Source organism: Talpa occidentalis, unplaced genomic scaffold (genome assembly GCF_014898055.3).
Source record: "Talpa occidentalis isolate TD23 unplaced genomic scaffold, MPIMG_talOcc4v2.1 talOcc4.7, whole genome shotgun sequence".
Taxonomy (NCBI): domain Eukaryota; kingdom Metazoa; phylum Chordata; class Mammalia; order Eulipotyphla; family Talpidae; genus Talpa; species Talpa occidentalis.
The window spans coordinates 5,163,940-5,279,412 of record NW_023605083.1 but is presented as its reverse complement, the minus strand read 5'-3'; the positions used below and the strand labels follow the sequence as shown (position 1 = coordinate 5,279,412).

At 58.2% G+C, this 115,473-nt stretch overlaps 7 protein-coding genes across 20 annotated transcripts; 4 read left to right on the top strand and 3 right to left on the bottom strand.

The window, feature by feature from the left end:
• Nucleotides 1-2,358: 2,358 nt before the first annotated feature.
• PTGES2 (prostaglandin E synthase 2) lies at nt 2,359-7,419 on the bottom strand. The gene is given in 8 exon segments (XM_037494181.2): nt 2,359-3,304; nt 3,898-4,015; nt 4,340-4,540; nt 4,652-4,801; nt 5,084-5,142; nt 5,797-5,994; nt 7,151-7,341; nt 7,344-7,419. Coding segments are annotated over 8 exon segments (1,116 nt in total). The 3' UTR covers nt 2,359-3,181.
• A 109-nt stretch (nt 7,420-7,528) lies between these two features.
• Nucleotides 7,529-15,147, top strand: LCN2 (lipocalin 2). 2 transcript variants are annotated; one of them, XM_037494211.2, is made up of 8 exons: nt 7,529-7,663; nt 11,355-11,611; nt 12,122-12,258; nt 13,346-13,425; nt 13,545-13,664; nt 13,915-14,016; nt 14,718-14,751; nt 14,890-15,147. In XM_037494211.2, the coding sequence occupies exons 2-7, from the start codon at nt 11,468-11,470 to the stop codon at nt 14,738-14,740; spliced, it is 606 nt and encodes a 201-aa protein (XP_037350108.1). In that variant the 5' UTR covers nt 7,529-7,663; nt 11,355-11,467; the 3' UTR covers nt 14,741-14,751; nt 14,890-15,147. The 2 variants fall into 2 exon arrangements, with proteins under 2 accessions (XP_037350108.1, XP_037350107.1); XM_037494210.2 differs by lacking the exon at nt 7,529-7,663 and adding an exon at nt 8,373-8,548.
• A 1,913-nt stretch (nt 15,148-17,060) lies between these two features.
• On the top strand, nt 17,061-22,945 carry BBLN (bublin coiled coil protein). 3 transcript variants are annotated; one of them, XR_008549465.1, is made up of 3 exons: nt 17,103-17,208; nt 19,810-20,921; nt 22,386-22,945. XR_008549465.1 is itself a non-coding variant. In XM_037492074.2 (2 exons), the coding sequence occupies exons 1-2, from the start codon at nt 17,130-17,132 to the stop codon at nt 19,980-19,982; spliced, it is 252 nt and encodes an 83-aa protein (XP_037347971.1). In that variant the 5' UTR covers nt 17,061-17,129; the 3' UTR covers nt 19,983-21,210. The 3 variants fall into 3 exon arrangements, 1 of the variants encoding a protein (XP_037347971.1); XR_008549466.1 differs by lacking the exon at nt 22,386-22,945 and having other exon boundaries at nt 19,810-20,419; nt 20,820-21,203; XM_037492074.2 differs by lacking the exon at nt 22,386-22,945 and having other exon boundaries at nt 17,061-17,208; nt 19,810-21,210.
• CIZ1 (CDKN1A interacting zinc finger protein 1) lies at nt 20,116-37,315 on the bottom strand. 5 transcript variants are annotated; one of them, XM_054688866.1, is made up of 18 exons: nt 37,255-37,306; nt 36,495-36,639; nt 36,148-36,263; nt 31,338-31,409; nt 29,622-29,851; nt 27,674-27,761; nt 27,408-27,516; nt 26,619-26,919; nt 26,351-26,534; nt 26,014-26,123; nt 25,289-25,486; nt 24,940-25,064; nt 24,264-24,351; nt 23,720-23,833; nt 23,403-23,543; nt 22,069-22,138; nt 21,772-21,893; nt 20,124-21,426 (listed from the first exon to the last, which is right to left on the bottom strand). In XM_054688866.1, the coding sequence occupies exons 2-18, from the start codon at nt 36,632-36,634 to the stop codon at nt 21,211-21,213; spliced, it is 2,424 nt and encodes an 807-aa protein (XP_054544841.1). In that variant the 5' UTR covers nt 36,635-36,639; nt 37,255-37,306; the 3' UTR covers nt 20,124-21,210. The 5 variants fall into 5 exon arrangements, with proteins under 5 accessions (XP_037347970.2, XP_037347968.1, XP_037347967.1 ...); XM_037492070.2 differs by having other exon boundaries at nt 20,122-21,426; nt 26,351-26,919; nt 27,674-27,746; XM_037492069.2 differs by having other exon boundaries at nt 26,351-26,919.
• A 9,809-nt stretch (nt 37,316-47,124) lies between these two features.
• Nucleotides 47,125-88,796, top strand: DNM1 (dynamin 1). Of its 7 annotated transcripts, none has more exons than XM_037495420.2 (22): nt 47,125-47,388; nt 59,840-59,913; nt 60,162-60,311; nt 60,554-60,757; nt 61,010-61,108; nt 61,196-61,356; nt 62,320-62,462; nt 62,573-62,708; nt 62,873-62,940; nt 63,935-64,073; nt 70,901-70,987; nt 73,630-73,700; nt 73,886-73,937; nt 74,142-74,153; nt 76,321-76,434; nt 80,126-80,235; nt 80,937-81,048; nt 81,404-81,415; nt 81,787-81,957; nt 83,710-83,951; nt 84,286-84,501; nt 87,437-88,796. In XM_037495420.2, the coding sequence occupies exons 1-22, from the start codon at nt 47,228-47,230 to the stop codon at nt 87,504-87,506; spliced, it is 2,604 nt and encodes an 867-aa protein (XP_037351317.1). In that variant the 5' UTR covers nt 47,125-47,227; the 3' UTR covers nt 87,507-88,796. The 7 variants fall into 7 exon arrangements, with proteins under 7 accessions (XP_037351317.1, XP_037351327.1, XP_037351326.1 ...); XM_037495430.2 differs by lacking the exon at nt 63,935-64,073 and adding an exon at nt 65,679-65,817 and having other exon boundaries at nt 88,047-88,795; XM_037495429.2 differs by having other exon boundaries at nt 88,047-88,794.
• Nucleotides 88,797-89,127: 331 nt separating this feature from the next.
• GOLGA2 (golgin A2) lies at nt 89,128-105,665 on the bottom strand (the record flags this gene model as incomplete). Its single annotated transcript, XM_037492459.2, has 27 exons — nt 89,128-90,768; nt 90,852-91,005; nt 91,077-91,183; nt 91,277-91,379; nt 91,466-91,687; nt 91,920-92,014; nt 92,204-92,279; nt 92,372-92,617; nt 94,292-94,405; nt 94,693-95,054; nt 95,372-95,459; nt 95,696-95,803; nt 95,904-95,984; nt 96,385-96,526; nt 96,783-96,841; nt 97,205-97,311; nt 97,412-97,505; nt 97,593-97,655; nt 97,894-97,932; nt 98,696-98,776; nt 98,940-98,999; nt 99,386-99,449; nt 99,565-99,608; nt 99,860-99,979; nt 102,980-103,060; nt 103,796-103,918; nt 105,597-105,665. Coding segments are annotated over 27 exons (3,120 nt in total), but the record flags the coding sequence as incomplete, so codon positions are not given.
• A 222-nt stretch (nt 105,666-105,887) lies between these two features.
• On the top strand, nt 105,888-115,008 carry SWI5 (SWI5 homologous recombination repair protein). The gene is made up of 5 exons (XM_037491464.2): nt 105,888-106,108; nt 106,419-106,467; nt 108,814-108,935; nt 109,647-109,741; nt 111,057-115,008. Exons 1-5 carry the CDS (start codon nt 105,888-105,890, stop codon nt 111,119-111,121), a joined length of 552 nt encoding a protein of 183 aa, XP_037347361.1. The 3' UTR covers nt 111,122-115,008.
• The last annotated feature ends 465 nt before the right edge of the window (nt 115,009-115,473 follow it).

Genomic DNA, 115,473 nt, shown 5'->3' with positions numbered 1-115,473 from the left:
GGATGTGGTGGCTGGGGAGGTTGGCAAGGGTTGGGTGGACCAGGAGGAACCCAGTGAGAAAACTGAGGTCTAAGGGGTCAGAGGCCACCCACCCCAGGCCGCCCCAAAGAACCCTACTCCCCTCCCCGTCATTTACAGGAGGGCAGACAGGACCGGGCAGTGACCACAGTCACTAGGCCCCCCTACGGCTGTTTCTCTACCCCGGCCACACTGACTCACACCTGTGGCCTCCGCTTCAAATGACTCTAGACTTGGTGTCTCAAAACAACACAAACCTATTCTCTCAAAGATCTTGAGGCCAAAATCCAACTTCACCGGCCCCCGGGGTCTGGTGTTCGGGCCTCCCACCTCCATCCTCTGCCCCTTCTGTAGTCAGACCTGCTGCTTCTCTCCTGAGGACGCTGGCGACTGCGTTTAGATCGTGCCAGATAACCCCTCACAAAGCCATTAGCCACCCCCACAAGCCCCCCTGTCCCTTAAGGTGTCCGCTGCTCCCCTCAGCAGTGTATTTCTGTCAGTCCACCTGTTCTGTTCCCCACTCTGTCTCTGGTGAATCCTCTCACCCCCCGCATCTCTGGCCTGTACCCCAGTTCTTGTATGCATAAACAAATAAATCTTGGGGGAAAAAATGCCAACCAGAATCCACCCAATCCTTGCAGCCCACTGGGGCTCTACGCCAGCACCCCCGCCCGGGGAGGAAGGATCTCTGTCCTCACAACCCTCCTCTCCTTCCTTCCTGAAGCTCTTTTTGGCCCCTGACCATGAGTTCCAGGAGCCCCGCTGAGCTGAGCAGGAAGTGTGTTCTGAGAACAGACAGTGGACCCCGCCAGCTGCGTGAAGCCCCATGCATGTGGGGATTCTGCAGATTTCACTGTTCAGCCTTCCCGTCCCTGATCCCCAAGGGCCTGTCCAAAGATGGGCAAGGAGGGGCTTGCCCAAGGCCCTAGTGGACAATGGCAGGATCCCTGACCCAGGCCTTCTGCCACCAAGGCCACAGACTGTGACCTGGGCATGACAAAGTCAGGGTGGGAGTTCCGGCTTGGGGTGCTTTCCTAAGAGACGTCTACCTGCCGCCTTCAGATCGCGGCCTGTTAAGCCCATCTGAGGGATGGGCAAGCGGATCCCTATCATGGAGACTGCCCAGAGGATGCAATCCCAGAATCAGCCCAAAGGTGACAGACCTCGCACTGCCTCCCTCTCCTACAGGGTTTTTGCATCCTCTGCTGCCCTCCGGTGGCTGTGGGGAAACAGGCCCGGGCCCAGCAGGGAAGCGTTTGGGTAAACTGAAGCAGGACTGTCCTACTCCGGAAGGCGAAAGAAGCCGGGCTCAGGCAGTGCCTGTCAGGGCCTTGGGTTGGCTGGTCACTCTCAAGCCCCGTCACAGGGAATGGGTCTGACTAACATGTCCTTGAACTTTTCCATTCGGCGGAAGAGGGCAAGAAGGGAGTGGGCAGGCTCCTCCGCGGGCAGCAGCCCCAGGGGAAAAAGCCCTTGAGGAGTCAGGCGCTGACCCCAGCGTGGGTCAGCCTGCGGCCACTGTGAAACGTGGAGACGCAGCTGACCCAGGAGAGAAGAGCTGGTCGCAGAGGCCTGGCCCGCAGCCAAGGCCCCCCACTGCTGCCCGGGGCTACGGGAGGAAGCCGGGGCTGAAACCCAGTCAGGGGCCAAGAGGGAAGCAGAGGGCGGGGAGCCCCTGCTGACACGGTGTCCTGGACAGCGCCGTGGCCCACGCTGGGGTCATCACATGCCCTCTTTGGGATCTGGAGCTGAGAGAAGAGGTTGGGAAGATACCAAGGAACCCCCGGCGGGGCCTGAGGGTGGCAGGGAAAGGGAGAAGTGAGTGAGCACGGGAGGGGGCAACAGTCGCAAGGAAGGCCCCTTGGTTCCCCAGGCCTGGCTCCCGCCCGAGGCTCTGGGGCCCTCAAGACTTGCGGTCTGACCAGTGGAGCAGGAGCAGCCCGAGCTGGGAGACCCAGACTCATACCCCCTCGGGGGCGACTCCCATGGCTCAGCCAGCCTCCGAGGGGCATTCCCAGAACTCCGCGGGGCACCCGGCCGTGCAGCCTGCCAGGGCCAACCATACAGCCTCGGGCCACGCATCCGGAGGGAGAGGAGGTGGGGGGCCACCTGGGGTGAGCTGAGGCCACCGCCCCAGAGCAGGCTCCTGCCTGGCGGGCGTGCTTGTTAGTACAAGGAAAGTGAATTATTTTTGTTTTTAAATAACGACATTTAAAACCCCCAAGAGGATCAGGGGGGTTACCACTCACCTCCACTGGGAGAGCCCACAGGCACCTGATTCTGGCGGGCACCCTAAAGCCACCATGCCACTCGGCTTCTGAAACCCTGGGGACCTGGACCCCATGCAGGGCACAGCCCCTCTACACTCCCACGCTGGCTCGTCCGGTGGGCCCGTTGGCCTGGGCTATCTGGAAGGTGCCGAGCTCGCCCACCCCTGACTCCTGGCCACCGCAGACTCTGCGCAGAGCCTGCACGCTCACCATCCACGGCCAGCATCTTGTCATTAAACCCCAAGGTCGACTCATTGTGCCCAGTTGACATCATGCCCTCGTTGAGGCTCGGAGAGGGGCATCACCCCCATCCCAGTCAGTGGGCGGTGTCTGAGCCTCCTCTGTACTCTGGCAGTAGTGTCCTGGGGGTTACACGACAGAGCCCTCTGGGCCCCCACCAGACAGAGGGGCATGGCATCACCCCAAGCATCCAATGACCTCTGGCCCTTATGCGCCCCAGCTAGGGGTGGCACAGCTTTTCTTTATTGCCAACAACACACAGTGCTAGGGCACATGGGAGGGGCAGAAAACAGAGGGAGTCAGTGCCAAGCCCCACTGTCCCTCCTTCCCTGGCCCCGTGCAGGAGTCCGACGTGATTTCCAACCACAGATGAGGCAGCCGGAGATGCCCAGAGAATGGCCCAGGACAGGGGTGGGGCAGTCCCTGGCTGGGGCAGGGGAGGAGGTAGGCACCCCATGACGCTTGAGGGCCCCAAGCGACCCTGCAGGGACCCACTGCGAGAAGCACGAACAGGGCTTCTGGGGCAGGGGCGCAGAGGCAGCGTGCTCCTGCCTGAACCCTGCCCTGGGACAGCGTCACGGCCAGGGGCAGCTGGGCTCAGGTCCTGGGAAGCAGCATCATCCACCACTCCCTGCTCCCTGGGCAGACGCAGGTCACTGCGGGGCCTGAGCGATGGCCTTCTCCACGCGCAGGTACCAGGGCTGGATGCGGGTGTGACGCATCATGTCGTCGAAGGCTTCCAGGCCCTCCATCACACGCAGCACCCCGTACACGGCCTGCGGGGCGACAGCACCGTCACGGAGGCTGGTCGGGGGTGGGCATCCAGACCAGCCCTGCCCTCTGCCAGCGACGTGCTGGGTCTGCGACCTCCCGTCCCTGAGCACGCCATGGCCCACGGCAGGGCCATTGCACGTGGGTTCTGGGGGGCTATGGGGGCAATGGGGCAACTGCAGGTTCTGCCTGCCCCACGTCCACACCTTCCTTCTGGGCAGCAGCCCAGCCAGTGTCCTGTGGGGAAATGCTCGCTCCCACTCTCAGGCCCTGAGCCCCGACCTGGCAAACATCCACCCTGGCCGCAGGACCCGAGGGCGGGCACTGAACCCTGCTGCACGGACCAAGCTGGAGCCAAGTCCAAGGAGGTGAGATGCAGCAGGGAGGGCCTACATCCAGGAACATCACTCAGCCCGGATCCACCAGGCCTGGACGGACTTGTCACATGAACCCAGCAGCTGACTTTACTGGGGCCCTGAAACAGAGGAGCCCGGTGTCTCTGGAGGTGGAGGAGCTGTGAGGTGTAGGTACTGCCTGTATCAAGGTCCCCAATCTCAAATACAAGGATAGTCTGGACCCCCACTCCCACCACACTTACCAGGTCAGCCAGGTTCGGCTTCTGGCCCCCCATGAAGGGCCGGTCTTTGCCCACAGCTGCCACCCACTTGTCGGCAGCTGCATAGAGGTCCTCACGCACATCATCCTGGAGGTGGTGCCTGGTGGGGGTGGGAATGGCCTGTCAGGGGAGCTCTGACCCCCTCACCCAAGTGGGGAGAGCAGGAAGGCCTGGGGGCCAGCAGAGACCCCAGTTATCATCCGCTCCAGACCAGGAAACCCTGACCCAGTGAGAACCAGAGGCTCAACCATGGGGAGAGGCAGGAGGGACAAGGCGCTGGACTCCAAGGCCCACCCTGCTTCCCCTGGAGTCAGGGGGACCAGGGATTCTGGGTTGAATCCCCAGTTCAACAAACACCTGAAGGGGGTGGGGAGCTCGGGGACAGCAGGCCCCTGGGCACGTGTACGCGTGCGAGGACTCTCACCTGCTCTTGAGCCTCTTGCTGATGATGTACATGGCAGCGGCGCCCATGTACTTGGCCACAGCGCCCTCCACCGCCCCGAACCGGCCCTCCTTGACAATGTAGTCGAAGGAGGCCAGGGCCTCGGCGGGCGTGCGGTAGACGTTGGGGGAGATCAGGTGCACCAGCCAGTCGTCCGCCCACTGCCGCCATTTCATCTCCTCCCTGCGGGCACGGGGGCACAGAGGGCGGCCAGGTGGGTTCCAAGCTGCCCTAATCCCAGCCTGATCCCCCTGGGGAAGACCTTCCTCGCCACCTGCCCGCAGCCCCACTCACGTCCTCGCCTCCTTGCCCCCGTAGAGGCGCTGGGCCTCCTTCTCGTCCAGCATGAGCCAGTACTTGTTGCAGAACTCGGTCACCTCCTTGCCCTGCTCGTTCACAGCCTTCATGGGGGGGTAGTAGGTGACCACGTCTTCCAGGGGCTGCCTTTGGGAGACACAGAGTCTCACCCGCCCCACCCTCCCTCCCCAGACCCAGCCCCACGCCTCAGGCGGAATGCCCACCCCAGGCCACAGGGGCTCCTGCAGACAGGGGGTTGGGGCAGATGGCGGGGCACGTCCCTGAGGGTGTGTGGGTGACAAGGGGGCATCTCAGAGGAGGGTGCCCATGGCCCGTTCTGGAGAACGAAGTTGTAATCCCACCTGTCCCCATGTGGGAACTCAGGGAGGCCTTCCTGGAGATAGCAGGGTGTCCCCCGGGGCTCCTTACCCTGACACCAGGCAGGTCTTGAGGGCGCTGATGATGACAGAGGAGTCGTTCAGTTGTTGCTGGAGGAGAGGAGACTGGTTGAGGGCCTCCTGGGGACCTCTAGAGGGGCAGACCTGCTGCTGGCAGGATCACCGGGGGCTCTAAACAGCACAACCCTAGGGCGTCTGTGGCCCTGACCCCAGGTTTATCCATCCATGGGGCTCACCCCTAAAACTGATGTCCACTGGCCTCTCCTCTCCCCCAAAGACCCAGTCCTGGCCCATCTAAGTAAGGGAGACCCAAGTGTGGCTAAAGAGGAGGAAGGTGTGGGGAGAGCCCCTGGTCTGGGTCCCACCCACTCACCCGCCTGGCCTCCCAGGCACTGAAGGCAGGGGGTAGTTTAGAAGCTATATCATAGCTGCCAAGCACTGTGCCAGGCATTTCAGATCTGCTGTTCCTACAACCGAGAAAGTATTGTCCTCAATGAATGAAGAAGGAAATCCAGAGAGGTTAAGTGGCCCCAAGTCATACAGCCTGTGATGGCAGAGCCACTCCTGGAACCCAGAACACCCTGCTTTCAGCCTGCAGAACCCCTGTTAAGCTCCGTGGGCTCCACCTCCATTAGGGCTGGCCAGCGTTTGGTGTTGGACCCTCTGGGGTCCAGAGAGCTAAGACCCACACAGGGCACTGCAGGACAACCTAGGACATGGGGCAGAGTTGTCTCAGCAGCTCACCAAGCTCTCTCCTTCCTGGGCCAACAGGATGGGCACCTTTCTGTAGGAGGAGAACTTGATCTCGGCCCGGCGCACGGGGTTCACCTCCACCACCTCGTAGGGCAGTGCATGGAAGTCGAGGAAGGCGCGGACCTTGCTGCAGAAGGGACATGTTTTGTACTGGTACAGGGTCAGCTGCAGTCGGCTAGACAGGGAGAGCTGTGAAGAGAGCAGGCGGGGTGGGGTGGCTCCGGAGGCCTGGTCTTCTGCCCAGACTCTGGACCCACCCCCAAACCTACTTTTACCAGGGGAGTCTCCTAGGCAGAAGCTGGAGGGATAAAAGGAGGAGAAGGATTTAGTGGGGGAGGGGCAGGAAGAAAAAGAGGTCCAGGGAAGTGGGGGTCCTTTGTGCATGGACAACCAGGCTCAAGCACCCACCCAGGTGTGTAGGAGGAATCTTCTGGTCTCTATGCAACACTGAACAGATGCCTCTCTCTCCTATCCCAAGGGACACCAGGCACCACCCCCCCATGGTCTGGCCTCTAGCAGAACATTTGTTTCAACATGGAGGGCCACTCCCACCCCCCAACCCCAGGACCTCTGGCTGAGGGAGCACTGCTGGGCCCCAACCTGGCTAGCAGCCCAGATGGCCAGAGCAGAGCCTACCTGACACCTCCAAAGGGTGGAGTTGGACCTGGGCCTTGAGCCTGGCTTGGCCTGTGCCCCAGGTGAGCCTGCTGCACCTTCAGATTCCCAAGCCTTATCTGCAAAGTCTTAACTGCAGTCCACCCCCTTCATTGCTCAGAGGAAAAACAGACTACACTGGCGGGGGGGGGGGGGGGGGGGGGGGGGGGGGAACAGGGAACTCCTGTCCCCTCTGTGGCCCAGGAAAGGGGCACCTGGGGGTGGGGGTGGGGGGCAGAGTAGAGAAAAGGTGTTTGGGAGTGTAGATAAAGCATCGCAAAGGTTGGGCCACCCACCACAGGACTGGCAGGACACCTCCTGGTGTCCGGCCAGGTGTCTAGGTTCATCAGTTCCATGACCGTATTAATGCTAATAAATACACCCACGACAGGGTCTGGAGAGATGGGAGGGAGGCGACCAAGTGATAAAGAGCGAACATCACTTTCTCGTGACCTCCCAGTCTTCCCGTTAAAATGTCTTAAAGCTCGTTTGAAAAACGACGTGACAAGGACAAGAGCGCTGGCAGGGCGCCTGCAGCGACCCCATTTCACGGATGGGGACGCAAAACCAAGTCACTCGCCCAAGGTCACAGGGCGGAGGAGGAGATTCCCGACCCCACAGGAGCCCCCAGGTTCGGCGCTGAGCCCAGAGCGCAAGCGCGGCCCGCGCGGCGGGTCCCGCCCGGACTTACCTGCGCGGCCGAGCGCTCGGCGCGGAGGTCCTGGGCGCGCAGGTGCCACCGCGCCGTCTGGTACAGCCCCAGGGCGCCCCCCAGGGCCAGCGCCGCCGCCCCCAGGAGTCGCGGGCTCCCCTTAAGAGCCGTGGCGGCGGGGCCCGGGCCTCCGGCTGCCCCGGCGAAGCCGGCCCGGCCACTCTCGGGGGCCCGGGCCGGGGGCGAGCGCCCAGCCACCAGGCCGCGGAGCGCCCGCCGGGCCGCAGCACCCGCGCGGCCTGGGCCATCGTCGCTCCGCCGGCGCCGCGGGCGGGCGCGCGAAACGAAACCGCCGAGGCGCCGGCTTGAAGGGGCGGGGCCCGAAGCCCGGCGGTTGCCAGGGGTGACGGTGACGCCGAGCTGGGAGGACCTACCCTCCCGAGAACGCGCGTGCTTGCCGGCGCCCAGATTCCCCAAGCCCGTCAGAGCTGCAGCAACACCCGCGGGGTGTCTGGGAGTCCCTGCATGCCTCGGGCTTCTGAATTTGTCGGGGTAATGAGTCTCGGGGGGACTGGGGCCGAATACCCTGGTGGCCCCTGAGCCCCAGGGTCGTCTATAATATATGCTTAGGAACGTGCACCTCTGCGCCTAATGGACAGAAAGCGAAGTGTCAAGGCAAGGGTGAAGGCTTCGAGTCCATCGGGGCCGCGGAAACCGCCCGCGGGCCCTCAGGACGGGCGCCCGGGACGCGGGCTGTTTCCGCCCTCCCGCGCGGCCGCAGCGCTCCCGTGGCCCGAACCATAAAGACGTCCCGCGCAGCAGGGGGCCTCAGCAACCACGTGTCTCAGATTTCGCTCACTCGGAGGAGCCGGCCCGCCGACCCGGGGGTCCCCAGAGGCAGAATGAGGCAAAATGGGGTCCCAGGGTGCCCCCGCCCTCCGCCGGCTTGCTCCCCCGAGCTGAGGGCGGGAGCCTCCACCTCCCAGGCTTCTCCGCGGGCAGCCCCGGGACCGCCCGGGCGGGCGACCGGAAGCGGGCGGAGTGGGCGGAGATCGGAAGGCGTGACGCGTTGTGGGCGGGGCGGGGGCGGAGTCTGACGGAAGGAGGAGGAGCTCTGCTCTCCGAGGAAGATGCGCAAGCTCGGCGGCGGGGGGCGGGCCGGGGCCGTGGGGGCGGGGTCTAGCTGCAGGGAGGGGGCGGGGAGGGGCGGGGCTCGGTCTCGCGGCCTCGAGCTGCGTGGGCCCGCGCGCCTCTACCCGCTTCCGCTGAGCACGCGCCGTGGGCGCGACGGTCGCCGCGTTGCACCGTCGCGAGACCCTTACGGAGCCCCAGGCCACAAAGTCGGGGCGCAACGGGGAGCTGGGCGTGCCGATGGAGCCGGAGCGGAAGGCGGGACGAGCAGTTGCTTTCTCCGGGCTGCCCTCCTGGGAGAGGGAGGTGGGACCAGTTTGGGGGCTCGGAAGGGGCCGCAGAGCCTCCAGTCCTGGGTGGGTTGCGAGCTGCAGACGCCCTCTACGGGCTCAAGGCAAGCGCCGTCGGCCGGGTCCTTGGAAAAGGCGGCATTCGAGAACTGGGGGCAGCTGGCAGTGTTTTACAGATGGAGAAACTGGGGCCGCCGCAGAGCCCCTGGGCCGTGTAGGATTTGCTCCAGACACTTCTTTCAGCCTCTGGAGGGGGCGGGCCCGGTCTTGGCCTAGTGGGGGGAGAGAGAGAGTGAGGTCAGCATCCCCGGCCACCTTTGCTGGCTTGGCCTGGAGCCTTGGCCAAGGCGACTTGATATGAGGCAACCTGATGCCTGCACAGCTAGAGCCGCCTCCTCTTGTCTCAGCTTACCCATCTATACAGTGAGAGCAATGACCAGGGTGTCCTGCACAGAGATGTGTCAAGATCAAATGGGAAATTGATGAATGCAGGGAGAGGCTGAAGGCTAGTGAGGCCCATGCTTTAGATACCCTCGTCTTTTGCCCACCTGGCAGCTTCATCCTTGCATGGGGTGATTCATCCTTTGCCAAATATAGAGGGGCAACCCAATGACCAGCCCTTCCAACATGAAGTACATGGCAAAGTCCTTACTATGCCGTCCCAGCTAGGACTGGACTGATATGAGTGTAGGTCCCAGCTCTTAGTTTGCCACCCAGGCCTCCCTGCCTTTAGTCCCTCCACTGCCTCTTCCTTAATGTATTCCAGTTAGAGGCCTCTCAGTGGCCAGCAGTGGGCACAGGCCAGCTGAATGCACAGAGCCCCAGGGCTGAGGACCAGCTGTGGCCGAGTTGGATGGAGCCTGAGCCCAGGCTACCACGGTTGGGTGTACTCTCCAGCTGAGGCCAAGAGCACACAGAAGCGAGAACGGTGTCAGGTCAGGCTGGTGGCAGTGACAGGCCCAGAGCCGGGCAGAGAGAAGAGTGGGTTTGATCAAACTCAGAGACTGCTTGTGTGCAGCAGCCCTTGGGTCTGCACCAGCCTCTGTTTGCCCAGGGCTGTGAAGGATTTGCAGCCAGCTCTTCACAGAAGGGAAACTGGCAGAGATTTGCAAGCCCCTAGAGTAGGCAGGGTTCAAAAGGGGCCCTTGACTGGGCCATGCTGCTCTGCACCAGACCTGGTTTCCTCACACTGCCCACCCTGCCCCGGCACCCCTCCCCTGGAGAGCAGCAGGATGAGTTCATACCAGGGGGACCCTGAATTTCAGGATCTATCTAGAATGTTCTGCTAAACCACTTATCGGTGGTCCCTGCCCCTCCCCTACTTAAATTCTTTGGGGCTCCATCTGTAGTCTCCCCCACAGCCAACAGTCACTGCAGACTTGAGGATACCTTTTATGGTCAAAGGGTGGAGCCCCTGGGCTGCACTCTGGGATGGAGTCACTGGCACACCCCAGGGAAGGCGGGCTTTGGTGGCGACATCGTCCCCCTCCACCCCCCCCCCCACCCCCGGTTGTGCTCATCTCCCCTTCCTGCCCTTTCACCACCCAGATGGCAGCAGGGCTTGCCAGAGGGGGTGGGGGTCTGGCAGGGAACTCGCTGCCTTACAGAGGCCATGTCTGTGCCCTATGCACCAGCCCAGGCCCCTTCCCTATGCCGCCCCCAACCCACCCCAAATCCAGAGCCCAGGCTGCTGGTGAGCTGATTCCAGGGAACAGGTGGGTGGAGCCAATGCGGTACCTGTCAGTGTCAGTGTCACCTGAGGCCTCAGGGCAGGAAACAGGCAGCCTCGGCCCTTGTGGGACAGCCATCTGGGGGACACGGCAAAGGGGCTGGGACCCACACCACCTCCCAAGGACAGCCAGGCCCCCGTGACGAAACTGCTTCCCTCCAGGATACAGCTCGATTTAGCCATGTCCAGGGCCTGGACCCAGGCCACTGGGTTCCACGGCCCAAGACTGTGGCCAGGCATGACCAATGGCCTCAGTGACATCTGAAGGACAGGGTTAAGTCCTTTCATTTCCCGTGACCCAAAGCTTTTGGGGTCCAGAGCAGTGGAGTGCAGTGTCCACCTCACCCTGCTGTGTCCTCAGTCTCCAGTGCACACACAAGCTTCTTGCTGTCCCCCCACCAGGAGGGAGCTGGGCAGCAGCCCGTGCCTCATGGGGAAGCCACGTGGGTAGCTCATAAGCCAAGCAACAGTCCACTGGGCCCACAGATTCTTAGGGCTCAGCTGCCCTCTGGGCTGACTCCTGTCAATGGGGAAGGGGCGACTGAAGGCGGGGAGCACTCCCAAGTCAGCCCTCAGAGGGCCCTGTACCAGGGCCTGATGTGGGGCCCCAGGAGACCCAGGATCTGGGCTCAGGTGCCACTGTGTTCTTCCCAGTGGACTGTCCACACGTAGCCACCCCGCCCCCATCCCTTCTGCAAATCTGCAAACAGCACCTGGTCTGTTAGGGTGAAGCCTTCTCTGCTTTCACTGTGTGTAGGGAGCAGGGTGTCACCCTGGGCTTGGGCAGGGCAGGGTTTCCTGGAGGTCAGAAATGACAGCTTGTCCAGATCGGGGACCATGCACCCACAAACAGGGCAGGAAGCGAAGGGGCACAGAGCATGAGGAGTGAGCCCTTGTCCTGCCAGAGGCACAGAGCTCTGGGAATGACCCACCCTGGATTTCCTGCCCCTCCATCTTGCACAATCCTGATGGGGGGCAGGCAGGTTGATGGGGGGGGAGGTGCAGAAATCTTGCCAAGTGTTTCAACAGGAGTTGCTGGCAATTGCTTCACCTTCCTGTATTGGCAAAGGGTGACTCACCCTCTCTTTGGCAGGCTGCTGCCCAGATGGACCATAAATAGGATCCCTAGACCAGCCTCCTCACTCACCTCCTCGGCACCACCCAGGCCCAGCAGCTGCCAGAACGCCGCTTCCTGTGCCTGAAATCATGCCCCTAGGTCTCCTGTGGCTGGGCCTCTCCCTGCTGGGGGCCCTGCAGACTCAGGCCCAGGACCACCCCTCAACCCAAAATCGGATCCCAGCCCCATCTCTGCTCAGGGTCCCTCTGCAGCCTGACTTCGACGATGACCAGGTAAAGGACCTGGGGGAAAGCAGGGGCGGCAGGGAGGGCCTGGGGAAGAGAGCAAAGGCAGGAGGGAGAGGAGTCTGAGGAAGCCTCTGAGCGCAGGAGGGCCAGGACCCTGGGAGTCCTGTACCCAGGCCCCCTCAGCCCGTCCTGTACCCGGAGGGAAACCCCCCCACCTGCCCCCATCCCACCCTGACCTTTGCTGATAAAAGAGTCGCCTGAGCAGACTTTTCCAGGCCCATACAAGGCAGGACCTTTCTCAGGCCCTTAGCATGACGAGGAGGCTCCGGCTCAGAGAGCCCGGCTGGCCACTGCCAGAGTCCCTCATCCCTGCTGGACTCAGGCCTCCTGCGGGCCCGGGGGCCTCAGCTCCTGCCGGCTTCTTTAGTGTAGGCCTGATGCCCAATTAGAGGGGCTCCTGGCTCCAGGTGAGCTGCCCTGGGGAGCCTTCTGGGACAGAGGGGAGCAGGGGCCCTGGGCCTTTCCTGGGCTCGGCCCCAACAGTGCCCCCTGTAGTTTCAGGGCAAGTGGTATGTCCTAGGCCTGGCAGGGAACAACTTTAAGAAAGAGGATCAAGGCCAGTTCAAGATGTACGCCACCATCTACGATCTGAAAGAAGACCACAGCTACAACGTGACCTCCATCTTGCTCAGGTGCGAGCCGCCTCCAAGGGCGCATCGGGGACTCAGGGACTGCCCCTGAGCTGGCAAAGCCAACCTCTCAGCCTGAAGCTGAGTCATGCATCCCACTGCTCAGCTCCGGGCTCGCTCATCCCAGCAGCTGCACGGTCACGTCGCGCAGACACACGGACAGTGCTGGGGCGGGACAGGCCATCCCCAGGAACAGAGATGAGAGAGCAGGGGTCGGATGGGAGGAGGGTCACTGGATTCAGCCCAGAACCCCACCCAGCGCTCTGTCGAGGGCTTCCGAGGAGGTGGCCTTGGGACTGGACCTCGTGGGTGTGGGGGTCCCTCCCTGCGGGAAGTAGTGCCCCGAGTTGGAGCTGAAGCCACAGGCAGGGGTGTGGGGAGAAGCCACAGGCAATGCAGAAGGATCTGGTGAGCTCTGGGTTGGAGCAGGACCATGGGGCTGCAGCCGGGAGAAGGATAGTGGGGTGCAGCTGAGAGGCTGGCCGGCCACAGGTGGGAGATGACAGGGGTGGGGGCAGAGGCAGGCTGGAAGAAGGGAGTTGGAGATCACCTAACTCTATGGGTTCTGGCTCTGGCAGTGGTGGTGGTGGTGGGGGGGGCGTTGGACAGGGAGGCTGGAGAACTTGTAGATGGAGTAGACACACAGGTTTGGGGAGATCCGTTTTGGGGTGGTGAGGGGCAGGTTGGGAGTCTGTTGACAGGTCAGGGTTGGCTAAAGAGCTAGGGGTATCCTGGACACGGAGCTAACCCTGACCTTGAGGGTAACTGCCCAGGAGAGATGACAGAGGAAAGAGTAATGTGGTGTGTAGCAGGGAAAGTCACCAGGGGAGGGACCCGAACGGGAAAGACATGGGTGCTGGTCTGGGTGGGATCAGGTGACCCAGGACATGCCAGGCAGGGCAGGCTCAGAAGCAAGACTCAGGCCCAGCCTAGGGGGTTGGGGCTCTGCTGCAGTGGGGGATGGGCTGTCATGAGCTGGGCTGTACTGGGGGCCTCAGACTCCTGGTGCAGCCTCACCCCCACCTTGTCCAGCCCAGGGGTCCAAGCCCGTGTCTCCTTCCCTCTCCACCACCCCTCTCTCATGCCACAGGAACGAGAATTGTGATTACTGGGTCAGAACTTTTGTCCCAAGTTTTCAGCTTGGCCAGTTCAGCCTGGGGAACATTAAACGTGAGTCCTAATATGGGCCCTGGGATTGAGGGCACAGGCCCGTAGACTTTTGGGGCAGAAAGGAGCGACTCCCTGCAGCCCAGCCAGGGCCAGCTGACCCCTCGCCGCCCACCCCACAGGCTACCCTGGTCTCCTGAGTTACACCGTGAGAGTGGCCTCCACCGACTACAAGCAGTTTGCCTTGGTGTTCTTCAAGAAGGTAGACAGAAGACGGGAGCACTTCAAGGTCACCCTCTATGGTGGGTCCTCGTCCCCCACCTCGGGGGTCCAGCTCCTTGTCACCCCGGAGCTGGGTGTGGTTGGCGAATGTGAGGCCGATCCCCACCCAGACCCCAAAGTGTCCAGGTCCAGCTCCACTCTGAACCCCCGGGAGGCCAGGGAGCGAGGTCTTTCTCTGGGCCCTCCGTGAGGCAGCAGCCGGGGCCTCATTCAGCACCCACAATGTTTATGGCATCTTCGCCGGCCACTCGCCGGCCATCTCGGCCACAGGGAGGACCAAGGAGCTGACCCCTGAACTGAAGAGGAAATTCGTCCGCTTTGCCAAATCCCTGGGCCTCACCGATGACTACATCGTCTTCCCTGTCCCCATCGGTAACAGCCAGAGGGCGAGGAGGAGGGCGTGGGCACTGTGGTGGCTGCTGGGTCCCGCCAGGGTAAGGGAGAGAGGAGAGACTCTGTCCCCTGCTCCAGGCCCTGGGACCCGCTTTAGCTTCACGAAGACCCTGCCCCACGTTGGGGTAGAAGGGGGGTCGGGGGAATGAACCCCAAGTATTCCTCCTTGATGGTGTAGCTCAAACCCATTCAGATGAGAATTGCAGGCCCAAGTCCAAGTGCTCCCCACTGCATCGCCCAGGGCCAGCTTCTTCTCCACCCAAACCCTAACTGTCCTGGAGTGCCACCTTGGGCTTGTTCACTCTGACTTGAGAGGTGCCCTTATCTTCAAGCAGGCTGGTCTGGGCAGAGGCCATACAGGCCACTCTGAGAGCCACTAGCCACCACCCCAAGGCTGAGAGTCTCCAGGGCTCATTGGGTAAAAAGCAGCAGGCGGCCTAGTGTGGCTGGTCCTGACTCGCCTCCTCTGGAGACCACTGTCCCCCAGGACTGCACGTTCTCCAGTCCCCTGTCCCCATCACTGGCCCCTTTGTTTCCTCATCCCTGAAAGGATCCCTTAAATCTGCTGCTGGGCCAGGCTGGGACCTGGCTGTGGCCTGGGGCAGTGTGGGAATCCTGGTGGCCGGGGGTCTCTCTCATGCGCCCTGCCCATTCTGATGGACATCTCCCTTTCCCCCCAGACCAATGCATTGATGACCAGTGATCCTGCGTGCAGTGAGTGTGGCTGGGGCAGGGACTGATGGGATCTAGGATGCAACAGAGTGGGCAGAGTGGGTGGGGGGTTCCCTGGCCTTCCTTCGCTGTCTAACCCCAGCACTGCTGCCGTTTCACTCCCATCTCCCTCCCTCTCAGGTGCCTCCTGTCTCCCTCAGCCCATCACCTGTCAGCCTCTGCCCCAGGTGGCCCAGCTGTCCCCCACCAGCCCAGCAAAGGTCTCCAGCAGGAGCACCAGGAGACCTTTCACACTAACTGCTCCTGGCCATCCCACTCATGGAGCTCCCCTTTGCCTGCTAAATAAACATGTGTCTCCTGACCTCCATTCGCTTCTTGGCCCCTGGGCCATCCGGGGCGAGTGGGGCACAGGGCAGGCTCACAGCAGCACCACCCCAGGGATGTGTCCTCAGTGTGGGATGGGAGGCCACAGAATCCCAGTTCAGCTCTGACCAAAAGCTTCCGTGGGCCCAACCCATGGCAGCCCCCACTTGGAAGGGGGCCTTGTCTGATGGAAACATGGATGGGTCTGTATTTCATGCCCCCACTGGACCACTCGCAACAGCAGAGGCCCAGCCAAGGCTGGGGAGCTGGAGGGAATGGGGGAGAGGCTTAAGTGCTCTCACCCCTAGCCCTGCTATCACCAGGATCCCTGCCCATGTTAGAAGATAGCAGCCTGGGCAGGAGGGGGTATAGTGGGTGAGGCAGAGGTATGCTTGGCTGCAGGCTGTGCCTGGGGGTCACCAGGGGTGGTCTCCTGCACCTCTGCCACACCCTGTGGGCCCAGTAGTGCAGGCTAGTGTCCATGTTGACCCATTGGACTGCTGTCCCTCACCCACACCTCCCCTCTATGACGACCTCCAGTCCACCAAGGGCAGAGACCAGAGAGGCATGGAGGGAGCTATGCACCAGGAATCCAGAAGACCCCTCAGCTCCAGTTCTGCGCCTCCCACTTGACTGAACCTATGTCTGGGGCCTATCTACTTACAGAGTCCAGTGTGCCCCTCTGTGTCTGCATCATCCCAGGAACCCTAGTTGATCTCTACCCCCTGCAAGTTCAGAAGCCAGAGGGGGCCACATCATGAGAAACCCAGGCTTCTCCACCACACGCTTGCACACCTACCCCTTGCCCCTTGGCTGGGGGAGACTGGCAGGTACTGGAGGTGTGAGCAGCCTTGGCCCCCAGGGAGCAGGTCAGGCCTGACAGCAGGCCCACCCTGCTGCTGCAGCCTCAGAAGCCCGAGCCAGGCTCTTGGAGGGATCAACCTGGTGCAGCCAGGGCAGAGCAAGGCATGCAGTCCACGTCCCAAGCCCGGAAGGGGCCACGCTGAGGGCCCCCAGGGTATCACTAGCCAGAGACCACTAGCTGGCCGAGGGGTGGACACTTCTGGCCCCAGGGCTCCACACTTGGCAGCAGATGCATTTTCTCTGCCTTGGCCCCAGCCAGGCAACTTCCCATGCAGGCCTGCGGGGCTTTCAGGATCCAACTCTTAGGGCACAAATAGGACTTCGTGTTTCCTCCGGGGTCACTGGGTTTATTAGTTTCCTATTGCTGCTGTAACAAATGGCCACCAACTGACAGCTTAAAAGACACTTAAAACTGACAGCTTAAAAGACAGTTCAGAGGCTGGTTCCAGAGGCTAAGAGCGCCACCCGGGGCTGCGAGCTTGTGGCTCGATGTTCCTTTTTTTTTTTTTAAGATTTATTTATGTATGCATTCAGGAGCTGGGGTACAGGCCAGAGGTGGGGGGGGGGGGGTGGGGGGGTGAGAGGATTCACCAGAGACAGAGCGGGGAGCAGCACAGGCGGGCTGCCTGAAAGACGCGGCGCAGTGACCTCTCCTGTGGCGCCCGCTGCTCCCCTCGCTGCTCCCTGCACTGCTTGTCCCACGGCCGACTCTCCGGGAGGCAGTGACCTGAAATTTCCCGACGCCATGAAAACCAAGCGGCTCAGATTTCGCCCACCCGGAGGCAGCGGGAAGTCGGAGTCCCGGGACGCCCGGCCCAGCTTCTCCGGGCAGCCCCGCGAGGCGGGCGGCAGGGGGCGCAGCTCCACTGTGAGGCAGCGCGTGGGCGGGGCCCGGAGCGGGCGGGGCCGGGGCGGGGCTCCGGCGGGCGTGGGCGGGGCTCTGTCGGACGGGGCGGGGCCGGGGCGGGGCTCCGGCGGGCGTGGGCGGGGCTCTGTCGGACGGGGCGGGGCCGGGGCGGGGCTCCGGCGGGCGTGGGCGGGGCTCTGTCGGGCGGGGCGGGGCCCGGCGTCGCACCGCCCGGCCCGCCCTTCCGGCTCCGGCTTCCACCCGCCGCCTCCACCTGGCGCCGGCTGCGGGCGCGACGGTCGCCGCGTTCCACCGCCGCGAGGCCCTGGCGGCGCCCGAGCCCGCGATGTCGGGCCCCAACGGGGACCTGGGCGTGCCGGTGGAGGCGGGCGCGGAGGGCGAGGACGACGGCTTCGGGGAAGCAGGTGACCCGGCGGAGCTGGAGCGACCTTTCCTTTCTCGGGGTGCCCTCCTGGGAAGGGGAGGCGGGGCCGGGGCGGAGTCTTGGAGGTGCCGCAGAGGCCCTTCCAGCCCCCCACTCCCGAGTGGGTCGCGAGCTGCGGACGCCCTCTCGGGGCGCAGGACGCGCACCCTGCGAGCCGCAGCGCTTGAGACCTCGGGGCACCGGCCCTGATGCACAGGTGGGGCCGCCCAGGCTGCGGGAGACGCCGGCCCTGGCGGGATCCGCTCCAGCCTCTTCCTGGGGCCCCAGGCGGACCGGGACGCTGAGGGGGCGGGGCCGGTCTCGGTTTAACTGGGGGCTCTGGGGGGGGCCCGCTGCCCTGCTGAGTCAGCACCCAGCCACCTTTGCCAGTGTGGGCCTGGCACCTTGGCCAGCGTGACTCGCTTCTAAAGCTGCCCGGTGCCGTCCCGCACTCCAGCATTGGGGTGGGGTAGCTTTGGGGGGAAGGATTGCGGGGAGGGAGAGGGCTTGGGGGGTGTCTACCATCTAGCTTTTCACCTTCCTCCCTCGGTTTTCCCACCTGTGAATAATTAGTTTTTCCTGCATTGAGAGTAAATGAGAAAACGAATGGAAAATTACAAAGATGCAAACGTTCAGTAAGTGGTCATTCTCTTTAGTGTAATAAAGATGGTTTATTAACTTAGAGGACAGGATTTAGCAAATCCTGGGTAGGTATGAAACCCGCTTTTTGTTTGGTTTTGGGGTCTTACTAAACTAGAATTCGTACACTGTACAGTTTGCTCACTGAAATTTATACGTCCGGCGGGTTCTGGGATATTCATAGGGCTCTGCACCCACCGCAAAGTTTTACACTTTTGTTTTGCAGGGTCTGTGGGTCAGTGGTAGCTGGCTGGCTTGCCCTGGACTCTGCTGGTGAACAGAGGTGGGCAGCAGCCATGGTGGAATCAGGCAGCACCTCTCTGGGTCACACTGAGTGGGCAGCCCAGTCGGCAGATTCAGGGCAGCACAGTAGGGAGGAGGGTGTCCCTGGCAGAAGACAAAGGCTTAGAACTGGCCGGTGCCCTTGACACAGATGAAGGCTGGCCCCATGGCATGGACACACCCCCCAGCCTCAAGTATTAGGATATTGGCCTCAGGTATTAGGTATAGAGGCCTGCCTCCTTCATCCTCCATGTGTGTCTCATGACACCGGCTGTGAGCTATTGGTTATAATGACCATCTATTAAGTAATTGTGTGGCCAGACCCTGAGTTCTTGATATATTTGAATCTTCCCAGCAACCTAGTTGATATCCTGTTTCCAGAAAGGTGCAGGAATTTGCTGAGACGGAGCAGAGCTGGGACTGAGATCCAGATGCCTCTCTGCTTGCCATGTCCTTGTCCAACCAGCTGGACCGCCCTTCACAGGCCCCTTCCCTCTTGGACCTCACTTTCCCCATCTGTACCACAGAATTAGGGTGCCAATTCTGGGCATGGGTGCTCTTCCCCCAGAATGCAGACACATTTGCACCCAAATCCCAGGCCCTTCCCCCAGGCCAGCTGCTTCCTCTTTGGTCCCATGCTAGCCGGCCGCTCGCTGAATGTGTCTGAGTCATGGACTGGCTCAGAACCAGGTCCTGCAGTGGGCATGGGCCCAGACCTTGGGTCCTAAGAGACACTGTATTACTAAGAGGAGGACAACCATGGGGGAGGGAGGGATGGTTTCTTCTGGTGGATACCAAGGCAGACTTCTTGGAAGAGGAGGCATTTTGAGCTGGTCCTTGGATCACTGATGTGGTTGAGGCATTCTGTGTGGCAGGGACAATTGAGCACAAAGAGGGCTGGAAAGTCAGAGGTTTCATTCATTCATCCATTCATTTGTTCAACAAATGCTTATTGTGTGAAAGTGAGGACACTGGGGAAAGAGCAGTGAAGACAGACCATTCTCCCTCCACGGAGCTTTAGACTCCGGTGGAGGGGCAGGCCAGCACACAGTAATCACAGCAGTCAGTCCGGAAGTGAGGGCCGTGGAGGTGTGAGGAGGGCAAGGGTATTAGGAACAGAGGCCGGCCGGCCGGCTCTGGGAGGGCTGCCTGCGGACATCCATGCTGAGGCTTGAAGGATAAGTGGGAGGAGCGGATGGAAGGAGACAGGAGGAGGACGCGGCGCATCCCACGAAGAGGCGCCAGCATGTTCAGGGGGCCTGAGGTGGACAAAGGCAGGTGTGAGAGGACAGGCAAGGCCTGGGGGTGGGACTCCAGATGGAAGCAAGACCTTGGAGCCTGCTGGGTGCATCTCCTTGAGGGCACAGGAGCCAGAGAGGCTGGGGTGGGCCTGCCTGGGGACTCAGGCACTCTAGTGGGCTCTGCTCTGGCCTCTACGCAGCTGAAGGAAGTGGAGACTTGGCACCAGGCTTGGCACCAGTCACCTCCTAACCCCAGAAAAAAGGCATTATTTCTCCAAAACCTTTCCTCTTTCGGTGTCCCACCCATTTTTGAGAGGCTCGGAACTTGCCCAAAGCCCCTTTAGAGGCAGGCTGGGGGACCATGGTGTTGATTGGAAGAATGGGAGTCTGTGAGCCCCAAAGGGGCCTGGGACCTTGACTGTCTGTCCCTTTCCCCCCAGAATACGCTGCCATCAATTCCATGTTGGACCAGATCAACTCCTGTCTAGACCACCTGGAGGAGAAGAATGACCACCTCCACGCCCGCCTCCAGGAGCTGCTCGAGTCCAACCGGCAGGCGCGCCTGGAGTTCCAGCAGCAGCTAGGGGAGGCCCCCAGCGATGCCGGCCCCTAGGCCCGCGAGCCCCCCGCCCCGCCTCCCGGGGTCAGACCATGGCCTGAGCCCTACCACCCAGCTCAGATACCTTCTCCAGGGCAGCCACTGGGTCCCCCGGTGGGCCTGTCTGCGTGGCCACCCTCTGACACGCCCCTGCCTGGGCCAGCGCCCATCATCCAGCATCTCCTGGGGCCAGGGGCGGACCTGCAACCCACCTGCCTTGCCTGTCTGCCGAGTCCTGGGCACTCCCCACTCTGCCCAGGCTTTAAGTGCCCACATTAAACCGGCCTCCAACACCACTTCACCTCTGTCCTCTGTATCTTGGGAGAAGGACTCCAGTGCCCGCCAGAGGGGAACCGGCCGTCACTCACCTGCGGCTCACGGCCTAGTGGTGGGGCTGGCAAGGCTCCCACCTACCTGTCGTATCCCCAGCCTGGCTGAGCTCCCAGCGTGCTGTGAGTGAGGACATGCTCCCCTCTCTGGGTACTAGGTTTTCACTTTAGTACCGAGACGTGCTGTGCAACCTGGGCAGTGCCCTCCTGCTCGTGGCCTCAGTCTCCCCAGCCGGCCAGTCACAGGCCTGGTCTGGTGGGCTGTCTCTTAGGGTGCTTCCAGATGAGGAAATAGCAGAAGTAAAGAGCTGAGTGAGCCTGGGCTGCATTCCCAGCGATTCATCATGGTTGCCTGACGAGAAGGGCAGGCACCCCATTAGTGAACCCAGCACAGAATCAGGCCAGAGCCGAGGGCCCCTTTGTACTTGTTTCCATGGGGTCCAGCTGGAGAGGCCAGCACCCGGGTTCAGAGCCTGCGCCCTAGGTCATCCTGGCCACTTAACCAGATGTATGATCTTTGCAGGCTACTTGACGGTACCAGACCTCAGTTTCATCTGTAACTTGGGGATAGCAACCAAGACGTACCCCCAGGCACTGTGAAGATTAAATGAGATCTGACTTGAAGGTACTTTCCCAGCCTGGATACATAGAGAGAAATGGGCTCAGAGGTGAAGCGCCCTGGGATCCCCGAGCACACTTGGGGAGACTGTCTTTGGTGGCCTGATTCTGCACCACACTGAACCCCAGCAGGCCGGACCCCTTCCCTATCACCCAGACAAAAGTGCTGGTGGGGCCTGGCACAGCCAAACCACCTTTTTTTATTGGATTTCGAGTAAAAATACCAACCATCTCAGTTGCCAAGGCTCTTAGGACCCACAGCAGGCCTGGCCCCAGCCAGGGGGGAGCGCCCACTATCAGTTTCTGCGGCGTGTTGAGCGCCGGGGGGGTGGGGGCTCAGGGGGTGGGGCCGTCACCTTGCTGGGGGTTTTGGCCGAGTCCTGGGTGCTGGGATGGCTGGGTGGGCGGCCACCAGAGGTGAACAGGGCAGTCAAGGCGTTCCGGGCGTTGATGGCACACCGACGGCTCACGGGCCTGGTGGTGGGGCAGGGGTTCTTGGCCTTCTTGTATTTCTGGACACAGAGGGTGCAGGTGAAGCAGAGCTTCCTCCTTACCTATCTTGCATTCCCAGCCAGCAGCTGCCTTCCCAGCCAGGCTGAGCAGCATCCAACATGCTGTGTGACCCTGGGTGATGTGCTCAGCCTCTCTGGGCCAGAGCTCTGGCCCTCAGCACCTTCCAGCCCCACCCAGCTCTGATTCCCTTTGTGGTCAAGGCCTCCCTGTTTGGGCATAAGGGGGCATTCCCTGGGTTAGGGGAGCATGGGGAGGGGAGTGAAGGGTGAAGCCAAGCACAGGCAGGAGGTGGCACTGGCCATGGTGCTGTGAGTCCCCAGGGCAGGGTGGGGGGCCTGGCTCACCTGCAGGTTCTCAAAGTGGGCCAAGGTCTTGCAGTGGGAGAGCTGCGCCCCTGAGTTGCTGTGGTAGAACTTGTGGCAGATGCAGCACATGTAGCCCATCACGGGCACCAGGAAATCCACACCTGTGGGATGGCAGGGTCTGTCCTCACACCATCTGCCCAGTCAGCCAGGAATCCCACCCTGGAGGGGACCCTTGGCTCCCCCATCTTCTCGGCAGGAGAAGAGGATGAGGGGCTAGGCTGGAACTGGGGGGCCTGGAGGCTGGAGCCACATCGCTGGGTCAGGCCAGGCACTTACCATAGGCGGTATCGGGGCTGTAGGTCTCCGATTCTTTCCACTCCTCTATGGAAATGTCTCTGAACCTCACCTGGGAACATACAAGTGTGGGCCTCAAGGCAGCCACCACCTCCCCAACCCAGGTGGGGGGCCTGGAACCCACCCAAATTCTTGAGCACAACAGCCGTTAGATTCCCGAAGGTTGTGGGTAGCATTCTCTGAGCCTTTGCACACTCTGATCCTGCCTCCCAGAGTTCCTTTCCCAATATATACTTTCTAGGCTTAGTTCCATCAGTCCCCACCTCCAGGAAGCCCTCTTGCTCCCTCCCTCTTTACAGTGGCCGTAATCCACACCAGGTGTGCCCACACTATCATCTACTGAAGCCTGTTAACAACCCTCTGTGACCCACTCATTTTACAGAAGAGGATACAGGCCCAGGGTCACACAGCTGCTTTGTGGAGGACTGAACCCTCCCCACGGTCAACCGTAAGCCCCTAAGTTCCAACCTGATACTGCAGGTCCTCGGCCCAGGGAGTCAGATTCACCCACTGGAAGTAAGCCCTTCCAGACGAGGTCCTGCGGCCCCAGCCACATCAGCCTGCCTGCCCGGCAGTGCCCTCCACCACTCAGCAGGCAAACAAATGAGCTTCTAGGAAGGCTACCACCCCAACTCCCACACCGGGCTGCAGCGTTGCCTCGCAGCCCGACCTGGAACTGTCAGAGCTGGGCAGAGGAAACAGACTGAGAGGCACCCTGGGAGGCAGGAGCAGCATGTGCAAAGGCTCAGAGGAGGCTACCCACAGAGAATGCTCCTGGAAAGCAAAAGGCTGGTGTGTTCCAGGGCTTGCCCAACCTATGCCACAGCCAAGATCTGCATCGCTTATGCCTGGCTCCCCGCACAGCGGCACCCTCGGCACCCTGGGCGGGGACAGCTGAGCATCCCTGGGACCCAGCATCGCGACCTGGCCTTAAACAGGTGCTTGGGAAACTGGCTAAACTGAAAAGAGCCCCAGGAGTGGCTGGGGCACCCTGAATGGAACGAGTCTCCCTTCCTGGCATCCGAGTCGACGAGCCTCTGCCAGCAAAGTGCTGGGCACACGCCGGGCATATGGTAAGGCTCCGAAAAGATGGGCTGCACTTGCGGCCACCATCACCATCCAATACTGACTTTTTCTGTGCACAACACGTCGTGCCCACCTCCCTGGTCATTGTGGTGTCCGCGTGACCCAGAACACGGTCACGGGAATGTAGTGCGGGGTGTGTGCACAGTGCCCCCTGCCCGGGGTGGGGCGAGGCGCCTCCTGGGGTGGGAGTCCAGCCTGCAGCCTCCCGCCGCTCCCCACCCTCGCTGCACCTTTTTGCAGAATTCCTTTTCCACCTCGATCTCCTCCTCTTCCTCGTCCTCCTCCTCATCTTCGTCACCCTCAAAGCAGCCCACAGCGTCCACAGTGATGAAGTGGTCCTCGTCTTGGCCGGCTATCTCCTTCTCCAGCATCTTCAGTTGCCCAGGGGCGTGGGCGTGGGTGAGGACTAGGTCAGCCCTGGAGCAGCCAGGGTGCCACACCCTAGCCACACTGCACCCCCAGAGACTCAAACCCCCAGACCTTCTAAGAGTCAGGCTGGGGTAAACCTCAACTTGCTCTGGGTCTGCATCCTAAGGGCTGGGGTTACCTCCTTGGCTTTGTCCTTGTGCCCCTGGGACTTCACGTGCTCCACAAACTTGCGGGGTGTCTTGAAGTAACGGTTGCAAGCGGTGCAGAAAGGTCGCAGGGATTGTTTGGCCATCTGGGTGGTTGGAGGCGGGCCAAGTGAGCGGCAGGCAGCAGCCCCTCGAGACCCTGCCTCCCACATGCAGATCCCCCACTTCTCATCAGCTGGCAGTACCCCACCTCTGTGTGTATTTGGGCAAACATCCCCTCCCTGTGCTGCTGGCTACAAGACAGGCCAGCAGGTGACCACAGAGACAGAGAGAGGGTGGCCTCCAAGAGGACCCTGAGCCCGCAGCTAAATGGCCAGCCGATGTGGTGCCTGGCCCACCCTGGTCAGCTGGGGAAGCTGGAACCCAGAGGAAAAACATGGAGAGGCCGCACTTATGAGTGACGGCCACGCAGAGACAAAACCTCACACAGATGCCCACTCCCACCTGGCTCCCGCCTTCCTGGCCCCCACTTGGTGATCACGCGTGTGGGGCCTCTGTGGCTCGGGGCCCTTGTACCTTGTGGTCCGGCGTCCTGCGGTGCTGGATCAGGTCCCCCACGTAGTAAACCTGGCAGGTGTTGCACCAGCGCCTGGGCGGAGGCTCTCTGCGGGGCGACAAGTGAAACACACACAGGGTGACACCGCATTCTGTGGGGGAGCCCTGGCCCTGCTGGGTACTCCAGAGGGATCATGGAATTCCAGCACCACATTCAACAAAGTCTTTTTTAGAAAACTGACAAAGTGGGGCCTCCCTGGTGGCGCAAGGGGTTAAGCACTGCACTATGAAGCAATCCGCAGCCTCTGCAGCACGGTTCGATCCCCGGCCGGCCAGGGAGCAACCCACATGGCACAGCAGACCTCTCCTGCCTCCCCGCTGCTCCCCTCAGCAGTGCATTTCAGTAGATCTGCCTGTTCTGCTCCCCGCTCTGTCTCTGGTGAATCCTCTCACCCCCACACCTCTGGCCTGTACCCCAGCTCTTGTATGCATAAATAATCTTTAAAAAAAAAAAAAACTGACAGTGGCTAAGAATTCTTGAACATGAATAGCCCAGACCATACTGCGAAGGGTGTGAAGAGACCTCTGAGGGAGGACGAGCCAGATGGGAGATTCAGGGTCCCCTTGCACCTGCCTGACCAGACTCCCCCCTCAACACCCCTCCCTACACACGTGGAGCGTCCATTTCTCCACTCACTCGTCCTCTCTCTCCAGGACGTCACGGGGCACGGGCAGCAGGGCCAGGAGGCAGGCTTGGCTCATGTGCTGGAGCTCGCCAAGCCGTTGCTGGTGCCGCGCCTCCACCATGTGGTCCTGGAACTCCTGCAGTGGGGGGGTGGGGAGGGCAGGGCTGGTTCAACCAGGTCCACCTGCCTCTCAAGTCCTGCCTACTGGCCGGTCAGGAAAGGCTTTCCGAGCAAACGCACAGCCGCCAGACCCGTGGCTTGAGGGGGCCCCGTCAGGCAACCAGGCTGGAAAGTCCTTGCAGACCCCAAACCCTCCCACTTGTCCCCCACCAACCTCTGCCCCAGGCCAGCCTGCCCTACCTGCTGACTGCTGTAGCTGGCTCTGCAGATGTAGCAGAAAAACTGCAGTGTTTGCTTTGAAGGTATGCTGGCAGCAGCGGGGGTGGCAGAGGTAGTGTCGCTGGCTCGGGGCCCGGGTGTGAGGGGCATGGTGCTAAAGGCCCGGCTGTCACTGCTCTGCAAGATGGTGACCTTCAGGGAGCCCCCGGCACCCCACACCTGCACCAGGAGCAGAGCCAAAGCTACCACCAGCTGGGCGCTCCCAGCGGGCCAGCCCTGTCTCATCAGGTACTTACAGATGGAGATCCCAAGGCTCTGAGCCTCACACAGCCAGGAAGCACTAGGCAGGCCCCACCCTACCCTGCCCCACCCCGCCCCACCCCAACATGACTGCTAGAGAAACTGAGGCGCAAAGAAAGGACAGATTTAGCCACGATGACACTTTGGGACCCACACCCACAGGCTTCCACCCGGGCCCCTCCACTAGAGCACTGTTACCTGTGTGAGGGAACCAGGCCCTAGTTTTGGGATGAGCAGGTTGGAAGGGGCACTTGTGACCTGAAATACCTCCAGGTATTCTGAGTGAAGGCAACACACCACGGGGAGGGTGCCGAGCACACTCAAACCCTGTCTGGTGGCCCATGCACACAGGTGGGGCATCCCATCTCAAGGAAGCCCTGAGAGGGCCTGGGGCAGTGTTGCTGGGGGTGTGGTCCTCATGCTGCCACCCGGACAACTCTACCCACCCCTAGCATCTCTCTTGATCTTTTTTCACATTCTCCCACATCCAGGCCACTGGCCAACTCCTCCTGGCTCTCCTCTGTGCCCACAGGCTCCGGCGAGTCTTCCTCCAGGCCTGAAATGATAGATGGGCGGTTCCCCAGGTCCCAACTTCTACCTGGGTTCAGCGTGACCCACACCTGAGAGCCATCTTCCCGTCCACGGCCAGGACCTGGAAGCCTAAGGCGAGGATACCTGAACCCTGGCTCCGGGCAGCATCCAGTCGAGGCTGGACAGCACAGGTGAGGACGCGGGCCCGGCAGAGCTGTCCCCCTGGGCCGCTGTGGGCCGGTGCCTGCTTACCTCCTGCAGCTGCTCCCGTGTCAGGCGGCATCTCAGGCACCATGGGAGGAACTGGTGCTTGCTCGGGCGCCAATCCCTGAGCCTGGGTCCGAGGCTGCCCCTGGGTCTGCTCTGGTGGCTGCGCTGGCAACGGCGTGGGAGCTGGCTCCAAGAGCTGCCGCGTGGGCTGTGCGTGTGTCTGGGCCTGTGGATACGTCTGCGTCTGTGCCTGCTTCTGCAGCTGCAGCTGCGCCTGCCTTGGGGGCTGGGAGTGTGCCTGTGGCTGCACCTGCTTCGGTGGCTCTGCCTCCTTCTGCGGCCGTGTCTGCTGTGGCGCTACGTGTTCCGGGGTGGTCTGCGTCTGTGCCTGCTTCTGCAGCCTCAGCGGCACTGTCTGTGGCGGGGCCTGTGGCTGCACCGGGGCCTGGATGTGCAGCGCACATGGCTGGAATTGTGGCAGCACTCGGGCCTCCGGCGGCTCAGATGGCAGCTCATGTGTCTGGGTCTGCTTCGGTGCTGTCATCCGTGCCTGAGGCTGTACCTTGGCCTGCAGCTGCCCTAGGGTCCCCTTCTCTGTGGGCTCCTCTGAGCTAGGGAGGATCAGAAGCTCAAATTCATGTCTTCCAACTGGCCCTGGGGGTTGCCCAGAAAGGCCAAGACGCAACTTCCAGCCCTAGCCCTACCACGTAGGACTGAGCATTTGGGCAAGTGCCTTTGGCTCCCCAGGTCCTGCTTTCATTTAAATAAGTTGAGAGGATCACTCACTTCTGCCTCCCACACTTCTAAGCCTGTATCCACGGCCCTGTAGTCCTGCCCAGCCGGGGGGGCCCCAGAAGCACACGTTCTCCTCCAACCTGGCCCCTTGCCCGCCTGCTGGGGCCTCAGTCACAGTGAAGACACCAGAGTCTGTCTGGCCGGGGCCTTCCCAGGGACAGATTTAGATGTGACCTTCCTCCAGGCCAGAGATCAAGGTCCTTCTATCACTCAGCTCCCCTAAAGGGGCTTGCCCCTACCTCCACCCACCGCCTGCCTTGGCAGGCATGAGCTACGGGCCTGGCAGGCTTTCAGCATCAGTTACCTCTTTGACTTCTTAGCCAGGGGCTCAGAGGCCTCACAGGACTCAGGCTCAGGGGTTGGTGTGCGTTTCTCCTTAGAGGAGCCATCTGGGCAGAGCTGGAAATCTTGGTCTGGAACGAAGGGCAGCTGAGGGATCTTGGACACTGTCCAGCAAACCCAAGCTCCCCTCCCCGAGTCACCAAGCCCAGCTTTGCCTCCGTCACAACCCTGCACCCACCAGCCCCCACCCTCGTCCCCTTTGAAGGACCAGCAGCCTCCCTCCCTTACCTGGAGTGTCTGTTCGGGACTCTGTGGCTTCTTCAGACCCCTCTGGGGGGTCTGACTGGTCTTCAGACACCGTCTGAGAAGAAGAATCCTGCTTCCAGTCAGAAACTGTTCTTGACATCCACCGCCCACCCCGTGAGCAACCCCCGGCAAGCATGGCTGCCGCTGTCCCCCGGCAGGTAAAGGGCCTGGCCCTGAGCTACCGAGATGGTCCTCACCAGGCCAGGGATCATGTCTAGGGGACTTCAGCAGCTGCCTGGGTGAGAGCAAACCAGGACTGGGAACACAGACCCTGAGTGTGGCCTCCTGACTTCCCAGCCAGAGGAGCCCTTCATGCAAAACTGATCCTCTTTTCTCTAGATCAGAACAAAACAGTCCTGTGACTTCTCCTAGCCTGGGGCATGCCCTCCTCACCACCCTAAGTACCCCCTCGCACACCAGTATGCTCTCCTCACCCCAAATGCCTGCTCATCATCCCAGGCATCCCTCCTTACCCCAAGCACCCTACCCCACGCTTGGCTTCAGCCCCTCCCTGGCCCTCTCTGCTAGTCCATACTACCTCTCTGTGCCCAGAGCCCCAGACCACCTCCTGCCTGAGGTCTCTGCCCAGAGCCTCAAAAGCACTTCTTGAGGATACCCCCTTGGCCCCAGAGAAGGTCAAGTCCCCTAGCACAGGTCCCCAGAGTGCCTTGGGCTTCCTTTTTGTGGCATTTTCTAGTTGTAATTATTGGTTAGACTTGTATTTGCATCAATGTCTCTCACCACCCCCTCCCCAGCCCAAGAGCCCCAGCAGGCCAGGCCAGATGTGTCATCTGCACCTCTGCAGGGACGTACAGCTGTCTGCTAAGTAAACTCGGAGTTCTGAGCACCCCAGGAAGCGCGGGAGCTGACTGGCAGCCTTCCCCACCCCCCAGCTAAGCCCAAGCAGGAAGGTGCACACTCAGGACTCTGCACCCTCCAGAAACCACCCGGCCTCGCCCTGCAGGTCAGGAGGCTCGACTCCGCCTCTATCCCTCCCGGCCTCAGCTTTCCTGTGTATAAAATGGGGGCGGTGATGGCCAGCTCGCCTAGCCACGTCCAGACAGACCTGACTGGACAAGCAGAAGCCAAGACTCCTCTCCGGAGGGACTGGCCGCCGGATGTGGGTTGCCCAGAGTAGCAGGAAAGGGGTCCTGCCCCTGCCACAGAATGCTGCTGTGGGCCTGGTGTGCAGGCAGCAGCAGGAAGTTCAGGGACCAGATGTCCCAGGGGCAGACTGTTCCCTTTGCGAGTCTCTTGGACTCTTTCTGCTGATGTCAGGGAGAGCCCCTCAGGGACGTGGGGGCCAGGGTGCAGGCCCAGAGGCCAGATGGCCAGAGTTCAGAGTTCCTGGTCTGATAACATTGCTCGACCCCGATAACCTTCCTCTGACTTCTATGTCTGTAGCTCACTTAGACTGTTTTTTAAATTTTCAGGTGTGATAGATTGTCTCCTTATTAAATAACTGTAATGGAGAAGCCAGTTTACGGAAGAGGGCATTACAGTGACCAGTCGCACACACAGCTTTTGAGCACATTAGTGTGGCCACTCATCCAGAGGGTTGTAAGGACGCAGTATAAGAAAGAGCCCTGCTCTGCTTTTATATGTTGAGTTAAATAAAATGTTAGTAAAACAAATTTCACCCGTTTCTTTTTATTGCGCTGGTGTGGTTACTAGGCAAACGATAATTACATTTACAACTCTCATTTTACTGTTCTCGTTTAAAGAGAAATATTAGGTGAATTTTAGCGCCGTAGTAGATTGAGGCAAAAATTATGGCAGGAGGGCAGGGATATTTGAAGTTTGGGAGACACGACATACCAAATCCAACTCACCGCTCCCGTTTTACAGATGAGGAAACTGAGGTGCAAAGAGGGGGTGTGGCCTGAGCAGGGATGCCCCCCCCCCCAGCTCCACCTTAGACACCACTCACCTTGCGATTGAGGGTGGTAGAGGAGGGAATCCTGGCTTGCTTCTGGAGGGTCCTCCCTGAGAGGTTGATCAGGGAGGGGTTTATGGGGACACCGACAGGAGGGGGTCCCAGCAGGGACTGCTGGGTGGCCTGGGGAAAGAACTGTTGTAGATGTGGGGTGGTCAGCTGGGGGGGTGTGAGGCTGGGGGTGGTCAGGGTTGGGGTTGCCAGGTTGTAGCCACGGAGGTTACCTGTGGGCAAGAAAAGGAGAAAATGGATCACTCTTGGGTTGAGCCCCCCAGTGCATCATGGGAACGGCACAAATAACTTTCAAGGGAAGCCTGAGTCAAAGCTCAGTCCCGCCCACCTTGCACACTGGTGGGGAGGAGGCTCCAGGGGAAAGGGCACTGCTTTTCCCTCCTCAGATTCCTACCTGGTCAGCAGCTTGAGAACCCTGTTCACCCTCCAGCATGCCCGAGGGTATGGCTTAAGGTACAGGAACAATCCCAGCACAGAACCCACAGAGAGAGGCAGCGAGATAAGACACCCCCCCCAACCCCCAGCTGCCCTTCACCACGTCTCCTCAGGAGCCAGGCCCTTGGCCCAGCATCATCAGGGGGAGAATCATCGTCACCTCTGATGACAAAATAGAGACGCAAAGAGGAGGGGTCCCTTGTCTCGGGTCTCTGGGGAGGGCACTGTCCCCAGCCAGGACTGCAGGGTTCTCCTGACTCCTCTCTTTACTCTCCCTCAAGTCATCACCAAACCTTATCAAGCCTGTCTCCTGCCCCTCTGACCCCCCTTTTCTATCCCCACTCTGCTCCCTGTCCCTGCTTTCATAGCTCCCTGCTACTCACTGCTCAGAAACTGAGCACCCCCCACCCCCACCTTCGTTTCTCCTGTCACAAGCTTCTGTGAGTTGCTTAAACAGACCGAGTTTCCTTCTGCCTCTGGGCCTTTGCACATGCTGTTTTTCCTGCCTGGGCTGTTCTGCCTCCCACTGGTTCTGCCTCCAAATTGTGTTCAATCCTTCCTTGGCATAATCTCCTCCCAGAGCCCTCTGTGATCTCGGAGGTCACAGCCCCCTGTCCTGTCAGAGCTGCAGTTTCCTTGTCCACTGCCTACCACCCAACGACACCGGGATCTCCTTAAGGGCAGGCACCAGCTCTTGCCAAGTGTTTGAGCTGAAACAGTTCAAGTCCTGCTCCAATGGTGGGGTGGGGAGCCCAGGGATTAAGCGCAGATGTCAGGTCAGGTGTGCTGCGAGAGCCGGTTCAAAGCCAGACTGTACTACAGACAAGAGACCTGGAACAAATCAGTTCCGCCTTCTTAGTCTCAGTTCCCACATGTGTAAAATAGGCAGAACAGTGCGTGTTTTATGAGGATTCAGTGAGACACATAAGTGTGCCTGGTACATAGTAAATGTTCAATTAACATTAATGGAAAATAAATATATGTGCACATACGGGCAGAGAGCATGCCAATCAGCTCTTAAAAACAGTAAGGCAAAAGATGGCACACCCTAAAAGAAAAATGGACAAAGGACATGGACAGGTCACACGCACAAAAAAGCACCAAAAAACAAATGTTTAACAGACAAATACAAAATATTCACTTGTACTGGCACTCCAAGGAACGTAAACTAACACATCAATGATATAGCTTTTTCTGCCAACCAAATTAGTAAATTATATGCATACGTAAACATATATATATATTTAAAAAAGCATATAATACCCAATGTTGCCGTGGGCATGGTGAGACCCGCACTGTCATACGTGGCTGGTGGCATTGCAGACTGGTCCAGTCCTTTGGGAAAGTAATTTGGTAGATATTTATTGAGAGCCATAAAACATTTGTCCCCCCTGATCCAGTCACTCTATTTTTGGGAAAAAATGATCATAAAATAGTCTCAACATGAGATCTACTGCAGTGTTAAAACAGAAGAAAAAGGAAAACACGGAAATCTAGGTAGGCAAGAGCAGGCCCTTCAATTGGATCTTAAATGGCTGTTAAAAATAACCTTTACAGAGGGGCCTCCCTGGTGGCATAGGGGGTTAATTCTCAGCTGGTGGTGTAGGGGGTTAAGTAAGTCTCAGTGCTATCACCGCTGTGGCCTGATTTTGATCCCCGGCCAGGGAGCTGACCCACAGGGCGCAGACCTCTCCTGTCTCATCTGCTGCTCCCCTCAGCAGAGTATTTCCTCTCACTCCCCACACCTCTGGCCTACACCCCAGTTCTTGTATGCATAAAAAAAAATAACCCTTTACAGAGACTCTCAGATCATATGTGAAAGGTCCATGCAGGGGGCCGGAATGCAAAAGCCTATTGGGAAGCCCACCTGGGGGGCAGGAATGCGGATACCTGCCTGGAGGACTCCAGGGAAAAACAGGGCGGATGCAAGGGCTTTTGCTCTCACAACTGACTCTGCTGCAGACCCTTCCCCTATTCTCTATCAGTCCCCTCCATCACTCGGACTTAGGAGCCTCATGAGCGCCAATTCCTGAGTCTTCTCTTCTTCCACCCCTCCTTGAGTGCAAAAGTCTGACAAATATGTTCCTGTCGTCAAACCTATGCTTGCATGTCACCTCAAAGGGGAGTTCGCCTACCCTCTTTTGCAGCTCACCAACTGCGTGGACACCTACGGGGACAGGATTGACCTCTCCCTACTCAGCCAACTGCTCCAGGAACACACAGACCGGTACTTACCCAGTCCTGCCTCGGATCTCGACCCCCTCAACCAACCTTCCCTACCACTACATCCAGGAGACCAAGTCCTGCTCAAATCGCTTCAGCCAAAGCCATTGCAGCCTCGGTGGACCGGCCCACGCACGGTTATTCTCACCACACCTACAGCGGTAACACTTCTGGGACACCCCTCCTGGCACCATCTATCACGGGTCAAACGTGCCCCTGAAGACAAACAGTATGTATGTTATAACCTGGCTCCTACTAGAATGTACATTTCTTGTCAAAATCTCCCCTAGCTCAGTGTCCTGTGTATGGAAATTCAAAGTTATGGAGACCTTTGTCTCAGGATCCACTGAGACCACCCACTAGGTGGGTACTGCGGAGTGCCCACAGGCAGGATGCACAGCACCCATCACTCTCACCCTAACTCTTTCATCGATTAATAACCCTATAAATACCTTGTTTTGTTTCTTTACCATCAAACCTTAGATCACTGCAGAAATACCTATGGAGAATATGGGGGGTGCCCTTACCAGTCATGCACAGTGCACCTTCCAGACAAAGGCCAAATGTTCTCTCTGGTCCGTCATAATACGGGCTTCAATATGAGTCAAGTTAGCTCTGCTATTTCAGATCCTTGGGACCAACGTTGGGTACAGGGAGTCCAAGCCGCAGGGTACACTGGCTGGCATTCCTATCCAGTGGCAACACTGTCCATCTCAAGGGAATATGTCCCGACACAAAATGCCACAGTCCAAGTCTCCCAGGACATCCTCCATTCAGAACAAATCCTATAAAATTAGCTAACATCATCAGAAAAGACCGAGACACCCTCAACCTAAATTCATATAATCCAAAACGCTATAACCTTCCTAAATGACTCTTTTGGGACTCACACCTCCTCTTGTTTCCTCTGTGCTTCCCTTCGGAGGCCTCTACTGGCAGCAGGTCCAATTAATCTCAATACCACTGTTAGGGGGAAAAGGATGTCCCAAAGCAAATTCCATACAGGCTTTGTGGACTCCACCCCCACCCCAGGTCAAAGCCAAAGACACTGGGAACTCCAAATCCCATCACCACCAAAGGGAAGGTGGCTGGGACCTGAGGGTGGGGTTAAGCAGCCAGGTGGATACAAAAGGCAGACACGTGGGCTTTGGGGGGCTCCCCCATTTTGGCTGTCCACCAGCTAGCAGCGTCCTGCCAGCTCTGAGAGTGACTTTGGGTTTCCAGGTCGTCGGATCGGGTAGGACGCATTAAAGACTTTATTTCCCTATTTTCTCCCTGAGTTGTACATTTTCCTTATTTCTTTTTCTCTTGTAAATAAACCTTTTATTAACCCTTTTGTGTGTGTCTGTAGTAGAGTATTCATAAGTCCCTTTAAAGCGCGCGGGTGAGGACCCACAGCCAGGAACCCGTTAAATATCGGGGTTGCTCTATAACACCACTACGACCAAGATAACGGACGCTGCTTGCCAGACTCCCCAACTCTCAGTCACCCTATGGGACTCCAATCACAGCTACCCCTGCTATCAAACTGATGCCCTTGTCAGCTTTCATTCCTGTGCTTCTAACATTTCGGTTACTTCTGTGCTCCGAACAACAGCAAAGAGAAACTTTTTCTGGTGCAATGGCTCTCTCTCTCAGTGTATTAATTCTGCTACTCCAGGCCCACGTATCCAAGTCCTCGCGGTCCCACAGTTAGCTCTGTACAGACCACATTGGACTAAGCAGGCAGCCTTTCTTCCAATCATGGTTGGAATCAGCCTGGCATCATCGATAGCAGCTGCAAGTATGGCGGGTGAGGCCCTGGGACACAGCCTGATTTCTGCCCAGGAATTTTATGAACAAATTGATACCTCCTTAGAAAAAACCTATGTGTCTTCAACATCATTAAAAAGACAGCTCACCTCCCTGGCACAGGTCACTCTCCAAAACCGGCGGGCTCTGGACTTGTTAACAGCTAATAAAGGGGGTACCTGCCTGTTCCTCAGGGAAGAATGTTATTACTAGTTAAACCGGGGACTCCAACTCTCCGCTGACATGGTTTCAAAATCCTATAGTGTCATGGCTCCTCCCACTCTTGGGGCCAATACTAATGATAACCTTATTTTTTTCTTTTCGTTCCTTGCCTCCTAAAATTCATACAGGCTCGCATTCGGGAAATGTCTCCTACCACCTTTAACCAACTCCTTCTCCACCCATATTCTCGCATCCCTGCAGAAGACCCTCATAACCAGGCCTGAGCCATCCCCTTGGTCTTCACCCCCTTTCAGCAGGAAGTAGCCAAAGAAAAAACCTTCGCCCCTTTTCCTATCAACAAAAGGCTGGTATGAAAGGTCCATGCAGGGGGCCGGAATGCAAAAGCCTACTGGGAAGCCCACCTGGGGGGCAGGAATGCGGATACCTGCCTGGAGGACTCAGACAATGAGCCTCCCCCCTCCCACTACGAGTCTCGTCTCAGACAAAGAACCTCTACCTGCCCTACAAACTTTTCCTGCCTTAAGAGCCCAACTACCCACCTGACCTCTCCTCACCCTATAAAACCCTGCTTCCCCCTAACAACGTGCGCGACTCCACCGACCCCCGCCTTGGGTCTGTGAGGTCCGCCCGGGGCGCAATAAACTTTCCCTCCCTTTGAGAAATGTAGCCTGGCTCTCCTTTTCTTTACCGCGCCGAACCTTTCAATATGGTAAATAATCAGGCCATTCGAGTCTGCATGGTGAAAAAGAAACAGGACGCAACCTTTCATTATATCCATAACCATTATCATATATGAGGCCCAAGTCGGTGCTTAGAAAAACATGGGAGGAAATACACTGAAACCTTGACTGGTAGGTTTTTGGCTTCAGGAGGAGAGTGAGCCTCCCTAGGATGAGTTGGGTTTTCTTAACCTCTTTACAGTTTTTTTTTTCTCTCACTTTTGTTTAAATGAGAAAATGCAGATGTACACGTGTGGGTCCCTGTGGGGGTCTAACCCTCTGTCATTTGTAAGTCAGCTCCCAGGACCATCCACACCAGCGCGGGCCTGGCAGGATCGAAGGGTGACGCTGTCCTCTCTTGACCCAGCTGCAAAGCAGCCGGGAGGCAGGACGGCCTAGTGTCTCGGGATATAGCTCTGGAGGAGCATGATTCTAATTCCTCCTCAAATCAGGGCCTACTCACTATGCGACCCTGGGCACACGATCCCGCTCTTGGGCTCTCAGTTTCATCTGTAAAAATGGATCATGCGAGTATCTTGCCTTAGGTTTGTCAGCAGAGCCAAGGACTTAGGTTTATAGAGGCCTCCGTGCAGTGCCCAGTCCCGAGGGCACTCCCATTGGCCTGAGGGAGGAGTGGATCCGAAGATGACTTGACCTGAGGTCTCTGGGCCCCTGGGACTGAGGTACAGGAGCAGCATCTTGGAAGAAAATGCTGAGACTGTTCTCCATATGGGGGAACTGAGACCAGGGCACAGGCAGAGAGCTAGAGACACTCACTCTTGAGCCCCAGGCACTGTGGGTGCTGTGTGACCCACGACAAATGGCTTCCCTTCTCTGCGCTTCACTTTCTCATCTATCAAATGGGACGCAGCAGAGGGAGATCAAAATGGATTTGGCCATCCTTCAACTTATCTAGTCTGAATGTGAGGGAGTGTGCTGAGTGCCACACCCCGCCCCCCCACATCATGGCCAAGGGCACAGATCAGACTGTAGGGAGCTGGGTAACACAGACCCCCACCTCCTGGCACCTCAGACACCGCATCTGTGCACTGGACATGGAGAGCAGCTCCCTGGCAGGGCTACTGTGTGGACTTGATGAGTCAGTGCAGTGGGCTGCTGGGGAGCTACCACCGAAACACAAGGGCCTGCAGCCATACCTTGCAACTGCTGCAAAAACAAAGCTCTCTGCAGTGCTGAGCCGCTGAGCAGGGAGGCCGAGTTGATGCCCTGGAGATTCAGAAGCTGTTGCTGAGGCAGCTGCTGGAGAAGCCCCCTGTGTGTTGGGAGGGGGTGTCAGAAGGTTATTGGGAAAGTCAGGCCTTCTCTCCTCCCTGAGACCTTTCACCTCCCCTCTTAGCCCTCTCTACAGCAGAGAAAAGATCCCCTTGGGCTAGGAACTGATGGGTTCCTGGGGTGCCCCTGGGATGCCGGCCAGTTTGGATGGACTGGACCGGGCATGTATGACATGGGCAGGAGCCAGCCACCCCTCCAGGGGGGAACTCACCGGCTCACGGCCATGGGCAGGGAGGCCTGGGGTGGGGGCTGCTGGAGCAGCTGGAGCTGCAGCAATTGCTGTTGCTGCTGTTGCAGCTGCTGAAGCTGCTGCTGTTGCAGCTGCTGCAACTGCTGCTGCTGGTTGAACATGGCGGCTGGGAGGAGAGCAGAAGGACAGGGTCCCCATCAGAGGCCAACCCAGCTCCCCGCCCCTCCAGGGCCACCACCACCAGCCCGCCGTCTCCCACCCGCTGCTGCCCACTGAGCACGGCGGCTGCGCGCCCAGTCCTGCCGGAGCACCGGCGCCTGTCCCTTTCACCACACCCCACTTCTGCCGGCAGAGCAGGACTCCACGGCCCTCCGCCTCCTGCCGACGGCCCCTCCTTCCAAAGTCCAGCTTCACCTTCCCTCTCTCCCGCTCGCAGGCCCGGTTCCTCCAGGCCCGGAGCCCAGCTCAGATCCATCTCCCGCCCCAGCCTTCTCCGCGCCAGTCGCCGCCCGACGCAGCCCCGCCTCGCTCGCGCCCCGCTTTGATGCCCCTACCCCGCCCCGGTCTGTTTCGTGTGATACACGGGCACACGCACCCCGCCTTTCCCGCCCACCTGTCCACTGGCACCTGAAGCCGCGGCACCCCCCAGCCCCCAGCCCCCACCCCCAGCCCCACCCCCCACCCCAGGCCCCCACCCCCGGCCCCACCCCCCACTCCGCGGACCCTGCAGCTGCAGACGCGGCCGACACCCCCGACACCCCCGTCGGGTCGGCAGCCCCACCTGCCCGCCGAGCCCGCAGCCTCCACTCGAGGGGCCCCTCCGCCTTCAGCCGGTCCCCGCGGCGATCCCCGGCCCGGCCCCGGCCTCCGGGCGCGGCGTTGGCGCGGGAACGGCTCCGCGGCCTCCCCGCGCCCCTCGGCGGTCGCGGGTCCCCACGGGCTGGGCGGGCCGCGCGCGAGGCACGCGCGGGCCGGGCGGCTCCGGCTCGCGGCTCCGGGGCTCGCCGCGCTCCTCGGGGCCTGCGGACACGGCCGGGCGGGCGGCAGCGCCCCCTGCAGGAGCGGAGGCCCCGCGGCCGCGCGGGTCACGCAGGGGGCGGCGCCCGCTCACCCCGCGCGGGGCCGCCGCGGACGCGGCTCGGGGCTGCGAGGGGCCCGGGGGGCGCCGGCCCCCGCCCCGCGTCCTCGGCGCCTGGAAGCCGCGGCTCTGAGCCCGGCCGGCCGTCGCCCCGGGGCACCCGTCCTCTGGCGGGGCCGTCCGGGCGACTCCGCACAGGCCGCGCCAACCGACCTCCCGCGGCCCGGGCCCGCGCGGACGCGCCTTCGGGGCGGGCGCCCTGGGGGACGCCCGCTCTCCCCGCCGGCCGAGCCGAAGCACCGGCCTTAGCAGGGCCGGGCCCCGCTCGGCGCTTTCCCCGGAGCTGGCCGGGGAGGGGCGAGCGCTGGGCCCGTTACCAAACGCGGCGCTCGTCGGCCCCTGAGCCCGCCCGGCGCGGGAGGACCCTTCGTGACGGCCCTGCCCCAGCCCCGCGCCCCGCTCCTCGGCCCGCCCGAAATCACCGTGACAGTCTGGTCCCCGCCACCCCTCCCTTCCCTGCTGCTCGGCCTGCCCCGCGCGTCCCCTCCGCGTTCCGCGCGCCTGGGCGAGGCGGGGCGCGCGCTCGGGCGCAGGACGCGCAGCCCCGCGGGCCGAGGGCCGTCGGCGCCGAGACGCTGCAGCCCGGTGGCAGGCCGGGCCCCGGCCCCGGCCCCGCCGGCTCCGCGCAGCCCGGGCGGCGGCGGGGGGCCCGGGGCCAGGATGTCGGGCCTTTGGGCGGAAAGGCGATCTGGCGACAGAGACTTTGACGGCGACTGGAGGAGACGGGCTTTATCCCCAAGGGCGGGCTTTATCCCCAAGGGCGAGGAGCCTAAAGAAGGGTTTGACATCCGCGAATTAGACACCCCCTCCCATGGGTTGAGAAGGTGATATCACATGAGCCTTAGCGCAGGCACCAGGCATGGAACAAGCTCAGCAAACTGTCAGAGTAAAAACAAAAAATGAAAGAAATGGCCTCCCTGGTGGCGCAAGGGGTTAAGAAGCAACCTATGAAGCTGTCCACAGCCACTGCAGCACGAGTTCGATCCCCAGCCAGGGAGCTACCCACATGGCACAGCAGACCTCTCCTGTCTCCCCACTGCTCCCCTCAGCAGTGTATTTCAGTCCACCTGCCTGTTCTGTTCCCCACTCTGTCTCTGGTGGATCCTCTCACAACCCGCACCTCTGGCCTCTACCCCAGCTCTTGTATGCATCAATAAATCTTTTTTAAAAAAATAAAAAACAAAAACGAAAGAAATCAGGGCCTCCCTAGTGGCGTGGGGCTTAAGTCTTAATGCTATCAAACTATCCACAGTCACTGTGGCCTGAGTTCCATCCCAGCCTGGAAGCTGACCCCGTGGTGCAGCGGACTTCTGTCTCCTGGCTGCTCATCTGAGCAGTGAATTTCAGTAGATCCGCCTGTTCTGCTCTCCACTGTCTCTGCTGAATCCTCTCACCCCTGCACCTCTGGCCTACACCCCAGTACTTGTATGTGCATAAATAAATCATTAAAAAAAAAAAGAAAGAAATCACTAAAAATAATGCTCATGGTGGTTTCCAGGGCTGGTTCATCTTTCTGGAAAGCAAATGATAAGTTCATTGTTTAAACTCTCTAATGTGTTCTGTCCTTTGACCTGGTGACCCCAGTTGTATAGGAATCTAGCCCAAGAAAATAATCAGAAACAAGACAAAAGCCCTCAGAAACATTATGTATAATTGCTGCTGGAAAATGATCAACTTTTAGGAAACATCTAAATAAATTAAGGTGTCTGCCTCTTAAGGAGCAGCACACAGCCCTCAGAGATTATTTTTTCTTTTTTTCAAAGATCTATTCATCTATGCATACAAGAGCTGGGGCACAGGCCAGAGACGGGGGGTGGTGAGAGGACCCACCAGAAACAGAGTGGGGAGTAGAACAGGCAGATATACTGAAATACACTGCTGAGGGGAGCAGCGGGCGAGACAGGAGAGGTCTGCTTCACCATGTGGGTTGTTCCCTGGCCAGCTGGGGACTGAACCCGCACTGCAGAGGCTGTGGACCACCCCACAGTGCAGTGCTCAACCCCCTGCACCACCGGGGAGGCCCTGGAGATTATTTTTTCAAAAGATATTTAAACACAATATGATGTGAGCTCAGCAGGTAACAAAATTGCACACACCTTAAGATCTCAACTTTGAAAGCATAAGTATATGTGTGTAGAGGCTGATAAGGGATTTTCACTTTCTCTCCTTTTATCTCATTAGCTGTGATTGGTTTGGATGACTTTATCCTAGGGAGGGGGTGACCATTTTCATTATTTTAATGTATATGACCTTGCACTGCCTCCCTGACGGCCAAGCAAGTAGATGGGAGCACTGGGCCTACAACCACGTTAATGGCTTTCAACCAATCCCTTGCAGGCAGCGTCCCTTAATGGGGTACATTCAGAGGAAGAAGAGGGGCCCCATACAAAGCAGTGGGGACAGAGCTCAGGGTGAGTCCAGATAATCTGGGTTTCCCACCAGGTCCAAGCGCGCCGCCCCCTGATCTGAAACTAGCACTGGAGGAGCCCAGGATTGAACTGGAGGTTCACCGGCCTCTGACTTGGTGACCCTGGCCAAAGAGGGAATCATCTCCATGCATCCCAAGTGACGTGTAAGACTGTCACATGACCTGGAGGCCTCTTTCTTGCCTCTGAGCCAAGATGCACTTCTTTTTCCTTTCCTTTTTTTCTTGAGATATACTTGCATCATGAAATAAACTCATACTCAGGTGAATCTGTCCAGACCTGTTCTGCTCCGGGAATCTACCTGTCCATGATATCACATAATGGGATTATGATAGTTTGGAATATATTTTAATAATGATAGTACAAGCCCCTGACATTGTCATGCTTTATTAAAAAATTCTTGCTGATCCCCAATCATGTCATTTTTTCCACATAGAATATAGTATGGTTCAAGGTAAAAATCAAAATCAACAAGCAACTATAAACCAGAGACACACGTCGGGAGGGAAGAGGCGGGGAGAGAAAGGACTAGGGTCAAAATAAGGGGGAGGGGTGCAATTGTATGGGGAATATAACCAAAGTGAAAATGCATACATTGTGCAAAAATGAAAAATGATGTAAGAATTATATAAAATAAAATATTAATTAAAACAAAGAAATTTTAAAAAAAGAATATAGTATGGTTTTTGGGCCTCCCTGGAGGAACAGCGGGTTGAGCGCTGTGCTGTGAAGCTGTCCACAGCCTCTGCAGCATGGATTCGATCCCTGGCTGGCCAGGGAGAAACCCACATGGCGCGGCAGACCTCTCCTGCCTCGCCTGCTGCTCCCCTCAGCAGTGTCTTCAGTCTGTCTGCCTGTTCTGCTCCCCGCTCTCTCTGGTGAATTCTCTCACCCTCCCGCAACTCTGACTTGTAACCCAGTTCTTGTATAAATAAATTAATTAAAATTAAAAAAGAAGTTAATATTTTAACAACAAATGTTGGTGAGGGTATGGAGAAAAAGGAACTCTCCTGCACTGTTGGTGGGAGTGCAAACTGGTCCAACCACTGTGGAGAGCTGTGTGGAGATTTCTGGACCTACTAAACATAGAGCTTCCATAGGATCCAGCAATTCCACTCCTAGGTATTTACCCAAAGGACACAGAAACATCAACTCCAAAGAGCACCTGCACCCCTATGTTTATAGCAGCACTGTTTACAATAGCTAAGCTTTGGAAACAACCCAAATGCCCAAAAATAGATGACTGGATCAAGAAGATGTGGTACATATACACCATGGAATATTACTCAGCATTCAAAAAAGATAAACACATGCAATTTGCAGCAACATGGATGGCGCTGGAAGGGATCGTGCTCAGCGAAATAAGCCAGAAAGAAAAAGAAAAATACCGGATGGTCTCACTCATAGCAGGAATCTAGAAAACTTAAATAAGGGACCAGGAAAATGAATAACTATAAGAAAGTGAAAATCAAAATCAACAAAAAACTATGAACCAGAGACACTTTTTGGGGGGTGGGGGCGGGAGGGGAGGGATTGGGGTCAGAATGGGGGGGTTGCCATTGTATGGGGAATATAAAAATAAAATTTATTATTTAAAAAAAAGTTAATATTTAAAAAAAAAGAATATAGTATGGTTTTGTCAAACCATCTCCCTCCCTGTCCCCACCAATCCTATCAGAACTTTGACTGGTGTTGCATTAAATGTATTTAAGTAGGAGAAAACCTGACATCTTTACCCCCAGCTTTTCAGTTTAAGAATGAGACAGTGTTTCCATGAATTCAGCCTCAACTTTGTATCACAGTGTGGCAGGTTCCTACTATGGTGATGACGGTTATTTCCCCAGGACACTTTGTAACCAGCTATTCCATCTGCCCTGGAAAATGCTCCATGCCAATGATGGCAGAAAGCTCAGCTGACCCTGCGGCGCTCAGGGCCCTTTACCTGTGGTCGCCTGGGGAAGGTCACTAAGTGAGCACATGAAGGAAAGAATGAATACTCCAATGCAGGTTCCTCCCTCCTGCCTTGGGATGGTGTTCATTGTAGCGGCTTTTCCCTCCTTGACATCTATGTTCATCACCCCACGGAGGCAAGTCCCAGCACAGGACACCCACACAGACAATAGAGCAGATCACCGCCCTACACTCCTGGGAGCAAGCTGTGCTCAGCGACAGCACAGCGCCACGTCGGACAAGAGGGAGAGGGTAATATAAGACATTATGCTTAGGGCCTTCCTGGTGGCGCAGAAGGTTAGGGCGCAACCTATGAAGTTGTCCGCAGCCTCTGCAGCGCGGGTTCAATTCCTGGCCAGCCAGGGAGCAGTCTACATGGCACGACTGACCTCTCTTCACTCGCCCGCTGTTCCCCTCAGCAGAGAACTTGGGTCGATCTGCCTGTTCTGATCCCTGCTCTGTCTCTAGTGAATCCTCTCACCCCCACACCTCTGACCTGTACTCCAGCTCTTGTATGCATAAATAAATAAATTTTTTTTTTTAAAGATCTTATGCTTATCTTAAGGCTGCCTAGTAGCTGTCACCACCGGTGCCTTAACCTCTACAGAGATGGGGAGTGGCAGGCTGGGCACAGTCCTTTTGCTTCCCCTATTATCCTGGGACTCAGGGCATGACCCCTCCCCACTCAGAACTTTAGTTTGGCCATCTCTGCTGGACAGGACTGACTTGTGGTAACAGATTCCCCTTGTCCACTTAGCATGCCCAGCCACAGTGGCTGCCTTCTGTACTGTCCTCAAAGGAACCAGACTGCCTTCACAGTGCTTCCCTTGTCCTCTTTGCTCCTCACCAACCCAACTGCTGTCCAGGCTTCCCAGCTCAATCTAAACACCACCTCCTCAGGGAGGCCTTCCTTGATTGCCAGTTATACCCTGAAAGCCCTCTGCCCTTGTGGGGAATTGAGCAGGGGGAGGAATTGAGCAATCTGTGGTCCACTGAGCCAAAATGAGCTATCCAGGGACAGAGCTCGCCCCAGTCCAGGCCTCTGCACCCAGCTCTATCGCTCTCCCCACAAACACCAGCACAGTTACAATCCTTTATCCTTCCCATCAAAAGGTGACACGAGACTGAAGATGTTTGTTCAGCTAGGACAATGGTGATGGTGATCATAATTACACTAATCATAGCTCTCATTACTCCCTGTTGCAGCTACTCCTTTCATGGGTCACTGACTTGTCATCACATCACGGACTCCCCACACGATCCTATGCGTTGCGCAAAAATGATTTTCCCCCTTTTACTGATGGAGAAACTGAGGGTCAGGGAGGTGACATGATTTGCCCAAGGTCATGGGGTTAGAAACTGGTGGTCAGAAGTGGGATTTGAAAACCCCAAGTGCAGGTGCTGGGCCCTTGACCCTCACCACCTAACAGCACACAAGGGCACTTGCCCTATTGTGGGTTCACAATGGGGCCGTGTAAGCACAGATGCCTGGATCCTCAGCACACAGAAGTCCCTGGGAGATCTTGGTGCCTGCACCCTAGTCCCTCAGAGGAGGGCACTACCTGCTTCCTCAGCAATGACCTTGCCCCAGACCAGGCCAGGTGCCATTGCCTGGTGCACCTGATCTGCTTAGCCTTCTCCCCCTCCCCCCACCCTGAATCCACATGCTAGGAGGAAAAGCCCCAAATCTTATCAACCTCTTCCTCCCCCTATGTCTCACTCGAGGTCTGGCATTAAGTAGCCACTGACCAATATACCTGTTGAAGAATGAACGAATGAACAAATGAACGAATGAATGAATCCAAAGGGTCAGACCCTGGGAACAGGCACATTCCCATAAGCTCTGTGTGCTTCAGTTTCCTCATCTGTCAAAGGTGGGGGGTGTGGAGGGGGTGTGTGTGGGGGCGGGGGGGGGGGTAACAAAAACTCCCTGCAGAGGGTACAATCTCTCAGCACAATAACCTGGCAATGAATGTTTCTGTTGTTAATCGGCCCGGCACAGCTGGTCATTGAAGCTTTGGGAGCTGTGGAGAGAATGCTCCTCCTTTGGTGTTCAAGGTTGACAGCAAAGTCATTTATCTTTAAGGCTCTCATTGACTTCATTGATTCTCAGGGCCCCCAGCTTCTCGGTATCTGGGGAGATCCATCTGCAGCGGCCCGGGATCGGTCCTCTCTAAGCCTTGGGGGAAACTGAGGCCAGGGTAGATGTCGTCTTCATTTCCTTTCTGATTCCATGCCGATGTTTATGTGGCTTCTTTTGCCCAGAAGATCAGCCCTTCTGCATACACCCCAGAGGCATTTTACTCATCCATTCCTCAAGAAAGCACAGGCACTTTCAGCAGATTAGGGGAGAAAACCAAGGCACTGCCACACAGTGGACAACTATACAGCTGTCAACAAGAACATGCCCGATCAGTCTTCTCTCGTAGTGAGAGGCAAAGGCACACTATCACTGAGGAGGTGAGGGATATACACCAGAGCTTCTCCAACTTTGATGCTCAGGGGACTCTCCTGGAACTTTCTTGTTCAACATAGGTTGTGATCCAGCAGGTCTTGAGTGGGACCTGAGAATCTGCATTTCCAAAATCCCCAGGTGATACTCAGGCTGCTGGCCTGGCATTAGAGATACAGTAGGACAAGATACACAGCCCCTTCCTGTAAAGGTAAAATAAAACAAAATGAATACATATAGAAAGACAAGTCAGAGGCTAGCTCTTGACTATTTCTGGGTGGGAAGATAGCCACAAACTTTCAAATACTTGTGTAAAGTCTGATTTTCATAATCTGTTTCCCTAGGGTAATTAGGGAGTGATGGTGCCCTTCTGGGCAGATGTTTGTAACCTGCACCCCTTCCCCAATTTAATGGCTGCACTCAAGGTTCCCTTCTCCACCCATGCTGGTTCTGGGCACCAGAAGGGCTCATTGGGAGCCGCGCTCAGGATGTGCGACTTACGTCGCTGAGGCTCCAGTGTCCTGGGGTGGCTGTCATTATCAGACTCCTCACAGTTGTGGCCTCCTGAGCACCAGGCCAGGACCAGCCTCCCACAGGCACTCCAATTTACCTTTATCCCCATTATCCAGAATAGGTAACTGAGGCTCAGAGCCGTGGAGGGATCTGGCCAGGCTCCTGGGGGAAGGACCTCCTTAATTTCCTCTGCCTGACTGGCAAATTCCTCCCCTAGATGTTCCCATGGGGGGCTCCTTCGCTTCCCTCAGTTCTCTGCTCCAATTTCTTTCCTTTTTTTAAAGATTTATTTATTTGTTTGTTTGTTTGTTTATACAAGCACTGGGTACAGTCAGAGGCGCAGGAGGGTGAGAGAATTCACCAGAGCCAGAGCGGGGAGCAGAGCAGGCAGAAGGACCGAAGTACACTGCTGAGGGGAGCAGCGGGCGGCAGGAGAGTTCTGCGCGCCATGTGGGACCCTCCTCCGGTGGCCGGGGAGCAGCCGGGGATTGAACTGGCGCTGCAGAGGCTGCGGGCAGCTTCGCAAACCAGCGCTCAACCGCTGCGCCACCAGGGAGGCTCCTCTGCTCCAATTTCTACCTTACCAGATTCCTTCTCTGACCACAGTCCCTGGATCAGGAGGTCAAGGTCCTCCTCAACATCAGAAGGGTCATTGACTTGAGTCTCATCTGTCTTTTTTCCACTAAACATGTGGGTAAGGACTTTGTCCATTTTTCTCGCTGCCTTATCTCTGGGGCTTGGTGAGCACCTGGCTTGGAGCATTAGCTGGGTGAGTGAATAACAGTCTCCAAGGCCACTCTCACAGACCACTGCTTTCCTAGCCGTGTCCCCACACAGGGAACTGACCCTTGACCCCTAAAAGCAAAGGGCAAGCTGGCCTCCCTTTCCTCGTCTCCTTGCGAAGAATCCAGATTAGCTTCCTTAAATGCAGAGGTGGGTGGGGCCCCATGGTCTCTGTGTGAAGGGGATAAACATAGTGCAGGAGTCCTGGGTTTGAACCCCACCGGCTTACCGCCATCCTGATGGTTGAGGCAAGATTTATTTATTTATGCACACAATAGCTAAGGTGTAGGCCAGAAAGATAGGGGAGTAGAACAGGCAAAAGTATTGAAATACACTGCTGAGGGGAGCAGCAGGGAGACAGGAGAGGTCTGCTGTGCCATGTGGGTAGCTCCCTGGCTGGAGATTGAACTCTTGCTGCAGTGGCTGCAGATAGCTTCATAGTGCTGAGACTTGCGCCACCAGAGAGGCCCAGTGACTGCCACTTTTTAGGACAGGAAGTCCCCACTCTCCCAAGCAGGGTTTTCCAGGCATCAGGATCTTTGCCCTTGCTATTCACTGGGCCTGGCATGATCTACCAGATTTATCTGTGGCTGCCGCGGGCTCTTCTTAAATGTTGACTCTTTAGAGAAACTCTGTGATTCCTCCCAGGCTAAAGTGGACTTTTTGCACCCACACAGTTACCTTTCCACACCTGCTTCTTCCTCCATTGCTCTCAGTATAAACTATTTTTTGCTTTTACTATTTATTTATAATTTCTTCATTTACTTCATTTACTATTTATTTATAGTTTCTTCATTTACAGGCATCTCCCATGCCTGAATATAAGATCTATGAGGGTAAAGTTTTGCCGGTCTTGTTTATTGCTGTATGGCCAGGGCTTAGAGCAGGGCCTAACTTACAGTGGGGGAGCAGTAAATGTTTGCTGAATTAAGATTCCTTCTCTTGCTAGAAATAGGGAAAATGAGGCCCAAAGGCGGGAAGGGACAGAAGGCCGGAGATGACCTGGTACCATAATCTAGAGCAGAAGGCAGGGAGGACAAACAGAGCTCCAGGAGGAGACTGTGACCTTGGAGGAGGGTGGTCTTTTCAAGCCTCAGTTTCCCTGTCCGCAAGATGGAGTGAAGCGGCCGTGATCACTATCCAAGAGACCCGGTACTAGGGATGAGACTCCCCCATGCCCAGGCATGAGCATCTTCGGTGCCTCATCCGTGCCCCCCAGACACCACTCTAGCGCCCCAAAAGCCGCAGAAGGAGAAAACTACAAGCCCCATGGTGCTCCGAGGGGCGCGTGCGCAGTGGGGCCCTCCCGCAGTGCCGCGGGCGCCCTCTGGCGGCGCCCCACGCCGCGCGCCGCGCGGATCCCGGAGGGGCGGGGGCCGGCGGCGCAGCAGTCGGAGCGCGCGGCTGCAGCGGCGGAGCCGGAGCCCGAGCCGGAGCCGCAGCCGGAGCGGGAGCGGCGGCCGGATCGCAGCCCGCGGGGCCCGCCGCAGCCATGGGCAACCGCGGCATGGAGGACCTCATCCCGCTGGTCAACCGGCTGCAGGACGCCTTCTCTGCCATCGGCCAGAACGCGGACCTCGACCTGCCGCAGATCGCCGTGGTGGGCGGCCAGAGCGCGGGCAAGAGCTCGGTGCTCGAGAATTTCGTGGGCAGGTAGGAGCGGCGCGCCCCGGGGCGCGGACTCCCGCGCCGGGCCCCGGCCCCCGCCCCGACGGCGCCGCTCGCGCGGACGGCGCGCCCCCTCCTCCGGCCCGAGGGGGGCGGCCCGAGCCCGCGTCGAGCCCCGGGGGCGGCGGCGCCCCCCGCGCGTCCGCACACACAGTCTCGTCGCCCGCCGGCATCGCGCCCCCGTCTCCGCCCCGCGCGCTCGGGACCCGGCGCTGCGCCTGGAGACCCGGGCTCGGGGTCACCCCCCCGCGGGGGCACGAGGGGCTGCATTACTCAGCGCCTCCCTTCCCCGGATCCTCGGGCGGGCGCAGCCCGGGCGGCCCCCCGACCCTAGGCTTTGTGGGGGACGCGCCCTCCGGGCGCTCCCGGGCCGTGGCGGGGGTCGCGCCCCGCGCGCGCAGCCGGGAGAGGACGCGGCCCGCGGGCACCGGCACCAGCGCAGCCTCCCCCCGCCACACACCTCTGCGGCGCCCGCCGCCATCCGCGCAGCGCCGCGGGGGGAGGCGCGGGCGCGGGGGGAGGCGCGGGCGCGGGGAGGCGCGGGGGCGGGGGGCGGGGGCGCCGCCGGCCGGGTCCTCCCCGCAGCCGCCCCGGCTCCTTCGCCGCCCGGGTGGGGGGCGCCGGGTCGCGTCGCTCCCCCTTGGCCCGGCGGAGCGACTGTGATGGAGGCAGCAGGCGGAGGGCAGAGATGACTAAGACGGGGAGGCAGGACGGCGGGGAGGGGGAGCCATTTGCAGAACCTAATCCCCCTCCTGCCCCTGATCCCCCGGGCCCGGGACGGCCAGGTGGCGCGCGTGGGGCAGCCCCGACACCGAGGGGCCGGGGTGTGGAGGGGCCGGCGGGGCCGTGACCGCCCGCAGAGATGGCTTTGGGGTGCTGGGAAGGCGAGCGAGAGGATGGCGCTTTCAGGCGCTGAGGCGGGTGGGGGCTGGGCAGACTGGGGGAGCAGGAGAATGACACTGACCTCCCCACCCCGCCACCCTCCCCACCTCTTCAGACACCCCAGCTTTCTCCCGCTGACCTTCAGGGCTGAGGCAGCCCTGGCTTGGGGTGGGGGCGGGGGAGGGCCAGCAGGGCCGGGGAGGCGTCTTGGGACCAGGCCGGTTCTGTGGTGAACCCTGGGGCAAGTCGCTTGCCCCCTCCGAGCCTCACTCTCCCCTGTCTAGGGGGACAGTTGGGCTGGCTGGTTGTTGCCGCCCCTCCCGCAGCTCGGAAGCCCAGTGCCAGCCCCGCTGCGGAGAGGGAGGGGTCCTGCCTGGAGCTCTGTGTCTGGGGGATGTAGGAAAGCCACAGTGGGGGCGGCCGGGCCCATCTGGTCAGCAGAGGGGGAGGCCGTCTGTCCCTCGGGGACGGGGATGGCTCTGCAGAGCCCGGCGCCTGCTCACGTGACCCCCAGAGCTACAGAGACACACAGATGGGCCCCTTCCCCAGGGCAGGGCAGTCAGGGTGAGGGGTGGGGACCCTGGAGGCAATGACGCCCCCAGGTCTCAGGCTCGAGGTGGCATTGGGCGTCACTCAGAGGCGTCTGGCTCTTTACAGGCACAGGGCCTCCTCCTGGCTTTCGTCCCTCTCAGCGCCAGGCTGTGTGCTCTGGGCAGGGGGTGCAGAAGCGAAGGCACCTCAGCCCCCATCCACTGCGCCCCTCCCGCGTGTCCTCACCACACTTCCCCACGGCCCCCCGAGGCAGGTGCCCGCGTGTCCTTCCTGCAGATGGGACGCTGAGACCCCAGGCTGCAGGCTACCCCAAGGTCACGCAGCTGGGAAGGATGGTGCTTCTAGAAGCATCCGAAGGGACACGCAGGTGGCGGGTGGGGGTCCGTGTCGGCCGGTGGGCCCGGAGCACTGGCAGCTGCCGCCGCCCTTCCCGGGAGGTGGTGTGGGGCTCCTGAGTTCCTGGTGCACCAGACCTTTGTGAACACGTGGGAGGGAGGCGCTGATGTCCGCTAGGCTGGGGGCCTGTGTGCGCCAGGACAGGCCTGGCTCCTGCCCTCTTGGAGTTCGCGGTCCAGCAGAGGGCGGAGTCCGCGGCCCTGCAGGCCAGCCCCGCGAAGGTGACTCGGGTGTCCGTTTGCTTGTCAAGTGATGGAGCAAGGTGTGGACTCTGCCCCAGGAGCCCGGGCCCCCTCGCCGCCCTCCGCCTCCCAGTGCCCCTTGGCGGGGTGTCCCCAGGAGGCAGGCAGAGGAGTGTGGGCCCCAGGGGAGCGCTGAGCGGGCGAGCACTGTCAGTCCTCATGAAAGCCAGTGAGCGAGTCAGCGTTGGTGTGCAGGCGGGAAACAGGTTCAGGGGCCCCCCGCCAGCCCCGCCTGCTCCCTCATGGGCTCCCAACCTCTCTGCCCAGGGCCAGGTCCCCAGACCCGTGGGCATGGTAACAGTTGTCTCCTGGGGCTTCCCGGGAGTGAACCCCCCGGAGAGAGGAAGTGGAAAATGCATCTGAGGAAGCAGTGTCTGTTCCCGGCCAGACAGGACTTCTGAGCACCTGGGGCACCGATGTCAGCTCCGCGGTGGCGGTGGCCCCGCCGCTGCTGGGACTTGTCTGGGTCCTCGCTGTTTCTCCATCCCCCTTTTACAGAAGGGGCGACCGAGGCCGGTTCATCCACTCCACAGCCAGTCGCGGAGAAGGGCCACGGTGCCCCCGCACTGGGCAGACGAGGGTAGAAAAGACAAAGGCTTTGCCTTCCTGAGGGGGGGCGCTGAGGTACTAAACACAGGTCCAGAGGGGGCATGAAGACTAGTGGCGAATGTGGTGGGTGCCGGGGGGTCTTTTCAGAGGGAGGCCGGAGAAGGGGTGGCATCTGAGAGAAATGAAGGAAGAGAGGGCACGTGACCTGCCTGGGGGCCGCTTTCTAGGCAGAAGAAACGCCCCTGCAAAGGCCCTGGGGCAGGACAGAGCTGGCGCCCGCTACGGCTGGTGTGTGGTGGGAAGGGGACCTGGCAACAGAGAGCCAGGCCCAGGCCAGGTCTGCGAGGCCCTCAGACTAGGGGGGCAGTTTGGGTTTGTTTTCATCATTGGCAGAAGCTTTCACAAGGGGAGTGTCTTGAGCTGATTGCTGGGGCCTGTGCCCCGGGGGCTGTGGTGGCGGGAGGTGGTGGGGTCTGGGCTGGGCTTCAGCAGTAGCCAGGAGGAGAAGGTGGGGTCCAGGACAGATTTGGGAGGCTGTTTCCCCAGAAGTGCTGGTGGATGGGTGTGGAAGTGAGGGAAGGGGACCCGGGAGGATGTCACATCTTTGACCCCGGGTGGGTGTTGGCGTCCGTGAGCAGAGTGGGGGTGCAGGCTGGGTGGCAGGTCAGGCGTCTGAGCCTCTTTCTTTTTTTTTAAAAGATTTATTTATTTATGCATACAAGAGTTGGGCACAGGCCAGAGATGTGGGGGCTGAGAGGACCCACCAGAGACAGAGTGGGGAACAGAACAGACGGATTGACTGAAACACACTGCTGAGGGGAGCCGCGGGCGAGACAGGAGAGGTCTGCTGTGCCATGTGGTTTCTCCCTGGCTCGCCAGAGATGGAACTCGTGCTGCAGAGGCTGCGGATTGCTTCATAGTGTGGTGTTTAATCCCTTGCACCACCAGGGAGGCCCCTGAGCCTCTTGCATCTTGGGGGCTCAGACGGGCAGGTAGCAGCCAGAGTCAGGTAGCAGCTGGAAAGGCCGGCTGGAAAGATGAATCTGGAAGTCGTGTCTGTGTAGGGGTGAGGCTTACACCCATGAGAGTAGATGAGCTCATCTTGGGGGTAAGTGCAAATAGCAGCTGTGTGGGCCCCAGGATACCCCAGCATCTCGAGAGCAGGTGCCTGGTGCCCTCCCTGCAACATGCCTTGGGGTGTCCTCGGTCAGGCTTCCAGGCCCCACCTCCCTGGCCAGCTGGCTGAGAAACGCACAGTGCCCACCCTTCCTCCCTCTTGGCCCCGGGGAGGCCAAGGGCAATAGGAATGTGGCAGAGGGGCTGGGAACTCGGCCCCTAGAATGAGATCTGGGTTGTCTTGACCTTGGGCCTGTTCCTTAACCTGCTCTGCCCTTTCCTCCTCGTAAAATGGGGGTAGTAACAGCACCTCCCTGTGGGGTTGTGGTGAGCGTGGAGCAGATGCCCTCTGTGCCCAGGGCTGGCAGAGAGGACGTGACAGTTCCATACCTACTGGGACACTGACAGGCAAGCCCTTTGGGCCAGAGAAGCGGGGTGGGGTGGGGATGGAAGCAGGGGGTCCTCTCCATCCCGGGCAGGGGTGGGGCGGAGACCTGGCGAGTGAGCCCCTGCCCAGAGCCAGGGACAGTATGGAGTCAAAGTCTCGGGGTGGCTCAGCCTCCCCTCCTGCCTCGTCACCCCATTCTCATCCCAGTGTGGGCTTCGCGCTGGTCTCGCCTCGAGAGCCCCTCTCTTGGTCTGGTCCAGCCCCTCCGACGGGGGACACCCCGCCCTGCTAGTAAGCTCTGTCTCTTCCTCGGAACACATGGGGTCCCCTTAGTGGTCCCATGCCCCATAGTGGAGGCTGAATTCAAGGAGGATTGGGGGACAGTGGAGACACTCTGGGTAGAAAGTCTCTGGCCTGGAGGGGCAGAGGGAAGCGGCGCGGCCTTGGCACTTGCAGCGTGCCAGCCCCGGGCATACAGCTGTGCACAAGCCGGCCTTCCCTGCTCCCCGGGGCTCGCAGCTGGGCGGGACAGACAGACGCCAGACCACACAAAAGCTCACTTGTTGTGTTTGAAGAAGGGCATGAGGAGCCAGAAACTGAAGGGAGGGGAGTCGTGGGGTCCCCCGAGGAGGGGGCATTTACAACTGGACCTGAGCAAAGGGGACTTGGTGGGCAAGCGGGGGCCATGCCCCGGGGCGGGGGCCCACCTGCGCAGACCCAGGTCAGAGGGAGCTCAGCGGGCCTAAGAACCCGGAAGGGCAGACGGCTTGAGAGAGTGGCAGAGGCCATGGGAGACCCGGAAGGTGGGGGAGGCCACAGTCACGCCACCCACAGAGCCCCTGCCCCCATGTGGCTGTTGGCAGCCACACTCAGCTGCAGCCTCGGTGTGCCCAGAGCCTCCCCTGCCACCTGCTGAGGGTGCCCTTCCCAGGCCAGGGGACATCATCCCAAGCCCCTCCCCACACACACCTGGTGGCCCCAAGGAGCAAGGAGTGAAAGGTGACCCTGGCAGATGGCATCTGATCCTGGCGCCAGGAGATCTGAGTTTCCCAGACCTGGGCCAGGGTCAGAGGGTCGGAGCGGAGGGGAAAGAAGGCATGGGCAGCAGGTGGGGGGCAGGGCAGGAGCTGGAAAAGCATCTGGGGCCCCATGTTACCAGGTTGGGAGCAAGAGCAGACGCAGAGACCCACGTGCCTCTCTCCAAACATTCCACCGTGAATCAAGCAAAGGGAGGGGCCTGTTAAATACGGCGCTCTGCCCGCAGCGGACCTGAACACCCGCCGCCGGGGCTCTCAGGGCAGAATTCCCAGCTCCTTAGGCCTCCCTGGTGGCACAAGGGGTTAAGTCTCAGCACCATGAAGCAATCCATAGCCGCTGCAGCATGAGTTCGATCCCCGACCAGGGAGCTACCCACATGGCACAGCAGACCTCTCCTGTCTCCCGCTGCTCCCCTCAGCGGTGTGTTTCAGTAGATCTACTTGTTCAGCTTCCCCACTCTGTCTCTGATGAATCCTCTCACCCCCCACACCTCTAATCTGTACCCCAGTTCTTGTATGTGTAAATAAATAAATAAATAAATAAATAAATCTTAAAAAAAAAAAAAAAAAGGAATTCCCGGCTCATTGGAGCTCCGGGTAAGGAGGCAGGACAGATGGCCCCTCTCCCCAGGATGTCCCTGCCTCTTCCCTCTCCAGCCTGTAGCACAGGGGCCTCCTGGGCTCACATGTGGACTTCCCGGTCCTCATAGTTCAGCTCCATCTGCGGCCCCATAGATGACCCTCCTTGGGGGGAGCTGCAGGAGGGGGACTCTGGAGAAGGGCTTGATGGGGAATTCCAGGGCCCTCGGTTGTCCTAGTAGGGGTGCACAGACTCCAGCTGGACCCCCCTTGGCCCCTGGGCACCCCTGGCTCCATGGGGGGATCTAGAGGAGACAAAAGAGGGACCCCCTGAAACCTGGGCTTCAGCGTCAGGGCCTCGATTCCCCAGGAAGTGTTGATTATTGTCTTCTTGGCACCAATAATCTGCTAGTAAGAGGAACAGATACTATCGTCCTAGGTTTTCCGATGGCAGAATGGCACAGAGAGGGCAGGGGACCTGCCTAAGGTCACACAGCAATGGAATCAGAGACAAGACAGCAGCCAGCACCGGTCTCCTGCCTCCTTGTGATGTGCACCCCTTCACCCCACCAGGGGTCTACCTGTCCACAGCCTCAGCTTCTCTGCTCGCCGGCGTTTCCCTGGTCCCCTCCCCCTCCCTGAACTGGAATCTGGCTAAGGGACAAGACCTGTTTGGAGAAGTCAGCTCAGGCAACTTGAAATTACCACAGGCAACAGGCAAGAGAGGCGCCTTGGCCTTGGACGGTATTCAAGACAGGCTCCTAACTGGCCTCTTCCGGTGCCCTGGAGAGACCCACGATCGGCTCCTCCTCAGTCATCCTTGCTGTCCCGTCCGCGCCAACTCTGTGGCTTCTGTCCCTAATCCACCCTCCCTCACCTTGGCCGCACCACCCTAGCACCTGGGGTAGCCCCTCTCTTGCCTCTCCTCGTCCATGCCATGGCTTACTAATCTGCCCCCTCTGCTTGAAGGCCTGTGGGGTCACCTGCGAGGGGGGGAGGGGGGCGGAACTGGCCAAGGGCCCCTCGCAGCTCTGCGAGCATCAACCCAGAGGATGCAGCTTTCTTCAACGACTTTGCTGAGGACTAATTTACACGCCTTAAAATTCACCCGGTTTTAGAGCCCAATTCAAGGATTGTTAGGATATTTACAGAGTTGTGCAACCATCATCACAATCTAATTTAAGAACTCTTCCTTCACCCCGAAGAGAAGCCTCGCCACCACGCAGATGCTGAAGCCCTGGGCAGATCCCTGGCCAGCAGCCAGCCGCTCACCGGTGGCCGCCAGGAGGGCCACTGTCGAGGAGAAGGTGCTCGCCTGGGGAGCCCCAGGGCCGGGGGTGACGGCTGGTTTTTCCTTTTTTCATATCTTATGTTTTCTGTGAAATTTTTTTCAAAGGGAGAACATATGATTTTTTTAAAGTAGGGTGCAAAAGAGAAATCTATTTCCATTTTGAAAATATAGAGTCATCAACACTTGAGGGAGGGAGGCAGGGAACAAAGGTAGGAAGGATGGAAGGATCGAGAGGAAGGAAATCGCGGATTTTCTAGCGGCGGTGACTGGGGCGAGCCCCGTGCTCTGCTCGGGGGTTCCGGGCCCCTGTCTGCCCATCACCAGCACACATTGTCAGCTTGGGCAAGACCCTCTCCCCTTTTTGCACCTTAGGGACCACATCTGTGATGAGGTGCTGGTGATGGTGGGAAAAATCATCCTTTTTTTTTTTTTGATGTCCCTGGCAGTGAATGACCGGACACCAGACTGCTTTTAGCAACTGGAAGATTTTAGCTCTTTTTTTTTAAAAGATTTATTTATTTATACAAGGACTGGGGTACAGGTCAGAGGCACGGGAGGGTGAGAGAATTCACCAGAGACAGAGCCGGGAGCAGAACAGGCAGACCGACTGAAGACACTGCGGAGGGGAGCAGCGGGCAAGAGAAGAGAGGTCTGCCGTGCCATGTGGGTTTCTCCCTGGCCGGCCGGGATCGAATCTGCGCTGCAGAGGCTGCGAACAGCTTCACAGCATTGCACTCAACCTACTGCGCCACCAGGGAGGCCCCCCTTTTTTAAGATTTATTTATACATACAAGAGCTGGGGTGCAGGCCAGAGGTGTGGGGGTGAGAGGATTCACCAGAGACAGAGTTGGGAGCAGAACAGGCCAATGTACTGAAATACACTGCTGAGGGGAGCGGTGGGGAGATAGGAGAGGTCTGCTGCGCCATCTGGGTCACCTCCTTGGCCGGGGATCGAACTCGTGCAGCAGTGGCTGGCGATAGCTTGATAGCGCTGAGACTTTAACTCCTGTGCCAACAGGGAGGCCCGGAAAAATCATTCTTTGGTCTACGTGTGCCCATTTTATGCCTTGTTCTGTGCTGGGTGCTGGGAGCCGTGGTAAACAGGAGCAGCCCAGTCCCGGCTCTCAAAACATCAGTGCCTCAGGGGAGGCGAGGCTGGGATTGCTCTGAAATGTTCAACCTCAGCTGGAAATTCATGGGCTGTGTGAGTGGGGCCCCTCAGTACTCCCAGGGCTGCAGGAACAGAGAGGGACTTGTTGCCTGGAGGCAGCCTCACCTCCTCCTCCTGTATTTCTTGGCCCAACCACCTGCTCGCCCTGCCCAGCTCCCTGCTCCTGAAGACACCTCTGAGCCCTCAGCCCCCTCGCCTTCTGCCTCCAGGGGAAAGATCTGGCTGGAAATAGCCCAGTTCACCGATCTATTCTTCTGGCCAGCCCCTAAGAGACCCACCTTCTAGTCCTCTCCCTGCTGCACCCTTGGGCGACGTGGTAATGGCAGCCTAGCCGGTGTTCTCAGCTTGTTCAATAGTTTATTTGTAATCATAGCAGCTTCCATTTATTCAGGCATTAACTTATATAAGCCTCAATGTATAAGTTACATTTTCCTGATGTGGAAACGGCTCAGAGAGGTCTGGTCATTTGTCCACAGCACACAGCTCCTACTTGCCAGCATGGACATTCAGCGTGAGGCCTGACATCAGAGCCCAACAAACAGGAAACCCAGAAGAGTCACCGCCCCTGGGCCCGTGCCAGAGCGAGCACGCCACTTTCTGTCGTCATTTGCATTCAACAGGACCTGGGGACCAGGGTCCCTGAGTTCTGACCCCAGATCTCAGGTTCTCAAGTAAGAGTGGGGGTCACTGCCATCTCCAGACCCCTTTGGGGGTGACAGTAGCAATTCCATCAGGAAGTGTGTGGTGTTGGGAGGTCCTGAGAGGTGTTTATTTCACCCTCTCTGTGCTTCAGGTTTGAAGGTGCCTCTGCAGATGGTGAGGCGAGGCCTCCCCAGGAAACCACCATCTGCCCAGAATAAAGTCGGGAGAGCTGGCGTGGCACCACGCAGCCCTCCCACACAGCCACCAAGCCTGGTGGGCCCAACACTTTCCTCTGGGCATCTGTTCTGTCCTCCCTCAGCCTGAAGAGGTGCTGTTGGGGGGTAGAAGCTACCGGGGTGGGGGTGCATTAGCTGGAGGCTGGGTCAGACCCGAATCCCCATTGGGGAGGTGCTAAGTCCACTTGGACAGTGACTGCAGGCAGTGTGTCTGGGTGCAAGGAACCTACAGAGTCTGACCCCTACTCGTTGCCTGAGCACCTACTGTGTGCCAGACAGTGCCAGGCACGGGGAGCCGGCAGGGGCGAAGCACACAGTCTGACCTAGGCACCAAGGGGCTTGAGCGGCCTAAGCAGGCACGGGGCCGGACAGAGCACTCCGGGTTCCTGGTCCTGCCTGGGCCACCTCTCCCTTCGCTGTGTGGCCTCACAGCTCCCTGCCCTCCCTGGGCCTCTGTCCTGCCCTTGGACAATGATTTCCATCCAGTGTCTTGGGGTCAGAATCCCCAGACCCAGCTCAGCACAGAGGAGGGTTGTGTAACATCCGTGCTCAAGCCTGCGGGGATGCAGCTGAGTGCCTACTATGTGCAGGCACGGACCAGGCTCTTTCTGCAGCCACATGTACATGCAGGTACATGTTCATGCACACACGTCCGTGTACACAGACGTGTACAGGCACTTGCCCTGGCTGTGCGAGGTTGGTTTGTGGCTGAGGAGCGTGAGGTACAGAGCAGGACACGAACCCTGGGAATGGCTGAGGGGGGTATTCGAACCCACTGCTGGGCACCGGCTCCTAAATACTAAGTCAGTGATCCTTAAACTTGAAAGGGAACATGAGAATCACCGTTGTGTTGAAGATCCAGACTCACTCCTTCCCTCCCTGTCCCCCAAGATTCCAGCCAAGTTACAATGGCTGAAGAATGCGTACTTTAAGGCACTGCCCAGGGGTTGCTGCCGCAGCCACACTTTGCCTCACTTTGAGAACCCAGGCCATGGCAGAGATGAGAGATGGGGCATTTCCCCACCCCGACACAGTCTGAGGAGGGGCTCTGCCCCCAACATGGCCCTGCCCTCTGTGATGATCACTTCCCTTAAACTGCTTGTCCTTTCAGTAGCCCCGGGGAAGCAGTGACTTAGGGCAGGAAGGCCCAGACCCCCGACCACCCCTCCAGCTGGGCCCTGGGCTCCCTGCACCCTCTGTGCACCCCTCAAGCCCGCCAGGGGCCGAGTGGGGCCATCTGTGCCGGGGGAGGCCTCGCAGGAAAGAGTTCTAGGAAAGGTCCACGTCTCTGCGTGGGGGGCTCTCTGTGGGGAGTCCCATCCTTCCCAGCCCCTCCTGCAGTTGCCATAGCAACTGCAGTTGCCATGGTATTGCTGGGTGAGGAGTTGGTGGGGAAGAGGGTGGACCCTAGGACCCCAGCCCACCTCAGCCTCTGTGAAAACAGATGTCCTATCTCTGCAGCCCTGGGGGATCTCTAAACCTAGGGGGTCATCCCCCAAAGGAGTCAGTGAATCAAGGACGGGAGAGACAGGAAGCCCCCGCCCCCAGTGAATCACCCCCAATCGGTGCTGCCTGGCGCGCCTCCGTTCCAGTACATGTCACACTGCATCGCGTTATCTGTTTACTCGTCTGTCTCCCCTCCACTCTGCAAGCTCCTCGGGTGGGGAGCCGTCTGACTCATGCTCTCCCATCCCCAGGGCCCAGCACAGGGCCAGGCACGGAGCAGCTGCTCCTGACAATGTCCTCGACAGGATTCAATCGAGTTATGTAAAAAACCCTGTCTGGCTTAGGGGGCAGCAGGGTTTGACCAGGCAGTTCCCAGGCTCTGGTGTGCAACAGACTTGTCGGAACCTAGTTCGAACCTAGCTCTGCCGTCCCTGTCCCTGACCGGTGACCCCATACTGGCTGCTTCGCCTCTCTGAGCCTCAGGGGCCTCACCTGTGAAATGGTAATTTCCATTTCAGCTGGTGAGGGAGTCAGCGTGTATGAAATACCTCTGCTGTGCGAAGCCTGCGTGGGCTCTGGGGCGCTGTGGGGGCCGGGAAGACGCTAGCCGGCCCTTGGGAAGCTCAGTCTTGCAAAAATGAAAAGTGCTTGCCTAGCACCCAGAAATGATGAATAAACGCAGGATTTATCATCGGTTTCCTTCCCCATTGAAATGGTCGACTCCTCCCCATAGGCAAGGCTCTCTCTGGAGATGGGGAGGGCGAGGACAGGGAGGAGACCTTGACCCAAGAGCCTAGATCTCCTCTGTTGGCCCCAGGACCCCTGGCCCCAGGGTGATTCTGGGTCCAGCCCTGGGCTGGGGCTCTGGCTCTGTCCCCGCCCTGTAGAACAGGGGCCTCCACCTGCTTCTCCACAAATGAGGTGGCAGGCCTGGTTTCTATGGCCCCCAGGCTCTGGCCTGCTCCTTCTTTCCTGGGTTCTGGGCTCCCAAGACCATGGATTCCCTGAAGAGGCCTCCACCCTCAGGCTTCTGCCAGCCTGGGTGGGGAGAAGAGAGTGGCCGACAGGGCAGAGTGAATTGTACTTGCAGAGTCAGCCAAAAGGACTGCTGGGGTTGACGTGGCGTGAGCAGATGCTGAGGTGTAGACTGTCAGGGCTGGGGGCTGGGGAGCCTGTGGGACCCCTTGCTCCAGCCCTTCAAAGCCTGGGTCTGCGTGGTGCTTTCAAGGAAGAGTTGAAAAGCTCTAGGCCCAGGGTCAGCTCTGCTAGGTTCTCACTGTGCGACCTGAACACCTCTGGGCCTCAGTTTCCCCACCTGTAAAATGGGGCTAATCACGGGACTTTTGTGGAGTCCCTGAGGTGTCGCCCACAAAGACACTTAGGAATCGTGACTTCTTTTCCTAGCCTCCTTCTACCCCCAAACCCGCTTTTCCTCAACCACAGCCAGATGGGGCCCAGGGAAGGGGAAGTGAGATGCTGCCCTTCCCCACAGCGGAAGGGAGGGGAGAAAGTACAGCTCTGTTTCCTTGGATCCACTCTGTGGCCACGGGACACTTGGGCATAGGGGATTGCCCTGTGCCTCAGTTTCTCCTGAGCTGAATGGAATGACTCCTTTGAAGCAGGAACTTACTGTTGACTCAGAACCAACACAGGGCTTGCATGAGAGAGGTCTGGGGATGTTAATCTTACCTCCTGGCAGTTCAGATGCATAAATTCTGTGACCCAGGGCACTTGGAGGAGGTGCTTCCTGCCTTTCTCAGCTGCTACCTCCCCTTATTGTCTTGAAACCCTTGGGTTAAGGAATTTTGAAGGACATTTGGGGAGCTCTGGAGCTTCCAAGGCCAGGCACCCCTCAGACAGAGGGAGTCTCCTCACACCTGACCTTCCTCCCACCCCCAACTCACTGCAGGGACTTCCTGCCCCGAGGATCTGGCATTGTCACCCGAAGGCCCCTGGTCCTGCAGCTGGTCAATGCCACCACAGGTATGTGCCCTCCACCCCCAACCCTGCCCCGAGGAAGGGGCCCAGCTAACCGTGCAACTTGCTTGCTGTGTGATTTTGGCCCCAGATTCCCCATCTGGACGGTGGGGATAAAAATGCCTAGCAGAGACATGGTGTTCGTTGGGGAGTTGGGAGATGCAGTGTTTGTGTGTGTGTGTAGCAGGGCAGGGGGGGCAGGCTTCGCCTTCATCAGTTTGGGTTCCAGACTATAATGGCTGCTTTGCCGGCAGAGTATGCCGAGTTCCTGCACTGCAAGGGGAAGAAATTCACCGACTTTGAGGAGGTGCGTCTGGAGATCGAGGCTGAAACCGACCGGGTCACTGGCACCAACAAGGGCATCTCGCCGGTGCCCATCAACCTCCGCGTCTACTCGCCCCACGGTGAGGACACCAGGCCCCGCCCCCGACCTCGGCATCCCTCGCTTAGCCCCGCCCATCGCACAGACTCCGCCCACCCTAGCCACGCCCCAAGGCGCTGCCTCTCTGGCGACTGCTCTTCCCCAACCCCGCCCACCTCTGGCCGCTCCCCTGTGGACCCTCGCTCAGCCTGGCCCTGTGCCTTCATTTCCCCGCCCACTGCCACGCCCCTCGCCTTGAGCCCGCCCTCTCTCCCCCCTGTCCAGTGCTGAACCTGACCCTCGTGGACCTTCCCGGAATGACCAAGGTCCCGGTGGGGGACCAACCTGCTGATATCGAGTTCCAGATACGGGACATGCTGATGCAGTTCGTCACCAAGGAGAACTGTCTCATCCTGGCTGTGTCCCCGGCCAACTCCGACCTGGCCAACTCCGATGCCCTCAAGATCGCCAAGGAGGTGGACCCTCAGGGTAGATTCCACCCGGGAATGGGAAACACAAGGCCGGGGAGGTCACCCTCAGTGTAGAAGGAGCCACTGGAGGGTCTGAGTCAGTAGCGGAGGGATCAGATCTAAAGGTCATCTTGGCCACTCTGGACAGTGAATGAGGCAGAAGGGCAGAGGTGAGGGAGGGAGTGGGCAGGGTGGGAGCAGGTTGGGTGGGAGCTCATGGGGTCTCCTGTGTGAGGGCGAGTGTAGATGTCAACTTCTTGCTGCCCACTAGGTCAGCGCACCATTGGGGTCATCACCAAGCTGGACCTGATGGACGAGGGCACTGATGCCCGAGATGTGCTGGAGAACAAGCTGCTCCCCTTGCGCAGAGGTAGGCAGACCACCCTGGCCCTCCACCGCCCTTCCCTGCATCCCCCACCCCCGCAGCCTGGTGTCCTGACCTCAACCCCCTCCACAGGCTACATAGGGGTGGTGAACCGGAGCCAGAAGGACATCGACGGCAAAAAGGACATTACAGCTGCCTTGGCTGCTGAACGCAAGTTCTTCCTCTCCCACCCCTCCTACCGCCACTTGGCGGACCGCATGGGCACACCCTACCTGCAGAAAGTCCTCAACCAGGTAGGGGTGCGGGAGGAGGCCAGGGGAGGCCTGGGGAAGCCAGATGACAGAAGAACCATTTCAGTGTATTTTCATGAGTGTGACCAGCAGAGGTTAGCGTGACCATTGTGCAGGTGGACAAAACTAAACCCAGCAAACAAAGCCTGAGGTAGCAGCAGAGTTCTGCTGACCCTGCCCTGCCAGGGCCTGGGAGGGGAGCCCTGTGATCCTTCACGTGGAGAGGAGACCAAGGCCTATGTGGAGGGCAGCTCTGACGAGGGTTTGGGTTTGGGGGCCAGGATTGGAGAGCACTTGGCCGAAGGCCTTGATTTTGGAATGGGGAGAGGCTGACCTCAGATGAGGACAGGTCATCCCAGGCACTTCCCTAGAGTGTTTCTCCATTTGGAATGGAGGTTCTCCATCTGGAATGGAGGTGTGTGTGTGTGTGGGGGGGGTGTGTGTGTATGTGTGTGTGCGTGATGGGAGGGGAACACTGCAGCATAAAGGCAGAATCACGGACTCTGGAGGCCACATACCTGGACTTCAATCCCAGCTTAGTCACCCATCTGCTGAGACTCCCCCACCCCACTCTCTCAGATGTGTGTGAGGACGTAGACAGGATGAGCCCCAGTACTTGAGAATCTCTCCTCTGCTGTCCCTGATTCATTTCATTTGGCCCTCATAGAATCCAAAAATATTGAGTTAGTCAAGTCAGGGAATTTCAAATTAAAATCTAGATTTCTGGCTTCTATTGAAAATTGACTTATTCATTCAGTTAATACACTCAGTGGGCACCTACCAGATGCCAGGCCCTGCCCCAGGCAGCTTTCGTTCAGCAGGCTGGGCAACAGTGGGCAGGGCTGTGGTTGCCCTCGGTAGCTCTGATCGCAGCATATCCACACAGTCCTCTGGCCTCCTGGTCCCTGCCTGGTCCTGTGGGCATCTGGGTTTGTGACTATGGCCTTGTCTCGCCCCCACTCACAGCAACTGACCAACCACATCCGGGACACACTGCCGGGGCTGCGAAATAAGCTACAGAGCCAGCTGCTGTCCATTGAGAAGGAGGTGGACGAGTACAAGAACTTCCGTCCTGATGACCCATCGCGCAAGACCAAGGCCCTGCTGCAGTGAGGCTCTCCCCGACACCCCCCTGCACCCCCTCCCCAGCCTCAGTACAGAGCCCTCCCGGGGCTGCCTGCCTCCACTCGCCACCCGCAGCACACTGCTCTCCCCCCAGGATGGTCCAGCAGTTCGCTGTGGACTTTGAGAAGCGCATCGAGGGCTCAGGGGACCAGATCGACACTTACGAACTGTCCGGGGGAGCCCGCATCAACCGCATCTTCCACGAGCGCTTCCCCTTCGAGCTGGTGAAGGTAGGGCAGGCTCCCAGGCCACGACTCCCAGGCCACCAGGACTCTCACCCTCGATGTGGCCCCACCAGAGGCTGGAATCGGCCTGGGAGTGGGGCGGGCCCTGTGCTGACCTCCCCCGTGGCTGGGCCAAGCCCTGACCAGCCGTCTCTTGCTCTCCTGCACAGATGGAGTTTGATGAGAAGGAGCTCCGAAAAGAGATCAGCTACGCCATCAAGAATATCCATGGCATTAGGCATGTATTGGGGCCAGGGAGAGGGGCTTGAGCCCTAGCAGGCAGGGAGGGTCCAGGGCAGAGGTACAGGTTGTGATGAAGGACAAGAGCCCGGTCCCCAGTTTCCTCAGCACCGACTTTCCAGCTCTACAGGCTCGGGCTGGGGGCGGTGGTACCCTCCTTTGCTGTCCCTGGGACAGGGCCTGGAGGCTGCACAGCCGGGAAGAGCCCAGGACACAGGTGGCCAGGGAAGCCCCTCTAGCATGAGTGCCCGGCCCGTGCCCAGGGGAGAGACTCCTCAGTCCTATCCAGGGGACTGTGACGCGGTCCAGAGCCGCGGGGTGCTGGCCTGTGCCCTTTTATGACAGACCAGGGCCTCCCCATGCTCCAGAGCTTCCCACAGTCCCGTTAGCCTACTTCCCTCCCAGCCGATCCCAAGGCCTGTGGAGCAGCATGGGGACTGGGAAACAGACTGTTCCTTAAAAGCTTAAGCCCCTTCCAGAGCCCAGATTTCCACTGTCTGCTTTCACAAGGAAAGCCAGTCCCTCCAGGTGCCAGGCAGTGAACAAAACCAAGAGGCCCCGGCTCTCAGGCACATTTCATTCCAAGGTTTAGAATGCAATTTCCAGACTGATAACTCCGTTGGCCAAGGCACAGGGAACAAACGCTCCCTCCCAGTCTTACAATACAGTGCACTGCTCCAGGAAAGGCTCTTGCAGAGAAGCCAGTTTGGGCAATTTCCAACCCATTTCTGGTCATAGAAACTCTTTTATGAATAGAGGAAGCAGGACACATACAGCAGGACAGATACGGGTCTTGCCCCAAACAGCATCAAGAGCATGTCCTTCCTTAGAACCGCTCCCACCTGTTTGACAGATGGGGACACTGAAGCCCAAGCGGGGTAGCGGGAGGACCTCAAGGGCAGAGCTCGGGGGTTGGGGCAGGGCCCTGGCCTGGCACTCCTGGCAGGAGCTGGCCTGTGACACTGTGCCCTTCTCCCGCTCCGGGCGTTCAGAACGGGGCTCTTTACCCCAGACATGGCCTTTGAGACCATTGTGAAAAAGCAGGTGAAGAAGATCCGAGAACCGTGTCTCAAGTGTGTGGACATGGTTATCTCGGAGCTAATCAGCACCGTTAGACAGTGCACCAAGAAGGTAACCCGCAGCCTGGGCCAGCCCCGCCTCTGCCCCCGTCCTGCACTGCTGCCAGGCGCTCCCTCCCCACGCCCCCGACTGCTCCTCGGTAGCATGTACAGACCTCAGCGGGGTGGGGGAGACAGGCACCACAGACCAGGACAGGGGGGCTCTTGGAGCGGGCCTCACCCACCCCCTGGCCCCCAGGCCCTGGGAGGATCCAGGGATCAGACATTGGTAAGATGGGTGTGATGGGGGCTGTTTACCATGAGAGCCTACCGAGCGCCCCCCAGCTCCAGGAGAACAGACCTGAGGGTACCCAGAGCCCCCTCCCTGCCTCAGAGGGAGGGTCATCTTCGGGGACTCCAGGGAAGGGTGTTGGGAAAACCTTGGCCCTGAGATAGGTGACATACTTGGCTGCTATCTGGGGCCCTGGATGGGCAGGGGGTGCAGAGAGCCTAAGTCTAGCAGGTACCCTGACTCCTCTCCATCCTCATCCTCCCCATTCTCACCCCACCCGCCTCCGGCCCGCACTCAGGACCCTCCCCTCCCCTCCATCCACAGCTGGCCCTCCAGGGACAGAGCCCTCTTCCGTCTGCTCTGCCACTGAGCCTCACAGTCACTCAGGGAGAGCAGGGCTGGATCAGGACTAGGCACCCATTTCGCAGCAGAAAAACTGAGGCTCAAGAGATAAGTGCTTGGCCCGAGGTCACACCAGCCAGCAGGTGGCAGAGCTGTTGCCTGAAGCCAAGTCTTTGGACTCCAAGTTCAGTGCTCATGGGATTCCACTCCCCAGCCTCCCTTCCCTTCCCCACCCCACTGCTGCCTTGGCCCCTCCCTATCACCACCGCCACTCTCTCTGTCTTTCCTCTTCTCTCTCATTCTGTCTTTCTGAGCCGAGTTCCTCCAGGCCCCCTTGGAAGAGAGGCAGAGGATGCCCCTTGAGGGGAAAGGGAAGGGCAGGAGTCGAGCAGGGAGCTGGAGAATGGAGGTCAGGCAGCTCTGCTGTGACCCCAGGAGGCGTCATCTGCACCACAACCTGTGCAGATGGGGCCCCCTGGAGTTGTGCAGTGTGCGGCCTGGGCGACTGGATGCAGCCACCCTGATGGAGGTAGGGAACGGTCCTGGGCTTTGGAGTCAGGATGAAGTGAATGCAGGAGGCACTGGGAAACCTGGAATTGAACGGACCGGGAGGGTGGGATCCCGGCCTGGGTCAGTCCCTTCGGAGGACCCGAGGCAGTGACAAAGGTGGCTTTGGAAAAGAGCAGAGGGCAGCAGACTCAGTGCAGCTGGAGAGTGAGGGTGGGAGGCAAGCCTCGGGAGAGGATCTGAACTCAGGAAGGGGCTTGGATGGAACAGGGGCTCGGTCCCCTGGCACCACCCCACCCATGCCCGCAGAGCCCCGGGGAGGTGCCCACCCGGGTGGCGGTAGGGAGGGTCGGGTCCCACGCTCACATTGTCTTCTGTTCTCTCTCTCTCTTTCTCTGTGTCGGTGTCTCTCTCTCTCCCCCCATGCCTGTGCCATCCTCCTCCACCCCTTGAACCCGGCCCGCTTGGCTTTCACTCCCCTCCTCCCGCCGACCACGGCCGCTCCTCCTCCTGTCCCTCCCTCCTCCCCGGGTGCAGGACGGGCCTCTTCACACCTGACCTCGCTTTTGAAGCCACAGTGAAAAAGCAGGTGCAGAAGCTCAAAGAGCCCAGTATCAAGTGTGTGGATATGGTAGTCAGTGAGCTCACGACCACCATCAGAAAGTGTAGCGAAAAGGTACGAGGGCCGCCTGGGAGGGCCGGGCCGGGCTGGCCCTTCCTCTTGGCCACGGCCTCCGGTGGGCAGAGCCATCCACTGGTCACCCACGTGGTCCCAGACGCCCATGCTGGCCGGGTGACCCCTGACCCCGAGGGTTCGGCCAGCTGATGCAGCTGGGTCTGCTCGCGCTCACCGTCCCCGCAGGCCGTTTCTGCCAGAAGACTGGCTCCGACCCAGGCTCCGTCAGCGGCCCCTTTACAGCGATGAGCATGACAAGGATGGTGGCGAGCACCAGGGGTTGGTCCCTGTTGATTGAGCACCTACTATGTGCCAAGCCCTGAACTAAGTTTGCCCTTGCTAGCTGACCTAATCCTCTTGACAACCCTAAGGAGGGGGCAGTGTTACTTCCCCTTTACAGATGGTAAAACAGTCTCAGAAAGGAAAAGCAGAGTAGTGGAATTTAGATTTAGGGAGGCCAAGGGATGGAATCTGAAATCGGGGCCTCCTGGGGTAGGGGAGCTATCCCAGTGCCTCAGAACCAATTTGCCTGAAAGCGTCTGTGGATTACTCGCGCTACGGTAATCCACCCGTGTTCCACAGGGACAGCCTCTTTTGAGTCATCTGTGACCTTTTTAATGCCTTTTTCCTTTCTGTCTACTTTTGGGCATTTTGAGGCTATTTAGCCAGATCGCTTGAAACAGTCCTCCCCAGGGGAGTGCATGAGAATCAATTGTGGAGGGGGTGCCTTTCCAGAATTCAGATGCCCAAAATTCAAATGAATCAGACTGTCTGGGAGAGAGCCCAGCCTCACCCGTACCTGAAAAAGCTCCTGGTGCTGGGGGCGGCGGCACATCTGCTTAACTTCATGTTTCAAATAAGTATCATCATTTTCTTGCCCTTCCCCTGTCCTGTCTCACTTTTGCCTACTCTGGTGCCCAGAGGGGATGGGTTAAGCAAAGTAGATCCACTCAGTGCCTGTTCCAGGTGGAATAGCATGTGGGCAGGTCTCCCCACTGCCTAGAGTTCCTCCTGGTCCCCCCCGCCTTATGAATGCAGAGCAGCAATAATCCTTTTGTTAATGTTTTGGAAATACCAAGTTTATTTTAGGCTGCCTTGATTTTCTTTACAAAAGAAGACAAGATATGCTAAATAAAAATAACTTCGTTTTCTCATTATAAAAATAATGCATTCTCAATTCCAAAAAAATTTGGAAAATACCAGAGTAAAAAAAAAAAAGAGGCACCAAATGTCCCTTTTCAGAGAGGTACTATGGAGCTCTCTGTACATTTCCTGTAAGGGCTGTTCTTTTTGTAAAAATTGAAATAGAACAGTATTGGTTTTGTTCTGAGCACACATGATTGTTATAAAACTGTTCAGACAGCACACAGAAAGCAAAAGTCCCTATAATCCCACAACCCTGGAGATAACCTTCCTAAGTATTTACAAATTATACCAGTTTTAACCTAAATGAGATCACACGACACATACTGGGCCATGAACATGTCCTTTTTACTGCGCAGTGTCTGCTGGAATCCTCATAGATAGCTCCATAAAAGATGGTGCCCTAGAACTGCTGGATAGTATTCCATCATAGAAATGTGGCATAATTCAGTATCCTATTGACAGGTATTTAGGTTGTTTCAAGTTTTTTCTCGTTCAAACAGTGTTATAGTTAACATCCCAACAGAAATATTTGTAGTACTTATCCTATTGTTTCATTAGGGCAGATTTCTAGCTCGGGCATGGCCTTATCAGTGGCTATGAGCATTCACATTTTTGATGACTTCTCCAAGTTTCTTTTCCAAAAAGCTTTCACCAATTTATTCCTCCAAATCTTTTTTTCTATACATAGGTTTATTTACTTTGTTAGGAAACTGCATTGGATATACTAACATCCTGTTTTTTCTCCTAATAACATATATTTGGGGATGTATTACCTAGTCTACAGGAACATTTTTAATGATTGCATACTATTCTAATGAATGGATTTTTCACAGTTTACTTAACCACTTTCTTGTTGGCAAACATTTGAATCACATCAGTTTTCCAATGTTATAAATAACCAAGGAGTGAACATCTTTGTGTATAAAGGATTTTCTTTTTCTTTCTCTAGGATTATATCCCCAGGATAGATTCCTAGAAGATTCGTTACTAGATATAAAATATTTCAAAGACATGAAACACTTTGCTGAATTGCATTCCAAAAGGAAAAGCAGTAATTACTATAAATGGTAAAATTTTGGAAACAACCCAGATATCGACCCAGAGGGGATTGATTATATAAAGTATCACACACAATGGAAGACTCTAGCTGTTAAAAGGCAAGGGATATATATTCACATGCCCCTCTACAAAGTATTGTGGGGGTGGAGGGGAAACAGTTTTCTGAAAAGAATGTGTAACGTTTGGGGGGATGTATATGAATGATAAAACCCCAAAGGCACTGCTAACCATTATTTTAAGAGAGGACAAGGAATATAGGAATTTTTCCTTTTCTACTTCACAAATTTTAGTCATGGTCAAATAACTTAAGGTGAGTTTGATTTTTGAGAGCAGGGAAAATTCGATTGACGAAAACTTCAAAAAGGGCTGCTTTTATATTAAAAAATTTCCCTCAATTTATTTAATAGGTAGAATTTTTTTCTTTACAATAGAGTTTCCCATCTTCATCTTTTTTTCCCTCCCCAAATTTTTTAAACTTAGCAAACCACTCTTTTGGTATAATTATTCAATTCTAATAACTCCTGGCTCTGCTGGGATGAGAGTTTTCACCTCTGGATAAATCTGGAGTTTGATGTCGAGTGTGGATGTACCACTCAGCCCTCTCAACACCCCTGAAAGGGGAGGTGCCCTTACTGCCCCATCCTACACATGGCACAGCTAAGGCCTAGCGAGGTCAGTCACTTTTCTAAGGGGAGTCGGCAGGACAGAGGCTGGCTTTGACCCCAGAGTCCTGTGGCTCCCAGGCCTGCACTCCTGGGCCATAACCAGGAAGCTCCAGGCTGCCCGCCATGCTCAGCCAAGGACTGAGAGAGAAAAGTTCCATTTTAAAAACTGGCTATAAGTCCTGGAAATGCCCAGAGGCCGCCAGAATGGAAAAAGATGCTCAAAGGGAACAGAACTTCTCAAAGGGGCGGAGGCTGCCCTGCCATGTGTGACACGTGGAAAACTTGACAGTGTCACACGCAGGCGGTTAGTGGGAGAACTGGTCGTGCTCTTTGGCAAATTGCTCCCTCCTCGCTCCCCTCCCCTCCCCAACAACCCCTCCCTGGGAGGGAGCACTTGGGACCACCTCGGAGGCCTTCTGGTGGCAGTGACTCAGTCCCGAGTCTCCACCCAAACTTGGAGACATGAGGCGCGGGAGCCCCTCCTTGAGCCTCGTGGGCCGCAGGGGCCACGGGGCGCTCTCAGCCAGCGATTTTAAGCCCAGGTCTCAGGCTGCCCTCCCCCAGGTCTCTTGCGCTTGGCCACATCAGCCACACCCCTGGCACAACCGCAGGATGGTGTGGGTGGATGTAGGTGTCGGGAGGAGGTGGCATCTCTCACGTCTGCCTCGCCTGGGCTGGCGTCCAGGGTAGCGCTTTCTTCTCCATCCTCCCGCCTCTGTCCCCCGCCCATTTCCTTGGCCTCCATCTTGCCTCAGAATCACTAACTGTGACCCAGGAATGCTCACCTCCAGCTCTTTTCCCACATAGGGGTGTTAGCTGAGGTGACAGGGTGGTTCTGGCTTTGCCCACCTGGGCCCCATATGGCCACCAAGTGAGGAGGGAGGGCCAGCGGGATCGAGGGCCTTAGGGGTGGGCGTCCATCAGCAGCTCAGTGAGTCCCTTCCCCAAGGAGTTGCTGGTTTGTGAGCCAGAGGGAGGGGAGTGTGTGTCCGCTCACCCTGGCAGGAGGGCAGAGACTTCCATCCTTCACTCATCCTCATTTCTTCAACACGCCCTCATCAGCACTGGAGGTGTGCCAAGGCCTGCTTTTCTGCCTTCAGGGCAATCACACACCAGTTGATGATGGAGGGTGGGGGTAGGGTGCAATCCAGCTCTAGGGTGGTTGGAGCAGGCTTCCTGGAGGAGGTGACATCCAACAGAGTCTTAGAGGAGAATGAATCAACCTGGACTTGTCTGGCGCCTGGTTGAGCTGATGGCAGTGTTTACAGGCAGAATGGGAAAAGTGTGGGGCAACTTCCATTTCAACCTCAGTTAAATAAAACTGGGGGGTAATGGGTGACACTGAGCTCTTACCCCAAAGCAGTGGGTAGAGACGGGTTGACTGGTCAGCTCAGAGCCAGCTGGCATGGCTGGCGTTGACAGAGCCAGGCTGAAGCATGCAAAGGGAGGCAAAACAGGGTGGAGTCTACCAAGAGGGCCCCGGGCCCAGCCAGGCCCCCGCGGGGTACTGCTCATGCTGCTGGCACCCCCAACTCCGCATGCCCCCCCCAACATCCTCGCATGCCTGTGCCTGTGGCTCCTGCATGTCCTTTTGTGTGACTGCTAGTTTTCCCTGCCTCCCTCCCCAGCTCTGACAAGGAGCATTGCCTGTCCCTAGCCTGACTCAGGAGGCCAACTGGCACCTTGGGCCCTGCCCTCCCCAGATTCTTCCTGGATAGAATCTCAAGGCTGTTCCCTCCCTAATTCCCTGCCTGACTATTTCTTTAAGCCTTCGAGAAGGCAAGGGGTAGACCTGAGGCTTGTGAATGCTTTGGGAACAAATGGTCCCCCAAACTAAGGCCTCAATCAGTGTTTCCAAGATGGCGGCCACCAAGCTGGCGCCAGCAGCAGGCTGATTCCCGTGGCATTTCTGCCCATGGGAAAGAACTACCCTCCATATGCTCCCACCTTCAGTTGCCCAGATAGGCCAGTGTAGAGGGCCTAGAACCAGTAACACCCTTGAAGTGCCATTTGGAACCCACACTGGGGGGCAGGAGTGACCATGGCTCTGTGCCATAAGTTTCCTGGGACCCCAGGTCTCTCTTCCCCAGTCTCAGGCATTCTGTGTGTGCCTCCTACCCCAGGCCCCGGGATCCCTGGGCTCTGGTGGGGTTTGGGTGCTCCCTGCCTGTGCTCCCTGTGTACGTGGCTCTCTCCCCTGCTGCCCTTCCCAGCTCCAGCAGTACCCGCGGCTGCGAGAAGAGATGGAGCGCATCGTGACCACCCACATCCGGGAGCGCGAGGGGCGCACCAAGGAACAGGTGAGCCTCCAGCCTTGCCCTTCATCCTCCCTGGGCTCACTTCCTTGTCCCTGCTGTGTCTGCCTGTTTCGGTCTGACCTGTCCTCATGCGCTCGCTCGCTCGCTTGCTCTCCTTCTCTCTCACTCTCACTCTCATTTTTATTTCAGGAAAATATATATAACATAAAAGTTGCCATTTTATCATTTTTAAGTATATAATTCAGTGGTATTAAGCACATTCGAGTGGTTGTGCAACCATCACCACTAACCAACTCCAGAACTTTCTCATCTTCCCAAATGAAACTCCATATCCATGAAGCACCCCAGTCCCACCCCAGCCCCTGGTAGCCACCGTTCTGCTTTCTGTCTATGAATTTGACAGCTCGAGGCACCTCACATAAGTGGACTCACACGCCACTCATCCCTCTGTGACTCGCTTTTCCCCCACTTAGGGTCATGCCCTCAAGGTTCCTCCATGTTATAGTGTGGGGCAGAGTGTCCTTCCTGTTTTAAGGCGGAATAAGATTCCACTGACTATATATTTATCCGTTTCCGTTGTTCCCGTATCTTGGCTGTTGTGGACACTGCTTCTGTGAACGCGGTGTGCAAACATCTCTGTGACACTCTGCTCTCAGGGCTTAGGGTAGAGACCCAGACACGGAACCGCTGGGTGCAATGGTAATTCTCTGTCGGGTTTGTGTCAGTCGCGGTCCCGCCCCGGACCACTTCCCGTGCCCACTGTGTGGGTCTCAGCTTCTTGGCAGTCTGGCCTTCTAGTCATCGCTCTTTGGGCCTCTCTGCCTCTTGGCTGTTTCTCTGGGTCACTTTGTACCTCATCATCATCTCTTTCCTTCCACATAGGCGTTTATCTTTGTTCATTCCATCACAAACATGTTCATGAAATGGGCTGAGCGAGTTGAGCAGGACCCTGTGGCCCTCAGGGAGCTCGCAGCCGGGCCTCCATCCTTGTCATTTCTTTTTTTTTTTTTTTTAAAGATTTATTTATTTATTTAAACAAGCACTGGGTACAGTCAGAAGCACGGGAGAATGAGAGAATTCACCAGAGCCAGAGCGGGAGCAGAGCAGGCAGAATGATGAAGCACACTGCTGAGGGGAGCAGCGGGTGCAGCAGGAGAGGTCTGCGCGCCATGTGGGACCCTCGCCGGTGGCCGGGGATCGGACCAGCGCTGCAGAGGCTGCGGGCAGCTTTGCAGGCCAGCGCTCAACCGCTGCGTCACCAGGGGAGGCCCCGTCCTTGTCATTTCTTTTTTTTTAAAGATTATTTATTTATTTATTTATACAAGAACTGGGTACAGTCAGAAGCACAGGAGGGTGAGAGAACTCACCAGAGCCAGAGTGGGGAGCAGAGCAGGCAGAAGGACCGAAGTACACTGCTGAGGGGAGCAGCGGGCGGCAGGAGAGGTCTGCACGCCATGTGGGACCCTCCTCCGGTGGCCGGGGAGCAGCCGGGGATCGAACTGGTGCTGCAGAGGCTGCGGGCAGCTTCGCAACCCAGCACTCAACCGCTGCGCCACCAGGGAGGCCCCGTCCTTGTCATTTCTGACACCTCCTGTCTGGACTCACCTCTGGCTCCCTCTTGCCAGCCTCTGTCCTCACACGGAGGCTCCACCCCGGTGCTGTCCCCAATCACTTGCATTGTTGGCCTGTTTTTAACTCCTGACTGGCCTATTTTTAATGACAAAGGTGATGAGCACTCAGTGAAATGTTCAGTCAGGGTAGAGGGGAGGAAATGACAAGCAAGTGTCCCTGCACTTGCTGTGCTCCAGCCCCAGCCGCGCCACAAAGTCACATTAGTAACATTTTGGAGTATCCACTGCTGGGCATTTTTTCTAGACACACAGATTTCCAGATTACACCTTAATCTCCACCGTACCTTGAGTCAATGACACTTGTGTGGAACCTGAGGCTGGGTGGGGCAGGCCCTGGACGCAGGAAGTGGCAGGCCCAGGCTGAACCTTGCAGGTTGCTGGCACCTCCACTCAGCTATGGCTCCCATCCCTCATGGTCATCTGCAAAAGGCATCTTCCTCCAGAAATCTCCTTTTGCTCATATTTGGAGCATTGTTGCTTAGTGGCTGCTGTAATTCTGGTGCCGCTGGGCCTGCTGTGCTGCTACGCCATCTGCGCGTGCGTGTGTGTGTGTGTGTGTGTGTGTCGATATCCTCGCTGTCTTGTGAGTTCATGTGTGCAATGTCGCTCTGGCAGTGAGTGTGTACATTTTCGTGTTGCTAAATATCACCAAATTGCCCTCCAAGAAGGACATACTAATTTAAACTTCCACCAACAACATATGACAGCACCCACTTTCCATGCCGCTGCCCACTCTGGTCATTATTAAGCTTACTGTTAATTTGCCTGGTCAAAAAAAACGGCCTTACATTCCTGAGGGAGGGTGTTTTTTACAAGTCCCTATTGGTTACATGTTTTTCTTCTGTGAATTACCTACACAATTTGCATTTCTTATCTTCCACTTAGCGCTTGGGGGCGACTCCCTTTGTCAGGGATACTGCTGTGGATGGGTGGGCCACGGAGTTGTTTACAGCAGATTCTCTGTGCTGCAAGTGTGTTTCTCCCAGCTTGTCATGCGTTCTAAACCTGTGCGGTGTCCTTTCCACTTGCCTGCTGACGCGTGTGTCCCTGAAGGTCATGCTCCTCATCGACATCGAGCTGGCTTACATGAACACCAACCACGAGGACTTCATAGGCTTTGCCAAGTGAGTTCCCGGGACAGAAAAGGTGGCGCCCTGTGTGAGTGTGAGTGTGTGTGTGTGTGAGTGTGAGTGTGTCTGTGACCCACACCTCCTGGGTTGACCATCCGGTTGTGGCGCCCGCTGCGTAGCTGCAATGGAGCTGGGCCTCCTGAGAGGGGTCCCCAGAGTCTCTCCTGTCTCCCCATCAGTGCTCAGCAGAGAAGCAACCAGATGAGCAAGAAGAAGGCTTCAGGGAACCAGGTGAGTGAACCTCCTTGCCCCAGTCCGAGGGATGGAGGGTGCCGGATGGACGCCAAGCTCTGAGAGCCCCTCCCCTGAGGGGAAGGGTCCCACGGGGGCCAGGGAGCCTGTCAGCTACCAGCCACAAGCCTCCCACTCTGCCTCAGTAACCCTCTCTCCTCTCTCCCGATGCTTCTCGTGGTTGCTATGGTTACCTCTTTGCAGGATGAGATTCTGGTGAGTACCAGGACCGGGGCTCTTGGCTTGTGTAGTGAGGGGGAGGTGGGGGCCCATTTGTCATGGGGGTGTGCAGGGGGCAAGAGGGCACCCTTTGGCTTGAGCTGCTTGCACACACCCGCACGTAGGTATCTGCACACACTCTCAAGCCAGAGGTGAACCTAGCCACACACACAGCCCCCTCAACCTGAAAATCAGTGCGCATGAGCTAAGCATCTCCTTCAGGCAGAGGTAACTGTGTGGGCTGGGGTGGGTGAAATGTCCACCAGGGGCCTGGCACTGAGTAGGGACCCCTTAAATTTCTGTTGGATGGATGGATGGATGGATGGTTGGATGGATGGATGGACATGTTTACAAGCTGACAGTCATCTGTACCAGAGTTGAGTAAAGCGTGAATGAGATGCCAAGGAACCAGTGTTCTGTCTCCACCTGCTCTGTCCTCAGATCACTGCTGAGACACCACTCACCAGGAGCCCTTTCTCAACCCCACTTGTACACACAAGCCGTAGAGTCCTGAGCTTTCCCAGAGGCCGTGGTCTCTGTAATGATCTAGGTGTTTGAGTGATTACTGACTTCATATGTTTCCCTCCCCAACCCCATGAGGGAAAGTGCTGAGTTATTTTGTTCATCAGTAAATTCTCAGCCCCCAGCCCATGCCTGGCACATAGTAGGTGCTCAATAAAGTAAAGGACTTAATGAATGATATCCTTGGCGATATATCCCTGCAGGTAGGGCCCTGGCAGAGTGGGAGTTGGGGGAATGGAAGTCCCCAGTGCCCAGGGGGCCTGGAGAGGGGTTGGGTAAGTAGGGAGGAGGGCAGAGGGGTGACTGAGAGAAGACAAAGGCTGCAAGTCAGGTCAGGGGCCAGGTGAGCTCCGGTGGTCGGGTCTTGGGACATGGAATGCAGGGGAGGTTTGGCCTTAATTCCAAAGACAGCAACAAGACTCCTCCCCGGCCCGGACAGGGTGGGAGAGTGAGCACGGGGCACCTGGCTTTGGGTCTCGCAGCCTCTCAGCTCCCGATCTGCTGTGTGGACACCTCGGTTCTCCAAAAAGTCCTCAGGGAAGCCAGAGGGAGGCTGCAGGGGGGCTTTGGTGACTCAGAAGCAGACCTGGCCCCAGAGGACTTTCCCACCAGCCCCAGACTCCATGGGTCTTCCTTGGATGCTCAGAGAAGCTGATGAGTTCCCGGCCAGGGCGGGGGGAGCAAAGGCAACCCCTCGTCCTCTCAGTCCCGGCGCTCTGGGCAATGACCCTGCCCGTGGAGTCCAACCCAAGGGGGCCTGGCTATGCAAAGGCTCAGGGTGTTGCTGAGCAACTGTATTCTGGAAAAGAGGCCTTTGCCCATTGCTCGGGCTTCTCCAGGAAGAAGGGCCATGGGTATTTCATGCTCAACCCCCTTCCCTCCCCCACCCCACCACTCCACCACTGTCCAGGGCCACGTGCTTTAGAAGCCTGCTCTCAGCCTTAATGAGCTTGCGAAGGTGTATTGATGGCTTACTGTCCACCAGCACGCAGCAGGGTGTGGGGTGGACACGTGAGCAAGAGGTCACCAGGCAGCAGAGGGCCTGAGTGGACAGGTAGTCACACACCCTCCAGGGTCACTGGAAATCCCAGTCACCAGAGGTGAAAAAAGATGCTAACAAGGGTTGTCACTTACAATGGGACCAGGGAAGGCCTGAGGATGTGGCTTCCGCTGGCACGAGGGTGAGGGGGACCCATCAGCACGGGAAGGAAGTGCTTTCTAGGCAGGGACAGCGGCGTGAGCAGCGGCTCTGCGGTCAGAAACAAGTCTTAGAATAAAACTGGATCTGAAGCGGAAAGGACATTCCGGGTTGTCTCACCCAGTCGGCCGCCTGAGCTCTGCTGGCACAGTGTTCAGTGGTGTGGAGCTACCCCTGCTGAGGTCGCCAGTGCCCTCCTCAGGTGGCTTGTGACAGCCAGAGGCACCTTGTCCTGAGCCCACCTCTGCCTTTCTGTCTTCACTTTGTTCGCGGTTCCCTCGAGGTTCAAACCAGGGCAGGTCTGGCCCCTCCGTCCCCTGACGGGCCAGGCCTCCGAGAGTGGGTGGGGAGGGGGCTGGACCTTGGCGTGCCTCTCTGCCTGCCCCGTCCTCTGCAGAGAAGCCTGGCCCCTGCCTGCTGACCTCCCGCCCCCTCACCCTCCAGGTCATCCGCAAAGGCTGGCTGACCATCAACAACATTGGCATCATGAAGGGGGGCTCCAAGGAGTACTGGTTTGTGCTGACTGCTGAGAATCTGTCCTGGTACAAGGATGACGAGGTGAGTGAGGGCCGCTGGTCATTAAGGGGCCCCCCATGGCCTGGGAGTGCACCAGACCTCCCAGCAGGGCTTTAAAGAAATTCTGTCAAAGACCCTTGGGCGGAGGTGGGATGCAAGGATCTGGGGTGCATCCAGGCTGGAAGGGATGGTCGCTTGGCAGGACAGGGGAGTTTGGGACCAAGCACCCTGGAGAGGGTGGCCAGGGTGCTGGGTGGCCCTCCCTGACCCCACCAGTCCTGCAGCCTTCCTGTTTTCCTGCTCCAGGGCGTGCCGCCTCCTCCATGGCCCCCACAGGCCCATGACACACACGAGTACAGCTGCCAGACACCCTGTTAACCCCTGCACCCCAGTCCTCCAGACCCCCACAGTCCAAAGGAGAGGGCCAGGGTGCCTCCAGGCTGGGGGGCAAAGAGTGACAGGTCCTACAGAGGCACCACTGAAATCCCTGCCTGCCCACTGGGGCGCACAGAACCCTGCAGCCACCCCCTCCTCTGCTGCTGGTCTCCTTTAAGAATGAGTCTATTTGGCTTCCACATCTGGATTCCAGAGGTGACCAGAGAGAACAGAGGGCTGGGGGGGTGGGGGCTCCTGGTAATGAACTCCAGCTGGCCAGGGAGTGGGGGAAGGGACTCTCTTCTTTCCGAGGGGGCTGTTGGACAATAGGGCACCCTCAACAGGGGAGCAGGGCTTGGAGGGGGCCTCTGATTTTGATCTTTGAGACCCCTCCTTGATCCCTGTCCCCTCCAAGTCCCTGCGCGCAGGGCCCCCTCCTCCCCTCCCTGGGCGGGGCCCACTGCCGTCACTGGCGGGGGCGCCAAGCCATCTGGACCTCATTACCCCAACCCTGGCCTCTCCCTGAGCTGGGGGGCCCCTGGAAGGATGGCGTGCGAGGTGGCTTGGTCTGGGTGGGGGTGTCACTTCCTGCTTTGTTGCTCAGGCTGGGTCCCCAAATGCCCGCATGGGCTGAGGGTCCTATGTTGGGGCTCCTTACAGGAGTGGGGACAGGAGTGTGCCCTGGAGCTGAGGGCCTGATACTGACTACACTGGGGACATGGGAGTGTCTCTGAGAGGGGTCCCCTGTCCTTGTACCTGTGGGGGGGGTCTCTGGTGGAGTTTCGTGCATACGTTGGCGTCTCTTGGTGGGGGTGGGGTGGGAGGCTTTCGTAGGAGAGTGTCTGGTGTGTGAGCATCTAGGTGTGTTTGGAATCCGGCCTCCACGTGCACTGGGAGCAGGCTGCGTGTGCCTGAGGTGTGACTTGGGTGCGTGTGCCCGTGGGGGGCATGTAAATGTGGGGGGAGTGGGCTTGAGGAGGGAGGGGTGCACGTGGGATGTCTGAGAATGTGTGTGTATTTGGAATGTGAGGTGGGAGAGGGCTGGGTTTCCAGTGTGCGTGTGTGTGCGCGCGTGTGTGCACGCGCGTGTGTGCACATGTATGCTCACATTTAAAATGTGCGTGTATGGGGGGCATGGATGTGAGGTTTCAAGCTTGCATGTGGGAATGTGTGTGCCTGAGTTGTGGGTGCCAAGGCTGTCCCCTCCCTGATTCCCCGCCTGACTCTTGAGAAGGCGAGGGGTTGGCCTGAGGCTTGTGCAAGCTTTGGGAGCTAATGGTCCCCAAACAAAGGCCTCAATCAAATATGAGGTGAGATTGTGTGTGTGTTGGATGTGAGCGAGTTTTTGCACTAGGACTGTTGGGGACATGGAGGTGGCCCTGGTTGGGGGGAGGCTGACCTGTTCCCCTTCCACCCAACTGCCAACCCTCTGGTCTTGGCACGAGGGCGGCCCCGTGGGCAGACAGGCAGATACCCACATCCCCAGTCCTTATTGGCGCCCCCCATCTTGTCAGTGCCTCTGCCACCCATCAGCAGCCTCCCCCACCCCATCCCACAGCAGGTTGGCACCCCCACCCGCTGCGCCTCCTCCCGACCCACCCAGTGCCCCTCACCCCCACCCCGGCCCTGGCTCCAGGCCCCGGTTCGGGGACGGCGGGCAGGGTCGTCCGTCTCTCCAGCGGCGCCGAGGGTCTAACCCAGCCCAGCCTAACCAATGTGCAGACTACTGTACAATTTGGGAGTCCTGAACAGATAGTCTAAACACTGGGTAGACGGAGTGGAGGTGTCCTCTGCTCCATCCGGGCGGCAGTGTCTGTCCATCGGGCGGGAGCTTCAGCCCCATCTCCTGGAGATCCAAAGCCCCCCAGCCCCAGGCCCAGTGTCCCCTCAGCCCCAGCCCGGACAGCCCGCGGTCCCCTCTGTGCTCCCGACTCCCCTTCTGCCTCTTTGACGTGGCAGGGGTGAGCAGGAGCTGTGGCTGGGGAGGAGGGGCCTGGGGAGGGGGCAGGCCGGCAGGAAGGGAGGGGTGGCGAGAGGAGGCCGCTCCTACCTAGTGTCCAACCCCAAAGCGCGGGCGGGTGGTGGCGGGGCCTCCCTCGAACGGTTCCAGATGTTCTTTGGCCGTATGTACGACTTCCTCTTCTCCTCCCCCGCCACCCTCTGGGGCTCCCGGCCACCCGCCTGGCATAAAGAGGGCTTTATGTGGCTGGATGGGCCAGGCGGGTGCTGGGGGCAGAAAAAAGTGGGCAGGATGATGCCAAGACTGGGAGGCAGGGTCCCCCTTTAGCCAACCCCTACCTGAGATCCTGGACGAGACTCACGCCCAAGCCCTGAGCGCCTGAGACCCACACAGACCCCCCGGCCGCGCGGGTCCTGTGGGGTTGGGTGGGGAAGCAGGGAACAGCAGCCCAGCCCTCCGCTCCTCCCAGAGCCCCCTCCTGGGGGGCTGCAGATCCCTTGGACACGGCGGCCGGCAGACACGCCGGCCCACACCACACACACTCGGGGGCGCGTGGGCCAAGCACCCACCCGCGTGCCCGGAGTCGCATAGCCCCCGCAGGCCACACCACCTGTGCGCAGGAGGACACGTGTCCCTGTGTGTGCGCCCCACGCCCCTGCGGGCACGCGAACTTTACAGTCGCCACCCGCATCTACAGAAGTGCGTGCACCCTCACTGGCACACCAGCTTGCTCACACACACACACACAGAGCCAGGCGCCTCCCAGACACACACTTGTACACACACACGCCTGTGTGACACCGACATCCGGCGTGCATGCGCCCGGGGTGGGATGCGTGCTCGGGCAGACACACCGCCACACACAGGTTGCACACGCACACTCACCATCTCCAGGCTTGTGCCGCGCGCCTGATTGCTAACATATGGGGGGCTGGGGGCTGGGGAGAGTGGCTGAGCCAGCCCTTTGAAGCCGCCAGGGCCAGCGGCCCCCCTTCGCTGTCTCTCAGTCAGGAAATGAAGTCAGAGGCTTATCCAAAGCAGGCCCGACGGCCAGGCCAGGGGCAAGAGAGGCTGGAGCAAGGGGTCCCTGTATGGGGCGGGCCTGGCCTGCTGCCAGCACCTGCTGGGGCGAGATGCGGAAGGCACCCTCGGCCTGGCCACCCTGGACTCTTGAGCCCTGGCACAAAGGCAGAGCCGGTGGGCAGGGCCTGACGCCAGGGAGCACCAGGTGCCCACAGCCCGGGCTCTGAGACCCGGCTCTCGACAGACAGCACCTGTGCAGGGCCTGGGGCAGGTGCCCACAGCCTGGCCTCCCACCTCACCGACACAGGGCCCTCGTGAAGGGTGAGGCAGGGCAGAGAGCGGCGCCCGCCTGACCCACGCCCCCTTCGCCCACAGGAGAAGGAGAAGAAGTACATGCTGTCGGTGGACAACCTGAAGCTGAGGGACGTGGAGAAGGGCTTCATGTCCAGCAAGCACATCTTCGCCCTCTTTAACACGGAGCAGAGGTGCCTGCCGCGCCCCCACGCAGTAGAAACCTGGCGCAGAGGCCTAGAAAGGAGGGGCCCGCCCGTGTCCCAAGCAAGGCGGATATTGAGTTTCTGCCCCGCTAGACCTCGGGTCAGAACCCCCTCCCGCCCTCCTCTGGCCCTCTCCTCCTCCATCCCGCTGCCCTCCCTCCCTCTCTTTCTCCCACCCTCTCTTCCTCCCTCCCTCTCTCTCCCCCCACCTTCCAGCCACTTGTGTGGTGCTGGGTGAGGCACTCGGCCAGGCCCTGGGGCGCAGGAGAGCCTCAGTGGGGTCTGTCCCCTGCTTCTGCTGCTCAGCGCCCTGGGGTGGGGCCATGGCAGCCTCTCGCCTCCACCCCGGGGCTGACGCTGGTGGGCTTGGTCCTACAGCGACATTCAGGGGCATCCCCAGAGAGCCAGCGTGGGGGTCTGAGGGTGGGAGTCTGAGGGTGACCTGCGGAAGCCCCTTGAACGAGGACTCAGCCCCTTTCTAATGGAGCATTTACTGCTCATTTCACTGAATCCTCACCGCGACCCGGGGAGGCAGCACTTAGCCCATCTTCCAGATGAGGAAACTGAGGCCTGGAGAGAGGAAGGGACTACTTGCTGAGGGCCAGCCCACCGGGGGGTGAGAAAGCCAGGATTGTCCCCCAAACCCCTGCCTTCACCCTGTCCCCCTCCACCGCCGGCCCATCTCGCAGGAACGTCTACAAGGATTATCGGCAGCTGGAGCTGGCCTGTGAGACCCAGGAGGAGGTGGACAGCTGGAAGGCCTCCTTTCTGAGGGCCGGAGTGTACCCTGAGCGTGTTGGGGTGAGTGGCAGGGCAGGGAGGGGAGGGGGCCCTGTTTCTAAGCCCTGACCGGCCCCCTCCCTGCCCCTGGGGTGGCCTCGGAGTGAAACCTTCTCCATCTTCTCCGATGGCAGTTTGTTTTGTGTCCCCCTCTCTGCCACAGATGGCATCTCCCGCACTCCCTTCACCTGCTGCTGTTTTCTTGGGACTGCCTTCTCATCCTCGCTCCCCTCTTTCACAATGGCCATGGCTCAAGTTGGGGCCCTGGCTTCATTCAGTCTCTCCCCTTTTCCCCTCTCTGTGTGTCTGCTTCGGCTGTGCTCCCTGGTGGCAAAGCTGACGTGGCGACCTCTGTGGCTTTGGTGTGGCCCCCCAGGACAAGGAGAAAGTGAGTGTACCCCCCCTCACCTCCCTGCAGGCGTCTCCAGCCTGGCCCAACTCTGGCCAGGTCCCCAGAATCAGGAAAGGACCTTGAAGGTGTCCTTTCCTAGCTTGTGGACCAAGAAACTGAAATTGTAGCGTGGGAGTAAGAGTTGAGCTAGGGATGAACTAGCGGAGTCTGCTGTCCCGGGAGATGCGGGGGGGGGGGGGGGTTGCTGAGCCAGAGGGTGGGGGAGCGGAATGTCTGTGTCCAGGCCAGCTGCTGCTTTCTGTGCCTCTGTGTTCCAGGCACCCTTGGAGGGGCTGAGACCCCAGGGATACCTCCTGGAGCCTGGCTGCATTAGCCCAGCCACTCTGCTGTCCTCTTCCCCATGGCAGGCCAGCGAGACCGAGGAGAATGGCTCCGACAGCTTCATGCACTCCATGGACCCACAGCTGGAGCGGCAGGTGGAGACCATCCGGAACCTGGTGGACTCGTACATGGCCATTGTCAACAAGACCGTGCGGGACCTCATGCCTAAGACCATCATGCACCTCATGATCAACAATGTGAGTGCCCCGCTTCGTGGGGGCAGGTGCTCCCCAGGGGCCAGGCAGGCAGGCTACCAGGTTGGCCCCGGGGAGGCCAGCCCCGTGGGTTGTCCAATAGAAACGCAGTGAGATGTGAGCTTCCTATATTACCTTACATTTTCTAGTAGTCCTGTTAGGAGAAGTAAAATAGCAACACAATTAATTTGAGTAATCATTTTTATTTAAATCAAAAAATCATCTTTTCAATATGTAATTAATCTAAAAATCATTCACAAGATAGCCTTTAAATTTTTTTTCCAGTTCAGATACATCCTTTTCATTGAAAATACTTCATCTGCATTTAGATTTCAGGAAGTTTATAGTTGATAAAGGAGAGTCACATCCCCAAGTTGTTCCAAACATGCTTACATGTTTTCCAGAAGGGGCCAGGAATCCATCTTTTAAAGAGAAGATGTTTTGGGGTACACACCCCAGAGAACCACTACAGCCCATGGCTTAGTGCCAAAGCCAGGCCCCTGGGGAATTAGAATGGGGTGTGACTCCTGACTTTGCACAAATTCTCTGTGTGATGTTGCAGAAAGGAACTGCTCTCTCTGAGCCTCTGCTTCCTTATATGGCTAAGACTAGAGTTGAGGACTAAATGAGTAAAAAGCGCACAGAAACACAGTGCCTGGCATGTGGCAGGTGCTGGGCATATATCTGAATTTGAATAAGGAATAAATGACAGAGTCAGTGGCAGACAAAACCTTGGCATCTCTCCATAAATGTACAAGTTTGGACCAGGTAATACCTGAGGATTTTCAGGAGAACACGAACGCACCCCTGCCCCAGACTCACTTTCATTCAGTCCACAAGCTCATCTTTTTTTTTTTTTTAAAGATTATTTATGCGTACAAGAACTAGGGTACAGGCCAGAGGTGTGGAGTTCACCAGAGACAGAGTGGGGAACAGAACAGGTGAACTGACTGAAATACACGGCTGAGGGGAGCAGCAGGTGAGACAGGAGATCTGCTGAGCCATGTGGGTAGCTCCCTGGCGGGCCAGGGATTGTGCTTAACCCCTTGCACCATCAGGGAGGACACCACAAGCTCCTCTTGAGGACTCTGAACACTTGAAATAGTCATCTTCCTTGTTTTGCTGCAACATAGTGTGTAAGGCCATGGAAAGGCTATAACTACCTCATTTTACATCTGAGGAAACTGAGGCTTGGAGAGCAGATGTCCTGACTGTCGGATAGACCATGAATGCCCCTCTCCCCAGATCTATGACCCTGAGCATTTCCTCTCTGGACCTCAGTGTTCACACATGAGAAAATGGCAAGAGTGGGCCTCCCTGGTGGCGCAAGGGGTTAAGCACCACACTATGAAGCAATCCGCAGCCTCTGCAGCACGAGTCCCATCCGGTCCCATCCCCGGCGGCCAGGCAGAGACCCACATGGCGCAGCAGACCTCTCCTGTCTCTCCCGCTGCTCCCCTCAGCAGCGTATTTCAGCCAATCTGTCTGTTCTGTTCCTCGCTCTGTCTCTGGTGGATCCTCTCACCCCCCGCATCTCTGGCCTGTACCCCAGCTCCTGTATGCATCAATAAATAAATATTTTTTTAAAAAATGGCAAGAGGGAACGGGGGGGGGGGCGCGGGTAGGATCTCCGCGTTTAGGGGCCGGTGGACGCCGATCCCCAGGCTCCCGGGCCAGGGCGCTGCCCGAGCAGGGCGGGGCGGCCGGACAGAGCCAGCAGGCGTCAGGCCCCAGCCCCGCCTCGCCCGCCCGCAGACGAAGGAGTTCATCTTCTCGGAGCTGCTGGCCAACCTCTACTCGTGCGGGGACCAGAACACGCTGATGGAGGAGTCGGCCGAGCAGGCGCAGCGGCGCGACGAGATGCTGCGCATGTACCACGCCCTGAAGGAGGCGCTCAGCATCATCGGGGACATCAACACGACCACCGTCAGCACGCCCATGCCCCCGCCCGTGGACGACTCCTGGCTGCAGGTGCAGAGCGTACCGGCCGGACGCAGGTACCAGGGCCGGCCCCCACGGCCCCGAAGCCCCCCAGCCCGGGGCCCGCGGGAGGAGGGCCAGGGCCGGGGCCGGGCAGTGGCGCGCCCGCGTCGCCGGGGCGGCTCCCACCTGGAGCGCGGGGCGGGGCCTAGCGCGGGGCGGGGCTTCGCGGGGCGGGGCTTGCCGTGGAGCTGGCTGCGGGCGGGGCGGGGCGAGGCGGCCGCGCGGCCCGCACCTGGGCCGGGGCTTGCGTGCATGGGCGTGGCCGCACCTGGCTGGGGGCGGGGCCGCGGGCGGAAGCGGAGCCGCTCATCCCTCGCCGCCCGGTTTTCCGCTCTCTGTCGTCCGCAGGTCGCCCACGTCCAGCCCCACGCCGCAGCGCCGAGCCCCCGCCGTGCCCCCAGCCCGGCCCGGCTCGCGGGGCCCTGCTCCTGGGCCTCCGCCTGCTGGGTCCGCCCTGGGGGGGGCGCCCCCCGTGCCCTCCAGGCCGGGGGCTTCCCCTGACCCCTTCGGCCCTCCCCCCCAGGTGCCCTCGCGCCCCAACCGCGCCCCGCCCGGGGTCCCCAGGTGAGTAGGGGCTGAGAGCGGCGGGAGAGGCCGCCAGGCGGGGGTGTCCGGGAGGGAGGGGGGCCGGAATCTGGAACATTGGCCCCGGCGCCGCCGCCTCTCCAGCCGAGGCCCGAGGCCCACGGGTGCCGGAGCCCCTGGAGGTGGGGCCGAGGCCCGGCGGAGCCTGCCCGCCAGGGAGCGCTGAGTCCCGGAGGTGGTCCTTTCTGGGAAGGGGGCCGTGGGGCTCATCCCACCCGCCCCCTTCTCTCCAGCACTTGCATGGCGCTTCCCTCCTCCTCCACTCTTCGCTGCCTCCCACATCGCATTTCTCCGACTTCCCCTTTCTCATTCTCCTTCTCTCTCCCAGCTGGTGACCCTCCCTCAGGTCTGAGGGTCTGAACCCAGATCCTCTCCAGATTGTACACTCAGGGCCACCCTGTCGCCCCCACTTCCCAGTCCTGACTCTACAGCTGTCCCCTGGGGTGTCCGGCCTCCAGCCCAGAGAAACAGAGGCCAAGCTGTGACTGTGTGGCCAGCAAGGTGTGCAGTGTGACAGTGTGTGTGGGCGTGCACACGGGTGTGAGTGTAAGTGTGGCACCCAGGCATGGTGTAGGATGTGGAGCAGCTGTGAAAGGAGTCACAGCTGTGGGGTTCTGACCACGTTCTTCCTTCCCGCGGCCTCTGTCCAAACCTGGCCTGGACCCACACGGTCGGTGTCGAAGCAAGAATGGGAAACAGGATTCTCCTCCACCCTTGGCTTTGCCTTCTTGATCTGTGACGCTCCTTCAAGAACACTGCCTCTGATCTAACTCAAGACTAATAGGTTCATGATTCCAGATGGCTGGAGGGTAGAGCCACCCGCCCCCCAAAAAACCAACAAAACAAGAGAGTTGGGGTTTGTTCTGTGGTGACCTGGTCACCTAAGCAGATGGGGTAAAGTAGACAGCATGGTATTGGTCAAGAGCACTGGCCTAGCATCTAGAGCTTCTGGTTCACCTTGGCCTTAGGACAAGTCACTCTCCCTTCCAGAGCCTCAGTTTCCCTTTGACCAAATGATAACATTCTGCCTTTCTCCCAGGTCTGGGGTCTTGACCAAGGGAGGCAGTGGTGACAGGGAGGCCTCATTGACGGCCAAGGTGGCTATCGGAGCTCTTGCCTAGCTTCCAGCATGAGTCCAGGTTCTTAAGGGTATTTGACATGTCCAGGTCTGTGCTGAGGTGTGAATACGGGCACTGGGGGCTTGGTAGCTGCCTGAACTCCGGTCCTGCTGACACGTGGGAGACACTTGGCATATCACAGCCCTGCCTCTGGGAAGAGGCAGCCTGGGGGTGCTTCAGGGCAGCTGGTTTTGGTGAGGCTGATGGAGATCTCGGGGGCTGATGGAGATTAGGCTCAGGTGGTGAGGCATCCGGCGCGCGCTTGGGATGGGCACAGCAGTGAGGGCAGCGCGGGATGCATTGAGAAGAGCCACTGGCTGGAGCAGCGTGCAGATAGAATGAGGAAGAATAAGAAGAGGTTGCCCTGGGTAGAGGGTGGGGCGGATTGGAGAAACTTCAAAGTCTTCAGAAGAGTCTGACTTGTTCAGACCCACTGCCTCGGGCAGCAGGGAGCCACGGAGGCTCTTGGGCAGAAAGATATGACAGCTGGACCTTAGAAGGCAAGACCTGCCCCTTCTGGAGCTGTGCAGGTGGCCCTCTGAGCGAGCCAGGCACAAGTGTGCGGGGAGCTGGTGCAACGCCTCACGTGTGTGGGCGAGCTTCTGTGTTGTGACTCAGCCCCGCGTGTGCTTCCGTGTGCCGAGTGGCTGCATGCCCCAGATCCGTGCTGCACGTGCCGGCCAGCCAGGGCGCTGGCGGGGGTGGGGAGATGTATGCGTGTTTGTGGGCATGTGTGTCAGCGTGTGCATGCGGGGCCGAGGGGCCTCACAGCATGTGTGTGCACGCCCGGCGTGTGCGTGTGCGTGCCCCCACCCCCAGGCCTGCCCCGTCCGTGCGTGTGAACTGCCATGTTGATTTCGTGCTGTCTTTCAGAATCACTATCAGTGACCCCTGAGGAGTGTCAGCCACGGTAGGTACACGCCTCTCCACCTGCTGCATGAATGGTGTGTCTGCCCCTTGCTGCACCAGCTCCACACTGGGGGGCACACCGGGACCTCAGAGCCAGGATCCCCTCCCTCTCCCTTCTGCAGCTCCATACTTATTCTGTCCTCTCTGTCCTCGCTGCCAGCTGGCTCTCTCACCTCCCTTCTCGGGGAGCCTCGGGACTCAGTGCCGCCGCCCAGTACCTCCATGGCTGAGCCTGGAGAGCCCTTGGGACAGGCTCCGTGCCCAAGCTGGCAGACATGGGTGCGCTCTGGAGCTGTCAGAGGGCAGAGGGTTTCTGGTTTGTGGTGTAGGGGCAAGGAGCTCGGAGGGGGTTGTGTGGGGGCTGGACTCAAGCTGCCAAAGGCCTTGGAAATTCATCCTGGGGGTACTGCTGGGGCAGGGCAGCCACCTTGGGAGCTTTGGAACCAGGTCCACCACAGGGCAGAGGAGGTCAGAACCCTCCTCCTTATGGTGGCACCTGAGTAGGCTTCGGGGGCCCTCGGTTGTCTGATGGCTTTGGAAAGCCTGAGGGTCTGAGCCACACCCTCAGCCCGGAGCCACCTGCAACCAGGCAGGTGACAGAGCGCCTTGCCCTCCACGGCCGGTGTGGCTGTGCCCGCCAGCGCAGGGCCAAGGCAGCCCCGGTGCCCCAGGGGAAGATATGTATCCCGCCGGCAGGCCCGTGGACCTGGGCCTGTTGCTCCTTAGGGTCACCTCCCCTTTTCAGCCAGGGGACCTCAGTGTCTGCTGACCCGGGCAGGTCGGCTTCTCTGAGTTCTGCCCCAGCTGGGCAGTAAAACTCGCCCCACAGACCTGCCTGCCCCCGCACCCCTGACACTGACACTTGCTCTTCTGCTTTTCCCCAGCAGGAAGGGCCCAGCCTCACCTACACGACCTGCGGTCCCCCGGCCAGCCGAGGCTCCCCTCTTAGACTTATAAGCCTGTGGCCACTGGCATCTGGCTTCCTGCCCTCCCTGCCTCCCCAGGGTCCGTACAGAGGACTCCCGGGCTTTCTGCCCACCCCAGGGGGCCCCCAGTGCTCCCTCCAGCCATCCTCTCAGCTCTGCCCTCCCGGTGCAAACAGTGTTCTTCCGCCTGTCATTCGCCATCAGAAATGGTGGTGTCGCGTGGGGCCCACAGCCCTCTACCCCCGAGGCTAAGGGTGGCCCTGGGCCAGCGGGTTGAAAGACAGGAGACCAGAGGAGGGAAGCCGGAGGGGGCCGATCACATGTCTGGAGCGCGGGTGCACTGTCTGGTGTGTGTGAGAGGCCAGCGAGCGTGCAGGGAGAGGGCTCCAGCTCCTGCTCCTCCATCCCCCCTCCCTTTCCCCCCTCTCCTCTCATCCAGAACCCCTGCCCACACCCTCCCCTGCGTCGTCTCCCCTCCCCACCTCCAGGCTGCAGCCCAGGCTGCACTTGCCTTACCAGCTCTCCCCCCTTATCTCTCCCGTTTTCTCTCTGCTTTGTCTCCAACTGCCAGCCGATCGGGTCAGGCAAGTCCATCCCGTCCTGAGAGCCCCAGGCCCCCCTTCGACCTCTAACCAGACCCCTCCTCTTCCTCGGACATCTCTCTTCCCAAGCCTGCCTGGATGGCTGTTCTGTGACAGTGGCTCCCCAGCCCCCGAGCCTCCCCCTTCATCTGTGACTTTAGTCTGTTGTAGTGGTGAGCTGACACATCCAGGCGTGACCTCGGTGACACTTGTGCCCCCTCTGTGGTATTGCTCCTGCCCTGTTCTATAAATATCTATAAATATGCGCGTGCACACACACGCGCGCGCGCGCTCGGGGCGCATCTCTGGTGTTGGGAACCGCCGTGCTGTCCCTCAGGAGTCTTGTGGCCCAACTACAAGCAAATGCTGTCACCCCCGCCGACACGTGCCACCTCCAACGAGCCTCCCTGCCATTCCCGGCCTGTGGACAGTCAGCCCCCTCTGCCACCTTCCTGCCCCTTCCCCCGAGCATGGGGGTGCTGTACCGGCAGCTGTGTGGTTCTGGCCGCTACCAGTCTTGCTGTCTCTTGGCTGAGAATAAAACCCATTTCTGAACAATGGGGAACAACGAGGTGTGTGCTGGCTGTGTTCCGTGGAGTTCAGGGGGAAGGGAAGGTTTAAGCACGGGGTGGGGTGCAGATTTGCCTGGGAGGCCCCAGTCTTTCCCAGGCTGCCCTGGAAAGCACCTGGACATTAGCTGGTCTTCATCTGAACCCTGCTGTGGCCACCAGGGGGTGGCGTGCCAGCCTGGAGGAGGTGCGGGGCCTGGGTGGGAGCCCCAGAGGAACAGGGTGAATAGAAATGCCTAGGCTGGAAGCCAGTACTCTGGGGTGCTATCACCCTGCTTTCCTTCCATGGAATTAGACAAGGTTTCCCTGTCTTGGTCATCCAAGCAGGACCCTGGCCCTCCTGGGGTGGCACATAGCCAACAGGCCCAACAGGTCGGAGAGCTGAGTGGGGTTGGACATGCTGACAGGCAGCGCGGTGCGCACCTCGCCACCCCGAAGCCTGCCCTCTGCTGGCAGGACCCACACCCAGCGCAGCGCCTGCAGCCCAGATCCCAGGGCCGGGCCACCGAGACACACCAGTCCAAGCCACGTGGTAAATTCAGTTTATTCAGAAATAAAGTGAAACACCCAGGAACCACACCCTGTCCTTGCCTCCTTCATCTGTCCTAGGCTATCAATAAATAAGTTTCCTCGATGTCAAATAATTAATAGAAACCTCCTCTCCCAGGGGCCACCTCAGCCTATGATACAGGGGCTGTCTCAGCCCCGATATACAAATGTTACAGTACAGTATGTACACCGCGGGGCGCCCATGCGCCTTCCGCCCGGCCTCCACCAGCCACTGCGGCCCTGCTTCTGAGCCAAGCCCAGTTTTCCACATGGTTGGGGGAGTATGTGTGTACCCCCAAATTGCCTGAATAAGCCATGCATCCCCTCTATGGGGACTTCTTGTAAAAGAAGCAGCGAAGGCCACCCCTCTGCAGATCCGGGATGGCCTCCAAAATAATTAGGCACAGAGGCCCACGGGACTTTTGTAAAGACAGCAAGTGGAAGCCACCCCTTTGTGGATTGGGGTGGCCTCATACCCACGGGCCTTTTATGAGTGGGGGTGGGGGAGGCCACGCCTTTTGCAGATTGGGGTGGCCTCATGTGCCTGCGGGACTTTTGTGAGGGGGACAGTAACCTCAAGCCCGCAAGACTTGTGTAGTGAGCAGAGGCCCCCCCTTTGCAGGTCAGGGTGCCTACAAAATAATCGGGCACAGATGCCCATGGGTAGGTAGTAGGAGAGGCCTCCCCTCTGCAGATAGGGATCACCTCCAAAATAATTGGGTGCAACAAAAAGTAAAAAGACGAAAAGAAAAATCAAAATAATTATCAGGTACAACAAAAAATTAAAAAAACAAAAACAAACAAAATCGGTGCAAAGGCCCGTGGGGAAATTTCAAAAGGGAGCAGGGGAGGCCACCCCTTTGTGGATTTGGGGTGGTCTCAAATAAGCCACTGCTATCTCTGTGGCTACAGTCTAGACAGGTGTCGGTGCCCACCTGCACCAGCTGGTATCTCTGTCTGGACTGAGCCCCCATGCAGGGCCTTCAAAGTGCTGTCCCGCTCCACATGGTCGGGGTGGGGTGGGGGGGCACATGGCCCCAAAATGCCTGAATAGAACCTAGGCCCTCTGCAAGAAGGCCTGGTAAGGATTAAATTGGTCATCAAGGAGCTCCCTAAATAACTAGCTGGATGTTTCTAGCTCCTTGTCTCTGGAAGTATGATTAGCCCAGAGATCAAGACACAGCCCTAACCTAAAAGGCTAGGGTCTGCACCTGTTTCCCCCTATTAGATAGGGGAGTTATTATACCCCTTTTTTAAGCCTAGGGATACAAGGACAACTAGGAAGGAGAGCCAAAGGACAGGGTGGGAAAGCCTGGGGACCAGGGATGTTGGTGAGGGCCAGGTGCGGGCAGAGCCCTCAGCCCCATGCCAGTAGCCTAGACCACCATTATCTTCACCTCCTCGTTGTCGTCAGCCCGGTAGAAGAAGGGAATGCAGGGGCTGTTTCCAATGGTGACGCGTTCCCGGGGGTTCTGTATTTCTTGAAGCAGCTGAACGATCTGCTGTGCAGTGGCGTTCTCGAGGGGAGTCTGGCCCAGCTGGGCCTCTCCCTGGGTCGGCTGCATGTCGTCGGCGAGGCTCACCTCACTCAGTTCTTTGGAGAGACAGAGACAGGGCGCTGAGTGCCGGGCGGAGTGTGCTCTTCCTGCCCAGGCGCCCGCGCGGGGCTTTCCTCACCTTGGCCGCTGGCGGCGCCAGGCTCCTTGGGAGCCGGGTGTGCACTAGTGCGCTCGGCAGCCGGGTTCTGGTCAGCTGCTTGGAACTTCGCCTGCCATTCATTGCGCTCCGCCACCAGCCGCAAAACCAGCTCTTGCAGCTCCAACAGCTTCACCTGGAAGGAGAGACGCTCAGAAGCCCGCCCCGCCCCTAGCCGCGCCACCGAGGAGCCGGAGCTCCCACTACCTTCATCTCTTCTTTGTCCTGGGCCAGCCGGCTTATGTACTCCTCCTTCTCCCGGTGCTTCTCCCTCATCACCGCTCTCTGGTTCTGGTAGAGCGCGATGTATTCTCCTAGGGAGAGGGCGCGCAGGCAGCTCAGTTGCGCGCAGGCAGCCCAGCCTCAGCGTAGCACCCCGGCCCCAGGGCACCGGCCTCCCCACTCACCGATAGTGTCAGTCTCTCCAGAGAGCTGGATGCATCGATGCTCCAGCTCCTCCACCCGCTCCTTTAAGTCTACTTTCTCCTGCATGAGCTCGGTAAAGCGGCCCTGCGGCCAGACAGCGGGCTCAGGGCTCGGCAGTGCCAGCCTGCCCAGCACCCCGCCCGCCCAGCCCTCCAGAGAACCACACTCACCTGCAGTTTCTCCATGGCTCCCTGAAGGGCCTGGTGGGTCTCTCCAGGCACACTTCCCCCTGCGGCCCCAGGGGCTGGGGCCTCTGTCTTCTCGGGCTCCTGGTCCAGTGGGGCCGCCTGCTGAGCCATGCGCCGGCAGAGTAGCTTTTGCTCCTTTAGCTGCCCACGCAGCCGCGCCCGCTCTTCCTCAGCACTGGCCAAGGCCGAGTTACAAAATGCCACCTGTGGGCCAGAGGTGCAGGGTGCCCCTGTGGGCCAGGCAGGGGCCTGGGAGGCACACCTCTCAGGGCCTCAATGGGCACACCTGAGATTCGAGGCTGGTGTTGGTGCTTGCCCACTGGTCCCCAGCAGAGATGCGGGGAAAGCAAAATCAAAGGGAGGGAAAACAAGAAGAAGGGTGTGTGGATGGGAGGGGGAAGGTGGGGGAGGGACGGGGCCCAGGGGCCGAGCTCACCATGGCCTCGCGGCTGTCTAGGTCATCCGGGATGCTTAGCTTTGGCAGGGGACCCTCGTCTTCCTCCTCATCCTCCTCACTGTTCAGTCCATTTACTGTTGGGGGGCAGCCAGAGGGGCTCAGAGAACCCTTGGGTTCTGAAGCAGCCCTGAAAGCCACCAAGCTCTGCCCCCTCCTCTCTGTACAACCCTGCGCCAGCAAGTCCCCAAAGGAGAAGGATCCAAGTTGTCCTAGGGGTGGCTTCCCTCTCTTGCAAACCCCTCCTCTGCTGAAGTCCCACTCACTTGCTCCAGTCTGAGCCATGAGGTTCAGTTGGGCCTGCAGCTGCTGGTTCTGCTTGCTGGCAGCCTCCAGGCGGCCCTAAGGGGTCAGGAAAGAGTGAGAAGGGATGCTGTTCCCAGGTCTTCCTGCTCGGGCGGCCACCTGGGGGTCCGGCACTCCAACTGCCCCACCTGTGTTTCCTGCAGCTCTTGATGGGCCAACTCGACCTCCATCTTGCCCTGTGCTTCTTCGCCCTGCATTCGGTTGACAAGCTGGGTGTTAAGCAGCACCTGCTTCTGCAGGACTTCCTTTTCGTTGGCCAGCTGCTGGTACGCGGCCACTTGCTGCTGGTAGGCAGCCATGTACTGCTGAAGGTGACTAAGGTACTGGTCCCGCTGCTGCTGTAGCTCCTGAGCTTCTTGATGTTTCTCCTCCACCTGCAGGGAAGATGCGGGGAGGTGAGGGCAGGTGGCGGTTGGCCTCCGAATTGTCACTGGAATCCAGCTGCCTCAGCTAGACACTACCTCAGGGGGACCAGTAGCGACCATCACTACTGGCCAGTGCTGCCCAGCACTCCTGGTGACAGGGGACTGGAACGTTGCTTGTACTTCTGGTGGACACTACCTGGGTGAGACAGACACCGCTTGTGGCTACAGTAAGCTGTTTTCCGTACCCCAAGGTGGTTGTTCCCAGAGGCTGAAGTCTCTTGCAATTGTGCACATGGTTGAGAACCATAGTGATGAGTCCCCTACTGGGCACTATCCTTCCATCAGCTCTAGCCTATAGGCCCCTATCGTATGGGTACTGTATTGCTACGGCCCTTGGTTTTGGCTTTGGGGCTTTTTGGTGGCTCTCTTGTCATCCTCATGCCCTGTGACTACCCATTTCAGTAGGTATGGCAGCCGGTGTCAGAAACACCAAGTGTTAAAAAAGCTCTTTGTGAGCTGTTGGACAACACCAACAACAAACAGCTCTTTCAGACATGAGGCCCGGAGCCTTTGGTGCTCCTTTCAGGTGATGTGAGACACAGGACTAGAGGCCCAGTCTCTGACAGAGGTCTTCATCCTCTCTTCCTCCCTCAGAGGTTGGCTACTGGATGCTTCTTTTCTTCTTTCAGCTTCTGGTCCTTTTTTTTTCAGAGGCCAGGAACAGAGTCTTCCCCTTCTTTCTTTGGAGGCTGGAACAGAGCCCCTCAGCTCCCTCTAACCCTGGCTTCTATGCTCTTCAGAGTGCCCCAACATCAAGTCTGATTGGACCATTTTTCCGTTTTTGTGCAGAAGAACTGGGGTATTGGCCAGAGATGTAGAATGAGCAGAACAGGCAGACGTACTGAAATACGCTGGTGAGGGGAGCAGCCGGCAAGGCAGGAGAGGTCTGCTGCACCATGTGGGTCAACTCCCGGCCAGGGATCAAACTCAGGCAGTGGTGGTGATGGTGCAGAGACTTAACCCCTAGGCCACCAGAGAGGCCCTGGACCATTTTTCATCCTGTGGCTGACTGGACCACTTAGCACCAATCAGCTCACAGCTTACACCTGATTGGTCCTTTCCATAATCCAGGAAGAACGCATAAAAGGGCAGTTAAGCGCTCTGAGGAGCAACTGCCACAACTGACTTGTGGTGGAGCAGCAGAGTGAGAGACCACCACTGCTGCTGGCTCGCACCATTGAGGCACCTCCCAGATCTGCGCCCACAGATGAGGGGGACAGGCACGGACCCCTCTTCCTGAGGCAGGCACTGTGGGACTTTGCCACCTGCCCAGGCCCCTTCCTTAAACCTCATCAGAACTGCTTTCTAGTGCTCTCTGAAGTGAAGGATGCTGAGGCTTAGCACTGTTCAGTGAAGAGCGACCCCGGAGCCAAGTCTGGAATCCAGGATGTCTCCACGTCTCCTCATCTCTCCACTAGTGGCTCATGCCTCCAGCAGGGAGGTGACCTACAGTCCCGGGTAACCCACCTCTCCATGTCAGAACCTAGGGCACAGGTGGTCACAGACCTGGCAGGACTATAGGGTCACCTGTGCCCCCACCCCGAGTTGGAGCTCCCTGTGTCCTGGCCTAAGGACCTCCCTCCCAGAGGCCTCCGAGCCCTTCCCAGCTGGCGCAGGGCTTACTGTCTCCTTCAGCTCTGCCAACTTCTCCTGCAGCTGGCCGAGTTTCTTGGCCAGCTCACTCTTGATGTGCTGCTCCGTTTGGAGTGAGCTGGTCAGCTCCATGTTCTCATTGGACTGGACAGACAGAGAAAACAATGAGACGCCACCCAGTGCAGTTGGAGACTCAGAACTCGGTGTCCCCTCCCACAGCTCTGGGACCCCCGCTCTGCACGGAACTCTCTGGCTCAAGGGTGCTTTAGGTGCCATTTCAGTAGCTGCCCAGCAGCAGCTGGCCAACCAGGACCAGCCCATTTTATAGGTGGGAAAACAAAGGCCCAGCGGGGCTGGGCATCTGGCCCTGCATCCCAGGACATGGCAAGGGAAGGGAGGAGGGCGGCCTGGTCAGGCTTAAGGCTGCATACCAAACGGATGAATCCGTCCTGCAGCTCGGCCAGCTGCGCCTTGAGCTCACGGTTCTGGGACACGGCCCGGCTGATCGTGGTCCGGTCACTCTCAATCTCGGCCAAGACCTGTTTCCGGGCCTCGGCCTGCTCGTCCCAGCTCTCCGCAGCTCTCTCAAGCTCCCGCAGGCGAAGCTCTTGCTCCCGCAGGCGGAATTCCTGCTCCTGGTTCAGGCGGCTCAGGTCTTCGTTGTCACGGACTTGAACCAGAAGCTTCTCCTCCAGGCTCTCCAGCTCCTTTCGGAGCGCCTGGGCTTCTGCCTGCTGTTGCTGCTGCTCCACATCGGAAGGCCCCACTGGTGTTTCCGGGGCTGGGAGCACAGCTGAGAAAGGAGGGAGCACACCTTAAGGGCCTGTCATCTCTAGACGAGCTCCTCTCCTTGGTCAACGGCTCCTACCCCAAGTCCTCACCCCAGATCTTGGCTTCCTTGCTAAGAATTCTTTTCGCCCACAGGATGCACAATTTTCAGATCACTTTCAGGGTTAAGACAACTCTTGACAGTGGGCCCCCACCCCTTTTGCAAATGGGGACACAGCCTCAGACCACCACACTTGCTAAGTCCTGGCACAGACCTCTTGCACTCTGCCACCTTCTAAGTCACCCGCTCCAGCCCCCCCAGTCATTCCGGCACCAGCTCACCGAGCTGACTCTTCAGCTCCGCCACGGTGTTCTCCAGGTCCCGGACCTGGGTGGTGCTGTGCTCCTTCTCCTCCTCTAGCTTTCTCATCTGCCCAGAATATGGGGGTGGGGAGCGGGGGAAGCTCATAAAGGAGGTAGAGGGGGAATGGCCAGACCACCATCTCCCCCTCAGCCTCCATCTACAAAAACCACACACACACACCCCACCCCACCCCCGTCCTTCTCCCTCGTTGGCTACACCACAGCCTATGACCTGGCTTCCATTTTACAGATGACCCGAACAAGTGAACTTCCTAAGGTGGGGGCCCGAAGGTCACAACTCACCCCCTCCAAGACCTGTTGCAACTTCTGTTGCCAGGTGTTACCCTCCTCCCTCAGCCTTTCGGCAAACAGGTCTCTCTCCACCCGCAGCCGCTGGAGCGATTCCTTGAGCTGCAAGAGCAGACACAGGCGTCAGGGAGCTGTCACTGGCCCCACTGCTCCCGGTCACCAGGGCTCCTCCTACAGCCCGCCTCCTCCTGCAAAGCCTCACCTGTTCCACATGGATGTTCTGGTGAGCCTGCGGGGCCGGGGGTGACTGCTGGCCGTCAGGGACTTCGGATGGACCAGAGAACTGGATGGTGAAAAGTGAGGAGGTGAAGGCATCCCTGGAGGCTGGGGCAAAGTCTCAGCGCCATCACCGCTACTGTCTGAGTTTGATCCCCTGCCAGGGAGCTACCCACATGGCGCGGCAGACCTCTCCTGTCTCCCGCTGCTCCCCTCAGCAGTGGATTTCAATAAATCCACCTTTTCTACTGTCCACTCTGTCTCTGGTGAATCCTCTCACCCTGCCTACACCCCAGTTATATACAAAAGTAAAATTTATTAAAAAGTGAGGCAGTGACGTGTGGAGCCCAGTATCTTCTGTGCAATGTCCCCCGGAAAGGGTTTGAGCTAGATCACAATCACCCCTAGAGACCCAGCCCCACCTGGATGGGGCACAGATTCCCTGGGGTTCTGGTCCAGCCCCTCACCTGCTTCAACAGCAGCTCAGACATCTCCAGCTTCTTCTCCAGGTCCTCCAGTCTCGCCTGCGTGGTGTCCTTCTCCTTCAACAAGAGCCGGAGCCGCTCCTCCAGCTCGGAGTTGCACTGCTGCAGGTCCTCATTGGTTTTGCTAGGGCCACCCAAAGAAGAGAGGCATGACCGGAGCCAGAAAGGGTCCCCCCGGAGATCTACCCCGTCCTCGCCACAGACCCACAGAGCAGTGGCAGGACCCAGGGCCCCAGGGTCCAGCATCACCAGGGGCTGGCCAGAGAGAGGTCGCGAGCTGTCCGACCTCCTCACCCCGTGCACTTGCATCCCTTCCACTGCCCAGCACATGGCTTGGCCCAAAGCCTGCCCCCCAGCACCCCACCCACCCCAAGGCCTACTTGTTCTTGTATAACTCCAGTTTGAGGGCGTCTCTCTCTTTGATTAGTTCCTTGTTGTACTGCAAATACAAGAGGCAAAGGCGAGGTCAGGATTTGTGGGCAGGGATGCAGCCTGCAGTCTAGTCACTAGACAGGGACCAGCGCAGAGCAGCCCTCCTCGCCCGGAGTCACACTTCACAATTTTTCAAAGCACTTCCAAGCCCCTTTCTCATCCGTCTTCACTAAGAACTCGGGAGGGAAGGACGAGGCCCTCAGTGGCCACCCCTCTCAGGCCGCACTGACCACAGCCTTCAAGCAGCAGGCTGTGCTACCTTCTGGGCGGCGAGGCTCCATCCCACATCAGGGACCTTGAGGCTCACCCCCACCCTGTGGGGCGGGGGTGTGGGCACCCCACCAGGGATTGGGCAGGCAGCAGGGCTCACCCGGTCAGTCTGTTTGTGATGGGTGGAAACAGCAGAGAGAGTGCGCTCCAGCTCGCCAACACGCAGACGCGTAGACTGGAGGCGACCGGCCAGTTCCTCCGATTCGCCTGCGGTGAGACAGGTCAGAGTGGAGCCCTAAGGAGCCCCCCCATCCCCATGGGCCTGCTGCGTGCCAGGTGCAAGGATGCAGGGCACCTGGAGCCCCACCTGCTTTCTGCCTGGCTGCCTGCTGAGTGTGGGCCAGCGCAGTCTGCAGCTCTGTCTTCTCAGACACCAGAATCCCGATGGTCTGGATGTGAATCTTTGGGAAACAAAGCAAATGAGTCTGGATGAAGCGGAAAAGAGGCATTTCCTAGGGGACATGAGGGAACCCCGGGCTGCCACTCACCTGTAACTGTTCCCGGAGAGTGCCTTGCTCCCTCACAAGCTTCTGCTCGTGGTCTTTCTTCTCCTACAAAAAGAATCAGGGTCTCTACAGGGGGCAGAGGCAAAGCACAGGCCCCGCAGGCCACCGGTGGCCCAGGCGGGCCCACCAGCGAGACCAGATCATGGGGGTTGGGGGGGGAAGGGGGCAGGAGAGGAGCAAGGGGGCCCTTCATCTCGCCAGGCTGGAAGCAGGCAAGCCCAGACTCCCCACATCTGAGCCTCCCCCAGACCCACCCATCAGGTAATGAACAAAGAAATGTTACTTTTTCCAGTTGATCCAAAGTTTCCTGGTTCTGTTGTTTCTGTGGGGAAAAGTCAAAGGAAGGTAACTGAAGTGTCCCCCTTTTCTATCTTCTCAGAACAATGAGGAGAGATGAACAGAGGCCAGCACTGAGCTTTAAGTTCTTATACATGAGCTGCCGGACCCTCCTCACGCTCCCAAGGAGACAGGCAGACATTCTGCTCACAGCTACAGAAGTGAGAGTCTGAACCTGGCTTCCCTGGAGGACAATACCCTAAGCCCCAGGCAGAGTCTGAGAAGGGAAGATGACCCTTCCGCCAGCCGGTGACTTGGCAGGGTCTGTTCATTCACCCGACAGATATTCGCGCAGCACGAGCTGCAGGCTGGGTGCTGTCCGCGGTGAGAGAGGGAGGAAGGAAAAGGACCTTTGATTTTTTCAGCTACCAGAGACCTTGACACCTTCTAGGTCTACCTCCTGGAGAAACTAAAGCCCAGAGCGTAGAGGTGTCTCGTCCAAGGTCAAGGACGGAGGAAGTGAGGGGTTGAGTCAGGGCCGGAACACACCAGCCAAACCAGTGCTTTCCCCAAGGAGGGGGGACACAAGCAGGGGTGTCGGGGGAGCAGAGAAGAGGCAAAGAGGGCAGCCAGTAGAGAGTCATGCTGTGAGCTCTGTGCTCCGGGGCCCCTCCAGCTGAGCCCTAGATCCTCAAACAGCCCATTCTCCCCTGGCACCAGGACCCCCAGTCCCTCTCTTCAGAGCCCCAAGAGGAAATCGGGAGTCCTGGATTGCAGCTTGGAATCAGGGGACCCCAGTGGGCTCTTACCAGTTCTTCTATCTTGCTAGTGAGCTGCTTATTTGTTAGATTGCTGGAGTCCAGGGCTAGTGCTAGTTCTTGATACCGGCTCTGAGGTGCATGCAAAGAGGAGGAGGAGTTGGAGGAGCGGGGGACAGGTAGAGAGAGCAGTCAGTAGGGTTGGGAGGGATATCTGGGCTGTCTCACCTGGCAGCGGGGCACCCAGCCCCCACTATGGGAGAAGGTGGGGGGACTGGCCTGCAGGGTCACTTACCTCCAGATCCTTTATGTTAACAATAGACGCCTGGTCTTCCCCGTTGACATAGGAGGGAGGCTAGGAGAGAGGCGGAGCCCCATGGAGCGCTCTCTGTCCCCCTCAAGGCCTAAGCCCCCGGGATTCCCCATCGACTGGCAAAATTTCCTTTTTCTGCCTCACTTCTGCTCATAATCCCTTTGTGCCAACTTCTCCTGGTTCTGAGCTTCCCCCTTGCCCTTCCCCCCCCCCCATGCTTTGGCAGCAGGATGGAACCGCAGACTCGTGGGCCGACCTTTCATCTGACCGCTTCAAGGGAGACTCGGTGGAGCAGTGGCCAGCTAGACATCACCTGGCAGAGAGGGCCGGCCCCAGGATCCTGCCCCACTCTTGGGAACCTCTCCCTTAGTTTCTTACTATCAAACCTCCCCCCCACCACCACTTCTGGGCCCCCATTCCCAGGATACCTCTGATGTAAGTCCATTCAGCTGATGGGAGAGCTGTCTTAGGCCTTCGGTGGAAGAGAAAGCCCTGGAGACAGACATAGGAGTCAGGGCCACAAGAAGCTCAGAGGTGTGGGGGTCAAGGGCAGGGGCCGGCCCCAACGCCCTCTACTAGGGACCGCTGCCCCACAGGAGACACTCACATGTTCTCATCCAAGGAACTAGAAATATTTTCAGCGTCACAGCTCTGTTTGGGAAGAAATGCAGGAGGCAGTCATTCAGTTTCTCATAAATCAACCAGGCTGAGGTGGGCCAAGCTCATCCTGACCATCTTCCAGCTCCCTAACCTCTTGGCCCCCTCACCCCATCCTCAGGAAGAAAACTTGGCTCTAGTAAGCAGGTGACACAGAGGAAGCGGGAGAGAACCGTGGAGGCAACACTCCTTCCGGAAGGACAGGCAAGCCAGTGGGGTGCAGGCAGGGGTTAAGGGGCACAGACCTGAGTGGACGCCGTGCTGTTAACATCAGGGGGGGCGGCATCGGGAGAAGGGACACCAGGTGCCATGGTGGTGGTGTTATCAGCCGGTGTCTCTGCAGGAGTGGCGCGATCGTAGGGCGCCTGTCACAGAACAGAGCAGGGCGGGGGTTAGGGAAGCCACGCGGGAAAGAGGCTACCTCACTGCCATGGGTGCAGGGGTGTGGGCAGGGAGCACGGGGATGCTGCAGCCAGAGGACAGTCACATGCTGGGAACCACTGTATAGTGTGGCCGAGAGAGCCCGGGCCTCGGGTCACGACGCAGCCTTCCAGACAACAGCCTGAGCCCCGGGCGGGCACTACACGGGTCGTCGCAGCAGCAGGAGAAAGGTGTGCCACGTCTGGGAGAAGCAAGGCACTGTTCTGGAAAGCCCGCCGGGCCCTCACCCTGGGCCCATGCAGGGCAGAGGGGCAGTTTGAAAGGCAGACGTGGCAAGGCCGCCTGGTACCTCTCTCCCCTCTTGCTCCCCCCTCCCTCCTGTCCTCCTCCCCCAGTCAGAAAGCCCTGGGGATGGACTCAGGAGTCAGGGGTGCAGGAAGCTCAGCAGGGGTGGGGGTCAAGGGCAGTGGCTGGAAACTGGTGTTGTGCCATGCCAACCTCCAAACAGACCCTAAGAGGTCAGAGCAAGGCAGCTGGTGGGCAGGGGCTATGGCGAGGCGGGCACACCTAGTCGGGGTTTGGCAGGCTCTGGTGCCTCCTGCATCCCGGGTTCCCCTTGATCTTTACAGTTAAGACACGAGAGCTCAGGAAGGGAAAAAGGCCCATTTCCTTAGAACTTAAATATTCAAGACTGGTCTGTGAGTGACCAAATAAATCCTGGAACTAAGTTTGGAGTTCAAAAAGACACTCCCCTCAATTGTCCCATTACGTTAGAATTATTTTATTTCTGGTGGGGCGGCCATCCCTTTTCTGGGGAAGAAGCTGCCCCCTGGACTCCATTCCCTGTTGCTGGATTTGGTAAAAGAGAAACATGGCTGCTTCCTGCACCCCGACCTCCGAGCTCAAGGATACCACCCACCCAAGATGCCACCAGAGATCAGATGTTGACCCGCTGACCCCTGGCTTCCTGGAGACCCAGAGCTTTACAGAAGCGGCCTCCCTTTCCCGAGCTGGACCCACTTGCTCAGCCAGAGGCCCACCAGCTTCTCCAGGCTCAGGACCCACACTGAATCCAAGGCCCTAGCCCTTGAGAATTAGTATTCAGCAGGCCAGACAGAGAGGCAGATGCATGGCAGGGGCACTAGGATGGGGCTGCAGCTCCCTCGGGGGAAAGGGCTTCCTATTCTCTGGATCCCTTAGATGGCCCCTGAAAACCCCAATCACTACCCTCCTTAGAGCCAGGGTTGCAGAGCCTGGGGGGAGTCCAGCTGTTTGTATGTTTACTGCCCACTTTTGGCCTGGAACCTGGTGTTGCCATGCCAACCTCCACAACAATCCCTAAAGGTCAGAGCAAGGCGCTGTGGTGAGGTGGGCACGTTTAGCCGGGGCCTGGCACACTCCGGTGCCCACTGATCCTTAGTTAGACACAAGAAAGCTCAGGAGGGGAAAATGTACTTTTTCTTTGGACTTAATTATACACAGCTGGTTTGTGAGCAACCAAGTTTATAATTTTAAGCCTTGTAGATAAGTCTGGAGTTCAAAAAGATAACACTGTCCACTCCCCCTCAAAGGTCCCATTCCGTTAGAAACTGTTTTATTTCTCCAGAATGCCCCATCTCTGGAGATGCCATCAGCTCCACCCAGAACACCAGTCACAGGCCTGTGTCACTGGAACAGAAAACTTGAGCGGGAAACCCTTATGTTATGGAGAGGATTTAAAAACAAGAAGGGAATATGGGGGTCTGGGTCTTCGTCTCCAGGGGAACAGAGGAGTCAGCGGTGAACATTAGAGGAAGGGAAGCCTGTGCTCCCCTCAGGTGCCTCTCAGTGTCTGCTCTGAGCCCACTAGTGAGTCACAGGACTAGACAGACCTGATCGACTGGGTGTGAGCAATCCTGATGACAAGACTAACACCAGCCACCTGGGCCCGGCCCAGCCCTCCCGCCACGCTGTCCTGGACGGGATCTGTCCCTGTCAGTCTTCCTCCTCTCGCTGGGCAGCTGTCTGCCTCCCTCCCGCCCCAGCGGGCTCCAATATACTTTGGCCCCAGGAAGTTAAGGAGGAAGCAGCAATGTCACATCAGGACGAGGTCATCTCCCAGCCCAGGGCACCCCAGGCACCTTACTTACCTTCTTGCCAAGCACTCTCTAGGCTCAGAACCCTGATCATCTCCTGCACCAACCCTCTGCCTGGGACTCCCACTTGACCCGCTCTCCACATGGATGAACACTGCCCACATCTACACATCAGCCTCAGAGGCCACCTCCTCCAGCCTCCAGACCCTCTAGAGCAACTGCTCCCTCAGTCACCACATCCCACCTTGCAGCCTAGTGAAGTGTCTGCTGCCAAGGGCCCATGGAAGATGGGTAAGTGCCCAGTTGATTTTTAAAAGGCAACGGGGGCAGAATGTCCCAGAATGTCACTCATCTCTGGTTAACCTCACTTACTTTGCAGTTCTGCTATAAAACTAACCTTAGTCCTTGCAGCTTAACAAAAGCCCCCTTTGTCTTATGCCTGCATTTCCCACTCCTAAGCGAAAATGAATTCATCACTTTGAAAAATCAACAAACTGCTATGTGGACTGTTGGTCTTTGGGGGACATGCCCAGAGGGCAAGCCCTGTGTGTGTGTGTGTGTGTGTGTGTGTGTGTTGCGGGGGGCAGTTATTTACGCTCTCCCAGTAGGACAGGCCCCCAAGCATTCACACTGGAGGCTTGGAAGGCCCAAATCTCACACACCTGCTCTGGAAGTTATTCTGGAATTACCTTTTAACCGTCACGGTGTATTGTATCTTCTCCAAGATGATGAAGATGCGCGGGAAGGAAAACAACAATCAACCAAGCAGGTGAAATAGCAGACATGGACACACCAAGGGTTGATGGCAACATAAAATCAGCCAGAGGCCAAGGACCCCACACCAGACAAGCCTCGGGCATGCACGCTGGGAGAGAGCAAGCCAGAGAGGGGGTCTCGGCACTGCCTCACCTTCCTCTTGTCCAATGGGGGGAGCGCTACCCCATTGGAGCGGTTAAGGTCGGACACCAGCACCTTCAGAATGTCCTGAATCTACAGGAGGTGAAAAGGGAAAAACAAGGGCAAGGGGAGAAAGAGAAAAGTGGCTTAGAGAAGACAAGAAGGTCAGAGAAGGAAAGAGAGAGCAGCTCTGGACAATGGATGCTGGAGACAAGGAGGACGGATCCATACCACGGCCTGCGCCATCTTTCCAAATGGCCACTCACTGCCTCGCCTGAGGCAGAAAGCCACGTAAACCAAGAGATGGATCAAAGCTACTAAATCAGTCTGGAAGACACTGATCTGACCCAACAATATCCTCTTCCAGGTGAGGAAACTGAGACCCGGGAAGGACGTGATTTCCCCTGTGATCACCCAGCAAGCAGGTGGCAAAGACAGACTCCCAACTCAGAGGTCGCCTAACCCCAAGCACCCAGGGCTCATCTGTGCCGGCTTCCCCTGGAGGCTGGGGATGAGGGAAATTACCAGAGCAAGAAGTCAAACAGCAACGCCCTTTACTGACGGCTTACTGCGCACCAGGCCCCGCACTCAGGGATGAATACACAATAATCTCATGGATGCTGCCTAAATTGAAGTAGAACTGTAGTACCCTGACTCACAGCTGTAGAAAGAGCTTAAACAATGTTGCCCCAAATCAGATCCCCAGCAGAGCTACAGAGGCTGCACTCAGACCCAGGGTTCTTACCCACTTCTTTCATGCTCTTAACCTCTCACTCAATTGCCCCTGGAGCACCCCTCTCCCAGGAAGCCTGGCCAAGCAAGACTTACATCTTTAGACGACTCACAACCACCAGAAGTGGTTGTCTCTGGGCTACTGCCATGTTTGTTCTTCTTTTTCTTCTTAACTCCTGCAGGAGAGCCCAAGCTGTTTTTCTGTTGGTAGTCTCTCAACTGCAGAGAGGAAAAAGAGGGTTTAGGCTCACGAGAACTACAAGCCCCTGTACTCACACCCCACTTTACAAGTTAGATTTGCCATTTGACTTCATGCCACCAACAACTCTACCAGGTGCTGAGTCCCTCCCACCACCCCAATGACAGAAGAAATGGACTGATAACATGGTTTAAAGAAAAAATGGGTAAGAGTTTACACTCAGTCTTCAGACTCGAAATTCTGGGATGCCATGAATCAGTAGCTGCCAGGGGGCAAAACCAGAGAGGGGTGGAAAGGCAAGCATGTGAGTAATCAGACGTCAGGGCCCTTTCTTATACATGTTAACTGTTAACAGCGCTGCTCAAGCCCCTACACCAATGGATGCTGATGTCAGGAGGCAGTGAGGGTACAGGCTGGGGGCCAGCCAAGCACATTTCAGAACAATCTATTACGATCTTACATATCTATGCATATGTACATTAACACAGAAGCCTCTTTTTCTCAAGAGACCCAAGGAGAATTGATGCTTCCCTCGCCTATTTATCCTGTGGTGTGCAGAGCAACCCATGTTGAGACGCCTAGGGGAAGATTCCCAACTGTGAAGTTCAGTTTGCTGGGATCTGATCCACAGAGGATAAACAGATCACTCCAAGGAGCACTGACTGGGGGGCCCTCTGGCCCAGAGTCATAAGGAATTAGAATGTGAGATGGAGAAGTCAGACAAAAATTGGAAAGTCTCCGTGGAGAAGCAGATACCCGGCAGAAAACCAAACTAAAAAATTCTTCCCAGCGTCACCCAGAGCGGCTGTCAACGCTTCAAGAGTACTAGGGAAGTGCAGGCTTCGTAGCCATCCGTGTTCAAAGGTGGGGTACAGGACACAGCAAGCGAGCCCGAGCCCTCTCCCAGGGTCGGGTCCCATGGCCCCGAGTCCCCTTCAAGTTGGGGGTTAGCCCTGGGGGGCTGGGTCAACAGCTCAAGCACCCCGCTCGCGACCTAACGATGTTCCGAGGGGACTGTGACGTAACTGCATTCCACGCCTCCCCACCGACGCCCGAGCCGCCGCTCCGCGCTGGGGGAGGGGCGCGCAGGGACCGAGGTCCCCGGAGGCCGGGAGCCCAAGGGGTCCGATTCCGGGCGGCCAAAGTAGGGGGTCAGGCCTCCCCGGCGGCGCAGCGGGGTGAGCGCCGCGCGGTGAAGCTGTCCGCAGCCTCTGCGGCGCGGGTTCCAGTCCCGGCCGGCCGGGGAGCTACCCACATGGCGCGGCAGACCTCTCCCGCCTCGCCCGCGGCTCCCCTCAGCAGCGTCTTCGGTCCGTCGACCCGTCCCGCGCCCCGCCGTCTCCGGTGGCTCCTCTCACCCTCCCGCGCCGCTGACCTGTACCCCAGCTCTTGTACAAATAAATCAATCTTTCAAAAATTATTAAAAAGCAAAACAAAACAAAAGTAGAGGGCCGATCCTCCAGCGGGGAGCCCTCGGGGAGCCCCGGGGGTCACCAGTCCAAAGTCACCCGGGAGCGACGGGCGAGGGCGGGGGCTGCCGGGGGGCGGGACTGGCGGCGAAGACTCGGGGAGGAGGGGCGCCGAGGGGCGCCGAGGGGCTCCCCCAGTGCGCCTCAGGGGCAACACAGACTCTGGCCACCCCCCGGCCGACCGACGGCCTCGGGCCGGGCCAGGGAGCCGCGACCCGGCACTTTTTACCTTTTTTTTAGCCGCAGCTAATTTGCTCTGTCGGGTTTCTTCCGACATCGCGGGAAGGGGAGGGGGGTGGGGGGGGCCACATCAGAACTCCCACAACTCTCTGCGACGCGATCCTACTCGTCACCGACTCACAACCCGACTGAGCCAGAAGAGGCGGAGCAGGGGAGGGTCTAGGCTGCGCTGCGGTGGGCGTGGCCCATCTCCGCCGATCCCATTGGTCGACGAAAAAAGATAAAAGGGAAAGGGGCGTGTTTAGAGGACCGCGGGCCAAGAGCAACGGGTGGAGTCACAATGAAAGCTGCGCGCGCAGCCGCCTGTCCCCGCCCACCTCAGGGGGTGGGGCCTGAACGCGCAGGGTGCGCGCGCAACTCACGGTGCGCCCGTTCACGGCTTTCATCACCGGGTTCCGGGTACCTGGCGGACCTGAGAGGCCGCTGCCCCTCCCCCACCCTGGACCCTCCCGCGCTGCAGACGCCCCCAAGATGGGGCCCCCGAACCCCAGGACTCAGGAGGTGGGCGAGGAGCGAAAGCGGAGGGAAAGCCGAGCGCATCCCTTCACAGTCCTTGTCCCGACCCCTCACGGCTGTCTCGCATTTTCTCGACCGGAGATCACCCCCTCCAGTCCACACGCTCCCGTCGCGCCCCGCTTCCCCAGGGTCCCCCCGACCCGGGAGTGCACCTGCCCCCTCGCCGGCCAGTCCTGCCCCGCTCGCCCCTGCACTCCTCTGCCCCTCCTCCCGCCACACCCCCGCCCGCGGGACCCCTTCCCGCCCAGGGCGAGCTCCGGGTGCGCTCAGCCTGTTCACCCCGCTTCCCCTGCAGGACTCACCCGGGACCGGCCAGAAGTTGCCGCGGGGCCTTCCGCTCCCCTGTGAGTACCCCGTCTCCCCTCCCCGCGCTGTGTGCCGCTCGCGCCGCCCGTCGCCGCCGCTCACACCCCCAGGCCTCTCCAGGGTCTCGCCAGCCTCCCCCACTCTGCCCAGAAGCCCCCGGTCATTTCTCCATCCCTCCCTTTCTTTCCCTCCTGCCCTGTGAGCTTCAAAAAAGCGGTGCCCTGTGTTTTCCCGGGGTCCTCCAGGCCCCTCCAAGTGGGCTCACTCTCTCCTTCTTCCCATGGACGCCGCAGCGGCTGGTTTTATTCTTTTTCACATCTCTTTCCCTTTCTTAACCCTCTTCACCCACGGGGAAACCGCTCTCCTGCCCCCAAACCTTTGTATTTCCTCCTGCCTTCAGGTATTTGCATACACTTGGCCCCTGTCTGGAATATTTTTCTTTCAGTTTTTTGACAAGCAGATGTCTAGCCATCCTTTAGAGTTGAGTTTCCTCAGAGAAGCCTCACCCCCACTTCTGGCTCAGCCCGTTTGCCTGTTAGACCCTCTTTAGCACACTATACTTCAACTGGAAAACCCTTTTCAGATTTGTAATGAGTTCACTGAGTTGTCATTCACCCATGTACTTGACAAATTGCTATGAGACCTACTATGTGCCACATACTGTTGTAGACACGGTGCCATCAACAGTAAACTAAACAGTCTGTCCTGGTGGGGTTTATGTAATAGTAACACTAAGGAGTGACGTCAGAGCCAGTGAGTGGTGCTCACCCCCAACTTCACCTCCACCCCCTCCTGCCTTTGGGGCTGATGGGGAATCAGGAATGAGCTGATGCCTCAGCAGTTAAACCGCTAGTGAGGAGGTATGTCTAAGAAGTTGCCCGCTTGCCACTATGTGGCTTCAGTTTAGACCGGGGGCTTTGCTCAGCAGACACTGGGGTAGGATAGACTATGTAATTTCTCTCTTGGTTCTCCCTTTTCTCACTCCCTATGTAAATAAATCCTGTTATTGTTTCTCTTCCTGGGTCTGCTTTTGAGTGCCCTAAGTGTGAGGGTGAGGTCCCACCAACTTGGTCCCTGGGTTTATCCTGATTCATTTATACTCTAGTGGGGTATGGCCAACAACGAAAATAATTATAATGAAATATATATTATCAGGTAGTGATCGATGACATCAGACATCAGGAAAAAGGAATAGCGAGGCAGGACCATTGTGACAGGGTGGTCAGGGAGACCTTTCTAATGAAGTGTGATCTGTGGGCGTAGCTTAAATGGACCTATCTAGAGGAAGAGCATGATGGATGGGGGGTGTTTTTTGATGTTTTTTTTTAAAGATTTATTTATGCATGCCAGAACTGGGGTACAGGCCAGAGGTGCAGAGGGTGAGAGGATTCACCAGAGATAGAGTGGGGAGCAGAACAGGAGGAATCTACTGAAATACACTGCTGAGGGGAGCAGTGGGGAGACCAGAGAGGTCTGCTGCGCCATGTGGGTAGCTCCCTGACTGGCCGGGGATTGAACGCCTGCTGAAGAGGCTGTGGATAGCTTCACAGTGCTGTGCTCAACCCCTTGCGCCACCAGAGAGACCCTGATAGGTGTTGTGTATTTGAGACTACACTATAGATTTCATAAAATCAGGCCCACTTGACATCTGATCCTCTGCTGAACCCATGGAGCCTTTGCCAGTGCCCAGCAGGTAGTGCTTACTCCCTGAGACTAGGAACCACATCTCCCTTGGTCCCTCCTCCCATCTAGTGAAGCCACTGCTGACCAGCACACACTTCCTGAAGATCAGCAGCATCCCAGGCCCAGATCTTTGCAACTATTACAGGCAAAAAGGGCAAAGATGTCCTGTAACTCTAGGAAGGGTTATGCTACCCTGTGACCTTATGAAGCAGCCACTTGAGAGGAGAATCCAAGGAGCAGACCCAAAGCAGATTCTCTGAGGTTAAATCAGGGCCAGGATGGGCCCTTGAGTTAGAATTGGGTTTGCCTGAGAATGAGAAAACCCCTAATCATTGTGGCCTGAGTCGTCATCAGGATCCCAAGCCTGTATCGTGTTTTATGATTCTTCCCTCACCAGCCAAGATACTGTTCAGCTCCAGCATTGCTTCCGCATACCAGCCTCAGGAAGGGGGAGAGCCCAAGAAAGGCATGTCTGCTCCCTGGAAGAGCAATTTGTAGGCATGGCGCACGCCATTTCTAATTACATCCCTTTTGCCAGAACTTAGTTATAGGGCCACATCTAATTACAAAGGAAGCTGGTAAGTGTAATCTTATTCTGGGGGTGGGAGAGTCGACTGCCAAGTAGAAACAGGGATGGCTTCTTGTGGGTTCTACATGGTAGATATTTGTCAGTCTGGCTAATGAATTTTTGTGCCACACAGCGGCCGTCTCCCCGGTCTGGCCAGGCTGATGGGGCCAGTGAGGGTTCTCTGCCCCTTGACATTCAGAAACTGAAGGAAAAGAGAGACACACTGGACAAGGAAATCTCCCAATTAATATCTGAGTAAGTCTTGTTGGCTCTCTTGGCATGCTCTGGATAGCTTTTACCAAAAACCAATGTTAATATAAAAGGAACAAAGGTAACTTTTAACTAGTACCTGAACCCCGTCACACTAGCTTTACAGTAAAACTGTGCCCTTGGACTTGGGCAGCCTCTCTGGGGTTGGGTGTGGTCAAGCTGGGACGCCTAGGAACTAGGAACCGGAAGGCAGTCAGGAATAGAGGTGATCGCTCTCCCAGCCTTTCTCTGGGGCCCACGTTCCCTGCCTCTGCTTCTCGCTGGACACTGACTCCGTCCCCTGTCTGCGGGTGGAGTTCTCAGTGCCCAGGAGAAGCTGGTTCTCCCACAACACCTGGGCTTTCCCACACCCCTCACTCCAGCCACATGGCACCCACTGCGCAGCCTTTGCATATTTCACAATTGAGGAATCCATTGTCATGCCCGTCTGTGAGTCACTCACCTGTGGCCAGGATCACACAGGACCAGACTAGGGATCTGCCTTCAGAGTGGAGGGAGCATTGATCATGAGTGATGGTCTGGGCAGATCCCCTGCCCTACTATAAAGCCCCTTGGGGGACAGGGTCTATGTTGCCATCACTATGTCCCCCAGTGCCAGGCACCTGGTGGCCCTGAACAAACGTGTGAAGTCGCTGGCTCCTGACTGAAGCCGGTGCTTCGTCAATGATTCTTTCTCTCCGCCCCTCCCCCTGCTAGAGGCTACAGTGTGGATGAATTAGATGACCACATCTCCCAGCTCCACGAGTATAATGACATCAAGGATGTTGGCCAGATGCTGCTGGGCAAACTCGGTAAGAGGCAGGACTCCGGAGCAGCACCCAGGGCTCCATGGGGGCCCCCACCCCACCCCAGGGTGCTTAGCACTGCTTCTGGGCCTTCTGCCTTGCCAATCCTTCCTCCCTGGTTGGCTGGCCCTCCTGTACCGCTCTCGCCTGAGTCCTGGGTTTTTCCTGGTCTCGGGCTAGCTTTGGAGCTGCAGGCACACTTGACCATGGGCTCAGCCCCCCATCCAGACTGGGGATTGGGTCCCCAGTCTTCTGGGGCTCTCAGTCAGATTGAGACACCATCCTTTCCACGAGTAGCCAACTTGCTATGAAGGCAGAAAGTGCAAAGGGACCAGATATGGCTTAGAGGGATATTTAGTGTCTCCGTCACCTGGCTCCGATTAGGGACCCCATGGACGTTCAGAGCCAGGCTGCTGCATGGGAGCCCCCACAGCCTGAGAGTCAGCATCCTGAGTGCAGCATCTCGTTACAGAAATGCCCATCAGCATGCAGGATTTCCCGACAGGGAGGGCCTCCCTGTGTTTTGATAGGAAATGGGCCCCTCAGGAGGTGTGCAGGAAGCCAAGGAAGGGAAGGATAGGTGGGTGAAGAGGGAAGGGGTCAGGGCCCAAGAAGGAAGGTATGTAAGGGGACGGCCCCAGAGCAGTCAGGCCAAGAGCGCTTGTTTGCTCAGACCCAGCTTGAGGCCTGTCCCTTAGGCCGGAGGGCCCGGCCTCCTCCATTTGCTCAGTGACCCTGGAGTGCGCGCCTGCTCCATGCTGCTCTTCAGGATGCGGGGGCATGCTGCTTCACTAAACCGGCGGGTCTCTGTTCTGCTGCGACGTGCTTTGGTGTTGCGTATGCATGGGGGTGCCGGGGGAGGCGTCAATAACTGACTGACCTCAGACAAGTGAATTATAAAATGTGAGGTGCTGTAGAGGAACCTGGGCAGGACGGTGACCCCGGAGCTATGAACAGGGCAATGGGCGGGACTGAGAGGAGGTGGCCGGGAAAGGCTCCGAGGAGAACTCTGGCCAGTCCGGACAGCCAGGGAGCCGTGGAAATGGAAACTTACGGACTGAGCAATGATTTCAGCCGCTCCGGGTAGAGAAAGGATCCTTGAGGAGCCGTGTGGGATTCTTCTGCCCAGTGGGGTGGGGTTCAGTGAGTCTCGTTTAGGGTGACCAGGCAGGGCCCACAGTGGAGGGGCCTGGAAGGAGTGGTGCTCTTGGCCAACTAGGGAAGCAGGAAGGAGAGGAAGATAAGAGTCCTGGGTGCTGCGGATTTGGGCCACTCGTCCTCCCATGGCCCCCACTGGACCTTCATCCTTCCTTCCCTCCAGCCGTGATCCGAGGTGTCACCACCAAAGAGTTGTATCCAGAATTTGACCTGGACGTAAATGACTGAGCAGAGGTTAGCGCCCTTTGTCCATAACCCACCAGGACCAGCGGATGTGGACATGAGGAGCAGAGAGCGCCCCACCGAGCAGCTGCAGGGTTTCCACTGTTCTAGTGGCCCCCGCTGAGTCAGGAGGGAGCCAGGGAGGAGGGATGCTCTGGCTCTGCAGTTCCCGAGCTGTCCCAGTGCTGCCCTCACACGTGTGTGTGTGTGTGTGTGTGTGTGTGTGTGTCCTGTCTGTAAATAAACACGAGCCATCTCCATGTGCATCCGCGTGCTGATTCCTGCTCCTCCCGCAGCCCCGTTTTATGCTAATTCCAGTAAAGAATTTTAGCTAGCCCCATTTTATAGACAAGGAAACAGGTTCAGAGGGGCAAAGTGACTTGCCCGAGGTCACACAGCCAGTAAGTGGCAGAGCAGGGATTGGTGCCAGGTCTATCTCCAAAGCGGGTTTGCTGTTAATCCTGCCTTTCTGGGTTGGGAGACGAGCAGGTAACAGCTGAGAGTGAAGTGGCAACTTGGGAAGCCTTCCTTGTAAATCAGTGCCAAATGAAGTCTCCCCTCCCTGCTTGTAACTCTCTACCAAGCAAGGGGACGCTCTTGTCATTTCTTCTTTGGTGACGTCATGAGCAACCATTGTTGCTGGAGTGTGGCCATGGAGAAAGGCTGGGATGCACAGTGGAAGGCCTTCTGACCAGTCCATTCTGATTGACCCTGGCCTGCTGGCCATTCTCATGAGATTGGGGATGTGATAGCAGCACTTGGGGACAGGTTGTCTTAAGTCTGATTTCTAGAACTGGCCATGCAAGTCCAGCCCTATACACTTAGGAGCTGTGTAGCCACAGCATCTGTGCCTTGACCTCTTGTCAGTGAAAATTCTAGCAATACTGTGTTCATCGGGGAAATAGCATAGCTACCTGGACAAACAGCCCCCAGATCTCTGTGTAGAGGAACATAATAAAGGTTTCTTTGTTGCCAACTGTGGTGAGGGTCTGGTAGCCGGCTAGCCTTCCATTTCAGAGCTTCCTCCCCATACCCCAAGCAGGAAAGTGAGAGATGGAGAGGATCCATGATACCCCTATCCCATGGGCAGATGTCCTTGTGCTCGAAGACTATTATTCACAACAGGTGGCCCCCAGAGGGAGACTGGGAAGTGAGGGCACACCTGGGTGCTTGAGGGTACTTCCAGGATTTGGTGAGGACCCAGCACCAAGCAGTGCTGAGTCCGGCTCCTGTTCAGTGCTGGACAGCAACCCCTCATCAGGCACCAGCAGGGACCGGGGTTCCAGGCTGTGGACACTTGGGGGACAGGACACCTTCCAAGACTCTGAGACTCAGGATAGTACTGAGCCTCATACATTTCACACTTTTCCTCTGCTTACATACCTTGATGTTAAATGTATCAGGCATGATAAGAGGTTAACAACAGCCACAGTAAGCCAGAACAGTTAGAGCATACTATTATAACTCCACTCTATACTGTAACTATACAGCAACAAAAGTTACATGAATGTGGTGTTGCTTTCTCGATATCTTATTGTTCATAATATTTTCAGACTGTGGTTAATCACAGGCAACATGAAACCACAGAAAGCCAAACCACAGGTTGGAGAGGATGCCCTTCCCCGCGCCCCACACACTCCTGCATGCATCCTCAGTTGGGAGTTTTTCTTGACATTTCTTAGACTTTTCACATCACAATGGCAGCCGCTTTTCACAATCTCCATTTTGTGCCTCCGTTTGGTACATGAGGAAACCGAGGCCCAGTGAGTGGAAGCAACTTATCAAAGACATAGTGGCAGATTTGGGACAAAAGCTGATTGGCTCCTGATCCCAGGCTTCTGACCCAGAACCCCACACCAGAGGCCTTGCATGTCACTCCTTCCAGCCTGGGTGTCCTCTAAAGACAAGACTGTCAGATTTCCCCGCACCTCTCAAACTCCATAGGTACCTAATGGAAGGCGGCGCTGATCCTGTTTGCGTCGGTCTTGCGTAGGTCTTGGGTAGGTCTTAGGAACCCCAGTGAAGAACGATCCAGGACTCTTGGCATCTGAGCATCTCACAATTCTTAAGCCCTTAATCGTCACCTCGCCTGACCCACTCACCACTTCAGGCCACATCACTTGATAGTGGAAGAGCAGAAGGAGAGGGGAGCAGCCAGGCTGGGAGCCCCAGGAGTAGTGACCCTACTACTTCTCAGGAGGTTTCTCCCTCCCCCATTCTCTCCACAAAGAGCTGCCTTCTCTTGCTTCTGTCCATATAAAAGTCTCTCAGTGGCAGGAGCTGGGGCGCAGGGTCTCTGGGTCTCTTCCTGCCAGCAGGAAGTCAGGGAGCTAAGAAATGATGGTTACACGGTTTGCGGCTGTCGTGGATTATAGGAGCACATTTGAGTGGCACTAGCCAGTGAGGGGGACATTGAAGAAACGTCCCAGGGAGAAGGGACACCGATGAGGGTGCAGCAGGAGCCCACCGGTCAAGAATGGGAGAGGGCAGCTGGCCAGGTCCAGGACCAGTGTTCAGGGCCTCAGTCTGGAGAATGTCAGGGACGGTGCTATCCAGCAGCTTCTCTAGATTCTTGGTGTGAAAGAAGTCTCTCTCCCAAACACAGTCTTAACCCAATTCTGCATTTTGGACAGTTTTTTTTTGGGATGGGGCAGTTAGGTGCAGTTTTTGTTTTCCACAGCTCACCTGTATTACTATTACGACTTAAAAAAAAATCTAACAAAGACATTAAAAGCAGACACACAGAAAAAACCAAGAAATGTTCCAAAGTAATGATGTTTATTAGATGGTAGGCTTATGCGTGATTTTTCCCTTTCCCCCACTTTTCTCTTCTGCTGTGGGCTGTGAGGCAGGGCAGACAGAATCCATCCCCCACCACACACCTACCTCACTTAGTTCTCGGTCCAGCTACTTCTTAATCTGGTTCATCCTTTTTCATTTTCTTTCTTCCTCTCACATTCATTTTATTTACTTACTTATTTGTTTTTGCATATAAGAACCGGGATGTAGGCCAGAGGTGCAGGGGGTAAGAGGATTCACCAAAGATAGAGTGGGGAGCAGAACAGAAGGATTTTACTGAAATACACTGCCGAGGGGAGCAGCAGGTGAGACAGGAGGGGTTTGCTGTGCCATGTGGGTAGCTCCCTGGCCGGGGATCGAACTTAGGCCACTGTGGTCAGCCAGGCCGATATGGTGGAAGTGCTGAATCTCAACCCCTAGGCCATCAAGAAGTTCCCTGAGTTGCCTGTCTTCGGGTAGGCAAAAAATGGCACCGGTAGACTCCGGGCCCTCAGATTGAGAATGAATACAGTTGGGTGCCCCAAATACATTTGCAGCTGGGGCTCATCTTAAGACACCACGGAGGAGGCCTAGAAACAAGCCCCAGTCCCTTTCCCCTGGGTCAGCTCTGGGTGTCATGCGGGCAGAAGCCTCGAGGGGGCAGTGTCGGCACAGAGATGCGGCTCGGGCCAGGGAAGCCTCCGCGGGGAGGGCCTGGTTGGAAAGGTGGGGCCTATCTAGGCACCGGTCCACTGGCCGGCTCCTCGGCGCGCCCCTTGTGGAGGAGGGGGTTCTCTCCAGCAGCACGCTTTCCAGGGATCTGAAGTGACTCGGGGGAGTTAGGAGCCCCCGGACTGTGAGAGGGGGCCACAAGTGTGTTCTCTGATGTTGGGAAGGACCATGCCGGCGCTAGCATTGTTTGAACGCATCCGGTGTAAACCTCGCTCAAAATCTCATCTGGCATTTAGACCTTTAGGGGAGTTCACAGCGCTCACACAATGCAGCCTGCGATCTCATCCCTGGGGACCGAGAGGGGGCCTTCTGGGCAGCCTGACCTCACAGAGCAGTGTCACCAAACAGCACCCCACTTAAGCTTTGCTCAAATGGAGGGTGGGGGAGGAGGGGAATGAGAGGGAGGCTAGCCCAGGGACCCAGGGCCCTCTGTGGTGGGGGAGGGGCTGGGAATCCCCAGCCCTCTGGCTCCCAGGCATTATGATGAAAGCGCCAGGCAATGGCAGGAGGACCAGAGGATGGGAGGGGAATGAGGTGAAAGGGGACAAGCACACACCCAAAGCAGTCACCAGGCTGAGGTTCCCTAGAAAAGGGGGTGGCAGTAAATCACTCACACAGAGAGCACTGGGTCAGCAGGAGGTGAGCCCTTCATGCAGGCATCTGGGATGGGGGGGCCTCCAGGCCAGTCTGGGGGGTGCAGCTCTGAGGGGTGGGGCCACTTGCCCAAGGTCTCAGGTCCCAGGAGTGACTGAGGTGTCCCCCCAGAGTCCTGCTGGCATGGGCCATCCTGCCTCCCCAGCCAGGCTGACTCTTCAACTCAGAACTTGAACCTAGAATTCGCTAGGCCT

What these genes read in the sequence shown, in the direction of transcription:
- CIZ1 (XM_037492069.2), bottom strand. Translation starts at nt 36,634, where the DNA reads ATGTTCAACCAGCAGCAGCAGTTGCAGCAGCTGCAACAGCAGCAGCTT. An exon ending in CATGCCCACGGCAACATTGG is followed by an intron (nt 29,852 to 31,337) that starts GTATTATATGCT and finishes TCTTGCCCACAG; the next exon opens with GTAACCTCCGTGGCTACAAC. An exon ending in CTGGCTAAGAAGTCAAAGAG is followed by an intron (nt 26,920 to 27,407) that starts GTAACTGATGCT and finishes GATCCTCCCTAG; the next exon opens with CTCAGAGGAGCCCACAGAGA.
- LCN2 (XM_037494211.2), top strand. Translation starts at nt 11,468, where the DNA reads ATGCCCCTAGGTCTCCTGTGGCTGGGCCTCTCCCTGCTGGGGGCCCTG. An exon ending in CTGACTTCGACGATGACCAG is followed by an intron (nt 11,612 to 12,121) that starts GTAAAGGACCTG and finishes TGCCCCCTGTAG; the next exon opens with TTTCAGGGCAAGTGGTATGT. An exon ending in CAGCCTGGGGAACATTAAAC is followed by an intron (nt 13,426 to 13,544) that starts GTGAGTCCTAAT and finishes CCCACCCCACAG; the next exon opens with GCTACCCTGGTCTCCTGAGT.
- SWI5 (XM_037491464.2), top strand. Translation starts at nt 105,888, where the DNA reads ATGAAAGCTGCGCGCGCAGCCGCCTGTCCCCGCCCACCTCAGGGGGTG. An exon ending in CGAACCCCAGGACTCAGGAG is followed by an intron (nt 106,109 to 106,418) that starts GTGGGCGAGGAG and finishes CTTCCCCTGCAG; the next exon opens with GACTCACCCGGGACCGGCCA. An exon ending in GATGCTGCTGGGCAAACTCG is followed by an intron (nt 109,742 to 111,056) that starts GTAAGAGGCAGG and finishes CCTTCCCTCCAG; the next exon opens with CCGTGATCCGAGGTGTCACC.
- DNM1 (XM_037495420.2), top strand. Translation starts at nt 47,228, where the DNA reads ATGGGCAACCGCGGCATGGAGGACCTCATCCCGCTGGTCAACCGGCTG. An exon ending in GCTGGTCAATGCCACCACAG is followed by an intron (nt 59,914 to 60,161) that starts GTATGTGCCCTC and finishes CTTTGCCGGCAG; the next exon opens with AGTATGCCGAGTTCCTGCAC. An exon ending in TGCACCTCATGATCAACAAT is followed by an intron (nt 81,958 to 83,709) that starts GTGAGTGCCCCG and finishes GCCCGCCCGCAG; the next exon opens with ACGAAGGAGTTCATCTTCTC.
- BBLN (XM_037492074.2), top strand. Translation starts at nt 17,130, where the DNA reads ATGTCGGGCCCCAACGGGGACCTGGGCGTGCCGGTGGAGGCGGGCGCG. An exon ending in CGACGGCTTCGGGGAAGCAG is followed by an intron (nt 17,209 to 19,809) that starts GTGACCCGGCGG and finishes CTTTCCCCCCAG; the next exon opens with AATACGCTGCCATCAATTCC.